The sequence below is a fragment of the Tetrao urogallus genome, assembly GCF_951394365.1.
Source record: "Tetrao urogallus genome assembly, chromosome: 26".
NCBI classification, from domain to species: Eukaryota; Metazoa; Chordata; class Aves; order Galliformes; family Phasianidae; genus Tetrao; species Tetrao urogallus.
In genome coordinates, this window is record NC_136839.1 from 1697692 (window position 1) to 1837352 (window position 139661).

Consider the following 139661-nt stretch of genomic DNA (forward strand, 5'->3'; position numbering starts at 1 on the left):
TCTCCTTCCAGGATGAGGCAGACCTCTGTCACCTTCAGCCTTGGCCGTCTCTTGGTTCTGGCCAGTTTAGTCCCCAGCACGTGGGATGGTCACACTCATTTTGGGTGGAGAAAGTATTATGTTACAGAACAGCCTGCTCAAGGAGAAGCAAAGCATCCCCAGTGCCTGGCAGGTGCAGGAGTTAAGAGCATGGAGGGAAGGTCTGCAAGGCTGTGGGATGCGACTTTCTCCTCTCATCCAGGAGGGGGCAATCCGTGGCTGGAACTGAAGCGAAAGGAGCGCCGGATAAGGAGATTTTTCTTCTTTCACTGCTCCTTCCAAGGAAAAGCTCAAATTACTCTGATGGAGGAAGGCTTTAAAATGGAAACACAGATGGAGGAATTTAAAGGACTTTAAGGGAGTTTGGGGTAGCCCGTTTTTTCCTGACATTGTGGCATTAATTCTTACAAACAATTTCTCCCAATTAAAAGGAAAAAAGAGAGTTAAACTGGATTTTCTTTTGAATCAGTTGGAACTTTAAGCTGGCTGAGACAATCATCAGCTTATCTCACCATTTATTTTCATCAAGCTTGTGTTTAACACATCTTCTTTGGCCTGCCTTCCTTCCAAAGCCCCAGACAGAAGATGCAGCTGCATGTTGGGTACAACAAGCAGATCTATGCATACAGCCATTCTCTCAGCCTAACATGCCTTTGATTTTTGCCACACAGACTTTTATTTATACAATGAATTCTCATATAGCAAACACACTCTTGACTCCTCGACCTTTGGAGAAGGGCTGGTGAGCAACACGTGGGCAAAGGTTTGTTCCAAGGTATATCCTATAACACTGGGTGAGATAGAATAGCTCAGCCTCCTCTCTGCCTTAGTTTCCCCATCTGAAAGTAAAAACAAGAAATAATGGAACTGCAACGTATTGCAAAAATTGCACATTCACAAACCATGAATTGAAGAGATGGGGAGAGAGTCTCAAGGTGCTTCCGAGTAAAAAATCATTCACTGGAGGAGAACTCTTGGACATTTCAGGGGCTTCCCAGCTGCATTCTTGGGGAAGGTTTGGAAAACCTAATGTATAGTGTTGGAACAGGAGCAGGCATCCCACCGGGCCACTTCATCCTGGTGAGGGCGTATGGCCAGGAAAGCAATGAGAGCTCAGAGAAAGAATATCTGGAAAATAAATGAGCAAAACCTTGCTCTGTCTCTTGCTAACTGTTAACAATGCAAAGAAAGAAGGAATGAGGGGGGAAAAGAAAAAAAAAAGCAACACTCAAGTCTGGGGGAAATGGAATGCGGAGCTTTTTTGGCACAAACCAGGCAGAAGAAGTTTCCAGAAGAAACAACATGAGTGAGAGGATTATTGCAAAAGGCCAGAGTGTCAAATCTGTGCTGGGAGTTAAAAGGAGCCCATAAAATCCACTCAGCAGAAATGGAGCCAGAGCAAGGTCTGGAGTTAACTCCTTAAAGTCTACAAAGCAGTGATAACCATCAGGAGTGACTTCCTTTCTATAAGGTGCAGAGTCTGGGCAAAGTCCCCTCTCAGCCACCACTCAGAGAGCTATAAAGAGGGAAAAGGCAAATCAAGCAGGTTGAGGATTATTTTATGCAATGCAATAAATCCAATGTCCAGATCAGCTCTCTAATTGTAACTCCCTTTTTCAAAGCCACTTGTCATGATGCTTTCGAAATTAATCATAAAAGTAGAACGAAGTTATAACAATATAATCCATACACATCTAGTTTTGCCATCAGTGTTACAAAAAAATATATTGCACTGAATTATCCTTGTGAAGACCAACTCTGCCATGGACTTTCAAACAGAAAACAAGGAGGGTTAATAATCCAGTAGCTTCATAACTTTTCCCATTCAGACTCTTGACACATGCTGAGCAGTGAATCCCTGTGTTACACACCAGTTTCTCCTCTTCTGCACAAATGCAGTGAGTCCTTGCAATATTTGGATACCCATGAGTCTAATGAAGTAAATCAGAAAGAGAAATGTCAGACTGCTGCCTAAATTAGTGTCTGTGAAGTTAAAGTGCACCGTGTTCTTCACTGTCATGGTGGGCAGAACCAGAAATAATAGTTCAGGTCACAATGAAGAGGATTTTATATCATGCTTCCCCAGATTTTGTGTTTGCAAGGAACACAAAGCGTGGATCTGGAGTCCAATGGTAATGGCATGTCTGAAACTGAGTGGATCCATGTCATGATAATAACAAGGTAAAATTGTCTGAGACCACACAGTAAGCCGAGACTGGAAATTAGAACTTATGCAGAGGGTATGAAATTCATTCTTACATTTTTCACCTCCTGCTTTCCTTGCCTCTCGTTGTGTAGCCCAGGAGCAGATGATCCATAGGCTGCAGCTCAGCCTTGGCCTGCCCTCGCTGCCCCTCCTGCTTCTGCTCTTGGGATCCCAATGCTGATCTCCAAATGTGCAAGATGTAAACTGTTTGAAGGGAATGGGAGGCAAGATCCCATTGCACGAGTCCTGCCCCCCGTGCACATCCTTTGCTCACTTGCACAGAGCATGGAAACTGACCTAGGACTTAATGAAATGTTGAAGTGAGGCATACTGATAACAGAAACAATTCTGTTTGGATCAGTGGTGCTTGTAGAATTTGGGGGGGGGGGGGCAAGAAGGAAGGATATGGCAAAAATCTGCAATGATTTTGGGTGCTCCCCTCAAATGGCAGGTGCTCAGAAGATCCTGAAAAGCAATTTACTTAATGTCAACATCTAAACCAGAAAGTAAAGTTAAATGAAGCCAGCTAATACTACTTTCTGCTAGTAGTAACTGAAATGGCTGCTATTTAAGACACACCAAAGCAAATATCATGTCATCATCTCAGGCGGGCAGAGCTTAAAGGGGCAATCAAACTGAGATGCACTGGAAAGGAAGAAAAAAGTGTAACACAGAAGTAAAAGCAAACTAATGAAAGTCAGAATGAATTTATGAGGCGCCTTAACGAAACACGTGGATGTGCTAAAGATGAATCCATGGCATTTACACTTTTAAGTCCGTGTTTAGTATGGAACTCATACAATTGGAAAGGTAATAAATTTCATGGCAAATGGACGCGATCGTGTTTGCACAGGGAAAGCCTTTGCCCAAGGAAAGCATGTGTGGTTTGTGATTCAATTAGGCTGCACAACAGTTACAGTTGCACAACTGCTTTGTTCAAAGGCTTGTACTATGTTCTGTCAAAGGTTGCACCCCTTAAATGGTAACATATCTGGATTCAAGTCGAACAGCTTTGCTCTGCCCAGCAGATGGGTCTTGTTCCTTTGATGAGGGAGATCACAGAGACAATTATAAGCAAATCATGTCCAATTCCATACGCACAGTGACAGAACATACTGAACAAATGTTACTTTTTACTTAATCACCCAGAAAATGCTCAGACAATACACAGCCTCAAAACACGACATGGAACCGCTGAGCAACGTTCAGAGGTTGTTAGCATTTATTAGCCGTCCTACAGGAACACCCGTGCCCAGATGCTGCTCAGAAACCACACCTCACTGTTAGGCAGACAAGAAACTCAACTCCACCCCGGTGTCAGCAGGAATTTACAACTCTGGCATCGCGGGGATCCTTCCAAAGGAGCAGCGTGGTTCAGTCAGAGCCCGGCGCAGCGCTTGAACCCGGGGCTGCAGCACCGCGGAGAGCTCCGCACCCCTCCGGGGGCGGCCGGTCCCAAATCGCTGCTCCCAAGCGAGGAAGGAAGGGAACCCACAGAAGGTTTGACCCTCACTTTCCTTCGCAGGAGATGAACAGATAACAGCAGCAATAAAAAATCGTTCCCATTCAACCTAAGGGTTATTTTGAGGTGCGGAACGTATGGCTTTTTCAATCCTTCCTCTACGAGATCAGGCAGGTGAAGCAGTGCTGCTGGGTTTGTGCTCTCTAGAGCTGAGCTCTCTGATTTCTCACGCCTTGCATGCAGGGCTGCTCCCACAGGTGGTCAAATGTAGGAGCTGAGCTGCAGAAGCCCCCAGGAAGGTGACAGACCCATACCTGTCCCCATTGCATTGCTCAGCACCAACTGCTCAGGTCTGTGCTCTCCAGATGCTGACCACATTCATCTGCAAATAGGCAGAACGAGGGAGCTCTTGCCTTGGAGGACTATGCAGGAGGGCTGCAAGCAGCTCTGCTGCCCCACACTGTGTTTAAAGCAGTTTCTTGCAGCCAAGGACTGAATGATCGCGGTGTCTCAGTTTGCAAGCCAAACACATGCACGAGGGAAATTACAAAAGAAACTGTGGTTTTACGTGGAAAAGAAATGATCTCATTTGTTTTATTTTGTTTTCCACAGCAATGTTTGTAACTTTCTGCAAAATGGCAACTGAGGATGTCATAACCACAGCGTAATTCCAGACCTGTTTCATATTTCGCTCTCCATTCTTGCTTTTCATTGCAAAAAGTGGGGCTGAAGGACCTCTATCTTTTTAATTGCATGTAGCCCATTGGCTCTCTGCAGCTTTCTTGGGTCGTTTAACCTGGACATGGAGAAAATGCTGCTGGATATTCAGGGATGGGCTGTGCGTGCTATGATCCAGCCCTTGGGAAATGGAAGAGCTGGGGAGAAATCACTGTGAAAAGCTACAGCAGCCTCTCCGGAAGGGGTTTGAATCTGAGAATGTCACTTAGGCAGAATCTGTTGCCTAAAAGCTGTGCTCTTGTTTGGGTCACAGCACAATCCCCCTCTGGCAGGTAGCAAATTGAAGGTGTGTGGGGGGGGAATGAAAGCAGAGGAGCCTCCTGTCACCCCTCACTGCTCAGCAGTTCTGCCCCTGTGGGTGGGATCTCCAGAGCATCCTCTGCAAAAGGATTGGGGTCCCCTGGCACCTCCCCACCTCTGTCAGTCTCTGCACACATGGGCTCGAGGAAAGGATTCTGATTTGTACCTGAAGCTCAGAGAAACTGGTGTTCCCTTGTTTCCTCAGAGCATTGTTTTCCTGCTTGCATTTGGCATTTGCAGCAAAGGGAAAAATGAAAACGAGAAAAAAATGAGGAGGAAGAATGGTACATCCCTCCAATTCTGTTGTGTGTTTCTAATTTTTAAGGTCAAACAGCAGGACAGCAGGGAAAAAAAAAAAGTTCTGGCTGAGCTGAGCTCTCTGATTTCTCACTCCTTCCATGCAGGGCTGCTCCCACAGGTGGTCAAATGTAGGAGCTGAGCTGCAGAAGCCCCCAGGAAGGTGACAGATCCATACCTGTCCCCATTGCATTGCTCAGCACCAACTGCTCAGGCTGCAGGCAGCAAACGAGGGACACTCCTGCCCAATTGCTGCAGCAGATGTAGGAATAAACTGCTTTTTCTATAGAGGCCATCTAGAAATTCCAGCTTTTGAATTAGCTGTGCTCTCCTCTGGGGTTTTGCTGACATTCAGGCTTGCTGCTCAGGCATTGCTCACCTCGCCAGGCATGGCCAGCATACCCTCACTGTGACCCAGAGGGCCCAAAAGAGCCTCTGTGCAACTGAGCTTTTCATCTTGAAATGTGAGAGACGAGGATTTGAGAAAGGTGAACTCCAGGGAGCGGTGAAAGGCAATCTTTAGTGGTTGAAGGGGGTACATTTGGGGACAGTGCAGCTCTTGGTGACCTGATCAGTTGTGAAGCCAATCCCCCGTGCTCCAGGCATGGGGACCAAAGTGTCTCGTGCTCACACAGCAATTTCTCAGTCTTTATATGAAATCTGCTGGCAGCCAAGCTGGAAGACCCCCCAGGTTTACCAGAATTCACAGTAATTCCGGCCTGCTGCTATCAGCCAAGAGGGACACCAGGCAGACTGGGGAGGATCTCTTTGCAACTTTGCCTATAAATGACACTGGCCCGTATACAGCCAAGTTCCATGGAGATCTCTGAGCATTTTACAATGGCTGTAAGAAGCGGAAATAAAATCAGAGATGATGGCAAAGCCAGAAGTACAGCTGAAAGCTCTCCAGTGCCCAGGGCAGTACCCCAGCCAGTGGGCTCGAGGGACTTCTGAAATACATTAATTCCTTTACAGCAAAAGCTGTAAATCAAATGCAAAACAAATCTTGGGATATATTTTTTTTAAGATCACTCAGCCTTGGGGTTTGAATTCATGCTGAGAACAGAGAAAACCAACATTTCTTTCTGTCTTTGAGGAATCCCAGCCTCTTTCCTTTTAAAACTGAAGGGGAGAAGGGGAAAGAACAGAACTGTTTTGGAGAAATATTTTGACAAGGAGCTGCTTCAGTCAAAGCCTTCAACCATTTTATGAAATAGACTTTTTAGTTCACCTATTTTACCTCTGTAAATTGTAAGCTGTAGCACAGAGGAGGGGTGTTAGCAGAGGTTGGATGTGAGCAGATACCAAAAGCCCTCTGTGTGTTTCCAGCCCTGCTCTGTACGTCTCTTCACATCGTTTCATGCATTAGTGTAACTCTTAGGCTTAGTGGAATGTGTCTGAATGATGGTTGAGCACAGATGTAGGAAAAGACTGCCAAAAACACTCCAAGAAAGGACATGGGACTGGCAATGAATAGAGCCGCATCAGCAGGAACGGAGCCATGAGCCCTGGAATCTCACTCCAGATTTCACCTCCTCTGTGGACTGATGACAGTGGGGAACTTGGGAGAGGGACAGGAAATGGGGCAGCCAGTGTCCCACCATCAGCATCTCAGCATTGGATCTGGCAGCAAAAACTGAGCAAGCAGGAAAGCAGACGTGAAGCAATGGAGGATGAGTCAATAGCCGTCTCCACTCATTTATATCGATGAGGGCTTTGCTTGGAGCATGGATAGTGCCATACAGATGGGTTAGGAGCTTTGTGCTTCCCACATGCCAGTTGTTCAAAGTGCTGCTGAGTACAGAAGGGGTCTATAGAAAAGGTAAAACAGAATAAACACAAGAATGAGGTTAAGAGCTCTCATATTTTACCCACTTACGGACTGTCAGGGTGTGGAGAAGGGTTTATTAATCACAGTTCTCCCTTTCCCCTCCAAACCAGGACTGTGCACGGCCGTAGGAATGAGCTTTGTCCTTTCTTCATTTGCACTGAGCTGAGTCACTGTGGAGGAAAAGCTCAGCTAGCAACGAGAACAAAATGATCAGCTGAGATTAGAATCTTTTTGATTGCCATCGAAGCAACGCATTCATTTCCATGAGGTTCCTCTACAAACCCCAGCCAGGATTCTCAGCCCTGGGGGTCTCCTCAGCCACCTCCTCACCTGCTAATGGAGCAGAAGGCAGTACTGTGCTTGGATCCAACCCTGCCTGGCCCTACTGGATACACAGACGGACAGACAGACAGACAAAGACCTCTCTCTGCTCATGGGCTGAGCTCCTGCTCCCCCTGGAAATGCAACAAGCTCTGCATAAGTGCAAGGTGCACACAAACAGCGCTGGCCTTGGATCACCTGAGCAGACTGTAGACAGAGCCAGAAGGTGCCATAAAGCCTAAAGTGTGTGATTTTAGTGTAAACATTTATTTTGACGCTGGTTCTGTGGTCTGCTCAGGAGATTCCATGCCTGGGGCATCTTGCTGCTGTGTACAAACCTTCCTTGGGAACCATCCTAAGATATGGGGCACTCAGGTCTAAGGAGAGAGGGAGTTCATGAAAATAGGGACAGAAAAATGAGAGATTTTAAGGATTCCCATAAAAATACCACTGACCTTCCTTTGCTTGCAAAACCCTGATGTCTGAGACTTGTTTGTTTCCCTGTTGACATGAAGGCACTTTCTCTTTTAAGTGTCTATAGGGAGGAAGGGGCCAAGGTTGGCAAACACTGCTGTGAAATGCTGGAGATTGGAAATTTCCTCCTGTTGGTTGTTGGAGAATTATGCTGAGCCCATCTCAGTGCTGAAGTCTGGTGCTCGATTTCTTGGAGGGAGAAATAGGAATAAAATAACTTTTCTGAGCCATCTGCATAAGAAACATATCTTCAAGTTGCAATAGGGGGTAAGGTGGTAAATTCAAGAACAGAAATGACAGCACTTGGAATTATGCTTAAGACAGAGAGAGATGTTAAACAGTGCTTTAAATCCCACTATTTTAAAGTGGAGATGGATGGATGTTGCAAATATGGTGATCGTCCAAAGGACAGGAGCTCACCCCAACCTGCCATGCACTGCAGCAAAGGAATTTTAACAAGAAGCACCTGCCTGTCTCTTCTAACTCAGCTCTGGCCTTTATGGCTTTACACACATTGTTAAATCTAATCAAGCACATCAGTTTGCATATTATTTCTAATGATTAAGCTCTCCGTGCTTGTTGTGTTGTTTGTTTTGTTTTGTTTTAACATGCAGGTGAATGTAGTGTTATTGAATACTGGAAATATCCATCAGCCAAAACTGTGCAGGCTGTTTGCATGTCACAATCTGAATCAATCCCTTCTTTACTCTCAGCATGAGCGTCCAAGGTTTCACTCAGACTCTTGACAAATATTTTAGGACAGATATAATGTGAATACAAAGGAATTCGACTAAATGACTGGTCTGCACATTGGGTTTAATTGACAATAGTAGAAGCAAGAACCACCAAATGGTCCCAAAGGCAAACTCTTGTGTGAGGAATCAGCAGCCAATGGATTGCCATTGTTTCGCCACAATGCCCTTCAAGTTCAGAGGTGAGGAAATATTTTGCACTATCAAACATCTTCCTGGGTTAAAAAATGGGCACAGGGAAGGGAAGGGAAGGGAAGGGAAGGGAAGGGAAGGGAAGGAGAAGGGAAGGGAAGGGAAGGGAAGGGAAGGGAAGGGAAGGGAAGGGAAGGGAAGGGAAGGGAAGGGAAGGGAAGGGAAGGGAAGGGAAGGGAAGGGAAGGGAAGGGAAGGGAAGGGAAGGGAAGGGAAGGGAAGGGAAGGGAAGGGAAGGGAAGGGAAGGGAAGGGAAGGGAAGGGAAGGGAAGGGAAGGGAAGGGAAGGGAAGGGAAGGGAAGGGAAGGGAAGGGAAGGGAAGGGAAGGGAAGGGAAGGGAAGGGAAGGGAAGGGAAGGGAAGGGAAGGGAAGGGAAGGGAAGGGAAGGAGGGAGGGAGGGAGGGAGGGAGGGAGGGAGGAAGGAAGGAAGGAAGGAAGGAAGGAAGGAAGGAAGGAAGGAAGGAAGGAAGGAAGGAAGGAAGGAAGGAAGGAAGGAAGGAAGGAAGGAAGGAAGGAAGGAAGGAAGGAAGGAAGGAAGGAAGGAAGGAAGGAAGGAAGGAAGGAAGGAAGGAAGGAAGGAAGGAAGGAAGGAAGGAAGGAAGGAAGGAAGGAAGGAAGGAAGGAAGGAAGAGGGTGGGCATTAAGTATTGGAGGGAGAAAGAGTGGTGACAGCTTGGAACCCCCAGCACACAGTGGAGGTCATGTACCACACAGCACCAAGGATGCTCAAGGTCCCAGCAGTGTCAGACTCACAGAGCTCCATGGAGTTCATCTCATTCTTTATTCCTTTGTTCCACATTTCTGACCTTCCCAAAGCCACCGTCTTCTATCGAGCTGGTTGGATAAAGAAAACAAGTTCTAAAGCCATGAATTCTTGCTTCTTTCCCAACTGCTTGGCTCAGCCTCATCTTTACAGGCTCACAGGGACCGTTTCTGGGTGCACATATGGAAGAACACACAGAGGCATGCTCCTTTAGCTACTGCAGGTCGCTAATCTCTTGTCCATCTGAAAGGCATTGCCTTAAGGGGCCACTGCCTGCACGGGACAGAGGAAGAGAGGATCCATGGAAATCAGCTGTGGGGAAAATCTCTGTTGTCACTGGAAGAAGCACTGACTCCATCCCCAGAGGAGCTGCAGCATTGGGTCAGCATCTCAGCAGCATTGATCAGAGGGTATCACGGACTGACAAATAGGAGAAGCCACCACGAGGTTCATTCTGCAGAAAGGCTCCAGTTTTTTGCTTGCAAACATGCATGAAATGATGCTCCCAGCGTCTTCCACATTAAATCTAGGGAGGCTGCTCTAAAGTTAAACCAATGGAAGGGACAGCACAGTTTTCTGGGTGAACTCAAGCAGAATGTTGTTTCATATCGATGTGAGTCCAGGAGCTTAGAAAGAGACCTGTGGGGAGGTGCTGCACTCAGAGCCACTCAGAAAGAAAGGCTCACCCTTGCCATCTCCAAAGCTAAATGAGATGCACCTCTTACAGCTCTTGGCTTTTTGGGTGCAAGCATTTCTTAGTACAGGAGAAATAGCACTGAACATAATTTAAAGATGTTCCATATCCCATCTCTCCTGTTTTGTGTCATAAAATGCTGGGGAGGGAGGAATAAAAGAAAAATCATTAGTAATTGTATATGTACTTATTGCTAGGAAATAAATGCAGTGCTTATATTTCCAACAGCTTCATTTAAAAAATGCTTGCCAGGCTCTGTGTGTGGATGTGCATGCAGGTACACGACCCGGAGACTGCTAAAATAAAAGGAGATTTATATCACTTCACCTTCCTTGGTTGGGAGGTGGGGGAGGGCAAGCAGAAAGCTACGTTAATAAATTAAAGACAACATTTCTCAGTAACGGATTTCCTCCACGCAGCGTTTTCCTACTGGCATTTTCCAAGCCAGAAGTGTTTTCCTTCTCTGTCTTGTCTGCCAACAGGTGAGTTGCTGGTTGTCCCAGCGAGCCCGGCTATTTACATTGCTTTGCTCTGATGGTGGCGGCTGCAGGAGGAGATGTCAGAGCCCCGTGTACCTCAGGGTGCTTGGGAGCTGCCTGCTTTAAGCACCATTAACGTTGATTAAAGCTGCTTCAAGCAGCCGCGTGTGCAACGCCCCTCTAAAGCGAGACCCGGGTGAAGGAAACGAAGCCGTCCATCCAGGTTCTTCTTTTACAATGAGCGTTGCTGAAATATATTGGTGGAAATGCAGCCCTGTCTCTGCTTCCACCCCGTTCTCCCCCTCTGCACATCGGTGCCTTTCGGTGGGAAGCAGACCTGAAGACTCAGAGCTGCCATAAGCTCCCTGTATCCGATCCCTGTGGCCGTGCTCTGTCTGTCCCTGCCGTTTCCTCACCTCGTTCCCTTTCGCTTTTGATATTCTCACCCTGTTTTGGGAGCTCAGCCCCTGGGTGGGACCCAGCGATGGTTCAAGGGCTGCGTGAAAGCAAATTGAGGTTGGAGGTGAATTTCGGTAAGACAAATGAAGCCCTTGGAGCCTCCGATAAATGGTTCCTGCACTGGGTCCAGGTGGGACCTGAGTTTCTTCTGGCCACAGCAGCACCCCAAATCCTCTCAGTGCCACCGTGTAAACGGGATGACAATGCAGGAAATCCTTTCGTTTGGATGTTTTTGTTTCTTTATGAGACTGAAGAGAAACGGCGCCGAGGTTTTCTTCCCCTTCTGTGAAAAAAAAAATAAACCAAACCGAAATGAAACAAAACAGCTCGGTCCCAGCATTGCTGCAGCACCGATGTCCACCTATTTTTCTTCATCAGGCGATGCCCCTCCTGTAGTCGAGCAGAGAGGTTTTCTTCCTTACAGGACAAAAGCAATCGGGCATGTGGGCAATGAAAGGAAATGGCAAAATGAAGTGAAAGGGAATGGAATGGGATGGAGTGGGATGGAGAAATGAAATGGGGTGGAATGAAATGAAACGAAATCAAACGGAGAAAAAAAAAGGAAATAAAATAAAATAAAAATAAATAAGAATAAATAAAAATGAATAAAAATAAGTAAAAATTAAATTAAATTAAATTAAATTAAATTAGAACAAAATAAAATAAAATAAAATAAAATCTTCCCCAACCTTGGGAATTAATGACGAAAACAAAAAAAACCCTGAAACCCAGAGCAAGGCCCACAGGTGCTACAAATGGTTCGGGGGGTCGGGAGATGCTGACAAGGTGGGCTCAGCCGGGGCTCTGCCCATATCAAACTGAGCTTCGCAAGGATTTTTGCCATCCTCTTCCCCCACCGTAGCCGGGTTCGGTGCCCTGTATTCCCGTTGGATCCGGGCTGCTCCCCCCGGTTCCGTCCCCACTCCCAGCCCGGTGTTGTCTCTCAGTCGCTGCCGACCCCCGGATCGCATCAGTAGGATCGGGGCCGAACCGCAGAGAGGAGAAACGATCCGGGAACTGCGGCAAAACGCAGCCAGGCGGTCCGAGCTCCGCTTCTCCGTTGTTTTGTTTTACAGCAACGACAAAAAAAAAAAAAAAAAAAAAAAAAAAAAAGAATACGCTGAAATAAAGGCGGTGCCTCCAAGGAGTTGAAAAGAACTCCCCGTTTTCAGCCGTTTTGTTGCGATAGATGCGATACATTCGGACGTCGGTCCGAATAACGCGTCGTTGTCCCGTCTCGAAGCTCGCATTAACATGCAGCGCACGGAGCGCTTCGGTGGGGGTTGAGATGGTTCGGAGGGCGGTATGAACAACAACAAAAAAAGGTACATTTCAGCTCGGAAAATCGCGATCTTTCCCTTGGAAGCCGTTCCCGTACGTGGGAGAAAAGTTATAATGAGAAGAGAGCGTTAGAGGCAGTTTGGGACGCGTGTTACCCCTGCGGCTCCTTCGCACGCCGGGAGATGCATCAAATAGAGCCGGTGTGCAAGTAATAAACCCGTTCCATCATCTTTTCTTCCATTTATTTTTTAATCAAAAGGCGGTTAAGCCATCAAACGGGAAAGGATAAAGCTGATTCCAGTAGACAATTGATTCTATTTTGCTTTTCGGTGGAGTGCAGCACTGGAACACAGCACAAAAGGCGTTTCTGTGACACTGCTTCAGAGGAACGAATTGCATCTGATTTTTATTGGGTATAACTACGATGAAAATTATTCCTGCTTTGTGAACGGGTCTAAAACTGCGTGATGGTGTACAGCAATACACACACAGACCCTCATGGTGTTTGAAACAAGAATAAAAAGCGAGGGGGGGGAAAAAAAAGGTGGTTTAAAATAAAAGAGAGTGAGAGGAAGAAAAAGCCTCAGGGGTCTCTTTGATATTGCGTTTTATTTTTGGATTCGGATTAGGAAATCAATGAAGTCGGGGGGTAGATTTGATTCAGCTGCTCGGATTTGGATGGGATTCTGCTCTGAGCTGCATAAAGGAGAGAAGCAGAGCCGTCTGAGGTCCCCGTTAATGACATCCCGTCACGATGCTGTAAGACCCAAGAATGTTTACAACGTGGGCTCAAGTTCAATGACAAAATGCTTTGAAGAAAAAAGAGGGAAAAAAAAAAAAAAAAAAAAAAGCCCAGACACTTTGTGCAGTGGGAATGAACTTGAACAAAAGAAAGGAGTCAAAGGCGGGGGGAAAGGGAAGGCGGCAGGAGGGAAGGATTGAGAGTGTTTTCCCCGCTATTTCTGCCTTCTGCTTGTTCGTAGGTGTATCTGTGGTGCATCTTAACGTAACTGAGGGGAAACAAAATAGAGGAAAAAGGAAAAAGAGAGGAGAGGAGAGGAGAGGAGAGGAGAGGAGAGGAGAGGAGAGGAGAGGAGAGGAGAGGAGAGGAGAGGAGAGGAGAGGAGAGGAGAGGAGAGGAGAGGAGAGGAGAGGAGAGGAGAGGAGAGGAGAGGAGAGGAGAGGAGAGGAGAGGAGAGGAGAGGAGAGGAGAGGAGAGGAGAGGAGAGGAGAGGAGAGGGCAGCTCAGCTCGGGAGCTGCTGGATGAAGGCATATTTCCAACACTCCTGGTTTAAATCCAATTTTCATACTGAAACCATACCGAAGCCCCCCCCAAACCTCCCACTTCAGCCCACCCGGAACCTCCCAGGGCTGCTGTGCTCGGGATTTGGAGCTGCTTTGCCCCAGGTTTGTCGAGTTTCAAGTTCAATGGCAAAGGGAGGGGGCCGGGATCCTTCACCTGGCCCGGTGCCCCCCGGCAGCGGCTCCTTCCCGGCGTTTTACGAGGATGTCGGGGCTTTCTCGCCTTTTGCTGAGGCCGCCGTGTAAAGGTTTTACAGCTCTACCCGAGACTTCCCTCCTCCCCTTCCCATCCGCATTTTCCACCTCGGATTTGGGGCCGGAACTGAGGACAGGCGCTTGGGGGGGGGGAGCACGAATCCCCCAGTCTCGCCACTGGGGGGGGGGGGGTCAAGCAGTCCTGACCGGGCTAGGGAGGGGGGGGGGGGGTTGGAGGTCTGGTTATCGCCCGCTCCACATCGGTGAAAGAGCCCAGATGTGGGGGAAAGGATGGGAAAAAGGAAGATGTCACTAAAAGGATTAACCCTTAACGTGCCATAGAGGAGAGCATCCATTTCCAAACCTATAAACAGACCTGGTTTCTTTTGAAGTTGCTTTCAGATACGCTGAAGATCGCGGTCAGATTGATTTTTTATTTATTATTTTATTATTTTATTGGATTATATGCTTATCTCTGGGGAACATCCGAGTGACTGCTTCCTCTTGGGCAAAGCTGCCTCTGCTCTATGGCCTCTGCAGGCACAGAGATGAGGGCTGGTGGACTCAATGGTTAACACAGGGATAAAGGATTTGGAGAGAAATTGAGAGATTTGGAGATTCTCAGTCCCTTCCACGTTTAGGAAAGCAGCAAAACATTTCCAGGCATTTTCCTGCACAGAAGGGATGGAGCTGTAAGGCAGAGATGGGAAGCTCTGAGCCTCCAGCCAGAAACTGTAAAACACGAGCAAGCAAGCAAACAAACAAAATGATTCAGTATAGAGAGTAATTCATAGCAGGATCCAGATGGGGAAAAGCAAAATTTAACGGATCCCTGCAGTTGTCAGAAGGCGGAGGAGCTTTTCTGCCCTTCCACTGCCCGTATAGAATCACTCGTGTTGGAAAAGTCCCTCATCTTGCCTATTTTCCTCCTTTTATATCAGTTTGTTTTGATTTCCCGCAGCCCCGACGTCCTCCCAAGGGGATTCACTGAGCTCTTCCAGCCTCATCGCGTCACCGCTTGCAAAGCTCAGCACGAAGCCATCGGCTCTCCCCTCTCGTGACGTCATGGTGGAGTGACGTCACGCCGAAGCTCGGAAATACGTGCGGGAAAACGAGCAGAAAAATGAGGGCAGCCCATGCCTGAAATACTGTAAAAATGACTTAAAAAAAAAAAAGAAAGAAAAAAGAAAGAAAAAGAAAAAAAGAAAAAAAAAGAGCAAATCGCTGCTTGCAAGGCTCACGAGCTGGAGCAAGCTGCCGTTCGATGCATTGCATTTACAAAAGAAAAGGCAGAAAGAAAAAGCAAACCAACGCGGGTGGTGGCCGTGGTAGCGGTCCTGGAGTTTATTCGCCCTTCCGAGGCTGTTTGGGGTTTACAGGAGCTTTAAACCCGGCGCTGCTGCCCCTAAACGGCACGCAGTGAATGTGGGCTCATGCGCCGAGCCCTTCCCTTCCACCGTCAAACACACCTAAAGGAGAAGAGGAGAGCGGGTTCCAGTACTTACACCCTATTTATTCTGATGTAAAGGATCACAGCGTTTCTTATTATTCACCAGTATCATTTTGTATGACGCGGGGTTTTATCTCAGCACATGCTATGAAACATATCACTATAAATCAGCGTTGTTAGGAGGAGGTGGGTACAACATTAGTACAAACGAAATCGTGTATGGAATTATACAAATTGCATTTACTCGTATCAAAAGATAGCCACGAGCATACATGTATTGTATGGATGCATACAAACACGTGCATATATATTTATATCCACACAGCCGGTACCATACTGCATGTGTACATGCATACGAATACACATCTGGGTATATATATCGACACGCAGACACAAAGATCGTAGGCTGGGAAAGGGAAAATAAGGCGCAATCCTAACCGTGTGCGTTTGCACACCTATGTGCATCTCTGATACATAACAGCAACGCGGTGGGTGCCTGCAGCAACGGCTGTGAATACGGGTCCGCTCAAGCAAGAAACGTGCGTGCGTTTCCCTACAGCACACCTGGACTGCGTGGATTTCCTCCTTCGAAGAGCATTTGGATGCTCCTGCCTGGATTCTAGGTTCTAAGCTCGGGTTTTTGCCTTGCAGAACAAATCCGTGCGCAGTTCGCCCTCCCCCACCCCCCACCCGGCCCGCCGTACGCAGACGAGACAGGAGTTGCGTTCGGGGTTAATTAATGCAATTAGGCTTTTTTTTTTTTAAAGAAAGCGCTCTGCTGATGCAGTTCGAACAAAAGCGACGGAGGGAGACGAAGCGAACGCGACGTGGTAAAGGCAGAAAAGGCAAACTGTACATAGTCCTGGATGGGAGCATTGCCCTTTCCGACGTGCGGCTCCCTCATCCGCCGATGGGTTTTGCCCCTCGGGAACAGAATACCCTTCATTGCCCCGTGAGGACGATGCTTCAGTCCCCTCCCGGTGCCGCTCAACGTGCCGGAGCCCCGGGAACCTTTTGGGGCTGCGGTTTGGGATGGCTGTGGTTCTCACTGAGCACCGCTGCTGCTTTTGATTTTGGCGACGACTTTTTTCTCTTTCACCCTCCTGTTCTGGAACCAGATGGTGATCTGTCTTTCCGTAAGGTTGGTGGCTGCCGAGATCTTCCTCCTTTTGTCTCGGGTGATGAATTTGCTGCTGGCGTACTCCTTCTCCAGCTCCTTCAGCTGCCCCTTGCTGTACGGGACTCTCTTCTTGCGGCCCCGGCGAAAGGCGCAGCCGTCGGGGGGCAACGGAGCGGCGGCGTCTGGGAGAGATGGGGCTGAACGGGGCCGGGCTGGGGGGGCACAACGCACCCGGGACCCCCAAATCCGGCAGCAGCACCTTCCCCTCTACTACCCCAGTCCTTCCCTCTAGTCTTCCTATCTACTTACAGTGTATTCCCTAACGAAATGTAAAGGTTATCTTTCCTATTTGCATTTAATCATATACGCTTTTCCTCTTCACATGCATTCAAATCTTGTTTCTGTCCTCTGCATTTATTTAAGCCTTATTTTTCCTTCTCTGCATTTATTCACACAGTCTTTCTCCTCTAAACCTATCTGTACATTGTCCTTCTCCTCTAAACTTGTTTATACATTGTCCTTCTCCTCTAAATTTATACCTTGCTCTTAATTTTGGTCTCTAAACATACTTATAGATTGTTTTTTCGTCTCTGAACATATTTACATGTTATTTTTCGTCTCTAAACTTATCTTTTTATTATTATTATTATTTATTTATTTTTAATTATTTTGAGGGTCCAGGTAACGACCACCAACGTGAGGCAGCCTAGCAATAACACGTTCTCTTTCCCCATTCCCACTGCTGCCTCCGGGTTATGTCACCGATCACCTCACTGCCCGAGCTGCAAAGGACATCGTTCATCTTAGTTCTTATTTTTGCAGCCTGGCCTCCCTCTTGCTCACAGTGAAGAGCTTCTGGTCGACAGCACCATTTTTTTTCCAGTAGGTTGTTATAAGCCTTATTTGAGCAAACTACGTTAAGCCTTTCTCCCAACCACCCCTCTCACAGCCCCTCCGCATCTCCAGCCCATGGACTTTACCTGCAAAAGCGGATTTCAGGAGGTAGCCGGCCTGGCCTTGATCCTTAGGGCAGCACATCTGACCGCTCCAGCTGCCTCCCAGAGCCCAGGGTTGATGGTAACCATCCACGGGCAGCAACGTTTCGTGCCTCGGCTCTCCTGGACCGCCCAACCCCGGCACCACCGACACGTCCAGGTATCCGGCCACAGGCTGATATGGAGCACCGTAACCGGGGTAGAAAGCCAACTCTGCGGGACGGCTCTGGAAGTCCTCGCTGCCCGCGGGGGGGTCCAGGTACTTGTCGGGGGGAAACGGCCCCTGAGTCGGGCCGGCTTTGAGGGCGCTGCGGGCGACTCGGCACGAATAATAACCCCCACCCAGGTACCCGTAGGGCAACGGAGCGGAGGCGGCGGGACCAGGCGGGGCGGCGGGGCCGGGGGGGGCCGTAAGGCACGGCTTGGCCGCTTCTTCAGTCGGGTAACCGGGGTTCATCCCGGGGGGAGGCGAAGGGCAACCGAGGGCCGGTGGGGGCGGCAGGATCCTGCCTTGACCGCCTGCGAAGCCGCCGGCAGCCAGGAGCCCCTCGAGGCCAGGGGGCTGCATGCGGGGCGGCGCGGGGGCCGGGGCATGGAGAGAAGCTGCTCGACTTCACCCGGGTACTGCCCGAGGGGGGGGGGTCCCCGGATCTTTTTAAAAGGCTGAGAGCTGCCGAGAGCTGCCTTGCCCTGCCGGGCTGCCCTGACGCAACGGGTAGAGCCGGCCTCATTGGTTAATGCGTGGGGGAAAAAGGATGGAGAAGGAGGGGGGAAAAAAAAACACACACATACACCACACAGACAAACCCACAGGAAAAAAAATAAAAAGAAAATGCTCCAGCCCAGCCCTAATAAACCGTGGCTGCAGAAATTGCGAAAATACTTTTATTGCAGTCGGAGGAGGAGGGAGGAAACCTCCCCAGCACGTGACAGGCGGGTACAAGCCTGTGCATTATACAAAAAAATGAGAGGGGGGGAGAAGGGATCGAGGGAGGGATGGGGGACGAGGGAGGGAGAAGGGGAGGGAGAAAGGAGAGCAGCACGGAGGAGTAATTCCTGATGGAAAAACACAGGCTCAGCTTCAAACCATCCCATAATGATGTGTCCACATCTTCCTTAGAGGTCTGAGGGCAGAAAAAGTCCAGTGGGGGACACCTGGGGAGCCTCTCAGGCCCTCAGCCTGGCCTTGCTCATAGTTTGTGTCCCATGCAAATTCCTGCAGCCACCCACCACAGTGTAAACCAAAAAGACAAAACCTATATTCAGTGTAACCTCTACCTAACCTCTGTAATAGGTACAGCTTTGTACCTAAACCTATATATAACCTATAGACAGGGTGCAGGGAAGGCCGAGGTATGATCGTGACAAGCAAGGAGTGAAAAGAGAAAAAAATAACTGTAAAGGGTGGGGAGAAAAGGGTCTCCTTTGGGTTCAGCTTTGCCTTCTCACACAGTGCTGATGGGGATTTGGGATGGGGGTCCAAGTCAGCAGCTCAAAGGGGAAGTTTGGAAATGGAGAGTGATCGTAGGGAGAGCCTTTGGGTGCAGGAGGAGTGGGCATACAGAAGGGTATGGACAGGCGGGTGTGGAAATAGAGGGTTGCTTCAACGTGGAGAAATTTGGAGTTAATACACCGAGGCCCACGTGTGTGTAAATGTTCAGAAATGATCGGGCTATGTGCTTTTTTAAGTGCTTGTACCTGTGGTGCAAACACAGAGCTGCCTTTCTCCCTCCTGTTCCTCTCCGTTTTCCCCTAAAAGTCTTCGTCTGGGGGAAACCTTCAGCACTGTCACCCAAAGGGCAGAGCAGCTCACGCACTGCCTCTGTGTTGTTTCCTTCTTGCAAAGAGATCAGCTTAAGAAATCCGCAAGAAATCGAGAATTCCTCTTTTTCTCGTTACCAAATATCAGCACCGCCGCTCCTTCTGCCGCGGCTTCGGCCACCAAAGAAAGCATTGAGTCGCAAAACCCCCAGCTGAAAGGGGTGGTGGTGGTGGGGGGAAGCAAATGATCACGTCGGGAAAGCAGCGGCTCCTCAAAGCGGCCCCGGGGGGCGGATTGAAGCTTCATCCCCACCTGTGGATGCGACTGCGGCTGGGTGGGCTGGGGCAGGGTGGGGAGAGGGACAGAGCTGGGTCGGCAACGGCAGCTCCTGAGGAAAAGCCCTTGGAGGTTCCCCCCCTCCCCTCTGCAGACACCGCTCCTTTCAGCTCAGGAGATCCGTGGGGTCTCTATGGGATTTTGCCCCGCTGCGTCCTACAGAAAAAGGGTAAAAATGAGCGCGAAGTTGCGGGTTTGGTCTTGGCTTTTGTCGTTCGCTGCTGCTGAAAATCTTGGGGTCTTTGTGGACGCGGTGGGACTGGTTTTATTTTATTTTATTTTGGAAGAAAGAGAAAAGGAGGGAAAAAGAGGAAGAAAGAGAAGGAAGAAAAAGAAAAAGGGGAAAAGAAAATGGTAAAAAGGAAATAAGAAAAAAGAAGAAATGAGAAATAAATAAGAACGAAAAGAGAAAAAGCGAAAGAAAGGAGAAGAAAAAAAAAGAGAGGGGAAAGACAGGAAAGGGGAGAAAAGGGAAAAAAAGGAAAAGAGAGAAAAAAGGAAAAGGATGAAAAAGAAATGAAATGAAAAGTAAAGGGAAGGAAAAGAAGAAAGAAAGAAAAGGGAAAAAATAAAGAAAAGAAGGGACAAAAGAAATAGAGAAAAAGGGAAAAAGGAAAAGAGAGAAAGGAAAAGAGAGAAAAAAAGAAGAGAAAAAACCGAAAAGAAACTACAGAAGAAAGAAAAGGGAGATCTAAAAAATCGGGGTGGGGAAAAATAGACATAAAGGAAGAATATTAAAAAATCAAACTCCCAGCTTTTTAACCTCCACCTTTCCTTTTTCAGAGCCCCCCCCCCCTTTTTTTTTTCCCCTTCCCACACTTTGACGACCGCTCTCCTTTGATGCCCTTCGTGTCCCGTTTCCCCCCCCCCCCTTTCCCCATCCAGCTCCCATTTGCTCCGCTCCCTGCTTTGCTCTCGGCTCCGCGTTTGCCGCAGCTCCGGGCCGGGCTCCGTGTTGGGGTCAAGGCCAAGTTGAACGCCGAGAGCGGCAATGCGGGGCCGCCGTCGGATCCAGAAGATGCGGGGGGGGGGGGGGGGGGGTCGAAACGGGGCAGCTCGAAATGAGAAAACCCGAAAGGATCCGGGATGGTGAGGAGCTGCGGACGCAGAAGAGCGATTGGCCCGGTGCTCTGTGCCTTTTTTAATTATAATTCGTATTTTTTTTTTTGCCTTTTTCTTTATATTTCGTTCGAGGAAGATCCAACAGCACAGCGCCCAAGGAAGGAAGAAGCGCCGCTGGATGGAAACGGGATTTTAGCCTTTTTCCAAGGAATTCTCGGTCAGACGCAGCCCTGCTGCCAGCTCCAGGAGCAGCGCCGGCTGAGGTTCTGCTTTCTGCCTCTTTTCACCCCCAAATTCCCACTCGGGTTCGCTTATTTAGAGGTCGGAGGGGACTTTTTCACCCGGTTTCTCCCATACGTTTGCACGTGGGCTGATTTATCGGAGGCATTACCGATCTTTTGAGGTCTCCTTTCCCTTCGGTTTATCTTTGCAACACGGTCGGAACATTTCGAGCGCAATTTGCAGTGGAAACGATTGCAACTGTGGCTTTCAAAGCGATATTAAGATTTCTATTCTTTGACAATTTTACGCACAAAATTCGGTGTGATATTTTATATCACAATAAAGCCAGAGGAACGGTGTCATTTTAAAGGAAAAGATCGATTTATTTACCAGCTCCTCTCTGCTCTCGCTGATTGTTTGAAATTATTAAATACACTTCACAGCTATACTGATATTATATTCTTGATGGGATCCATTTAATATTTATGCCATCTGGAATCTGAAAATCTTTGGAATAGATCTGAACTGTCTATAATTTTTTTTTAAAGCAATTGAAATTGAGGTCGTCCTCACAAAATAGAGGGGGGAGAGGAGGGGGAAGCAACCTCAAAACCAACACAAACCCCAAAGAAGTTTGAAGGGGGGAAAAAATTGGAACTACATAAAGACGTAACATTTGGAAAGAATCAATTGCTGAAAAATTGAGTTCTGGCTCTGGAAGGGAGCCCAGTCCTTTGGTGTCTGATTTTGGCAATATTTCTGGGAAGAAAAAAAAAAAAACCAAACAAATAAAGGCAAATATTTTGACCTTTCCTTTCTTTCTCCCTTCATTGATGGACGTTCCTTCCCCTCCCCCCCCCCCCCCCCCCCATCTCACGGGCAGCCCCAGAAGCTCAGGAGGACACAGGGGAGAAGATTTCTCTCCCTGGTGCTTAGAGGGCCATAATCTGTACTTCATAGCACGTTGCTCTTGAATCCTTTGAACAAATCAGCTGGCATGGGAACAGACAGCACGGCCTGGCTTCTCTTCACTCCTTTTATCCTTGTCTATTGCTCCTGGCTGAGCCCCTGTGCTTGCAATCACTGCAGCACATTTCTGACCCCCCCTCTTTAAGGTGCAATGTGAAGCGACCTCAAACTTGAAACATTTTGTTGCACTTCAGGTCTCCCCTCCCTGAGTTTGTTTGGCCAGAGGCTTCTTCCTTACCTTTCAGTTTCCCTTCCAGGAACCAGGAAGGCTGAGCACCCTGGACAGGCAAACCTGAAACCTCCACTTTGGGGTTCTCCTTCCTTTTCTCCAAAATATAGTGTTGAAACTCTAGGAGGTTCCCCAAAGGCTGCAGCTCCTTTGCAATATGCCCCTCTTTAAGCCTCCCCCTCTGCCCACCTCCTGCTTATTGGGCAGGGGAAGGCTGAAACTCCAGAAGGGGTTCGTTCTGCCCTCACTGCTGCCTCCAGGAAAGGAAGAGGTGTGGTTGGATCTGTATGGCTTTGCCTGCAAAGCAGAAGCCTGAGGAAATCGAAGGCAATGTGGCCTGGATGCAGCATATGAAGCAAATCCTCTTGTCCTGGAGCGAAGAGAGAAAATATAAACGCTCATCTGCTACTGCAAATAGAGACATTTGCACACCTTCAACCTGGAAACCTCCCCATAAATACTGCTGGGTGTCCACGTCTGTGTTGTCTCTGTGTACAGCCTTGTTTAAATATGCAAGTGCTCTTGTTAGATATGGCAAAAATGTGCCTCTCTCCTCACCCCCCTCTGCATACCCCCATATGTGTGCGTGAGTTGCTCTGCCCTGAGTCCCACCCCACTGGAGCAGCACTTTTGCCTGAGCCCATTTCCCTTTTTGAGCATCCATCCCTGCACACTCCAGGGATTAATTCGGTGTTCCCGTGTTCCTGCTCAGCTAAAGCGAATCATTTCAGCTGTTATGGGATAGAAGGGGAATCGCTCTGTGCGCAGCTTGCTGTGCTTCTGATGTTTCATTCATTAAGAGCTGTTCCATTCCTCTGAACTTTCCCACTTGGACCTGGCTGTGGGTCCTGCAGGCAGCCTGCAGAAGGCATGGTCACAGGATGATGGAGATAAGTCAGATTTTAAGTGGAATCAGGAATATTTTAGGGCTATTCTCACAAATGTGCCTGGGACTGGGATCCCCCTGAGGGAGGTGAATCCAGGTGGGAACTCAGCAAGACCAGGAGCAGCTCTCCCACACCATGCTGCTGCCAGGGAACTTGGGCAGAGGGCAGCCTGCAGGTGGGAACCTCACACCATAAACCTACAGATGAGACTGTTCAGATGCTGAGGATCTCTGTGAGGCAGCAGTAGGGCTCTGGCTACAGTAGTAGGGCTCACTGGAGCTGATGAAGCCCTTCCTGCTTCTTCTCCACTGCACACAATGGGTGATCATCTATTCCAGCCTCACTGGTAATTCAGAAATTTTTCCAAACAGAAGACCTTTAACTTTTGGACAATGCCATCGATATGACAAACTCTGCTGTGCTGGATGTGATTCATACCTTGCATTCGGAAAAGTTTCCCTGAGGTCAATAAGATGGAGCATAAATCCCAGCGAAACGGTGGCACCTCCAGGACCAAGCTGGGCACAGAGCTGTGCAGAGCAGCAGGATGAGGCCCTCAGCCCCTGCAGTGCCCATTGCAATGGGAATTACGTTTCCTGATATTCGTGGCAAAACGTTTGGATTGAAGTCTTCAGAGCAGACAAAACATCGGGGATCTGAGCAGAGCACATCCACAGAGCAGCCCCGCTGTGAAAATGTCACTCGGCTCACAGACAGTGGGAATTTGGGACAGTGCTTTTTGGGATTATTTGTATTTGTTGATTTTTTAAAATTATTATTATTTATTGTTCTCATCTGATTTGTGCAGGACCAAAAAGCGGCTGGACGGCTCACACGGGCTCCTTCTGCCTTCCTGAGCACGGTGATGGATCGTCCGACGGGAACCACCCCCCCCGAACAGGGCTGGATGGGCTCCGTGTCCCCTGGATGGAGCAGAGACTACAGCAAACCTTCCGGGAGACACTCGCGTCCTCCCCCCGTTTCAGCTTTTGAGTCCAATGCGAGTTTCTCAGCACGAGCTGGGAACAGCAATAGGGAAGGACGGGGATCTCGGTGCTCCGGGGGGGCTTCAAAGGTCAGCGTTCCTCATTCCCGACCCTCGCCTTTGGGAGGAGAGGAGGTTGAAGGTGGGGACGCGAATTCCGCCAGGTTTCTGGGGACCTGAGCAGCTTGAGGGCTCAGTGAATGCCCAAACTCACATCCAGGTAGCATCCAGCCCTCCTAGCAACCAAATCCACGGCTTCACACGGCTTGATTTAAGCACTGCTGGGACTGTCCAGCTGAGATCGAGTTCATTCGGCTTGGGAAATGAATGCGAGGCTGTGAATCAATTAAACACCCGAACAGCATTTGCTAGAATGGGGGAAGATAAAAAGCCGACTATCAGCCGATGGGTCGGGGAATTGTTTGCTTACAGGAAGTGCCAGACTGCATTAAATTCCGTGCATGAATACAATGGAGGGATTGTCGGTTTACGAGCTGCACACGGTCGGATGCTGATGTTCTGCATTGCAGAATCCTAACTCCAGAAACAGCATTACTCGAATCCTTCATTCGAAATTCACCTCGCTTCTATTTCAGTGGAGAAGACCGGGGCTCCCCTCCCACCCCCTTCCCCTTTCCCTTTTGGAGGATCCCAATTCAGAGCCCCACAGGTGTCGGCACACGAGGGGGAAAGCCGGGTCCGGACGGCAGAAGTTAATTCCCATCAATTAGGAAATAATTGTTTTGGGATTAGAGACATCGCGGCTGGAAAGATCCCTGCAGTAACAGTTAGAACAAAAGTTAATTGCTTCTTTCTCCACGTCTTTGCTAAACAAGTCGCTGAATTGGAGTCAGTAACGGCACAGGAGCGCATTTCTCCGTTCATTTTGATATTCACTGCTCTTCACGCCCTTCCCATACACACGAGAGGCGGTAGAACAGCGCAGAACCGACCCAGCTCCCGTCTGTAACACGAACAGAAATTACCCCCAAATCTCTTCCCTTCGTTTTTCCCAAGAAGCGAAGAAATCCCTCACAATTTCCCCTCGGCTGATTCAATGCACAAATCACACCCAGGGCGGAGGATTCTGCCGCAAAATACGAAGACCAAGGATCACCACGATCAACTTGCCATCGGATTTCACTTTTTCAGCGCTGCAGAACGATGGGACCCGGAGAGCCGTGAGCCCGTTCCCACCCGGATTTCCCATCCTCCCAGCTCGCTGCCTTTGCCGACATAGCCAAGAAAGCAAATTATCCAACCCACAAGAACGCATTTTGTCTCTCTTTTAACGCAGCAGATAGGAAGGTTTCCTTTTTTCCCCCTCTTCTTTAGTTAAATAGTATAGAAAACAAACAAACAACGACACAAAAACGAAACGAACCATGAGAAAAACTGACAACGCAATTGGGAGATAACACTGCAAAGCGGAGAAATAATTCCACCATTAATTAATAATTTATTTTTTTAATTAATCATTTCTAATCTTCATTCCCTCCCCCCCTTGCTCCCTGTGCTGCCCGAACTACACCGCTCCCCTCGAATGGAAGGGAAGCTTTCCTCCACTCTCCTTCTCTGTAACCTTTCAACGTTACCTGTTTTCAAGTTGTCCAAGGAAAAACGGATCGTTTTTGTTTCCTCTTTGTGGCACCTCCGGCTCTGGGGATCCCCGGAGCTCCTGGAAGCCCCCCAGTTCCGTCCGACCCCCCCCCCCCTTGGCTCCGGGAGGTGCCCGCAGAGCGCATCGCCACGCTGCTATTACAGCTATTACAGCCCCTCCTCTCCCGAGGGCTGAGCAGGGAACGGATTTCCCCTCCGCAAAGGCAGCTGCTTCGGTTTACCTCCATTATCCGGATTATGAAAAGCGAGCCCAAAGCGAGGACTCCGCTTTACGGTGAGGAGGGGTCCCGCTGCGGTGCGAGATCACCTATTTTGCTACTGCTGCTCAAGGAGATCCCGTAACAGATCCGTACAGATTTGCTGCCCGCACTCAATAACCTCTTCTCCCCCCCCCCCCCCCCCCCCTCCAGAAATCGCGGCTTTCCTCTCAGATCGCTGACGGAACAGGATCTGAGGAGAAGGATTTCCGTGTCTGTAGGGTGGATTCGGAACCTGGACCTCACCAGGAGGAGCAGAACAGGTAAAGCTGCCCCCCATCTCCAGGCGGCTCGGGGGTTCCCACGAAGCGCCGTTACTTCAAGGAGAGCTTTGTTTGCAAACGACTCAGGGGAGAGCACTTCTGTGTCTCACCTGTGCCTTGTTTTGCTTTCATTTCCTCCCCCCATACCCGGTAACGTTATCCTGGAGAAGCCTATGGGTGAGTTCAGATCCTTGAGGTCCTGGAAGTGAAGGGAGGGGAGAGACCTGATGGGAGAAACCCCAAACTTTCCCCCATAGAACCATTCACAACCTCAAGAAACCGTACAAGAAATGAAATAATGCATTTCCCAGCAACATTTCCAGACCTGATGTAAATCCTTTCACCTCTTAATTTCGAGGCAATCTCCCTCCATCTTCTCGTCCTCCAGCGAAGAGAATTCATTTTCTTTCCCTAATTATCAAGCAATCAGGATGTAAAAAGAAAAAAAGCAGGTTACAGCATAATCAATAATAATAATAATAATAATAATAATAATAATAATAATAATAATAATAATACAACAGCTGCATGATTAAAATTAAAATGATCTTTCCTTGCTCCCAAAGTCCAGCTCACACAGAAGCACTTCTCAGAGCCTCTCTGCTTGCTGTCAGTGCAGTGTTTGGAGCTGTCTACTCACCACGATTCCCACTCAGAAATTCCTTGTTTCCACAACTCTGATTATTTTTCATATTCTTAAAAGCCTGGACATTGAAACACTCAGACCCCAAATCCCTCAAGGGGCTGCAGCTTTGCTCTGCTGGGCTCCCAGCACAGAGCTGTACCCACCTCAGCTCTCCACCTCCTCCATTTCCACCTCACCTCTCCATGGAGAACCTCTCCTGGGACATTTTAGTGCTCTCTAGCTGTGCTCTTCCTTCTTGTTTTAGTTAATCCCCATCAGCTTTCGTTGATGCTTAGCAGCGCAGCCAGGAGCAGTTTTGATTTCTGAAGCAAAGCATAGGAAAAACAGAGACACAAATCCAGAGTTATTCACAGCCACATAAGAAAGTTCTTCAAAAAAACATTTTAATTCATTCCTTTCAAGAAATTTCCTCCCAGCGTTGCCCAGACCCATTTCTATACAGCAAAAGAGGCAGAGAACGTGCACTTGCACTTAGCACCAGGGACTTAGCCACTCATTTTCTTCCCATTTCCAGGATATCACGGATTTTCCAATACCTGTGCCCAAATCATTTTGTGTTCACCATCTGGACAGGCAGATCTGGCTTCTCCCTCCTCGTGTAGTGGGTGCACCACACCAGGCAGAGCACTGGTCTGGCAGATGGCTGCCAATTAATTGTGCTTTCCCACCGTCATTAAGTACAACTTCTGCTGCTGACAAGTCACGTACGGCGAGGCACCAGGCAGTGCAGGCTCATTGCATGGATGCCAGAGCCAATAAATGCTTCTTGATCCTCAGTGGCTGTCAGCAATGTCACCACCCGTGTGACTTAACATAATAACATATTGCTGCATCCAGGTCCCAGCAATTTCTGTGCCAGCAGTGGCTTCATAGTTTCCATTCATTATTAGATGTGTCGGAAGCACTACTGAGTGTTGCTTAAGAAATTAAGAAGCAAACACTGCATCCTCCTGACTGTAATAATCTCATCTTCTGAGGTTTTGTTTTGCTGTTTGTAGGTGACACCTTTCCCTTCTGCGGTAACATCTGGCATCCAGATAGAGGATTTTTATCCTGAACTGGGTCTCCCTGTCCCCTATTCTTTTTGGGTGTGATATCCTGGGGATTTTGGACACAGAATCATAGAATGGCCTGGGTTGCACAGGACCACAATGTTCATCTGGTTCCAACCCCCTGCTATGTGCAGGGTTGCCAACCAGCAGCCCAGGCTGCCCAGAGCCACATCCAGCCTGGCCTTGGATGCCTGCAGGGATGGGGCATCCACAGCCTCCTTGGGCAACCTGTTCCAGTGCCTCACCACCCTCTGGGTGAAAAACTTCCTCCTAATATCCAACCTAAACCTCCCCTGTCTCACTTTAAAACCATTCCTCCTTGTCCTATCACTATCCACTCTCTTAAACTGACCAAGGCTGCTGTAGTGCCTCTCCAGGCTGTGCTGTGGGGAAGGAAACCTAGAACAGCATCAGCAGAAAGGAGTCAGAACCCTCCATGGGCCACATCCCTCCCTGTCTCTGCAAGGACATAAATCTTCAGTTATGCCCCGTAATGAAAGAATCCGTGCCATATGCACTGGAACTAATTAAATCTGAATCTCGTTTCCAACGCAGGGGATGTGCCCTGGGAGAAGTGCAGCTCCTCCACACACTCAGGAGGAGGGGAAACGTTTTTCTCCGGGCTGCCAGCTGGACTGAAATAGCTCTGAAAAACGCTGAGCAAATGTTTTGGCTCCTGGGCTGGGTTCAACCTCGAATTCTGCTTTTGTTCCCACTGCTGTTTGTTTAAGGACATCTCCAAACTAAATGTGAAAGAGCCCGAATGTCCTCAACATACCACTGCCTTCAGGAAAGCAAGGAGAAATGGATGTTGGGGCTCGTTATGCAGATAGCTCCTGAATCAAGGCTACCAGAGGACAAATATTATCTGAAAAGCAATATGTGTAGAAACTGATGCAATTTTCACATGCCGATAATCACCTCAATCTCATTTTGTGTGATTATATTATTGCAAAGGGATTATGTGCTACTGAAACTCAAGATATCCTCCAGCCTAGATCATTTCTCAGAGCCTTCAGCTGACAGTATTGCTGTCCATAATAATTATAGCTCATGATCATCTTGCTTTGCCCAGCTGTTATTGATATAACTCATCAGTTACACGACGTTCTAAGATCACCCTGATAAACGGAAAGCTGCATGCATACAAAATATGATGGAGTGAAAAATAATAAGCCCGCTACACTGAATGATCATAACAAAGCAATGGTCCCATGCAGTGAGACATGAAAGCCTTCAAGGAAGGGAAATTTATTAGAATTGTTTCCAAAATATACAGTTCAAAGTGGGCAGAACAACAGAAGCTGGGATTGTCTCAGCAAGGAGCCAATAAAGCTGGGAGAAATGGAGGAGATGCTATTTGAGGTTCTTACACGATGGCATATCCTGACCATATTAACCATTCACATCTCAGCTCCTGAGGACAAGAGGCATCAAAGAGGGCTGAGAATCCCTCTGCGCTTTATAGCTGGTAGATGGAGCAGTGTGCTCATGGAAGGATCTTCCTGCAAGAAAAACCCCTTTTCCTAGCTTTTCTCTAGCTCCCATTTCTCAGGAATTAGATTACAAAGCAGCACTCGCCTCCTTTCTCTGCCCATTTGACTTGCAAGTGGGAAACACTCCCAAGACAGCCCCATCCTCCCCCCTTCAAACAGCACTGGGGAAGCAGCTTGTGTATCAGTACAGGAGCTGCAAAGCACTTTGCAGGCAGATGCAGTGAAGGCAGCTGAACCTGTGCTTGCCCTTAGCTGAAGGGCAGTGTCGAAACTTCATTTTCTTTTTGATTAACCCTCGGATTAAGTAATTTAAAAGGAAGGAAAGTGGTTCTGCTGAGTGACACTAATTTCAGTCTGATTCATTTTACAATGTTGTAAAAACAATTATGTGCCTGGCACCCTCCAGAACATTGAGCACTGCTCAGTAACCATCAGATCTACTGAGATGAAACTGATGCAGCTTGTTAGAGCAGAAACTTATTGAAAATGTGCTTTGCAGCCAGAGCAAGTGGACAGTGGCTTGTTTTTTTGTAGTATGACCTCGGCTGGTTTTCCTTCTCTTAAATGAAGAGGTGCAGTTCTCAGATCTCAAGGATCTGCTGTCCTGGTCAAACTCACTGGTCAGCATCCTGATGGACCCTTGAAATTCCAGTTCTGCTGGAAGGAATTGCTTTGATTTGCTGCTTGCTGACTATGACTGCAATCCTGGCCATTTTAATCCCTCCAGCAATACTCTGATTGATCAGAACAAGGCTGTAGAGATCTGTAGAAATGAATGTTACGGGATCTCTCACTGCTCAAAAGTCAGTAAGAGCTGACACTACTGAGGGGTATCTTTGCTGTCTGATCCAGCCCTGTGCCATCGATTGCTGCAGCAGGAACAAAGACCAGGTTGAAGCTATCAAAATGATCTACATCACAGTGCAGAGAACAAAAAAATGTGGTTCTGTTCCTCACTCTGTGGGTCAGAGGAAGTTAGTGAGAAGTCCAGTCACAGAGGTGGTCTTCTGCCAACTCACACCACGTTCTGTGCCTCAGTTTCCCTACCCACCATACTGACAAAACAATATTTTCCCAATCCATCAGAGGTGCTTTGCACATGTGGTGTTTCTAACATGCTTTGCTTTAGTTCTGCATGGACATTCAGTTCCAGAGCTTAAGAGCAAAAGGAAGAGATACTAATTACCTTGATAACTTCTCCTCAAGCTTGCTTTCCATAGCTGTTACTCAGCATGCTCAGTCATTATGCTGAACTGATCCTTCTCCATTTCCCTTTACACTCAAATGTTCTTCCAGTCTTTTGTACTTTATTTCTATATAGGAAACAGAACACCATGGATGTGAGTAGCCTCATTTGTAACCAAGCTTCTGTTAAAACATATTAAAAGATTAATATTTTATGGATACCTTGCATTGGAATGGCCTTCCTTGAAACACAGACTCATCTGTCTCCCAGGGCGAAACAGCTCGTATCACTGGCTGCTTCAAAATGGGATTGATGGTATAGACTAAATTCATTCTTGATGAAATGGAGATCATCCACTCAGTCTATGTTATAGAGTTAACCAGTGTTAAAAACTAAGTAAAGAAAGTGAGGATGAAGCACTGATTATTGCTTCACGTTACTGTTCTGCAGAGCTAATACCAAGCAGTAAGCTGTGGACAAGGGATGAAGATCAAGCTGAATGGGGCACTGGGTGAGATGCTGAATGAGGTTGTATTTGTTCATTTGCTGACAGAAGGAACTCAGAGCCATAGCTTTAAATCCATCTTTTTATGATGGCAGGTGTTATAAGTTCTTTGGACAAGGACAGTGCCTCGTTATCTGTCTGCAAAGCAAGCATAACATAAAATTATTAATGAGTAAAACAGATTTCCTTGTTCTTGACAGGTTACAAACATTTGAAACTTTTCAATGGCAAATCTAGGCCCTTGTGTTCTCTGGCAAGTATTTCTTACATCTCTTACCTTTGAACCCTGCTCCATCACTCACCCACTCACCTTATGGCAGTTTTCAGGATAACCAGGGGGGAAGTAGTGAGTATTAATAAGAATAATCAACATTTTTGTTAATACAGAGTAAATGAATATCAGTGTACCGAAATTGCTCTACAAGAAGAAATCAGCCTATGAAATGAAGCAATTTGTCAGACGCAAGAGGTCTTTTTGCCTCTAATCAGATGAAAACTAGGCCAAGGAAGGGCATGTGAGGAGCTGAGTGCTCTCTTAACAGAGTTAAGTGCAAAATGAATGACCCTCCACGGAGCAATATAAACAACGAGCCTTGCCAAACCCCCAGACTTCCAGGATCACGGTTGAGATTCCTCATTTTGGCCTCTTCCATCCTTTCATCTCTGTGAGCCTGAAAAGTGAAACCCTGGTCTATCGCATCAATCTATTTGTATTCATATCAATCACAGTATCAATGAAAACTAATAGATGTGGTGCTGGAGATGTCTGATTTTGGCAGTCCAACAGCTCAGCAGGGTTGGCTCAACATCCACTGGGAAGGAAATTACGATGATCAACAATTTAATAGAGTGCCTACACTGCAGAACAAAGCTTTAAACAACCCAGCTCCTACTCTAGAAGAAGTGCAGCCATGATTGTGCGTGTGCACCCTCAGTTCTCAGTGAAATAAAGTCAAGATAGCTCAGCTATCACTACACAAGGGTGTTACTGAATTAAATTGCTGCTCCATGCTATAAAGCTGCATGGAGACTGTGCACCATTGCTCATAAAGGCATCACAGTTTGAGAACGACTGCTCCATTTTACAACCACAGGACTGCAGAACTGTGTGGACTGAAAGCATTTGAGGAAAGGCAGCAAACCCATCCCTTCAGGCTCACCACACTTCTCCCACAGATTCCATTCCACCTGCTCTTAGAGCTACTGAACAACCTGTCTATCAACACAATCCATCCTGATTTCAATTTATTGCCATCGTCAAGGTTGGATATTCCACAGTTTTGCTGCTGGTTTCACCAAGGATTGCTGAACAGACACTTCAGCTGAAAAACACACCTTCTTATCCTCCCTTATCCTTATCCTATCCTCATCCAGTGCATCCTTGCTGTTTGTCAAACCAACAACAGCAACAAAAAGCAGTGATACAAGCTGTTTTTTTCTTTTTTTAATTTGGCAAAGAGAAAACTAATCATGGACATGCTCAGTTTGAAATTATGGCCTGAGGTTGAATGTGGAGTCGATGCCAATCTAGTATCCACTAGGAGTAGAAGAGGAGGAACTGCCATTAACTTGCTGTCCTCTGAGAGCCACAGGCTACACTCTCCATTACCAAGTACATTCCACAGAGGGTAATAGCTAAGTCTGAACTAATTCCGCATGTAAAGAACTTGAAGGAAGCCGTCCACAAAGGTGGGGACTCCTGCAGGCAGGAGATGCTCCATGCAAGCTCCCGGAGATCTTTTTCCCACCGATTCAGTGTAGTCTATCCCCCTCTGCCGGCCACCCATGAGCCATCCGTTAGCTGGGAGCTGCAGGAAATCCGAAGCCACAATTAGAAATCGGTGTTAAAAAAGAGGCGGGTGGCTGCAAGCAACAGGCTGAAGAAGGGCAATAAGTCAACACAGAGGCAAGGCTCAAGTAGACAACTTCATATGGCAGAAGAAGTAAATGCAACCCTCTGTGAGAGTGGCTCTGAAATGTTGGCTTCTTTTTATTTCTTACTACCAGTGACTTCTTCTCTGCAGAATTAACACTGTTCTGGTTAATGGAATAATTTGTCAGATGCATGCATACATTATCTGTAAATGAATGAACAAGATGCAGGGTTAGAAAGGTATTAGCCTCCTCTCTTCTTCTCTACATGATCCTGGTCACACTGCATAATGTACAGAGCATCTTAATTAAGCACAGAAGATTTAATGGCACTGAATATGATCAGCTCTATACTGATCCCATTACTCTAAAGAACCCAATAAATGAGGCTCAACAGCTTCAATTTCACTTCACTGCAATCTCATCAGCATTCCAATTCCATCACTTCTGAGAAATCAGCAGTTTCAATTGAATATAGCCCTCTTTCTCAGTCAGGTCCCATTCTACAACTACTTATTAGCAGAGCTAATTCCATGTTAGAATGATCCAGAACTACACAGCAGAACCTTTTCCAGCCATCAGCTAAGCCAGGACTTCTTTTCATAAAGAAGCAGGAAAAAAAAGACAACTTAGCATGGAGGCAAACTTTCCTTCCAGTGTTTCTTTTTCTTGTAACTACCTTAAACAGGACCAAAATTATGCTGAAAGTCGATTAGATCTGTATTTATGGCAGTGTTATCACACCTAAAACTTGTTTTCAGCTTAGATACCAAAAATATAACTACCTACTAGAAAAGAGCTAAAATATTTTATGCATGCTTTTATTAATGGAACTGAGGTTCTGCACATCGAGATCACTAACATTTATGGAGTGCTTAGAGATTCCCAGATAAAGAATCTTTGGACAATCAAACCACAGTGTTTTCTCTGTCCAGTTGCTATGTATTGGATGGTCATTAATATCTGCTGATAGAGTTGTTTACTTATGAAGCTATTAGGCAAAGGGTCAGAGTGTGCTGAACTGGCAAAATGTGTAAGGTTCTCATTATAGATAAAGATCCTCAGAGGTTCACAAGATTCACCAGCACATAAATGTGCAGATCAAACTTTTGTCTACCAGTTATAAAAGTCTGGGACTTTTGTGTGAAGCCAATTTGCTTCTAAACTTGCTTGAAACACATGAGTCACTCAGGTAACTCATTAACCTATAGAACAAAGGTTATAAGCCCAGTTAATGTCTCTACTGAACCCTTTCCTACAGTAGATATTTTTCCAGAATAGTCTAGCCTAGCTAACACAGAGCTAGGAAAGATGCAGCAAATGTCTATTGCTGGGGTCTATGACCCAAACACTGATTATACGCAGCCCACAGCATGGGAGGTGGAATAAGATGATCCTTAAGGTCCCTTATGACCAATGCCATTCTCTTATCCTATGATTCTGTGACTGCCTACTTCCTTTTTCAACAAGCCAGAGTCTCCGTGTGCCCTGCCCTCCATCTGCGGCTTTGACTTTCATTCTTTCCTGGCAATGATCCCCGAGAAATAACAACGAGGTGAATGCAAAGTCAAATTTATCTCCCAAAATAAAGTGTATCCAAAGGTCAACAGCAAACCAGAGTAAATTAAGGTTCTGTTTCTAAGACTATCAGAAATCCACAAACCCAGACGTTCACTGGGGTTTGTACATTAGACTTCATCAGGAACATGACTCCAAATGTCAACCAAAAATGCTTTGATGAGAGTTTTGTAAAGAGCAGGACAGTAGGGCTTCACTGGACTCGTGAAAAATGAGTATTGTTTAAGGGCTCATTCGCTCATGAGGGAAAGTTTTCCTTGTCCAATGAGTCCGAATGGCCTGAATTCTTGTCAAGGTGATTCCATCTCAAAATAACAGAGGCTATTTCTGAATGAGAGTTTACGCGGCGACATGTAAAGTAGATATTTTTCCTTTTGACAGCAATGAATTCCTTTGATAGTGATGAATCTGAAGAAAATGACCAGTGAATGCTATTTATGGCTGACTGACCACATCAAAGCAAGGCTAAACTGGATATTAAAACAGTAGCTCAGTGACAGAACAGCAATCTTGAAACATGGAATGGAAGGCTTACCCTTGAGATGTATTGCTGGCAGATCCTCCCCTGTCCAGGTTTTATGTCCTCAGATTTGGCGATGAAGATGCCTCTTCCCTGACAGTCACAGTCCACTTTACAGATATAAGTCCTGTGTTTCCTTGATATGCTATCAGGCTGCAAATCATCACCACTACGGGAAGGGAAACAATAGAGGGACTCTTCAGAAGTTATCGAACGCTTGCACTAAAGCTGCTTTCTGAGGTAGACTTTCTAGATGTAATTTTTCAATCTTTTGAAATAATTTTGAGGAAAAAAAAGGTAACTGACTGTAATAAGGAAATGTAACATCTGGCTAATTTTCTGGGTAACTAAGAAAAGAAAAAAAAGTGATATTTTGATTTTCATCTCATTAATTGCAAAAAATAATAAAGAGACCATCGCATGTCATGCTGTGGTTGGACTCGATGATCTTTAAGGCCTTTTCCAACTAGAGTGATGCTATGATTCTATGATTCTATTCTATATGCATGCAGACCAAGCAGCTCATGCTTCTAAGGGCTTGATCATCACTTCCATTCACCAATCTGTTGAGTACAACCTGTCCAGTACCTGCTGTCCTCTCCTCATCATCTCTCGCTGCCCATAGGTTTCAGGAGAACACAGAGTTGTAATTTCAAACTTTGCCCTCTGAGTGAGATGCAGCATCTCCTTTCAGTCAGACCTCAGCAATAAAGCAAGGTAGATTGCTTCTGCTTGCTGCAGATGCTTTATTTACAAACTGCTTGTTTTAGATGGCAATTGGTCATAAAGGACCACCAAACAGGCCAACAATTTCTTGCTGCTTCAGAAGCCACCAACAACTGCCCAAACAAACAGTCCCATTGATATTTCTGATGAGTGGTGAAAAACAGATTCCTGGAACACAAGCCTGAATAATGCTTTGTTTAAGTTGGGAACAGAGCCATTTGTAGTGCTTCTTCGTGCTCTACACCCGAGGCATGAATCCAGAAAAGTACTGGCAAGAGCTCACTGACATATTAAGTTTTGACTTCTTGCCTAACTTCAGTCATTAAGAGAGAAATATGTATCGTGATCACAAGCAAGCCCTTTACAGAGATTAAACATTAGGGATAGTGAAGGCTTGCAAAGAGCAAGTGTTAGAACAACAGGGGACACTCCAGGGCAATAAACCAATACTTTGCCTAAAGACTGGTAGCATATGTCTGAACAAACTGCATCAATGGGGAATTCCAGGACAGCCTGCCAAGCTCTGCACAACCACCCACGACTTTCAAATGATATTTGGAAATCATGTCATGACCTTCATGCAAATGGCAATCGACTCAGCCTTCGGGGATGGACTACAGCACAATTATTTTGGCTCCTCCGAGCCCAAAGGCTGTGTGAATGCTCTCCTACTGCTCCATCCACGCTGGTGCCAAGTGGAGACCCATTCACAAGGAGGTTTTTTTTGCAAGACCTCTGTACTGGTGGCACGGGGGAGCTGCAAGGGACGGAGCACTGGGAGCTGTTCTCAAAGACGACGGCTCACCAGAAGGAATGGAAGAACCGCAGAACGAGGGCAGCTCGAACCCCACGGGACCCCAGGAGCCTCGAACCCGCAACCCTAAGGCTCAGCGCGGCTCGCAGCAGCGCCACCTCCCGCCCAGGTGAATTCCCTTAGCGGTGAGCCCCTGCCCCCACCCTTGCGTCTTCTGATTGGACAAAACGACAAGCACCACCCCCTTCTTTCCCCGCCCCCTTATTAACCAATCGCCGCTCCATTGGGCCGAGCGGCCAGAAAAGCTTGTGACTGGATAAAAACAGCAAGGGGGCGGGGTAAGGAGCTGGCGGGAGTGACGTCACTTCCATGCGCCACGAGTGCGCAGGCGCGTTTTAAAGCCCTCCCCTTTCCCGCCCACTGCCGGCTGCTGATGGCCCCATTTCGTTTGAACGGCCGCAGCCAATCGCAGCTGTGAGGCGATGTGAATATTCATGAGGGCTGAGGAGGAGCGTCTGGGTGTTGGAGGCTGGGGTGACTCCTAAGGGCTCTGCCACTCGGGGAACGAAAGTGCTTCGCTTGGGGCCTTCCTACAGCAGTTTGGGGGAGGCCAGAGGGGAATGAACGTCTGTGAGGCCCGGAGCAGCGCGTCTGCCTGGATGGGATTTCAGGGCTCTGTATTAAGCAGCCTCAAGTTCGAAGCTGGATCTGCACAGCTCTGCCAGGGCCACCCCAGCTCTGGGTAATGGCAGCGCGTGGGCCTGAGAGCGGCTGTGTCTCAGATATTAACATTAAATAAAAAAAGCACCCAAATCATCCTCGCTAAGTAATGATAACAAAAGCAAATTAGCAGCCTTGGGGAAATGAAATTAGGTGCTGAGGTCTGCTGGTGCTGCAGAGACAATGGGCAGCACCATTTACATCCAGAATTCGCAGTTGGTGTATTAATTCAGCTCCTGCTGCCATGGAAACAGATGGAGCTGGCAGAAAACAGAGCAGGTTGTGCTGAGCTAATTGACACACGCACAGAGAAAACTGGATTCCCTCTTCTTTTTTTGTGATAACATATCCTTTAAAGTAACCCTGTTCCATTTCCATAGCAGCCCGCAGCGGATTCACCAGAATTCATTTGAAATTTTACAATCCTGATACAATCCTCATTGGCTTAAGAGTTTTCCAACACTTCAAGATCTAGTGAGCATCTTAGATTTAGTTGAGCAATCTGTGGTGCACTCAATAAGGTGCACCCAAATGATACATAGGTAGATTGCTTCTCCATTAAAGCAGTGGGTTTTTCTCTTTTGTTGCTTGTAAACGCAGATGTTGGAGCCTGAGACCAGAGAAAATTTCATTCAGGATCTCATGGTGATGCAGCAGGTCTGTATGCTGTCTCTTATTGGAATTATTTAGGATAAAAGGCAAGAATCTCATGTTTGGGGGTTGTCTTAGGAAAGTTCACTGAAAGATAGGGTACAGCTTTCAATGTTAATCTTCTTTTTTTCCAAAAAATATATATTAGGGTTATGAGTATTTTTACAATAAGTATTGCTTTAAGAACAGAGAGGTTCTCTTGTAGGTAGCTAGCAGGAAAGTTTGAGTGCCCCTATTTTAATTGGTTCATTGAGAAAAGCAAAACAGGTCATTAAAGTTGTAATAATAGAGAAGGCACTTCTTGAAGGTGTGAAAAACACTGCACTGCCTAAAAGATACTGATGTTGTGACAGTCTTTGGGTCATCTAATGAAGAGTCCTTCCTTTCCAACATTCTGGATCAGCTCTGTCCTAGCAATCAAGCTCTTTAAGGAAGAACTGTCAAGTTCAGCGACTCTGCTAAGACAAGTGTGGGTTCATAAACTGCTACCATCAGGTAATAACTCCTAGAGATTAAAATTCCATATGGCTCTCTCAGCTGCACTACATAACATGCAGTACCTGCTCTCAACAATATAACTGCTAATAAAAAGGAATTAGCCACACTGTGTGGCTGGCGAAACTGCAACATACTGTAAAACACAAAGAAGTATTAAAAATATTCGGGATCTTTAGATTTCCCATCTTTTTGTCTTTTTCGTTGTCATTATTTGTTTCTGGTTGCATTTAGATGCTATAATCATGACCAAGGCCCCACGGGAATACACATTATGAAAGCACATGCAATATTCTAGTCTCATCCTGTTACTGGAGAAGGGAGGCAGGCAGCGTATGAGACATACAGATGTAAGTGCCTCAGGGCTTGAGTTATCAACTCACTCTTGAAGCAGCTGCTCCCACTGGCAAATCTCTTATGGATCAGCAGAGGAGCAGCGCAGGCTGATGAACCCCACCAGGTTTTTCAGGCTGGCAAAACCATTGGGAAGGGTTAAAAACTCCCTGGAGTCTGAAGGACATCAATCCCTTTTGGCAGCCATCCATTTTTTTCCCTCCATCCTGGCTCACTTCTCGTGCTGCGCAGCCTTTCTCAAAATGAATGTTAAATCTGGTGAGGGAGAGGAGGATTATGCCACACGTTTTCTGAGAGACTTTGGCTAAATTCCTTCATGTCTACGTGGCTGCTGCCCTATCTATAGCACAGAGGTAATATTTAATTACATAATATAGGGCATAAGTCTCTTAAGACCTGCTTCTTCAATCCTTGTGAGGCTGTAATGTGGAAGGAGCTATATTTTAAAGTAATTAATTTAGCATCTGTGTTGCTGATGGCTTTATTGTATTTTAGGCTTTCAGTGCCAGACTAGTAATTATGTAAGACTATAAGCCCTGGGCACTCTGAAGCTAGTGGAAGCTTTGTCACCAATGTCATTTTTTATTTCTATTACATGGCAAGCAAGGGTGTAAGCCTACCTTTAAGCCTAAAGTGACCTTGCATACAAATTTTAATGAGCTGTGGAGCTCTTGAACTCTTAAATAGGGCACCATGTAGTCCCATCTGCTTTGCAAGAGGGGTGGGCACAAGTATGGCTGTGCCTTGATCCAAGCCAGTCATAATATATCCCATAATATAGCCAACAGAGAATGGACGAGTGAGCTCAAGTTCTTTCCTAGAAGGCTTCAGTGTTGTATGCAGCAGGATGTTACGATCTCTGCAGCTAAGCTGATGATATTTGGAGGGTGAGTAAATAATGTCAAGGAACATTGGAGCAACCCAGCTTCTGACCAGATCCAGTGAACCACAGAAACATTGCTATTTGGATCAGGTACAGTGTTAATTTTTCCCTGAAGGCAGTTTGGACTTAGTGGGAAGGTTAAAAAAAAATCATCTTCAAAAGCCCTGCTTTTACTAACAACAAGAGACAGTCTATACAGTATCACATCAGTAGCTCTACTGCTTAAATGGTGATCAAAAACTAACACAACCCTCTATTTGCTGAGATTTACTACTTCACAGCCCAGTGGAGCGAAATGTAAACTGCAGCACATCCATCTTTATTCCACAAGCATCCCTGGTTCTGTTATCCCCCCTTCCCAGTCCCCCTGGATGAATAGCCTTCCCTGCCTTGCCATGCTCAATAGGCCAGGTGACTCCAAAACCGGCCACCCAGCAGATGCTTCAGCACTACCAACTGTTCTGAATCCCCCACCTCTTCTCCAGCTTTTTTTCTTTCTTTCTTTCTTTCTTTCTTTCTCCCTTCCCTTCTTCCCCTGTGTCCCACCAATCTAGGCTGCCTGGCACATGCTGCAAGCTGCAGTCCCACTGGAGTGATATTGTGATGGAAATGAGGGAGGGGGTCCAGGCAGAACTGCACAGATTTACAGCACTCTAAGGGTTTCCATTAAAATCCTTGACAACTTGTTATTTATGAGTAGACCAACAGCTCTTCTAATATCCAGGGCCTAGACCCCATTCACTTCAATAATGCTGGTTTGGAATAAATGAGCCAGAGGATGGAAACCAGTTCTGTTAGTATAATGGAAGTGGCTAATAGCTGTTTAGAGAAAACAACTGATCTAATTCTGGGACCCAAGCGTTTCACCAGCAAAACTGTAAAGATCTGCTTCTTCAGTGCATCTCAGTTAGGGATTTAATTCAGAACAAAGCGGGTGATGAACAGCAGTATTCTGATTTCATGCCTTTATATGCCCACTTTGTGCAACTGCTTTAGAGATAAAGGGCCTCACTGACTCCTGGATGAGCAAGAGGAGGCCAGTTTGGATCTCTACTGCAAAACAAAGATAAAGAGAAGAAATGTCCTCACAAAATAACATAAGCAACAACAACAAAAAAAGCTCGACAGAAGTATAATATCTTAATTTCTCAGTTTCACAGGGACGTCTGAACACTTCCCCAGATTTTTCAGAGCTGCCCCATCTCAAACAGCCTGGCAGTTTGCTTCAGTGTCGTTTTAGAACCATTGTTTTTAACTGTGATTGCATTCCCCAGTCTCTTCCCATAATTGACATGCCAAATACAGAAGCACTGCCACTTACTAAGAAAGTACAGACCTGATCCCTGAAATAAGGACTTTGGTGTTCAGAACACTTTAACTCCTAGGAAGTGCATTATACTGCTGTAAAGAATTATCGATCTCTTCTGCTGTGTCTTAAAATCAATCTGACAAGTTGATTATCAAGCAAAACCACTCAGTTGCTGGCTTGGACACTGCTTTCCTTCTCCTCTATTGTTCACCAGCACCTTGTCTATTTACATTCCTTTTGTTAGGAACCTTTTTATTTTCTTTCTGCTTCCTCTGCTCTCTGCAGGAGCCTCATTAAGGTGAAGAGAAGCAGCAGCACTACTCCCAGCCTGCATTCTGCCAGTGCTGCCAGATGGACCCCACTCCATGCCTCAGCCTCTCCTCACCCTAAACCTCAGCACAGCAATTTCAGAGGAGAAAGACAACGCTGAAGGTGTACCTTGTTCAGTAAGAAAGAGGAAGGCATAGATAGAGGATGAGAAATCAGGAGGAGAAAGGGTGGAGGAAAGAGGCTGCTAAAGTGAGTATAGGGGCTGTGGCTGTGAGCTTGGGAATCATTTTGTGAAAGGAGCAGAACCACCCATCACCTTTCAGAGACTCTGACTTTTAAGACTGAAAGAGTTGGAGAATCTGGATACTGTAACTGTCTGCCTCATGGCCAACCTCATTTTTCTGCACCAAAAAAAACCTTTTTGCAGGCTCTTTCTGATGGAAAGAACTGTCAGTCTGGTGCCCTATGCAATCGACAGCATGCCTTTGCAGCTGGGAGATGCTGTCATCTGGTTTGTGTTTTCCATCCACAGACATTTGGCCTGCAAAATTTTTATACCCCTTTAAATATTTATATATAATAAATGCCCATTCAGTCAGATTCCATGTGATTCCAGACATAGATTGTGCCAAGTATCTACTGTCACTTGTGAAAATTTATTTCAAGGTCCTCATGCAATACATATCAACGTAAATGGGATCTCATCCAAAGTATAATTAGATCTAATTATCAACCATTTGAGCTATTTCTGTTTTAAACCATACAATTGAGATAGGGTTGAAACATACTGCAATTCCAAATGTTAAATACATCAGTAACATACATAAAGCTGTAAATTACATGTAAAATGAAAATTTGCTTAGAAAACACAGTGTAGTTTGTACTTGGAGGTAAATTGGTCCCTGGCTGCTCAGGATGTGTCAGGCAGAAGTATATTATGTCTTGCAAGTCTGAATCTGGATCGTTATTGCAGAAAACAAATGGCATACCTTAAAATGCTTTGAAATGCAGCATCCTCGTGAGATTTATTGCAGTCTGACCCCCTCTGCCGGCCACCTGCTTGCTGTCTGTGTCCTATGGCTGGCACCTCAAAACGGGCTCTGAGTCACACAGAGTCACAGAATCGTAGGGGTTGGAAGGGACCTCCAGAGATCATCAAGTCCAACCCCCCTGCCAAAGCAGGTTCCCTACACCAGGTTGCACAAATTGCTCACGCTTACATGAAAAAACAACCCTTAGTAGCTTGATTATTTTCAGCAAGTAAAAAAAATAATTTACTTGGACCACCAAACTGTGTTTCCTAAGGGACAAAGTCAGCCACGTTCCAATTACTCTCCACCCAGGGGATAAAAGGGAAAAGGAGGCGGCCTCAGTTTCCCAATTAAAAGTTAAAGGTCTCGTGGAGATGGTAGGAGGTGGCAAGCAGAAAATGGTTGGCACCAGAGTATTACAAGGGGTGGAAGCAACATCAACACTTGGCAGTGGTAGCTCAGGGACACAGCACTGTAACACAACTAACCACTAACGACAGGGCTAGGCTTTAGGATCTGAGCTGCTAAAGCCAGCATTAACAGCAGTGTAGAAAATGAGCAGGGCTGGTAAGTGGTATTTGGGCGACCTGCTGGAGTTTTAATAAAGACTGCTTCTACTCTCTGCATTTGATCTGCTTTGGTCAAGATGTAAAGCAGGAAAAGAATTGGAAAAGGAAAAGAAAATGTAATTTTAAATGAGGATGCGTAGAAAAGCTTTGGGGTGGGAGCATTTTCTTGAAAACCAGTGGGATATTTCTTGAGAAAACAGGTGCCCAGTTAAAAATTAGCCTCACAATGACAGAATATTTGCCAAAATTGGCATAAAGATACATCAGGAATGTTGATACACATTATAGTAATGAATAACATCCTATCCTTTGGCTTTCTTGATACATTTCCATGCTGAGAGAAGCCAATGCAGATCTGCCAGTTCAGTAGATCCTATTAGACAGCAGCAGCCCCACTAACATTGAGATATTATGTTGCATGCTAAAAGTTATTCAGAGATATGCTTAACTACTTTGTTAGAGAAAAGCTTCAGAAAGTAATCCAAGGTTTGCAAATTGCTCTATTAACACACCACCAATTCCTCCAATTTATTTAAATAACTTGCCATCTTTTTTCAAGGACTTTCTCAGTACAGCTTTTATTTTTTCTCTGCTCTGATTTTCTCTTACAGATTTTTTAAAATCATGCTTACCAGTGTACATCTTAAAGGCAGAAATACTCCATTTCAACCTAGATTAAAAAAATTACGTGTAGAACCAAAACATTTTAAAGTCTTTGTTACTCTTAATGGTCTTAAGACTCTATGTAAACTTCTTATGATTTTCTTTTGCTTCAGATATTCAGCAGGAAACGTCTAACACAGCTGGATAATAAAACTTCACCCATTTGTATGTGCATGGACAAAAGGACTGTTAATCATAATCTGAAAATCCCAAAGCAGAAATAAAAATAGCGACTGGATAATCCATCCACAAAGCGTTGTAATGTCCCAAGGCACTTAGCAGTTTTCAATCACAATGTTTTGGTTTGAGAACAGGCTCTTCATTTTAAGTCAGGAGGGCTTTCATCACTTCCTTTAAATGAGGATGCCCAGTTTCAAGACTGAGAGCCCATTTATCCTCAGCACTCTCATGGCAACTCAGCTACTGCTTTCCTACAGGCTCCAGGCCATTCTGACTTTCCCTGTTTCATAAACATCAGGGTTCCCTCGCCATGAGATGGATGCATGACAGGACAGTGTCAGTGTCCACACAAGCACAGACTGTATCACCATTTACTTTCAGTCTGGTCATACAGGAAAAAAGGGACAACAGTGCATGCACCTCATTCTACACTAAGCTATACTGCCTACTCTGATGTAAGAAGAACCCTAGACCTTTAGATCTACAAACAAGTACTTTCTTTATAAATATATATTTCACTTTTTTATGAGTAAAGGCAAAAGAAGAAAGGAAAATATATTCTTATTTAGACTTCTGTATTTATTAGTATTTAACTCTATGTTCCAGAAGCTGAACCAGACTGAAGGTGTGGTCCTAAAAGACTATGCAATGCTTCTGCTCTTTGGTTAGCAATCACAGTGCTCTACTGAATAATAAAACCATTATAATGGACCTGTATCAGCTGAGTACTGCTGTACTAGATCTATTATTTGACCCTACCTGGATAGTTATTAATTACAGGATTTGTAACTCATTTAGCAAGCACAGTTGTTTGATCCAAGGCAGAGGACTTAAGGGGATGACAATTCCATTTCTTACCAGCATGGATCAAGTCTCTAGTATAATTTTGGTCTATTCTAAGCTGCAGCCTCCACCACCTATTCTACAGCACAGATAAGGATTCACAATTGTTCCAGTCTATGGCACAACATATGGTCTTCAAACACCTGCTGGTTGGACTTGTCAAAGGCTCCATTGCAGACTGGGCACTCCAGAAGATGGCCCTGCACGTGGGCCTCGTAGTCTCTTGTTTCAATATTATCAGGAAAAATGCAATTGCATATGGGACATTTCCTGATAGAATCCTGGAGTACAAAGGAAATGCAAACAAAGACAATTTTAAATTTGTATTTGTATTCTTTCTTCAAAAAGAAAAAAAAAAATTGCTAGTCAGATATCATCAGCTTTGGGCAAGTCTTTCTGACTTGTAATACATTGAAGTTTTCAAATGTCTCCAAGCTTCTCTAAATAACACTTAAAACTCCTAAATGGCACAAGTCAATGTTTGCACTACAAAATAATAAGGTATTTAGCAGTTGCTCATTCTGACATTTGATGCTGCCAAAAGCTGTTCTTTAAAGATTAAGGTGAACAGAACTTCTCTTCCCTGACATGTTACTAATTCCACAGACTAAGTGTACATGGTTCCATTTTACTGTCCATTATATTACCAGGACTAAAACAATAAATGGACAACCAGCTACAGAACTGAACTTGGTGCTTCTCATTTTCAACTACTAATTTTTGTCTGTATATCACTAATTCATGTCCATTCATGTCTCCTTTACTTACTATTCCTGTGCCTCTTGCCCAATTTGCTCCTGCATCTGGGGAAAAAAGAAGAAAAAGTTCATTCAGCCACTTCAAACGATTAACAGTGCAATAACTAACATGTAATAACAGTGTTAATAACTAATAATTCTTGAAATGTGAGGCTGTGGCTCTGGATCTAAACCTCTACATTTAGGACTATAGAAACTGGACATAAGCTACAGAACTCGCTGTCCCACTGACAAGGAGCTAAGTGATGGCTCTCTCTTTCTGCAGAAAATGACAGACTGCTGATGACTTAAACCAGCTCTTAACATCTGGCAGCATTTTGCAGCTGCCAAGTCGTCTGCAAACATGCAAAGCTACACAGGTTAAGAATGCATTCTCCACAGCATCCAATTTGAAAGGGAGGACAGTTGGCTGAGACCCTTACTGCTGTGTATTTGTGGTATCAGACAGAGTGTAAAGTATTCTCACCATGATATGGATTTCCAAATACAAAGTCTTCAGGAGCTGGAACAAAAGCTTGGGCTTGTGAAGCAACAAAAGAGGAAGAAACGTCTCTAGGCTGAGAGAGATGCCTCAGGAGGGAATCATTCTCTTTCCTTAATATCTGCAAACGGACAGAAGGGCAAAATTAATTTCCAGGAGCTCAGGAGACCATTTCAGTGAGAACTTACACACTGAACTAACACAGCTCTTCTTAAACCAGAGTAAAAATCGCTCTTCAGTTTTCAGATAGTTCAGTCTTAGTCCTGCTTGACAGAAAGTGAAGAAAGGAAGTGCAAGGATCTATTCTGTGGCCTGCTCAGGCAGACAGGATGACTGCAACAGAGTAATACATTTTAAAAGACAGAAAAGAATCTTGCAGTTGTAAAGGCACAGGCAGCAATCTGTTTGGTGGAGGGGTCAGTGGAACTGAACACTAATGGACAGATTTGTGTCATATTCAATGCGTGAAAAACGTAAGGACTTGTGACAAGTTCTCACCTGATTTTCCCCATCAGCCTCCTTCTTTTTTGCTTGCAAAGCCTGAAACAAACGCTTCTGCTCTTCCAGCTCTTTCATTAAGTCACTGTTTTGTTGCTATGAAGGAAGAGTGTTATTAGCTAAATTGTGGGACACTGGCAAACAAAAAGATGACAGCTCCAAGCACTGTTCACGCATACAGGCAGCTTCTAACTGCATTTATTCCCAACAATTAAACCTCTTCAAACAAGAGTCTTAGCATTTTGTAGATTTTGACCTAGGGCAACTCTGTGTCACCAACCACTTAAGCTCTGTATTTTCATTACAGCATGAGAGGATGATGTGACCTCCGGAGGGGTTGTACAACACGTCAAAGTGAGAGGTTAAAGAAAAGGATTCTACCCTGGCAGGTAAGAGCCCTCCAAGCTTGACACATTTCCTGGTACTCTGACATCTGCATAGACTGTGGATAGTAAGTACATCCTTAAGAATGAATCTTGGATTAAATCTTGGATTAAATCAGTAAATTAGGTAAGCTAGAGACCATAGGGATTCTGCAGTCATTCTCAAAGTGTCACTGTAAGAACCCTGAACATTTGGCATCACAGCAGAGGTAATCACATCTATTTTAGGCACCTCATTTTTGAAGTCAGAGGGGGCTTAAAGTAAATGTCAACTCCCCTAAACAGACACCAGCAAATTCTATACAATATAGCAGAGCTCTGTACTCAGCACTTTTGAGACACCCCCCCCCAGCTGCACCCCTAGAAATGCTGGACACCTGTTCATTCTGCAGACGAAGTGTCAGCTTGGCCTCTGATCCCTTCAAGTGCTCCAGGCACTGTTTAAGTTCTTTCTTTTGCTCGTCCTGATCAGAATTCCCAGAGTTTCACAGGTAGAGTTGCAAAGAGAAATCAAAGAAAGAAGATGTCAGGTCAGGAATGTGAGGCAGAACATTAAACTACAGAACAGAAACTTTATATTGTAAAGGTTGTTTCATGGCATTCTGACTATATTCCATCTTTTCATTTTTTTTTTATTATTAAATGGCAAATCTACAGCAGTAAAAATGAGAAAGGGACAAAATGTAAGCATACAGGAAACCAGCAAGGTTGCTGCCTTTCACCAGTTACTCATCGGCTTCCTTTTGGAGCTAAAAGCAACTGCAGATAGTCTAGGCAGATTGAAATTGTTTTATTTATACAAGTCTCCACCCTGAAACAGTTTTGCCTAGTTGTAACGATTTGCCATCAGCTAACTATCCATTCTGAATTCCCACCTATCTGCTTCACCAAAAAAGATGAAGACAGAGATTGAATTTTCTTGCTACAGAGAATCAGAATTATGAAGTCTACTTAGACAGGCATCTCTTCCAAAACTAAAATGTATGTGTGTACTACAAGAATCTGCAAGGTGGTGTGTTCACAGAACTACCTGTGTGGACACCCATAGCACCATAGAGATTTCTCCTTGTCATGAAATCTCCTAGACTTTTCCTAAAATTGAACTGTATTTCTACCTAGTCACTGCAAAAGACACCATTGAGCTTCTTCCCTGGCTTCCCCAAGCATCCTAATATTCAGGGAAGGTTTTACCTTTTGAGTAATAGTCATGCATAACTGGTTATTCTCTTCCTTTAAACTTTCACACTGCTTAGTCTTGTCATGGTCCAAACGAACCAGCTCTTCAATTTCCTTCTCATAACTCAGAAGTTGAGACTAGGAAGAAAGAAGAGTGGGCAGCAAGTGAATACAAACAGTTATGACTGAGAAGCACAGGATCTTTTAGGTGCATGAAGCAAACCTCCAGAACCTGTGGCTGACCATCAGAGACTGTCCATAAAAGAAAAGAAAGGAAGCTATGTGTTTTCTACCTGCAGTTGATCGACATGATCCAGGGCTGTTTTCAGTTTGGTTTCCAGATGTTCCTTTTCAGAGGTTACATTCTGAATTTGCTCCTTGAATCTGTTCAAAGCAAGTCAAAACACACCACACTTTCACAAGTGGAAACTTAATCCACAGCAGCAAGATGTTTGCTTACATGGAATCCTGTTTAAATTGATCTTGAAGATACACTTACTGGTGCAGTTCTGCCTCTCTGCACTCATTCAGCTCCTTCAGGTGTTTATTTTCCTGTTTCAGGGAATTCAGCTCCAGCTCCAATTTTTCAGTGCTGCTCCTAAGGGACTCCAAAACATTTTGTAGCTCCTGAAAATCAAAAATGAGGTCAGTAGGAAGAAAAAAATGGGACTCAGGCAATAGACCTCCTCTGCACTGGAACTGCAAAATGCAATGCTTCCAGGCAGCCCACGTGAAGGAGGAAAATCTCTCCTTTGTATCTTTCAGACCCCGTTTTGTTTACACTAAGCCCTGAGCAAAACTGAAAGAGAAAACAGGAACGTTAGGGAACAGGGCTGGGCTGGAAATTTCTGCAGAACCTACCAAACATTTTTGAATATGTTCCTGAACCCCACCTCTGATGATGCCTCTTGTTCATCACTGTTATTATTATTGTAGCAGAGGTGTTGTACCTCTTGTTCAATGATTAAACAGATAATACAGGAAGAAAGCACTTTCATTTTCTCCCAGAAGCATACAACAGAGCATGATCTGACTCAGACTTTTTACCTTATCTTTCAGAATTAAAGCTTCTGACTTCATATATGAACTTTTGTTGTACCTGTGTCTTCTTGAGGTCTTCCTGCAGATCTGTATTTTGTTTTTGGAGACTTGCACAGTTGGCTTGCAGCTCCTCATTTTCTTTAAGCAAATTCTTGTTTTGTTGTTCAATCTCTTCCACTTCTCCCTGGCAAGCAAAGTTGTTTAGTTGTAGTGGAAGCATAAAAAACACTATGCTCCAACTGCAAAATAAATGTGCATGGCTTCACAGCACCTCAGTTATTGTCCACGTGCACACGTTTACTCCCATCTAATGGAAGGCAAATAAAAGCAAAGGCAGGAAGAAGAAGGGGACGAGAGGATACACACCTGTGTGGTAACCACCAGAATATCATCCTCAGTCTCTGCTCTGAACTGGAAAGGCACACTGGCTCCACGGATCGTACCATCCTGGTCAATGTAGCAGAACTGGTAGTATTCATCATCTTTGGGCAGGTAATAAGCTTCAGACAAACACAACAACACTGTCATATGCAGCTTCTAATTATTTGAGTCTCTTAACTATCTAGCACAGAAAGTCAGAAGCTAGCAAAACAGACATCTTCAATATTGTTCCTTCACCATTGCTAGTTCTTCGTGATAGTGATTGGAACACAAAGAAAATCATTCAGACAGGATTGCAGAACCCAGTAGATTTGAAGTATTTCTTTCAAGTCTATTAGGCTGGTGGGATTTGAAGTTTACTAAGATATTCTGTAATTCCGAATATAACAGTTGTTAGTGGCAGCAGTGTGGGATTTTATGTGTGCATGCCTGTGTGTGCACCTGCACATATATACCATGAGTGACCCAACCTCCCAGCCCACCTTTGAACTGGATCTGTTGCTGCACAGCAGTATCACCACGGACATCACTGGGCCGAGGAGCCCACATGAATGTGTAATATTCTCGGGTGGTTTTCCATCCCACCTGCAACAGCAAAATTCTTGTAAGGGATTACATACTTCACGTTTATCCTATGGCAATTGGACAGTATTACTACATAGATCAGCTGCTGGGAGGACTTTTGAAACGAAATCCTGACTTCTTAAGAGTTGCAATCTATGCATGAATCGAAGATCCTCACCAGTTTATGCCTTATTCTATGGAATGTGTTAGGTAAGTGAGGGGAGCACTGAAGTAGGAAACATATTGGAAGAGATGGTGCCAGTATGGTCTTTAATGCAATTGTTCTTCACAGATTCTGTGAACCACGGTCTGTTCTGTTGGCCTTGAAGCTGTTCAAGTAACAACAGAGTTCTGGCACTCTGTCCCTGAGCACAAGAAAAATGTTGCACGACACAAGGTTATCACTGAAAATAAATTCTTTACCATGTTCAACCAAAGCCTTAAGACCTTTCCTAATGGTGAAGTATCAACCAAATGCCAAATAATTTGTTTCTGTCAGAAGCTGCCTCATCGTACTTGGTTGCACAGTATTCACTTACCCGGAAGATGCCCACCCAGTCCTTCCCACGAGGAACAATGTTGTGTGTGAGAGTATAGTGACAGGTTACGTCTCCTCCAGGAACATAAAATTTCTCCACGTTGTTAAAGATGACCTGGGAGAAGTGGCCGCTGTCTAAAACGACAGCAGAAGTGGGAGGTTCATCTGAAGTCTCATCCATTGTGGAAGTCTATGAGAGGAGAAAGCATAATGTAATTATCTCATCTTCACGTGCTGCCAGTATAATCGTGTCCAGGAAGGATACGAAGAGGAACAGTTTGGAGTGACAGAGCTGTAAGGTCCTCTACACATGGACCAATGTTTATCAGCAAGGCACAAGGGAACACCAGAGTCCCTACTGCTGTGATGAGACTGCTCCTTAAATTCAAGACAGTTTGTAGATCCTTTTTAGTAACGTAAGACTGACCACTGCTTCCCAGCCACAGTGCCTGGAACTCTAGGGCTGCCCATGTAATGTAACAACCTCTCTCCTGTTTGGGACCCCATAAGCCAGACCCTGCTGACCTTCCTACAGATCTGCTACACAGAAGAGAAGCAGCAAAGCCTTCTAGCAGCAAAAGCATGCATGCATGTCTGCTGGTGGGATTCAGTGCCTGGATGCAGCAAAACAACGCATCCTGCTGGGGAAAAAAAAATGAAGAAGTATTGTTTTTCAGCAAAAATGACAGTGATCTTGCAGAAAAGCAACCCCAATGGCCACACAGGCTGTGCTGATGATACAGCATGCAGTCCATTTCCAGGAAGTAGAGGAGAAAGACATCTTACTAAGATGAAGTTTGTTACATGAACAGTTTTGAAGCAGTGCAGGAAGAGGTCCTGTGAGGCTGGATCCACCAAGGCAATGGTCACAGCCCCGCCTTTGCAGATGGCAATAAGTAAAGGTCAACCCCAGCCCACAGCTGAGGTAATGAGATAATTACACCTCACACAGAGCAATATGGAATATACAACACTTCCTCTGATATTCACGGTCCAACCTCTTTCTGGGGATTTTTGGTTGATTTCCTTTTGCTGTTGTTTTCTCCTCTTTGTAAGCTGCAGCATTCCAAAAATGCAATCTTAGGAAGAAAATGCTTTGATAGCAGCCTTCTGATACTTATAAACAGGAAGAAAATCAACTTTCTACACGAGTAAATAGCGATAAGACAAGTGGGAAACTTTTAAAGTAAAATAAGAGATTCAGATGAGATGTCAAGGGTAATTTATTCACTGAGAGGGCAGAAAGGTGCTGGCCCAGGGAAGGGCAGACACCCCATCCCTAGAGGTGTGCAAGGCCAGCTTGGATGAGGCCCTGCCCATTCTGATGTAGTGGATGGCAGGGGGGTTGGCACTACGTGATTTTTGAGGTCCTTTCCAACCCAATCCATCCCATGATTCAACAACAACAAAAAACAACCAAACCCTTCTTAAGTGAGGCTGATTTCCAGCTGCAGGCAGGAAGCTGATGTGCCAAGTTACATGCCACGGCTGGTGCTCTGACTGCAGCCCCTGTTAGCATCCCTACGTAAGCCGTGGGGTGGAACGGGGTGCCGCTCCCAGCTCCACCGGCCCAGAGTCTGCACTCACTGCCGGGAATCGAATGTGAAAGCATCTCACCAGTAAGCGAGCCCCGTCCACAATCAGCCTTCCACCCTGCACTGAAAAAAAAACGGAGGGAAGGAAGAGGGGGACAACGGGATTGCAGGGCATCCCCAGGACCCCACACCCTGTCCCGGCTCACTTACCGACAGGCACGGCTGGAGAGCTCCGAGGAGGAAGCGGAGCACCAGGAAAAGCAGAACGCTCCTCCGCAGGCTCTGCCGCCCCGCCCAGGGTCGCCTCCCCAGGCTCGGCCCCGCCTGCACTGCTGGGATTTGTAGTTCGGTGCCGCGGCGCAAGGACCGCCCTCGATGCGGGGTGCTTCGCTAAGCAAAGCCGCGCTTCAACAAAACGCAAGGACGAGTTTCAGTGTTCGAAGGGACCTTTATTTATGGAACGGGAAACAGGAGCGGCCGCAACAGCCTCCGGTGTACCGGAGAGCAGCGTGAGAGGACGGCCGAGCCCGCGCCGCAACGACCGCCATCTCCATGGTCAGCTCTATGATTCGAGGAGCGGCCCGCGCGCCTCATGATCCTCTGGGAGACCTCCAGGCCGCCAGCCAATCGCAGAGCGCGTAGAGAAAATAACTAACCAATGGAGGCCCGCATCGTAACACAGTCCTCCCGCCCCATGCTGCTATCCCGGATGCTGGTGGGAGGAGCTTGCCTGGCCGCGGCCAATGGGGAGCGAGGATGTTGTCCCAGAATGCCGCGCGCTGCGTGTAGCGGTAGCCAATCGGCGCGGAGGACGCTGGGGGACACGGCAAGGTGAGCGGGGTGGGGGCGCGCTCTCCCTTCAGAGCCGCCGCCGTCGCAGCCCGGAGTGGACGCCGCGCAGGTGGGGTCCGTGTGCGGCCCCGGGGCTTCGAGCGGCACCGCGGCCTTGGTCCTGGCCGGTGGGGTGTGCCCGGCCGGGACCGTACCCTTTGATGGGACTGTGCTGTCCCTTTGCTCCGTCCGGGACTCGGTTGTGCTGAGGTGGTTTTGGGGTGTTTAGAATGAGGGAAGGGAGAAATGCGGATCTCTAGATCTGTGGGGTTGGGCCGCGAGGAGGATGTGGCAGCACTGGGATTCCTAATTCCTTCTTGTCGTTATTAGTAATAGGTAAAGCAAGATGCAGACGACTTCTTTGGCTCTCCTCAGCTCTCCGGCTCTGGTAAGAACTGTCTGCAGAGGGGTGTAATGGTGTTTAGTGGGGCCGTGTGGCTGTGGAGGCTTTCCCAATGGGGCAGCGATCAGAACTCTGGGCGGTCCTGGCTGAGAGAGGGTCCCACAAAGCCATTTTACACGTGGATAATAAAGGGGGGGGAACAAGGTGACCTCTGGTGACTGCAGAGTGATGCCCACTGTCCCTGCAAGCATTTGTTGGGCTGTGAGCCCAACAGCAGTGTGAGATAAGCAGTTATCACAGAGATGTCATCCTTTTGTCACAAAATAGAAGCTAGGAATGAAACCTCTGGGGTTGTGATAATGGCTGAACTGTGAAGTAACAGCTGTGATCCTGCAGCTTGTGACAGCATTCCTCGTGGGCTGAATCCAACTGGCTAGAGTAGGACTGCTCTAAATTTGTCTATGCTTTTTTCTGTCTTAAAACATTTTGAAAATTTTCTAACACTGTTCTTTTCTCAGAATTGATGAGGGTGCATCTAACTGTAGGAATTAACGATCTGTTTTGCTTCAGTTCCGGTGCTGCTCCAGGGCTCTGGCCAGGCCCGTTTCAGTGTCTGTGTTCAGCAGGCCTGAGGCTCAGGCTGTACAGGTAAGACTCTTTTATGTGGTAAATTAAATTGGCTCCCGTATTTCTGTGCTTGATGTTTTGATGACTCCTCCAGAGGTGGAGGAGTAAGATTTTTACATCATCACAACAGCTAGTAAAGAGATATAGCTTCTAGCCCGGACCAGTGGTAGCTGAGCATTATTTTTTTGCTCTGTCCTGAGTAGATTATAAACGGTGAAAATATGTTTTATTAAGATGACTTCCACATTGATGATTCAATGCCATTAACCTGTTTTCTATGTATCCCACAGCCAGCTGGCGTGTCCTATCCACAGCTGACCCGCCGTGAGTTCCAAACTAGTGCAGTTTCCCGGGATATTGACACTGCTGCTAAGTTCATCGGTGCTGGTGCTGCCACAGTTGGGGTGGCTGGTTCAGGAGCAGGTATTGGGACAGTGTTTGGCAGCTTGATCATTGGCTATGCCAGGTAAGTAAGATGCCAGGCTGGCTTGAATTTATTCCTTTCTAGCGCTAAACTTAGAGGAGAGGAGCTTTTTCTAGTGCTTATGTTCTACTCTATATGTGTAGCGTGTAGAATCACATACTTTAACTGAAGCATTCCTCTGTGGAATGTAAAAGGAATGTTACAATTCATCATTTCATTTAAACAAATAAGAAAGTGCCTGAACTGTTTAAATCCACCCTATACTTACCATTGGGTGATGCAGAAGTTCTGTGGAGCTCTGCCTACTCCTAGAAGGAATGAAACACTAGTCATCAATGGCAACTGGTGCTTGGTACCACCAGGGCAGGTGAAATTAGCTTTGGGGGTTTCACATGGCTACTGGAAATCGTTAAACCCAGGGAAAAATCATGGCTTTTCCATTCCAGATGGTGGCTAGCTGCCATAAATCTGGTTCATCCTCCAAAGCTTGATGACTGTATGGCATAATCCTGGCTTTCTGTGATGTGATTTGGGGTCTGGTTTATTTAGTTGTGTTTTGTTTTTCTCACTGTGGGTCCTTTTTTTTTTTTTTTTTTTTCTACCTTCACTTTGTTGTTTTTTGTTCTCCCCCGTATACATGCAGGAATCCATCTCTCAAGCAGCAGCTTTTCTCCTATGCCATCCTGGGCTTTGCCCTGTCTGAGGCCATGGGTCTCTTCTGTTTGATGGTGGCATTCCTTATCCTCTTTGCCATGTGACAACTTCTGGCGTGGCTGCAGTTTCCATCACTTTGTCCTCGGCGGTTTGAGTCTGCTTTCATCAGAGCGTTCCAGACTGACAATTAAAGAAAAGATTTCTCTAAATAAAGTGGTGGCTTTATTATTTTTTTTTTTTCTTATGTGCTGGTCCATCATTGGGAAAGCCATTGGGGGATATATTAGTTGAAGAGGGTAATATTCTAGATCTGGGAACACCTACTGATAAAGCAGTGGGAATGTGAAATGGTGGCAGCAAGAAGGAGAAATGAAGTCAGCCAAATAAAAGGGGATGTCCTTGAACAGCTCAAACACTGCGTCAGATTTATTCAGTGATCCCAACAAGCATTGCTCTAATAAAGCAAATTCTTACATTTGAGCTGACAAAACATTATTTTCTCCACATAATATTACTGAAGGTTATGGTATTGAAAAGGTGATGGGTACAGGTGAGTGTACAGAGTGTATTAAAGGAGTTTGGATTATAAAATGGCATATGTCCTTGTGCAAGTACACAAGGATATACGTTACTGTACCATCTGAGATTTCGTTAACGAAGAAAGAAAAATGGTTTCAAGGTCACGCTGTTCATAGGCCTCTTCAAAGCTTTGGTTTAAGCACAGGACCACAGACAGTGTTATTTCTTTCTCAACAGTTGCATGCCTCAGCTGTTTCAGAGTTTGGAGCACACTGAGCAAGGAGAAGTTCTGAGGTCTAAGCTGAATCTTGGACCCAGTGTAAGACAGCTGTGCCTTTAAGGAAGGTAACCATGTGGGAAGCTAGTCTGGTTATCAGCTTTAGGTAATTGAATTAATGCAGTGTCTGTGTATACTAAAGCCTCTGAAGTGTGGTTGGGACACGCCTGGGGACACGAATATCAGTAACTTCTCTGTTCCTTTGTAACAGCTGCCTATGCAGTGTGAAAGGAGTTGGAGAAGGGTTTTGATTTCTGCCCAAAAACAACAAACAGACAAATGTCCATTCTGGACACTGCTTGGAGAAAAGGGTCTCCAGGAAGAGCCCAGACGAAACCCACTAGCTGACAAAGAGGAAAGGTTCTATATGTTCAGAGAGGTTGCCAGGTGGGGACAAATACATAATTGCTCAAAGGAGAGGACCCTGTTCTCCATGCCTGGGTTTCTACTCCAGCTGAGGTTTATCTGTTTTAAATGTTAACCATGCTGGATTGCAGTAGCAGAAACCCTTGCTGATAGAGAGGATGATGCACAGCTTAACTTGTGCTTTTATGTTTCCTTCAGTGAGAAGCTAAAGTGCATCACAGACAGCTGTGAGCTGGAGAGAGGCAGATTTCTCTTGAGCATGGGGGAAGCTTATCTGTGCTCCCTGTGAAGTGTGGGGGTAAAACTATCAGTGAAGGTCCCTGGGAACCTTCAGTTAACATGGTGTAGTTGGCAGTGTGTCAGCTGCTCACCTGTACTCACAGCGCAGTGCTGTGTTACCTGACCTTTTCTGGCATGTAATCTGATTGCATTTCTTCTTTACGTCGGTGCGTGAAATGGATTAAACCAGATTATTTTGTGTATCTCTGGTGTGGCAGCAGTGACCTTGGGAGTAAAATGGTTCAGTGATGGCTGCTCGGGGCCGTGCTCAGCATCTCCGTAGCAGCTGCTTCCCTGCTGAGCCTCAAAAAAACTCCCATTTCCACGAGTCCGACTTCTCTGCCTCTGCAGTCCGCCGGCACAGCAGGGGGCGCTGTTGCGCAGGCGACGCACAGCCTATTGGGAGGAGAGGGCGGTCTCCGTGGAAGGGCCCCTCTGGTACCGAAAGGAGACTCTATGGCAGCTGGGGGAGGGGGGAATCGGCGCCGGTAGTGGGAGGGCAGCGCGTAGGAGGTGACGCTCTGGGCGGCGATCGGTGGAGGAGGCGCGAGGCGGTGGCCGCTCTGGCCGACCGACTCGTTGGTGCGGAGTCCCGGAAGCGGCGTTCTCCGAGGCCGGGCGCGGAATGGCGGAGAGTCCGGCCGCCGAGGAGGCGGCTCCGGCCGCGGTGTTGGCGGCGGCGGCGGCGGGCAGCGGTGGCGGCGGCACCTCGACCAGCTCTGGCGGCGGCGCGGGGAACCCCGGCGTTTTCATCCCCGCCGAACTGTGGGCGGCCGCTGGTTTCGGCTCTTCTCCGGCTGCTTCCAGCGTAGCCCCGGGAAGCGGCGGAGCTCCCATCGCCGCAGCGGCGGCGGCGGCCGCGGGGGCCGCGCTCCTCACGCATTCCGCCTTCTGGGACCCCACGGTCAGCGGTGACTGGGACAGCGAGCGGCCCAGCTCGGCCTGCCTGCTGCGAATCAAACGGTGAGCGGGCCGCCCTGCCCTCCCCTCCCCCGGGGCCTCCTCCCGTCCTTCCCCGGCACGGAGAGCTCCGGCGGAGCCCCGCTGTCCCGCTCCGTGGTTGTGCGGGGCCGCCCGGTTTCCTACGCCGGTAACGGGGAACCGGGGCCGCGCCAAGGGGTTCAGCCGGGTTTGGGGCTGGGGACGGGTCCTTGGGGTCATCAGGACGGATCCTGGCGGTCGCTGGGGAAGAGGAGTCTCAGGAGAAACACTGGAAGGGATCGGCCTCTGTATCAGGTAGCAGCCGTAGGATAACGGTGATGGCATTACGTTGTGCCAGAAGAGGTTCAGGTTGGGTATTAGGAGAAATCTCTTCTCCAAAAGAGCAATGAGGCGTCGGCACGCAGGCTGCACGGGGAGGTGGTGGAGTTGCCGTCCTTGGAGGTGTTCAGGAACTGCAGAGATGTGGCACTTGGGGTCGTGGTTTGGGGGTGGGCTGGGCTTGGGTTTATGGATCTGAGAGGTTTTTTCCGACCATAATGATTCTGTAATTCATTACCGTGCCCAGGGGCTCTCTTAGGTGCAGCCCCAGGGCTCTGTGCTCAGGTGTTTGGGTGAAGGCCACAGACCCTGTAGGATATCCTCCTCTTCCTGTTGCTGTGGCCTTTGGCAGCCACGTTGTGTGGCACGCTGCCCTCATCCTGCCCTCGGGATTGCAGCGTGCTCAGTGGAGATGCTGTTAAATAGGAAGGGAATGAGCTCCTCTGCTTCCATCAGCAATCAAGTTGAGTTTTGCAAGATGTTATCCTAAACCTGCCGGTAGCAATCCTTTTTCCTGGTTGGTGCCCACCCATTTGGCTGCTCTGACTCTTTAAGAATCATCTGGTTAAACCTGGTATGTCAATAGCCTTTGATACCGTGAGCAATACGGTCTTTTATTGTTAGAGATTTTGGCACTGTTACAGCAAGTTCTTCCTCTTCCTTCAGAGCAGTATTGCTGCCTGCCAGGCTCTTGCTCATCCTTGTTCTGTTGCTTGTTCTAGAGCTTGTCTAATGTCTTCCAAAGATGGCACCAGATATTTTGGCAGTTTTCCATCCAAACACCAAAAGCAATAAACTTCATAATGCTAAGTAGGAAGGCAAAGCTCTCCTGTTGTTCTCAAACTCGTTCTTGCCCTGAAACCTCTCTGGACTCTTGTTGCTTCCTGATCAGGTCTAGTGGTAGCTTGTCCCAAAGTACAGTGCAGCTCTGATTGTGATGGGGAGCTTTTTGGCAATGAAAGGTGATGGGTGGTGTTTGGTGTATTTGTAAACTTGTTATTTTTCAGTTCGTTTAGTCCAGGAAATAAAACCATTGTCATGAAGTTGTGTGTGTGTGTCTGTGCTTCCTAATAGCACTTGACCCAACTGTGATTAAAACCAAACTTGACAGAGCGGTTTTTGGACACAGTTCAGTCACTGTATGTTGGGAAAAAAAGTGAATTGGTCTGCAGAAGGGACTTTGTAAATAGTCCAAGTGTATGGAGAGAAAACAGAGAGGTAAAGTTTTCTGTTAGGCAACAACATTCACCAATGAGAGCTTTTTTGTGCTGACCTTAGGAGAAGCTTACTGTTAATTCCTAGGTGCTGGAGTTGATTCAGGGTAAAAAGCAAGACAGCAGGTAGCGTTGATTCAGGGTTAAAAAGCAAGACAGCAGGTAGCCACGGTGCTGAGGTCTGATGCCTCACTGATTCACTGAATTCTGCCTGTACTCTTCAACTATTGTTTACGATAAGTTAAGAGAGCTCAGCCAGGAAACAGTCAGACCAAAGGAGAGCATCTACCACTTGGAGTTGCAAATTTCCATCTTAAAAATCTGTCCCTTTGCATTTCTACGCAGATTTGTCCTCTAGAACATTCCATGCCTCAAGGGCTGATGAACACCAAGGGAGCTTTTGACTAAATTCCTGTTTCCTTTGTTGCAGGGATATTATGTCCATTTACAAGGAACCGCCCCCGGGAATGTTTGTTGTGCCTGATCCCCATGACATGACCAAGGTAAGAGACACTTTGGAATGGGTTCAAGTTCCCACTCTTCTGTGTGTTGCTTTTGGTGGCTGCTCTGAGGATTCTCCCAAATGGTGTAATCCCTTCTCTCAAAACAAGAAGTCAGGGTGAGTCCTGTAAGAGCACAGTGCAGCTCTGGTTTTTTTTGGTGACAATCTGGGCTGCATTTAAATGGAAGGAGGCTGTCAAGGAAAAAATGGTTTTGTGGAGAGATACCATCACAGGAACCTGGGAGTTTCCACAGATAAAGTCCTATGAACTAGTGGAGTGCCAACCCAGCTTGTTCTTTGCCCTGCAGATGCTTGAAAAGAATCACAAGATTAGCTCTGTGGAAATCTGTTGGGCATGGGGGGCTTTGTGAGGGGCTGGAAATGAGGAACACCTGTCAGTCACTGGAAATGCTGAATTATATGTAAGTCACCTATGGAAGGCAGAGGTGTTTAACTGTTGTGACCTGGCAGTGGGATTTATCCCTGGGCCCAGATGCTGTCTTGCTGTAGAGCTGCCTGCCTGGCTCTCACAGGTAACAGCATCCCTTTCCCAGAGAGGTGGTAGATACCCTGTCCCTGAAGACAACACCTGAGGTCAGGTTGGACCAGGCTGTGAGCACCTGATCGAGCTGTAGGTGTCCCTGTTCATTGCAGGAGAACTGGACCAGCTGGCCTTTACAGGTCCCTTCCAACTCAAACAGTTCTACGAGTTCATGCAGATCTGACCTGCGTAGCTACTCCCATCACATCACCTCCAGCACATCTGTTCCCTAGGGCCAGGTGTGTCTCTTGCCTCTCCTGCCCCAGTTCTTCCCCTTCTGGCCGCCTGGCTCTAGGGATTTTCCAGGATAGGGAATTGCCAATTACGCCTGAGAGAGTGCAGTGATCTTGGAGGCTGGTGTTGCTCAAACAGTGATCTTGATCCAGTGCATTCCTTGGCTGATGCTACTTTTCTCCAGCCAGTGTCACCTCATCTAGCTGTGCTGGATTCTGAGAAAGCTCTGTGTGTGTGTGTGTGTGTGTGTGTGTGTGTGTATGGGGTTGCTTTGGTTTCTCCTCTGCTGCACACTTCTCTCACCCCCTTGACAGACTTGGCACTGCCTTGATTCCCTCAGTGTGAGCACCTGCCTGGCTTAGGGCTCTTGGATTTTTGGAGATGGTGCAAAAGGGAGTGTCTGTGTGCAGACAGCTCAGACCTTGGGCATTTTGCTGGAGCTCTGACCTCCCTGGGTTTGAAGGCTGAAAAGTGCCAAAATGCCCTTCAGCAGAAATGCGGGTTTGTAGAACAGCAGCCTTGGGGTTTTTAACTAACATCCTAGGTGGGTAAGAGGATCATTAAAGGAGATTGCTTGGATCACTTCAGGAGGATGGAAAAGGAGGAAGCTTCCCTAATAGCCCAATGGGAGCAGATTTCCTGGTATGCAATTGAGATTTTTGAAGGTAATTAGCGAGGGGAGCATGGGGTCTTAATTTCAGATCCTGGCAGAGGTAATTAAATGATTGGTTTCAATAAAACCAAATCAGCATGAGACCATAAAATTGAGGAATGTTCCAGTTTTGGCAGAAAATCTGCCTTTTTTTCTTGCTAAAATTAGCCTTTTTTTTTTTTCATATTTGAAATCTTTTTAAAGCAGAGCTCACCAGCTGAACTGTGATTCAGTCCTCTTTGGACTGTGTTGAGATGTATGGGAGGCAGCTGCCGTGGACTGTGGCCAAACCTCGCGTTGGAAACCTGCTCTGCACATTGAGTGTGGCAGAGGGGAGAGAAGGGTGCAGCAGTGGCTCTGGCTAAGGAGGGAAAGAGGGGGGGTTGTGTATGGCCTGCACGTGGCGTGTGCTTGGGGAAGGTGCCGTGTCCATGCCTGGGTGGAGGTATTGCTTGCCTTCGGTTGGCTTTGTTGAGGATTTGATGGTGCTGCACAATTTTGAAGTGGTGCGCAAGATGGGCTTTTGTTTTCCAGATTCATGCATTGATCACAGGCCCATTTGACACGCCTTATGAAGGGGGTTTCTTCTTGTTCCTGTTTCGCTGTCCTCCAGATTATCCCATCCACCCGCCAAGGGTCAAACTGATGACAACGGGCAATAACACAGTGAGGTTTAACCCCAACTTCTACCGCAATGGAAAAGTCTGCCTGAGTATTCTAGGGTAAGAGGAGACTTTGGCTGTTTTGGTGGGAAATCAGGAGGTAGCCACTGGCTGCACTGTGCCTCGCACATCTTTCTCAACGCTCTGTGCCCCGATCTTGCCCCAGACATGCTTGGATGCACCTCTATGCTTCTGTAAAGTTATGCACTGGATCAGAGTCGTAAAGCAGCACAAATTCCTCTTCTGAGCTCAGAGTCTAACTTGTCTCTAAAAGCATCTGAGAGCGGAGCAGGGGAAGCATGAAGTTCAGTGCATACTGTCACTTTTCTTCTTCCCCTTCCAAAGCCCAGGCTTGAGCGCTGCCTTTCTTCTGCTCTTGCTCTTTGCAAGCTGATCCTTAATGCTTTCTGAATGCAGGTTTTCGTGGTTTTAATTTCCTCCCTCTGTGTGGGTTTAAAAATAAATAAGATTAAAAGCCTCTAAGAACTTCCTTGAAAGCCATTTGAGTGCTCTGGGCTTCCACCTACATGTAGTATGTGAGGCTGGGTAGGTCTAATGATTTACAATCCCTGCTCCCATGCTGCCTGTTCCAACAGGCTCCACTGCTGCAAATGCTTGTTACTCACATACTTGGTTTTTAAACTGAGTCCTGGCTGATTCAGTGGCTTTTAGGCTCTACCAGAGGGACTCTGGCTGTAGTGTGATATTCCCCACCCCAGCTGTGATGGTTTTTCAGTTGCAAGTAAGAAAGGGCTTTTGCTGAGGCTCTGGACTGGTGCAGGTAGAGGCAGCCAAGTGGGGAAAGGGCAGCGATGGCTTGAATTGCTGTAGGGGTTTCATCAAACAACAGGAATCTGAGCACAGCTGTGGTTATTGTCTTTGGGATGGTTTCAGCAGCACCGTGTCCCTTATGCTAAAGTTGATTCAAGTCACTGCTACTCATCTGCTGGTCCAGGGCTGGGTGAGAGATGCAGTGTGCTGGGAAACATTTTCCTCAGCGTGTGAGCCTTTCTGATCCAATGAGCTGGATGCCAATGCCTGGGAAGCACTGAGGTGTGCAGGGCTTGTCTGAAGCTCAGGGGGCTGGATGCCCAGCAGCTTCCACGCAAGCTGCCTCGTTGCTCATGTACTGTAGCCTTGGCATGGAAGCTAAATTATTGAAGAGTGAACAAAGAGCCTCAGCCTTACCAGCAACGGGAAGCTGTGAATGAATTTAGGAAGAGCATATGTGGGTCAGTACATCCTTGTTCAGTTCCCAGGGAAGCAGCTCTCTATCTGGAGCTCGGATATTAATGGCAAGTAGCAGTTCTGACCTGTTGTTCTGTGTGGAGGGTTTTGCTACACCACGCATGTTAGAGGAGCACCTTGTTCCTACAGCAAGGCATCCATGAGTGCTTTTGGTGGCAGACCTTGTGCTGTCTGCATTACAAACTGCCCAAGTAATGGTCTTGTTTGAGTCTGCAAAGTTAGATTTAACTTCTTAAACAGTTGCAGTTCTTGACTTACTGTAGTGTTGGCAGCATGTGTTGCTTCAGGGTGCTGTACAAGATTACAGCCATAGCTCTGAAGTGCACCGAGAGGTATTTGAAGAATATTGAAAAATTGAAAATATTTAATTGAAGAATACTTGAATTTGAAGAATACTTGAAGGTACTTTTCCTCAGCTCACGTGTGATTCCCTCTGTGTGTTAGCTGTGAAGCTCCCCAGCCTCTTGCATGGCTCAGGTTAATGCTCTCATTTGACTGAGAGAATAAACTGCCTTCGACTTGGAAACTTTCTCGGTGTGCAGCGCTTTGTCTTTCTGTAGCAGCTGTTAATTCTCCTGTCACATTTCTGTAAGGTGTAGATGTGTTTTCTGAGCTTTCTTTGATATTTGGAGAGATGGTTGTTGCTGGGCTGATCCTGCCTTGTTAATTGATTCTTTTCTGTTTTGATGCTTCAGCACTTGGACCGGGCCTGCGTGGAGCCCAGCACAGAGCATCTCCTCAGTCCTCATCTCCATCCAGTCTCTGATGACTGAGAACCCGTATCACAATGAACCTGGCTTTGAGCAGGTGAGAGTTGGAGATGGTTCATCTTTGGTTCTGCAGCAATTTCTCCCTTCACTCCACACCTTGACCTGGTAACGAAATACATTCTGGAAATGGGGACAAAGCAAGGCTGTGTCACTTGGCTTTTTTTCAGTTTGCTCTGCCTCTGGTCAGAGCTCGAGGGGGAGGGAATTACAAAGCTCTGAACTGGAGGCTGCTTAGCTCTCATAGTGAAAAGTAACAGAAGAAGAAAAGGTGTTTCTCTGCTACATGACTCCTGATGCAGCTTCCTTGAGACACACTGTCGTGCAGAAACCAAACTGCTCAGGTTTTTGTGGTTCTGGCATCCCAGAGAGAGGCAGCTTTCTGTGCCAGCTATCAGCTGACTTGTCTCCCCAGCTGTGCGAGTCCAAGACTCTGTAGATGTAGAAAATGGTGCCAGCTTTTTTTTTTTTTTTTCCTTTTTTTTCCTCCTGTATAAATTAGCTCAGCATACACAAAACAGACAAAGCTGTAGTGGGTTCATGCACCAGTGAAATTCATCAGCCTCGAGAGAGAGACGAAGAGCCGTTCCAGTAACATGGACTCACTGGCCCAAATTCTATTTCCAGGAGAGGCACCCTGGGGACAGCAAGAACTATAATGAGTGTATTCGGCATGAGACCATCCGAGTAGCAGTGTGTGACATGTTGGAAGGAAAGTGTCCCTGCCCTGAGCCACTACGGTATGGAAAGGAGGCAGGGAGGGAGCATAAGAAAACGGGTGTGGGGAAGCAGGTTGAGATTCTCTGGTTGCCTTTCCTGAGATCCTGAGAGGTGCTCCAGAGAAGAGAAATCTTTAAATCGTCCTGTTCTAGTGCAAAGTGGTTTTGTTTCTTCTGAAATGGATGACTGCATCTCTGTCGTGCCCAGGAGCTGTGCAGTGATCAAAGCTGTGTTACTGTGCACAATGGCTGCATCCTCTGATTTGTGTTTGGGAAGAAATGTGCCTTCTTTTAGAGGGGAAAAAAAAGAACATTTCAGACAGAGAGAAAAGCACAGCTGTTGTAGAAAGACGTGCAGGGTCTGTTCAGCTGCAGCAGTGCTGCAGTTTGTTTTGTTCTGTGTCCTGCCTCGCTGTACCCAGTTAGTTGTCTGGCTTGAGCTGTGCTGATTACATGACTGTGGTTCAGTGGGATGCTGTGACCCTGGATGATGCCACCATTGTAATGCTGTCATTCTCTGTTGACTCTTTGCTCTCTGATTATGTTCAGGGGTGTAATGGAGAAATCCTTCATGGAATACTACGACTTCTATGAAGGGGTGTGCAAAGAGAGACTTTATCTCCAAGGTCAGACGATGCAGGTGGGTAGCAGATGATTTTCTTGTCAATTCAGAACTTGGATTCCAAATACACTCATAGTGGCAAACAGTTGCACTGTGTGATGTGCAACATGGGGTGGATCTGCACCTTTTCTATCAGCTGTGTTTCAACCACAGTTTCTATCCGCTGTGGTTAACTCAATTCTGAGTTAACCATGGAAATCCTGTGAATAAAACACTAACTTTCCTGAGTTTGGAGTATGCACACAGTGTTTTCAGGGCTGTCGGATTCCTCTCAGTGCTGGACCTGAGCCACACTCAGAGCAAGCAGATGCTTATAGCACTGTTTAAAGAAGTGCAGTTTGCTTTCATGTGGATTTGGTGTTAAGCAGGGGAGGCCCATATAGTCTATGCAATACTGATGGCAGCTGAGCTGTATTGCATCATTTTCTTGAGGTGCTGGTAAGATTTCTTTTTCATGGATTTCTCTGCTGGTACAGATAGGAACTTTTCTCCGACACTGTCAGAGTTGTTCTGTAAGATGCAGTTGAAAGTGGCTGACTGAGGCAAAAGTATCTGGAGGAGGAAGGATTAGGGGAACAGGACAATATGGCAAATACATCCAGACAGGTTGAACAAAGGAACTCATTTCTGTAGGAAAATAGACCTTGCAGAATAGACTGCCAAGCTATTTGCATCTGAACACGTCTTCCTCCCTCATCAGGCACCTCTTGTCTGACTCATTGAGAAATCTCACTGTTAAGGAAAGATGGAGGTGTTTGATTTAATGATCCAGTGTCTCTGATCTGAGCCCTTCTTTCCTGTCAGTGCCATCACTGACTGTGTAATTCATAACATGAAAGCACTCCTGAAGCAGGAAGGTTCATGTTTGGAGCGAGAAATTCCTGAAAATGAGAAATGAAAATGAGAGCACTGTGCTGAAGGCTGTATTTGGTGAGATCAGAGGATTGTCAGGTGTAATCAACTCTTGTTTCTTCTTCAAGGAGCCAGAGCTAGGTTACTTCTGAAGAACAGGATGGCTTGGGACTGCTGTGCTCAGTCTCCAGAGCTGGTGACTACCACAGTCTGTTTTCTGCTCACGTAAATAGCAGTGCAGGGAGTCTGAACACAGTTTGCTACTGTTATCTCCACTGCTCTGTATTTGAAATGAAGTCACTCTAGACAGATATAATATTGGTTCAGTGCTTGGCAGATGTGCTGTCTTGTTAACTCTGGAGCCACGTGGGACAGGTGAAACTTCACCACTCCTTCATGTAGCCCTGGCAATTGCCTTTAACATGGAATAGGGATAAAAGCAGGAAGTGTTTAAGCAGCTCAGCATCTTGATTTAAAATGTGGTTTCACAAAGGACAAGCTGTGCCTGATGACTCTGGTGGCCTTCTACAACAAAATGACTGCTGGTGGGTAAGGGAAGAGCAATTGGTATCAGTTCAGAGTTTTGTGAGGCCATTGACACGGTCCCATTGATCACAAGGTGGAATTCAACTCTGTGCTGGCCAGTTACTGTACAGCTTTCTTTAGACCATTATCCTTCTGGCAAGAGGTGTATATTAATGAATTCATCTCTGGTTTCCTTCCAGGATCCTTTTGGAGAAAAACGAGGCCACTTTGACTATCAGTCCCTATTAATCCGTTTGCAAGGAATTCGGCAGAAGGTGCAAGAGAAACATCAGCAGGAGAATACAGAAATAGACTCTGAGAGCAGCTCCTCTGAGACAGAGACAGACACTCAGGGCTGCTCCAAAGCTTAGAGCTGCGTTACCAATGGAGGCCAAGCCGTGGGGATGTTCTGTCTTCACACTAGAGTACCCCTGACAGACTCAACAACCAAACCAATGCCAGAGTGGAGAAAACTGTGGGATATCTTCTGTCTCCTTTTACTGCTCTGGTGGATAACGCTGAACGAGAAGACTTCATGCTAGACAAAGCCAAGCTTGTGACAGGCTACTCTTACAAGGTACTTACTCTACTAGAAATCCGGAGCATGTGGCATCAGGTTATTTTTGGAAAAACATCTACACTGGTTATTATTATTATTATTATTATTATTTTTGTCTCCATTTGATTAAAGAATGAGATGTAGACTGCGGCTCCTCTTTACAGCTTTTCTGTTCCTACAGTGAGGCCTTCCCTGGGGCCATGCTGAACATGGAGCTGTAGCTGTGGGAGCGCTTTGATGAGTCTGGGGTATGACATGGCCCAGGCACCGTGTGCCTGGATGAAACCTTTTTGTGCAGACTGGGAGAGATGGAGCCTGTTTGCTCTGTAGAGCCCATCTACCCGATGTCTTTCTTCTAGACACTGTTCTAGACAGACCAAAGATAAAGAGCAGTGGTGGAATCTGGGCTCCTTTCTGAAAGCTTTACACAAGCCGTGGGTGGCTTCATCCACTGAGATTTCAGGCACAAAAGGGGAGGGTGAAAAGGCAAGAATCTGTACATTGAGTGCAGGTCTGTTCATCATGGTGTTTTGGGGAAGGGGAAGGCGAGAAAATCATTGGTTCAGAGATAGGGGAGCACTAAAAAAAAACCCTAAGTCTTGTTTGTGTAACTCTTTAAGGTTTTGATTTGAATTTAGTATTCTAGAAGTGTTTTATTCTGGCTGCTCTGAACAGAGAGCTGGTTTGTTTCCTTCACTGAAGTACTTTTTGCTTTCCATCTCTCCAGTCAGTGTAATGTTTCATTTTCCTCCTGCCACCTCCCTCCCCACAGCAACCATCATTGCTCAGACTGAAATGCTACGATAAGGGGCAATTTAGCTCAGGAAGCCACTGTTTCTAGGTGGAGCTTTCCAGAGGTGTACACTTAGTTACTGACTGAAATTCCTTTGCCAAACTTGGCCAAGCTCAACGAGTGTTGTAAAGTTAACACTTCAGTACTTTGAATGTTTTAAATGGCAGCTTTTTACCGTGAGCAAAAGCAAGGCTGGAGGAGAGGTGTGTGCTGGCTGCAAGTGCAATTACGTCAAATATGTATTCAGTGCAACTTGGGTGGAGGTGAATAAAAGCTTCTCCACGTGAAAGACCCCGGGGATGATTGATGGAAGCAGTAAAATGTTTTGTTGGTAAATAGCTTAATCCACTTTTTTCATGAGGACACTGATAGATAGCTGAGCACAAAGTTGCACGTTGTCCCCTTCCCTCTCCCCCAGCACGGCTCTGCTGCATACTGGTGGTGGGAGAACATTCAGTGCAGTCACTCTTGTTCTAAAAGCAAAAAAAGCACGGGAGGAAAAGCCAAAAGACCCCTGCCATGCACTGCACAGAAAGGCATTGTCCTATACGTCACTGAATTATTTTCAGTCTCTGATTTATATTGGCTCTTGCAGAACTTAGAAGCCTGCACACTGCTCTCTAAGCAGCTCTGGAAGGTGGAAACGTTTGTGAACTGTAAATGTGCCATTTAACAAGTAGGGGAACCTTTCCTCCCTTCTAGCAAGCAACCTCCCCTGGGTCTGTCACTGGTGTGAATTAGACTTTAACCTTACCTTCCCTCAAGGGAAAGCTAAACTTACATAGGACTCACTCAACACACACACCAAAAGAGAGTAAATAAAGCTGTGTTCACCTTCAGATAAGGTCTCAGGGAGGCAGCAGGGTCTCCTGAGAAATCATGAGCAGTATGCTACTTTTCTGCCTCTGTAATCCTGTTGTAAATGTCACGTTGTTTGTCACCATTCAGTAGCATTGTGGATAGAGCTGTGACTCTGCTGCCTTCTCAAGGCAGAGCTGGTTCTGAAATCTGTTTGCGATGCATGTGGCATTACCATCCACCCATACAATGAAACAAGAAAATGCCTTATTGTGGACACTATTCACATAACTAGCATGTGGCTGTAAAAGAGAAGTATTAGTTTTCTAGCTCTAATGTTGTCTGTCCTACCATTTCTGAATGTTTCCATTTCAAAGTGACAATCCTCAAATGACTGCTTTAGGCAGAGATGTTTTAGCAACAGATTTTTAGACCTAACTGAGTCAAAAATATATGCACAAGAGTCACTCTAAGATACCTTGTTTATATACTATTGTACATAAGATTTTTTTTTGTGCAATAAAGTTTGTTTTGGCAGAATCTAGACTGTGGTACTCCTTGGTGGAACGACGACTCATTCACAGGACAGAGGGCTGCAGCACGGTTTCTGAGTGGCTTTAGAAGCATCACTGCAGGCAGCAAGAATCTTTAGACAGTCATTTTTGCATCCTCCGTGACTGCAGTGGCAATAGCAATACTTTTTCTCTTGCTGGGAGGAGGTAGCTACCATTTGCAATAAGTAGTGATATTTCCACTCACAACAGAGGAGAAAATCCCCAAGGTAACCAAGCATGAATTGGTCCTATGAAACTTGTCAAGCTAGACACTTCTTTTTACAAAATTTTATTTCAAGTCCACTGTCCCTCTGTTTCAAGTGATATGCAAGTACCCTCACAAGAAGACTTGGATACAGGCACAGAACATTTAGCAGTCAAGGTATTGCCTCCTTGGCTTCCTCTGGAGTGATTTCCTGAGAGTACAACTCTGTAAAGAGAGCAGGCAGCCAGTACTGAGGTTCTCCTGCTGCCTGTGTATCCAGCCAGGCCATTCCTTCCTTCAGCAAGTGTTCCTATTCAAACAGAGCAGAAACCGTGAGCAAAGCATAACTAGATAGCTGACAAGCCATTCACAGGGGAGGCCTCACCCTGCATTTATTGTACAGTAAGGGAGTGTGTACAACTCAGATTTCTACTCATCCTGAGCAGGGGAAAATGTAGTTTGGACACCTAGTCATGCAGGAGCAGAGCTAACACATCCCAAATTTCAGTGAGATTAGAAGTCACAGCAATATCATCCTGTGCACACTGCCTTTGGTCTGCCACCTAGCTTGGGATCACCTGTGCATGCAGTGACAACACACACAGTCACCAAAGCGTCTGCAGCTCTGATGCAGGAGCAGCCACTCTACCCTGTCACCGACCTCCATCATGCACAAGAGGCCCTCATACATACCAGAATTTGCTTTGCACGTTCCACCTCCCACTTCAGACTGGACTTGATCTCACCAACTGTTACATAGCCCTTTTTCTGAAAAGAGAGGGGAAAAAAATAGCATGCTTGGAGTCGAGACTTAAGCCCACACTTTAGAAGAGTGTGGACAGTTTTACCTACAGCCCTGATCTAGCCAGAGCACAAACTCTGGATTCACATTCCTGCTGGAACGTTATTTTCCACTCCACGTGTTCCCCGTCACAGAAGCAGGGAGATTCTTTCGAGGTGGCATTTTAAAGTCTCCTGGCTCAATACCTCTGCAAGCTGCAAGACAACCGTGTGATCCATGTTCAGTTCAGCTGGTACAGACTGAATCAGATACGTTCCACCAACAGGGATAATCCCAAAGCCACTCCCCAAGACCTTCAGTTTCTTGATTGCACGAAGGAGATCATCTCTGAAAGCAGAAGTTAAGGCAGGGCTTTAAGCCAAAAGCCTCTCCCAAACTGCACTAAGTTTAGTAAATGAGGAAGACTTCATGGGAAGAGGGTATAAGATACAGCTACTGGAGCTTGCTGCAATTTCAGATAATCAACAGCTGATTTTTCTCCTATTATTAATTTACAATTAATTTATCTGTGTCCCTTTACAGAAATACAGAGTTCCATCAAAGGGACACTGGTAAAATCCAAGCTGCAAGTGCTAAGTTTAAGATTCAGCCCCAATTACCAATTCTAGGGAATTGTATCCTAACCCTAAAATCTTCTGCTCTAAGGCCAGGTGTCAGTCCCTTCCTTTACAGCTTGGACCAAAGCAGCTTCAGCAGACTGTGACAGTAGGAGTGCAGCATTTGCAGCCCAAGCCAACAGCCCTTTATACTTATGGCTCACTCCTGAAATAGTCATTAACTACAGAGCACATGCACATGACAAATTGCTAGAATTTGGAGTCCAATTAACAGCAGCACCTTCAAGCCCAGCTGAGATCAATCACTCCGTTTCCTCTTTCTCATGTTACTTGATTCCCTTCTCCTACAATATACAGACACTCACTGGCTGACTTCCTGAGCAAACTTCCCTCTTCCCTTCAACACTTGCTGATGAAGTTCTTCCAGTGTTATCAGACCTAGGAGTCAACAAAAGGGGACAAGAAAGCATAACTGCACAGCAAGAAAATTACTCCAGCAGTAGTAGTGAAGGCTTCTTTGTGTGTTGACCACTGGCTCACTCTTGCCTCACATTATACTCCCACAGTGTATCAGATTCCAGCTCCTATTGGCTTTGCTGTTGCCCACTCTTAGCCTCAGATTGCACGATTGGAGTGAAGACAGACAGAGAGAGATCCTCACCTCCATTCCTGTGTTTCAGAGCCAGGCAGACTTCAATAATCTGCACACCCAATTCATAGTAGAAGTCACCAACTCCCAGCATTTCTGACCAGAATCCTTTACCAGCTGTGAAGTGAGAAAAAAAGAAAGCAGTTGGACCATCAGCAAAGACACCTTCCTTAAGAGCCACTGCTGCTCACAAACCTCACTGTGAGGATCTCAGTGAAGAGCCTCTTTGGTTACCTCCACCTTTTTCTTTTCTCCCTTTTAAATTTACGTATCACCTAAAAGCATATTACAGCATTCACAAACCCTAAGAATCGATACACCATCAGACTTCCCCAAGGACAATTTCTGACAGCTTCACTGAGAATCCTTCCCAGGAGGATCTTCAGCTGTTAACCCCTGCTGCCTGGTCCTCACATGCTAAAGGATCCACTCCGATTGTTGCACACATATCCTGGAACTGGACCCGGAATTCGGGGTTTTTTCGGATCTCTTGCTTATGTTTGCTGGCAAACTCCTCCAAGTTGGTTTTAAACATGTCCAGCTGCTTAGACATCTGAAGGACAGAGAAAAGAATTTCTGTTCAATCCTTCTGTGAACACAGCCCACAGTAAACATTAAGCAAGCACAGCCCTAAGGCAACACTCAGCACTCTGACACACTGCCCAGCCTCAATGCACTCAAAAGGAAGGAAACAGCTCTACAGAAACGAGATGTTGCTAAGATGGAGAGGAGAGAAGCAGAGCAACATCTGCAGCAAACAGCACAATTCTTAGAGGAAAAAGCAGCCCAGTGGTGCCATCATTTAATGCTCCAACCCTGAAACAATGCGAGATGAAGCCTGGATTTACAGCTGGGCTGACAAACACGGTTACACCACAGCAGGCTGGGTCTCCCACCTGGGCCAACTGGTCTTCAGCCAAGACTGTCCCTCGCTCCTTGTATTTGGCCTGCAGGATGAAAACAGAACGGTAGAGCCAGCGCTGGAGAACACAGGAACCAAACCCTAAACTGGGCGAGGGAAATGTTCCTTAAGGACATACGAACCCGGAAACCAAACGAGGGAACTGCCAGAAACCTCGGGGCACCCTGAGCTTACGGCAGACACAGCTGCGGAGATGCTGAGGACCCCACTTAGAGCCGGACACCGCAACTGCCACCAACCACAAGGGACCTGAACCCCTCACACGGGAACACCGGAGCCTGGCAGCTCACCTGTCCCGACACCGGCGGAGTTTGACCCCCTACGAACGCACTTAGGAGCTCCCACCGGGGTCCGGAACCACCTCCCCACGGACCCGACCCCGCCTCACCTCCGCCAGCTTCTTTTTGGCGATAGCGCCCGCGCCCACCCCTCGCCGGTGCATCCCGGCGCCGCCGCCGCGCGTCGCGCACTTTCTGACGTCATCAACCCGCGACGCGCCACGTGACACACAGGTGGGCGGGGCCTTCCGCTCCACGCCTCCGCCTTAAGGGACGCTTCTGGTGGCAGCCGGTGGCTCTCAGGGGCTGGTCGGGGCTCGGTTCGTCTCAGCCGCCTTTATTGTGGGTCAGGGGGCTGGGTAACGCATTTTATGGGTTCTAGAGGAACAAAGGCTGAGAGGAGAAAATCGACGTCTATTGAAATTAAAGAAAAAGAGAAAAGCTCTTTATGCTGATTGCAAAAGTTGGACAAGGATGAAAGAATCTCGTCACCCAAGGAAGTTGTGGATGCCCCATCCCTGGAGGCAACGGCAACTCCTAAAATGCAAACCCATCCCCTCCTCCTGTTCAATTCGGACTGCTGTAGGCTGAACTCGCTGAGCACCGTGCCCCTCTATGGGAGGATCTATTGACAGGGCGAGAGGAAATGGCCAGAAACTGCAGCATAGGAAGTTCTGCACAAATGTGCAAGCACTTCTTTATGGTGAGGGTGACAGAGCACTGGAACAGGCTGCCCAGGGAGGCTGTGGAATCTCCTTTGGAGATCTTCAAGACCCACCTGGACACCTACTTGTGTGTGACCTGGTTTAAGGAACCTGCTTTGATGGGGGGTTGGACTCGATGATCTCCGGAGGTCCCTTCCAACCCCTGTGATTCTGTGACACGTGCTTTTATTTTAATTGCTGAGTTAAACCCCACCCGTCCCCAAATGAAAACTTCATCTGATTGCAGTTTCAGGCTAAAAATCTTTTATTTCTTCCATTGGCAAAGTGGGTGATACTCAACGCAGAGCCTCCTCCTCAGTGCGGCTGTGGGAGCTCCTCAGGCGGTGCTGTTACACAGCTCTACATGGGAGGGGAAAAAAAAAGCCATAAGTCCTTATGGAACCACATTTACCCTATTTTAATGCAACTCCGACAGCAAACAAAATGTGATTTGTTGCCTTCTTTACCCCCCAGTCCCCTGTGGCACCTTTTAGATGTCTTGTGATAGCATGACATATCTCACAGCTAACAGGTATCCAATAGAAAGTAGGTATAACTTCTGAGAGAGAGCAGCAACAGATCAGAGGAGCAGGATACAAAGGTGTGCATCCTTTCCCTTCAGGATGAGCTCAGCACTCGGCTGTTGTCTCTGCTTTGTTGTTGTCTGCTTGGTTCCCGTTATCTGACCAACCTGCATGGAGCTCTCTGTAGCACAAAGCAGCCCCCATCTCCTCCATTCATGGCCAGCCCACCCTTCTTTCATAGAATCATAGAATGGGTTGAAAACGAGCACAATGCTCACCCAGTTCCAACCCCCTGCTGTGTGCAGGTTGCCAACCAGCAGACCAGGCTGCCCAGAGCCACATCCAGCCTGGCCTTGAATGCCTGCAGGGATGGGGCATCCACAGCCTCCTTGGGTGAGGAGATTCTTTCATCCTTGTCCAACTTTTGCCATCAGCATAAGGAGCTTTTCTCTCTATCTCTTTTTAAATTTCAATAGATGTTGACCTTCTCCTCTCAGTCTTCGTTCCCCTAGAACCCATAAAATGTGCTCTCCATTCCTTTGAGTCCCCCTGGAACCTCAACCTTTTGCACCCTGATTTCTTGTTTTTCTCTCTGCTTTTCACACTTAAGTTTACTGAATAGAAAGGAAACATCATTTCCAAGTTGAACATCCCCTCTTCTCAGAAAAGCAGGGCAGAGGATTTATTAACCCTTCTCTAGATGGTCATTATTTGATGTTTGTCCATCCCCCAGTTCATCATTGAAGATTTTTTTGCAGAGCTTCTGACCAAAGCTCTCAACTCTCCAATGAAATTCAGTTAAGCCACATTGTGTGAGCACTCAGTGGTCATCAGAAGATGGAGCACTGCAGCAAGAACCCCTGGGGCAGGAGCTTTGTACAGTGCCACAGTGGAAAGGATGGTTTTTACTACAGGGTTAGGCAGAACAGCTGCTCACCATGGTCTGCAGAGGTCAGTTGACATTAACCATGTCAGAAACTCCTGGTTCACAACATCCTTCAAATCTTCTGAACCATCCAGAGAAGCAGAACTGCAAGAAACGTGACATGCCATCAAGAGAGGAAACAATCTGAATGCAGTATACAACAATCTTCTCCCAATCAAATCACAGATATTTTATTTTCCTTTGATTTAATGCGTTGCTTGTCAGCTTGTCAACCCTGAATCCTGGCAACATTTCCTTCTTTTGATTCTCAGTACTCTGTTATTCTTAACTAATTTTTTTTCCCCACTTCATCCTTAAAATAAAGAGTCATTTTTCTCCCTCCTTATTCTGAAAAAGCCAAAAAGTGCAAATCTCTGCCTCCCAGCCTAGATAAAGTAGTAGTCCTCGCTTCTCCCAGGGGCACATCAGTTTCACTTCAGTTGTCACTGGTGAGTTTTATTTCGATAGGGCTTTGAATAAACCACACTGGAATGGTTTGGTTAATTCAAAGTGCTTGGTTTTAAGCTGTGATGTGAAGGATGCTGTAGGAACAGCTGTGTCTCAGCTCTGTCAAAAACAGTGCTCAGGCTTCAGCAGAGCACTGAGTTTGTTGAGGCTGTTCTGATATTACCTGAGAAAGAGCAACCAACCGACCAAAAAAACCCCAAAACAACCAAAAAGCCAACAGCCTGGACAGCCTCCTCAATCATCTGCATTTCTCCAATGTGAATTTGTTCAGAAATTTTAGAGGGATGGAAGCTTTTTTTTTTAATCTTTCTTGTCTCCCTCACCCATGAGACAATTGCAAAGCATGGCATTCCTTTCTGAAACAGAAATCCTTTTGCTTGCTGATGCTTATCACCTATTCCTGCCCTATAGCATCCCTCCAAAGGTTGAGAACTTGGGGACTTCACCACCCCCCCCTCTTGGGACCGGATTCTGTTTTCAGTTCTCCGCTCTCACCTCTGATTCTCCTTGGCTTTTAGGAGCCAGGCAAGGAAGTCTTTGGCTTCGTGGCTGCGCAGGTCCAAGCTTTGGTCACTCACTGCGGATAGCTGGGGCTCGGCTTCTCTCTTGTACGGCTCAATGACGTTGCTGGCAAGGCAGAAATGGGCAGAAATCTCAGCCTGAGGCACCGCAAGAGGGTGCTGGAATGCTGCTTTTCCACAAACCCATCTCCCTCCCCACTCCGTCCAACCGCAGCAATGGGAGAAGGCGGACTGGAGCACGGAGGAGGCAGTGCCGTGTGCCGACAGAGCAGAAAAAAACCTCTAGGATTTAGGGAAGAAAAAAAGAAGCAAAAAAAAAGAAAAACAACCCCTTTGCCCCCCGGGAATCACTGCTGCAATCCAAGAAAAATATCCTCAGCTCTGCATCGTAACGCAGCCATCACTCGGCTGACGACAGCTGTGAGTTTGGAGCGCTGGAAGTCTGCACACTCACTCGCTTTTCTTCTCTCTCCGGGCCAGCAGCCACTCCACGAAGTTCTTTTTCAGCATGTTGTCCATCGTGCGGCTGTAGTCGCTCGCCAGCGTGGCCTCAGAGTAGCGTCTGTGCATCGGTCTGGAGCCCGGAGTCCTGATGCTGAGGCTGTAGGAAGAGTAGAGTGGAGGAGAGAGGAATGAGTGCTGCCCAGCTCTGCAAAGCAAATTGCTGACCGGACAAGGAGCTGCCGTGCTCCTCATCCCGGTAACCATTACTGCCTACTGACACATTTGCAGCTCGTATCTGATAGCTTACGGGGTGAACTTGGGATGTTTGGAGCCAGCGGGACTCTTCATAGCATCACTGAATCATGGAATCATTAAGGCTGGAGAATATCTCCAAGATCATCCAGTCCAACCACCATCCCATCACCAATATTGCCCGCTGACCCACATCCCTCAGAGCCACATCCGCTTTCCTGCCATATTCTGATGGATCCAAACTTTGACTCAGCCTAAAGGACGCTCAGGCACCTTTTCCAGTGAGCTACACAACAAGGAAACCAACCCCTACATCCTCAAAGAGCCTGAGGGCGGGATGGCAGGTGACAATTTGAGACCTTCAGACCAGTCTGACAATGCAGACATGGTTCAGGACTGCCTAAATTAGCCAAGGATGTCAGGGCTGATCTTCCTTTGGTACTATTAGCTGGAATTACATCAGCTCCTACTCCTCTAATAGGGATTCTTTTGGACCTTCTTGGGTAGCAGCTGGAGGTTCTGTTTCAGGAATTGAACGAAAGGAGGGAAAGCCTTTCTTATGTCCCCACTTTATGTAAGTGGTCACATTTTCAGAAGCTTAAAAAAAAGAAATGCCCCCTAGCCTACTTCTTGTGTGATGATTACATCTTGTTCTAGTTCCCAGCCAACCTTCTCTCCCTGGTCGACTTCCAGCTTGCTACTCCCAACCTGGAGCAATAAAGTTTCTAGGGAAAACTTGGGAGTTCTTGGCTTTGGCATAAAGGCTTTAGTTTGAGATCTCTCTTATCATTTGTTCATCTCTTTATATCCAAGAGCCACCTCAGGACTCGTGTTCTCACCTTTATACCAAGATGCCAATGGAAAGAATCCATTTGCTTCCAGCGGGAAGTTGGAAAAGGCTCAAAATACATCGTGTGCTTTCCAGAACACTCACCCTGAGACGTTCTCTTCCATCAAAACAAAGCTCAGAGAAGCAAAAAGCAGCGAGAGAACTCTCAGAGACATCATTTTCGTGGCTGATTTCTCTGTTCAGAAGCGGAGGGCGATCTGGATATTTGGCCTTTGGGACAGAAGGGACAAGACAGTGAGCCCAGAGGGATGTGCCACGACTGGGCACAAGTCTGTGCTTGTTATCATGGCTCTTCAGCCCTTGTGCTTAGAACAGCCTCCTCCACCACACATAGCCCTCCTTTGCCATTCCCAGCTGAATTACTTGTTCAATCCCAATGCTTTTCCACCACCTCGCTGCCTTTATGATGTTTGTTCCCCATACTTTTATTGTAACCACCAAATTCACCGTGGTTTGCACATTCCTGAAGGCAAGGGCATCGTCCTGCTCCGTGTTTGCAAGCTGACCCCGAGGGATCCCTCCTCAAGGATCAGTTCAACCTTCAGTATGTGAATGGGATCAGGCAGTCCCAATGGCAAGGAGGAGAAACACAGCACCCTGCCTTTCCCTCCCTGCAGGTCTGCAGGATTTAGGAGCCCAATCTAATTACTGCTAAGCTTTCTGTTGGTATGGATAACGCCTTATAGGTAGGGAACACATCTAGAGCCACTGGGTATCAGTTGGGAGAAGCATCCCAGGACAGTGACAGGATTGAATTCCATGGTTTATTGGTTTCAGGCTGTTCTTAGTCCACAGCTCAACAGCCCTCAGACATCTGAGCTCTTAATTATATCCCACCTCCACAAACTGTACAAAAATGGTTTTGATCATGGCTCAGGGATGTGGTTTATTGTCTGTCACCTCACTCTTTGTTACAGATGTGTCTGGAATCTGCATTGCCCTGCAGAGCTACTGTTCACAAGAATCGAATGATGACAAGAAGTAGAGGCGTGGATCAGGACTTCAGCATCCCATCCTTCCAAACTGCACTCCTACATCAGTGCAACTTTGCTCACACTCTTGCAACAGCTCAATTATTCGTTTGGAGAAAGAAAGTTTTGACATTGCTCATAACTGAGGCACTTTTTTGTTCCTGGGAAACTGTGGCATCATTGCACGAACGTTTTCAGCCTTTCCGATTGAATGAGAGAAATATCAGATGTGTTCTGATATCTCAGAGACATCAAAATCAGAGGAATACCCCAAAAAGCAAAGCGTGCTGTTCTGAGCACTCACAACCCCCCTAAAACACTTACAGCTAAAGCCAGAAGTTACAGAATGCATCGACAGAAGTGGGTTTCATGATACAAAAAAGCTGGGGGATATTCTATACGGGAACAGAAGAATGGCTGTGATTAAACAACGGGTTTCCCCTCTTATTTACCCTTCATTTTCTATACTGCTGTAGGTATGACAGTGAATCTGAAAACAGTTATGGGGTAAGAGAATATTGTGCTGCCGAAGGTAATTATCTACAAAAGCAGGAGAAGAAATGCGTTGTAGCCTTAATCTGAAGGAGGGGTCGCGCTCATTCTCTGCAGATTTTGCCAAAACAGGGAGGAAAAAGCAGTCTGCATTTTCAGAGATGGTCGGAACAAACATTCCTGAGTTCACACAAGACCCCTTTGTCTCCGTGATGCTCAGCTCCAGCTCTGCTCCACCCGTCTGGTGTGCATTTTGCTGCAGTCCCTGCACTGCTTTACCTTACCCTGAGATCCCTTCAGACAAGTGGAAAACATCTCCTGATGGATCTCAGCTATGTGAAGGTCTTAAACCCCCTTGTCCAACGCTGTCTGCTTTGGAAGAAACATTCTCCTTGCTTTATCCACAGCCAGGAGGATGCAAAAAGCCACTGAGAACCATTTTTCCTCGTTTCCCTGTGTTACATACATGTAAAAGGGCAGATCCCAGCCTAAGATGCGCTGCATGCCAAACCCTCCTTTGAAATCATGGTCTTCACTGCTGAATTGCTCCTTCCTGCAGACCCTACCAGAAAGCTGCTGCTCCTGCACTGCCTGGGGAACAACTCAGCCCAACAGCTCACCCTGCTCTGCTGCTTTCAAGCCACTCTCACACTCATATAAGGAAAAAGAGTAAAAATAAGAAATAAAAAGAGAGTCCAACAGAGAGCTGCTTACCTCCCTGCTCCCCCGAGGATGCCCAGAAGCTTTCAGCCAATTCTGGTGCCCAGAAAAGACCCTTCAGAGCCTTTATATACATTCCCAGTGTGGGACCAAACCCACTTCCATGAGGCAAACAGGAAACTGAGCACCAATCAGAGCAACTCAAACCCGCTTAGATCTGCTCCATTAGGTCCATTGACCCGCAGAGCAGGGAAATAACCTTTTAAATTATGTTTGCATTAATGGTAATTAAACACGAGTATATCGCCAAATCAAGAACTGTGGGCAGAATACAAATGGCATCGGGCTGCACCTTATTTCCACACAGCTTCCCTGGCAAAACCTTTATTAATTCCCATCTCTTCTGCTGTCAGGTGTGAGTGTCACCTCAGAGAGACCCCTTGTGCTTTTCTCCCATGGTAGGAATAACTTTGCTAAGAGCAAAAGCTCCAAGTTTTCTTTTTGCCACCACCAGCACTGAGTTGGGGCAAATGAAGTGTGTTCTGCAGCCCCCTGTGCAAATCCCAATGCTGGGCGTAGTGGCTACCCCCCAAACTTGGCATCTAAGGGGCTCCCTCCATTTGGGATGGACAGCAGCAAGCAGGAAATCGTTAGGAATTAGCAAGGCAGCATTAGTTGAAGGGATGGAGGGTGGCATTGGGGTGGTTAGCCTTGGGGCAGAGCACCGTTCTGACATTTCTGAGAGTGTTCCTGTTGTGGTGTGCCTGATACAGTGTCCTCCATGGTGTCCAACCTGCTCTGGGTCTACTTGGGAGGAGAAGTAATGCATCCTGCTACGTGCATCCAGGGGAGGGGCTGCTCGCAGGGGTCTCTGCTGCCTTCAGCTCCAATCTGTTGCAGGAGTGTTTTCCTGGCAGCTTAACCCACGCACTGAGCTCTGCTAGCATCCATTCCCTTGCACAAGGGGCAGCCCTTGGTGGGACTGCAGGAATAATGGCAATGTCTGTGATTTCAGCATGGATGAGGGCATCACTGCACCCCAAGGCATCTCATCCTTAACGAACACAGAAATCCAGTGCAATGAGAGACAGATCTCTGTATAAATGCTTGCTAAAAAGTGCTTCCCTGCTGTGACACTGCCAAATGTGGGTTTGCTTCAGTCACCACCTGTATTCCTATACCAGGAGGGCACAAAATGATAGACACACAGCATCCTGCAGCCCTGCCTGGCACAGGACTCTCTGCCCTGCAGTTACACAACAGCCTGGCACGGCCAGCCCCTGCTGCATCTATATTACATTAAGATAAAGAATCAGAAAGACTTTTTTTTTGCAGGTAGATTAAGAGCTCAGTGCTATTAGGGAGCAATTATTACTTTCACAGGAACTACTTAACATTCGGCTTAATCCTTTAACCAGCAGCACACCAGCATGCCAGTGTAGCCAAAAGCTTTTCACTCACGCAAAAGCATCGTGCCTGCAGTAATAAATGTTGCACTGTAATAATTACAAGTAAGCAATTCACACTCTTATCACTGTTGCTAATCAATAAAATAGAGTAGTTTATCCTGGTGTCTTTATTATATGTATTCTGGGCACTTTGCTGCCAGTCAACTCGGATATCTTGTTTCTCCAAAGTGTAGGCTGTTTGTTTTCCTCTCATTTAGTGCCTCTGTGTGGTAGGGAGTTAATAGAGTGAAATAAATATCGAGCATTAAATGATGGGCTGTTCACAGTTACGGTTGTTTCAGGGTATCTGTTTGTGATCCACTTTGGACATCAGCATCGCTCTGAAGTTTCTCACAATCTTGCAGATAAAAAAAAAAAAAAGGAATAATACAAAAATAATTTGAAACCAACCAAGCAGATTAAAGACACGAGTGCAGAAACGAGGAGTAAAGCACTGACAGAAAAGAGCCATGTGCTGCTTTTCTTCCCCCCCAGCACAACAGAGGGTCTATTAAACATGTCGACCTTGCTCTTCTCCAGCCTTTGCCCATCACAGCTCCCCTTATAGCACTGCCTGCACTCCCTAATAACAACTTGCTTCATGAGCTTCAGCTGGTTCTTAGCTTGGGACAAAGGACACTTCTGCTTAGGTTTCACCCAGCTGCAGCATTTCCCTCCCTGCAAATAAAGCAGGAGAGCCAGGGCTGCCCCGTGTCACCCACCCAGCACCCAGCACCCAGTGCCAGTGCTCTGCTCCCCTCTGCAGCAGACCTGAGCAGTCGGGGGCTCTGGGAATCTCAGAACGTGTTGGGAAGATCCCAGCTGTGTTACTGACACAGTCCCACTCTGCTTTGAGACACTGAAGCACCTCGAGGGCAACTTTGATTATAAAGTGTTTCAAGCATCAGGCGTCCCTGTAATCGTGAAAAGCAGGGCTTGATGTGACCTGAAGAGGTTGATCCTTCACCCCCTGCTTCCAGACAGGCTTGGCTCTGCTTAAATCATTCCCAATGGATGAGAGCCTGATCTGTTCCCAAAGGTTTTCAGACACGGAAATTCTGTAACTTCCCAGTGAATGTTTTGTAGAATTCTGCTGGACATCTCACTTTAAGTGGAGCCATTTACACCTTCGTCCCATTCCCAGTGGATGTGGTGAGCAGGATTTTCCCTTTCCCTCTCAAGCAGTGCTGCTCAGGTGCTGTTCTGTGTGGCAGCAGTGAGGGCATCTCTTCTGCCACAGGGGAAGGATTTCAGGTGTTGCGCAAGCCACATGAAAACACTTGCTGCTCCTTTTTGCATCAAACATTGGGCTGATCTGAGATTGCTGCTTGTATCCAGCTGTGATTGATTACCATCAGCATTTGCTCTGTTCCCCGCAGGGACAGATGGATGATTTTTGGTACTTTTTTTTGTTTTCCTAAACCCTCTCCCTTAAATCATAAGCATTGGAAAAAGCATCGTTTTCCAATTCTGCTCCTGAGTCAGGACTGGTTCTGTTCCTATCTCACCCTTCCTGCTGTCTGCAAAGGCAGAAAGGCTCAGAGATTTTGTTGGTGGCTCCTTTTTCCCTCTAAGACACCAGCAATGATGTTGCAGGGGATGTAACTCTTCCATGCTTTATTATTCCTCATCCTGCTGCATCTTGGCAATCCAAAATATCAGCTTCAGTCTCCAACCCCACTGCCCAGATCTGGCTTCTCTCTCTCCTCCAGGACATCCTCCTCTCTAGTGCTGTCCCTGTACAGACCTCTGCCATTCTATGAGCAGTGAGGTTTTCCCTGGCTTCTCACCCATCCCTGATGCTTAAACCCACAATGTTCCCATTTATCTGCACACAGGACATCAGTGATGTTCTGCCTGTAGTTACAGAGGATCTTCTGAGTGATGAGCATCACTTCATCCCCTTCTCTTGGTTCCAGCCTTTCTCCCTCCCTGGGCTCACAGGGATGGAACAGGTTTGTTCACCATAGCAAAATGCCAGATATGTTTTTAAATGCCAATACATACACTTAACTGCAAAAAAAAACCCCCAACCCTGGGGCCTTTTAAAGCTCTTTGTGATCTTGATTAACCCAACTCATTGGTGTGGCTGTCTCTCTGCTGCTTTGTGACTGCCATTTCTTTTTGGGAAAATCAAAAGCTTGAACTAAAAAGAAACAAAACAACACAACACCCAAATAAATGGGAACCACGAGACACGGGGGGAAGGCTCTTTTACATTCCCACTTCTCTGTTTCTTTTATCTTTGGTGCTTATTCTGCACCCCCAGGAGCAGAGAGCTGTGGGATAGCACTGAGTGTAGCAAAAAGCCGCTGGAACATCGCTGCAGGAAAGGTTTGTTTGGAGCACAGAGCTCTCTGGATAAAAGTCCCTCAACTGCACCTTTTGCCTCTGTGCAACCGAGTGCTGTCACTGCTCCAAATGGACGGGTCTGAAACTGCCACGGCATTAAAACTACCTGTGCTCATCCTTGTCGAGCGATACCTTGTGGCAGCTCCACGAAACCCACCCTTAACCCATCCCTAAGCAAAGGCAGAGCCAGAACCGAACAGCTGGAGAGATTAGAGCGTTGAAAACACAGGAAAAGAGAGGAAATAATCAGTCCCGATAAATCCCAGCCATAGAGCAGCAGGATGAGAAACGAGACGGCGAAGTCCCGGCACGGCGCCTGCCCAAGTGGCCGGTTCAGTAGCGTGAAATTATTTCCATCTTGTGCCCTTTCTGTTCTCTACCAGCACCTTTCCAGCAGCCCAGCAGCACTGGTGCCCCGGCACAGGCGGTGGGGAGCAGTTCAAGGTTTGGATTGTGAAATGACCTCTATTTTTGAAAGTGACCCACAATAGAAACGGTCACTGCGCGGTTCCCCACCTCCCGGGATAAACTTGTTTTGGGTCTGAAGAATTAAGGCAAAATGGGATGGTGATGCTGAGCCTTTCATTGCCTCCTGCTTCAGCGAGCTGAGAAAGCAGAAGGGTGAAGAGCAGCAGCACTGGAGAGCCCTCTTTTCTTGGGGGGTTTAAATGGTGCATCAAAACACACGAGACCCCTGAATTCGTACCCACGTAGCACAAATCTGATATAAATGTATTTAGTTTGGATAGGAAGAAATCTGAGACAAATACCTACCAGGAAAACTTTTGATCCGTGCTGTGTATGTGCTGCAAATACTTGGAGGGGGGTTAAAAAGATCAGCTCCTGCTTGGAATAAGGTCAGGGGGAGTTCAGCAACGGCAGGATCCATCTCCCACGATGCCTTCTGGGCTACATTGGTTTCTTTTGTCATTGCACCAACAGCAAAACTTCCCACCACCTTCACAGCCATGGATCTTTCCAGCCACCCAGAGGGGGAATGGCTGCTCCAGGTATTTGTCCCACAGCTTGCAGTGATTTTGAGGGGGGGAAAACAACAATTTGGCACGTTAGGAAAGTCTGATGGAAGGAAGTGGGGGCATATTTGAAAGCTGCATTAAAGAGGGGGGGGAATGAAAAATTAAAGGGACTCTCTGAACAGCACAATTTCAGGGCGCCTTCCCATCAGCATTTCCCTCTCCTTGCATTTGGGATTTACCTCTTAGCCAAAGCAAAGGACTGAAGCACCAAAACGAAACCGAATCATTTCCATGGTGGGAGGAAAAAAAAATAAAGAACGATTAAAAACAATTAAAAAAAAAAAAAATTCGATGCAAAGCAGCTTTGTTTTGCTGAAGTCTGAACAGCTCTCGGAACGTTTGCAAAGCCCCAGTGGGGAATTCAGATTGCTGCTGCAGGAGTGCAAGAGCAGAGCACCCTGCCCTGTGCAAAAGCAGCTCCCAGGCAGATGGAGGGAGAAGAAAACAAGAGTTTGGTTGTGGCTCGCTGTAGTTTGGAAGGAGCCCCATCTTTCAGCAGCAGAACAAAAGGATTTTTTTAGAAAGTGAGCTGATGCTGCAGCCTGAGTTGATCACAGCGTGTGCTGGGCTTTTAACCCAAGTGCTGCAATGCTCGGGCAGTGGCCAGCACTGGGAACCATCCCCACCCTCAGCACTGCTCCATGGGACCCCCCTGTGCTCACAGCCCCCATTTCCCCCCAGGGCAGGATGCTGCTCTGCTCCTCAGCTTCAGCAAGCAGCTCTTGGGGATCAGAGTTGTGTCCAAAGAGCACAGAGAATGAGGAAATTATTAATAATCGATGCCAAGCTGGAATTTTGTTTGAAATCCAATTAGTGATTCTGCAGTAAGTTTGATTCTCAACTGATTCCTGCGCTCCAGCTTTAATCAATGGGATCAGATCACGGATAGGAGATTCCTTTTTCATTCACAAATGTTTTCCTCCTAACAAAAAAATGAACAAAAGGTGGTTTGAACTGGGATCCCACGTAAGAGAAAGGAAATATTCCCCAACTGCACCCTCACACCTCTCATTCTGCTCAGTTCTCACCTGTGTTTCAGGGAGAGCCTCGCTCTGTGCTCAGCTGATTTCTGGTGGCTGAGGTTTGTTTGTAACATTTGATTCTGCATGAATCAAATGGTGATTTTTTTTCCCCCCCTTCTGTGACAGAAGTGCTTCAATGAAATCCTTCAGCCCATATTTGTTTGATTGTGACTTTAGCCATACATGAAAGCTCTGGGAAATGAGTGTTGTTCAGAGCTTCAGGTGTTTCTCTGCGTTGCCCAACTGGAAATGCAGTGCCATCACCAGACATTAAAAACAAAAGCAACCAAACCAAATCAAAAAAGGACCCAAACAAATTAAAACAAAACCAAGTGGCAACTGCCTGAAAAGATAGCAGGATTTGAGCTCCTCCATTTCACCACTTCTCTGCCACAGAGATCATTCCTGCTTTAATTTTCCTCTGCCTCACAACAACAACAGTGCTTCACCACTGTGCAGGAATTGCACCTTTCCATATGGAACCCTTGCAGTCATAGGTGCATTATCCACCATTCAGTTCCCACCGTTTGTTTTTGTTTTTTTTTTGTTTTGTTTTGCTTTTTTAAATTAACCTTAATAAAGTTCTCCTAAACTCCTGTGTGACAACAGGGGTTGTTTGGCGTTGCACAGTAATCACAAAAACTCATTAAGGACCTTTCTGCCTCCATTCCAAGGTGGAAATCCTTCATCAAAACAACAACAAATCAACCATGCAACCTCCCCCCTTCCCAGAAAAAAAAAAAACAAACCAAAAAACAGCTTCTAACCCGGGTCACATTTTGGGTATGAAATCAAACACAGCCTCACGTGGCTGCATAGCATGGAGGGACCCATTGGAACGTGGTGCAAACTGCACAAAGAAATCCGCTCCTCAGAGGGAGCTCAAAACCTCAGGGAAGCGCTGGGGGAGGAACGAGGCCACGCTGCTGTTGGATGTGACAGAGCTCAGCTCCCCGTATCACACCGGATTATTGTTGAGCTTCCTGGTGAGGTTGAGCCCTTTCCCCTCTTTTTTTTTTGGGGGGGGGGGGTTTGCAGAGCTTTGCTCTCAGTGGGGCAGCTGGGACTGCAGGGCAGCTGCCCCTCCTCCTGCCCAGGGCTGAGCAGCCCTATCACCCCGCAGCAGATCAATGATTTGGGCTCTGCTGTTTGCATTCCCTAAATACCTTACATCTGGAATGCTCCACCGAGGGAAGGAGGTTGACTGATAGCCTTGCTTGTTGTGGGTCTAAACGGAAGGCTTTCCTTCTTTGTTAGGGCTTTGGTTGTTGTTATTTTGGGGTTGGTTTCTTTCATTTCATTGCTAAAGGGTTGTGTTGCACGGGGAAGGTGCTCTATAAATCAGCAAAAAAAGAAAAAAAAAAAAAAAGAAAAAAAAAAGAAAAGAAGAAGCAACAACAAACACATTTGGGACCAGATTAGAGCTGGATGTGAAGCAGGCAGCAAATGAGTTGCTCCTGTGGGACGTGTCTGTGTGTGAAGGTGAATTCTCCACTTCTCAGCCACTTTGGGAGCTGCAGGAGATTTATCCCCAAATTTCATTACGTTCTTCTTCCCACCTGTGAACACGGAGCTGATGCTGCCTCAGAAACACACACACACACACACACACACAGCAGTTCCATCCAAACCCCTCTGGTGGATTCGGTTTGGTGCTGTGAGGAGAGCGATGCAGTTGGAAGGATGGCACCAAACTGTGAGCAGCATCTCTGTGTTTGGAAAGCCAAAAGCCCAGGACAGCAGAATGCATCAGACAGAGGAGGGGGAGCTGAAAGCTCTTCGCTTTAAATTTCCCAGATTTTTTTTTTGTTTTTAATCGTTCATTCTGACGAGTTTCCTACGTGGCCGTAGCACTGAACGCACCGAAATACCCCTGGGTAGGTGCGCTGATTTCTAAAGCTTTTCCCAACTTCTCCTGCTCGAATAATACCACCGAATTTATTTACTAACAAATTCTCCACGTGGCTCTTCCCCCCCCCCAGCCGTGCCACAGCGGAGAGACGGACGATGAGAAGCCGAAGAACAGCTCAGCAGCGCGGGGGGAGAGGGGGGAGTCCATCCCGACCGCAGCGCTGCGCCACCCCCAGCTGGGGTGCGGGGGGGAAGGTGGGCGCAGTGCCCGCATATCGCTGGGGGTAGCAGAGCCCGGAACGCTTTTTTCAATGGAGGAAAAGTTATTCTTTATATCGGGAAATTCTTTATTTAAAATCATTTTGTATTTAATTTTTTTTTTATTTTTTATTTTATTTTATTTTATTTTTTTGATCGATGGGACGGGGAAAACGGAACCTCCGGCCCGGCGGGCAAGGCAGGCAGGAGCGCGTTACATTTAATTGCAGGCGCGGAGGGGCCGGCCCGTGCCTCTACATGTACGGGAGGGAGTCACGGCCGCCCCCGCCCCTCCGCGCCCGGCAGCCGCCCGCCCCGAGCCCCCGGAGCACCGGGGTCCCCCGCCCGCCCCGTCGGGGGAGGCAGCAGGAAGGCGGCCGGGTGGGTGGTGCCGGTTGTGGGGGGGGGGGTCGCTGCTATTTTCAATCCATCTCGAGCCTAAAAATAAAAAGCCTCCAGAAAAGGCGAAGAGGGAAAGAGGGAGGGTTTCTAGGGACGGGGGGATGGGGGGCTGCTTCTCTCCGCCGACGGGGCGCGTCCCCCTCCCCTCCCCCTCACCCCCTACCCCGGGTCCCGAGGGGAGCGATCCCGCTGTATCGCGGGGCCCTTTTGTGCCAGGAGGAGCCTTCCCCCTTCCCCGAAGGCTTCCGCAGGGCTGCACATGAAGGGCTTAAAACAATACCGGGGACAATAGCCCTCCCCGGGGGCTCCTCCGCTCACCCCGCCGGGTCGGACCGTTCCCCTGCAGCCCCGCTCCCCTGGCGCCAGGGGACCTCCCGGCCCCTTTGATGCCGAAGGTTTTGTTTTTTTTTTTTTTTCTTTCTTTCTTTTTCTCTTTTTTTTTTTTTTTTTTTACACCCAGAAAAATCCCATTCAGGCACCGGGGGAAGAGGCTTGGGGGGAGGGGAGCGATGGGGGGAGGGGCGCGGTGGGGGCTGGAGGCTGCACAGATGGGAAAGTGCCTCCGACGGGACGGGACGGGCGGGGCCCGAAGGGTGGAGGGAGGGGGGGGGGGGGGTGGATGCGAAGGGAACGCAGAGCGGTTGCGCTCCCCGCTCCGAAGAGGGGTGTGTGCGTGTGTGTGTCTGTGTGGAGGTAAATAACGTAGTATTTAAATTAAAATAAATAATGAAGTGGAGGCTGCCCCCTCCCCCCCCTTCGGCTCCTCCCCCCGGGGGCCGGGCCCTCCCGCATCACCACGTGGCTTCCTCCCGCAAACATTTTCACTCATTTTCCAGGTCGGTTTTATTTAGAGGCGGTGCCCGGCTGCCGAAAGGCGTCCGGTGACACTCCGGTGCCGCTCCGCCGCTTTGGGGGCCCCGCAGCCGGCGCCGCCGCCGCCTCCCTCCCCGCTGCCGTCGCCCTCTACAGCCGCCCCCTCCTTTAGGAACCCCCCCCCCCCGTCCAGCAGCCGCCTGCACCCCTCTGCGAGGAAAACTCCGCCAAACGACCAAAAAAAAAAAAAAACAACAACCCAACCGAAACCCCCCCTCCCAAAAAAAAAAAAAAAAAAAAGCAAAAAGGAAAAAAAAAAAAAAAAAAAAAAAGGAGGGGGGGGGGAGGGAGTGTTCAAAGAAAAGGAGCACCGAGCCCCCGCCCCGGCTGTGGGGTGGCAGAGGGCGGCCGCTGTCCGACGGTGCGGGCGTTCGGTGGGAGCCCCCCCGGCAGCCGCGCTCCGAGCCCCGGCGCGCCGCCACCGCCCGCCCGTCCGCCGCCCCCCGCCGGCAGCCACCATGAACAAGCTGTACATCGGGAACCTAAACGAGAGCGTGACTCCGGCCGACTTGGAGAAAGTCTTCAACGACCACAAGATCTCTTTCAGCGGGCAGTTCCTGGTTAAGTCCGGCTATGCCTTTGTGGACTGCCCCGACGAACAGTGGGCCATGAAAGCCATCGAAACTTTTTCGGGTAAGCGGTGTCCTCCGGCCCTTTCTACTCTGGTCTGCGGGACCCCGTCGGGGCTCAGGCTCGGGTGGGGAGCGGGGTGGGGGGGGTTCGGGCCGTTGCGCCCCGTCGGGGTTTGCATCAGCGAGCGGTGCGCGGGGGCAAACCCCGCTTCTCCCCCAATAACTGCAGTGGGGAAGGGGGAGGGGGGGGAAGGAGAGGGGCCCCCGCAGCTCCCTATGGCCCCCCATGGCTACGGTGGGGCTGCACGGTGCCCGATCCGGCGGTACTCAGCGCGGGGGTCCCGTCGCGACAGTGGCGGTGGGGTGGGACTTTGGCCATTTTGATTTCAAACTGGGTTTCCTGGGGCATGTGATGCGCGGAGGAGCGCGAAGGTCGCCATGCTGTTCGCAAGACAGAGAGGGGGGGGGGGGGGGAAGAGGCCAAAAAAAAAAAAAAAAAAAATCCCCGGGAAACAGAGAATTTTTGAAAATGTTGGAGTTGTTTTTTTCCCTTTCGCCCAAAGCTTCTTCCTCCGGGCTTTTCCCATGGCTGCTCCCCTCTTCCCTTCCCTCCCCCCAATTAATAAATAAACCGGCGATGTAGAAATCCGCCCCGTTTTCGAAGAGAAATCCATTCGTAGCATGGAGTTAAAATTTCGAGTCTTTTAATGGGGAGGAGGAGTGATCTGCCCGGAGGAGTTCTGCACGGCTCAAATGCGTGGAATTAAAGACGAAAAATTGATCTCCAAATATTATTCTTCGTTTGCTGTTGCTCGAATCGGAGCTGAATGAAGGACGGAATTAAATATTCCTAAGGAACATTGTTCGGAACTCACCACTCCCTCCCACCGCATTAGAAGTCAGCCTTATATTTAATAGAACACACTTGTGATCGGAAACGAACAAAACAAAGCAAAAAAAGCCTTTTTGTGCAGTTTGTAGTGATTGAAATTAAATGGGAAGTTTCATATGATAGAATGTTACCCAAAGCTTTCTGACCCCTCCGCCCAGATCATACAAAACAGCCACATTTTATTTTTAGGGAAAGTGGAGCTGCATGGAAAACAGCTAGAGATTGAACACTCAGTACCTAAAAAGCAAAGGTAATACGGTGTTTTCATTACTTTTTCTGCCTTTTTGTTGTATTTATGTATTTTTTTTTTTTCCTTTGGAGTGGGGGAAATAATAACGTAAGAGGAAGGAGGCAAAAAAAAAATTATATCCAAATATGTGCATGTGGAAGGAGATATGGTGGTGGTTTGGCTTTGGGTAATGGCCCAGCGAGGTGAGGAGCGGTTCTGAGGATCAGTGCCCCCCTTTCTTATCTTTAGGGTCTTTTGAAAGGAAGCTTTTCTTTGGGTTTAAGGGGTTTTTTTTTGGTTTGTTTAAAAAGAAAAATCCCCCCCACCCCCCAAAAAAAAAAAACCAACCCGACGATTCGCCGCCCGTTCGTTCGCCCAAGTGATGAATGGCGTTTGGGGTTGGGATTTTCAAACTTGTGGCACTGGAAGAATTTCCCAGCCTCTCCCCTTCAGAAGGGGCCCGAAAACCTTTTGTTATTTGGACGGAACCGCCAAGTTTGTTGAATAAAACACTCTTGGCTTATTTCTCCTTCGCGGGTGAAATTTGCCGGGATGGAGGGCGAGGGCTTAAAAACGGGCGTCAATAATTACATAAAAATGGGGCCGGCTGCTTGTTGGTGCAAGGTTTCAGCCCAGCCATGCGGGGTGCTGGCTCAGCTTCTGGCTGCCCCCCCCAGCTTGTTGTTTTTGGGGCTAAAACCCCATTTCTTCACGCTCTCTTTGGGCGTCGCGGCCTTCCCCGGCCCTCCCCATCTTCTTGGCCCTTTGTTGCTGAGGGCGCGCGGGACGCCGAGCCTGGAGGACTTGAGGGTGCAGGCAGCAAACTGCTGGGTCTGGGAGGGAGGGGGGGGTTTCACTGTTGCTTGTGGAGGGGGGGGGTCTTTGGGGGTGATGCTGATTCTCTCCCCCCACTGAGCTGGGGGAGCTCTCAAGGCTCTGTGCCCATGCTGGGCCATGCAGCCGCTCCGCCACGTGATGGGGCGGCCGCCCCTGTGCTCAACGTGGTGCAGAGGGAAGGAAAAAAAAAAAAAAGCAACAACTCTTCTTCCCTAAACTCTTGGGGTTGTTTTTTTTTTCTGCTGGCCGAGGATCCCTTTGGGGGAGCTGGTTTGAACCCTATTGCGAGGCTGTAGGTTTTTGGCGACGGTCCTTTTCCTCGCCAGGGGGTTGTGCCTTGTGGTGGGGCCGACCCTAAAGGCAGGACTCCATTTAATAACGTCCCCTGTAGGGTTTGTTTTTTTTCTCCAGACCCTCCTCGTGGAAAGGGGATCGATATCGGTCGTTATAAGGCTCGGAGTCTCCCCGTGGCTCCCAGTATCAATGAATCTAAGTGTGTTATTGGAAAGGCAATTATCCTATGAAGGATAACGTAATAACGCCGAAAAATAAATCGGGGGGGAGGAAAGAAAGAAAAGGGGGGGAAGGGAAGGGGATGCATCACGATTTTTTTACTTATCTGTAGTACTTTTGGTGATCAGTGGGGCTGGGGGGTGCAGAAGATCTCAGAGTATTTCCCTGCTCCCCTCTTTTCCCCCCTCTGACTTTTGCTAAGAGCACTCCGGGAGAAATTCAATGGAAATGTAAATATTTCTTTGGCGTCTGTAATTCAAAGAAATGCTGGGTGAAACTTTACAATGGGTGGAAGCAAAGGGAAGGTTCGTTAGCGTGGTTTAATGAGAACCAGGAGAAGTGCAGTTCATTACGTTTGGTGGCTAAATCCCGGGCTGGGGGTGAGAAGGGGCTTTGGTTTGAGCCCCATAACCCCATCCGCTGCCTTTAAAGCTGCAGGAGCCATTTTTGCTGTTGACTTTCTTCATGGGCTTTGCTGGAAAATCGCCTCGTCAGCCGAGATGGGGTGGCTGGATGCTTGGTGGAGAGGTTGCTACAGTTTCTTTGCCTCAGTTTTGGGATGCCAAGTTTGTGTTTCTGGGTCAGCAAAGGCAACTGTGGCATAGCTGCAAACTCTGCAGGTTGTTGGTGGACTTTTCTGCCTGTTTTGCTTCCCTCCCCTCTCTCTGGATAAAGGCTGCAGTGATGGCACCGTCTCTGTTTTTGAAGTTGTTGCCTTCTTTTTTTTTTTCTTTTTTCTTTCTTTTTCCTTTCTGCTTGTTTTTTAAGACAGGATTTTCCAGTTTAAAGCACACAGAGCAGGATATGGTTAATTAAGTGTGAGCAGAGAGGACGAAATCAGATGGGTTTTGGTGTGATCTAAACCCACCTCCCCCACCCCCCCCCCAACCTCGCGTTTAGATCTGTGTTATTTTCATGTAGAAACGTGGGAAAGAAAGCGATGGTCAACGATGTGCTTTGCAGATAAGCTGCAAAATAAAACTCAGCTTGATGGTTGTGTTTCTTTTCATTGAAATTGCGAATGCTGAAGTTTCAGGAGAGCTGAGCTGGGTGCTTTTGGGGAGAAACACATGCGATGAAATTGCGTGCTGTAAATAAATCTCCCCCGCTGGTGTCTTTTCTTCATTAAAACCCCTCTTGTCCTTCAGTCCTGCAGCAGGAATGGGATAAAAAATGGAGAATTTGTGAATGTGGTGTGAGAGAGCGATTCACAACAAGGATAAACTGCTTTAGAGCTGTTTAATTACAGTGGATTTTTTTTTCGTCCAAATAACACCCAAAGCTGCAACTTATCGTAGTAATCATTGGGAGCTATTTTGGGGAAAAAAAAAAAGAGAAAACAACAGCGAAACTTTAAAACATCACTGTTGAAAAAAGGGTCGTTGCTGATAAATGCGTTGTTTCGTTAAAAACAATGGGTTTAAATCAATCTAACCATCGTTTGTTCTGTTTTGGAGTTTTTTTTCTGTTCACTTTGCTGATGGAAAAAAGTGAGGAAAGCTAAAAGTGTGTTTTCTACAGTCTGAAAAACGATTACTGCTTATTCTTTGGAAGGTTAAAAATAAGGAAAAAATACTCGTTTTTAAGACAAAAAAAAAACGTTTGGTTTTCCAAGTCGAGATTAAAATAAAGAAAAATAAATCAGAATGGGGGGTAGAGGTGGAAGCTCCAAACCTGAAGGGAGCTCAGTCGAGAGCATTAGAAAGAATGAATGAAGGAAGGAAGGAGGAGGGGCGAGGGGGGGAAAAAAGTGAATCCATCAAGCAGACATTCCAAATATGAGGAATGTGGAAGTGAGTCGACCAGAGAGAATGAAACCGAGTGATTGGGGGGGAAGAGGGAGTTGGGTTGATAAGAGGCAGTAGGCTTACAGCTTGGGAGGGTTCTGCTCTGCGTTCAGAATGGGTCAGCGAGCTCCTGAGTGGAGGTGGGAATTGTGGAATGGTGTGAAGGTGCATGGAGTTGGATGGAGAAACCCGAAAGCTGCGTTTTGCTTTTAAGTCCTTGCTTGAAACCTGTTTGAAACGCCGTGTGTGTGATCGTGCAGCGAAGTGTGGTGGAAAACTGCAGGACTTTTGATAGCAGCTAGCGTGCCCTCTTTGTTTGTAAATAGCAATCAGAAAACAGTGCCTTTCTCCCCCCCGTTTTGTTTTAATTGTGTGCAAATCGAACAGGGGGCAAAGAAAGAAGTTTGGCCGTTCTTTCTCACGTCAAACGAAGGTGGTTCTCCGGACAAAATGTATTCTTAATCCGTTCCTAAGACAATTCCCCTTAAAACAGGTCTGTCTTACAAGTTACAGCCTTATTAAAAAATAATTAGGAACACCCCGATGCACTGCAATGTGTGGGAATGGCGAGGCAGGAGGAGAGCTCCTTTCTGGGGGGGTTTAATGTGGGTCAGTTTGTTCTGTGTCTCTTGATTTCCCCCCAAACGGTGGTGGTAACATTGAGTTCTTCAGTTTAATCTGAGCGCCCATTTTTGATCCGGGAGCTTCGCGGTGCTGAGTTTGGATTGCTGAGATGGCTTGGAAATTAATGCCTTTTAACGATTTCCAGGTAGAAAAACTAGAAATAATTTGTAATTCAATTAGGGATTAATAATTTGTCAGCAAGTTTCGTCAATTAGGTTCAGAGCTGGGGTAATTTAACCAATTTTAACGTACTGGGGAAGGAGGAATGTATTTAACAGTTTGCAGTCTGAAGTTAAAGAAATCCTCCTTATTTCCCCTTCTCCAAGCAGGAGCAAGGGCAAGAAATTGCAATTTCGCTGTAAGTTCTGCAGCCTCAAGTTTGGAAAGCACTGGAGATGGAGTTTGTCCTGCCTAGATGCCCTTTAAGTGTTTGAGTTTTTTGGAATTAGGAAGAAAAGAATAGATTTGGTAGCAGTAAAACAGAGCTGCCACATCAGTGGCGCTTCCAAGGGCTGAGTTTCCTTCTCCAGTTTAACCTGCGTTTCTGTCTTTGCCTTTTAGGTTAAAAACCAGGCAAACAAAGCTCAGAGATATGGATAAGAGAGGTGGGGTTAAAGTGCTTGCTTTGAAAATGGAGAGCTTTCAGGATGAGGAAAAAAAAAAAAATAAATTAAAAAAAGAGGATTTCTTCCCTCTCCTCTTCCAGCCTGAGCCCCCAGAAATGCTCAGAGTTTTCCAGAGTCAGCAATGGGTTTGGGGAGGGGGGGGGGGGGTTTGGGAGGATGGGGTTGGCTCAGGGCTCTGCAGTTTGGGGGAGATGGGAGGGTGAGGCAAGGAGGAACTGCCTGCAGCCCCTCCACAGCACGTGCCTTGCTTCCAAATGTGCTGAATTTAGCAAGTTGGGGATGCCTGCCTGCTACTTCAAGGCAGCTAGGAAAGTTTTGTTTTTTTTCCCCTCCTTTCCTAACGATGCTGCTGGTTTGATCAAACAGCTGGTTTGGTAGAGCTCTGGTTTGGAGATGGGGAGAAATGGGAGGCTGAAGTGTAGCGAAGCACCGGGGGACGCCAGAGCTGCTCCCAAAAGTGAGGGAGAGATGAGAGACGAGCAGGAGAAAGGAGTTGTGGACCTGGGTTTGTAGTTGGCTTTTGAGGAAATGCATTTTGGAGGAGCTGCGGAGACTTTCTGGGGGTTTTGATTCAGCGGAGAAAGAAAAAATGATCAGATGCTGCAGGTGGAAACTCATTTTGAGCATACCTGGAGGCACTGATAGCTTAAAGTGAAGGTGTGAGCTCCTAAGTCACCCTCCTGAACTGCATGAATCTTCCAGCTTTGGTGGGAGGAGGAGGTTTCCCAGCTACTAAACAGGCTGGGCTGAAAGAAGGGGTAGTGGGAAGGGAGGAGGGGAGAAGAGCAGAAATGCAGTTGTGCAGGATTCGTCCCTCCTCCTCACTGCCAGGACCTGTGGGGCTGAACTGTTTTTTTTTTTTTTTTAATCTTTAAATCCTTATTCTGCCCAGTTGATGGAGGAATCCTGCACTGAGTGCCTGCGGGGTTTAAAAACAAAAATGCATTTCCCAGCAAACTAAAACAGAAAATAAAATAGGAAAACAACGAGGGCAGGAGAAAAACGCATTGGAGGGCTGGGGGTAACATCCTGCAGCATCCCCCTCTGCTCCAAGTTGCTTTTTGCTTCTCTGAGATGCATTGCAGAGGCAGCTGTGGGATGGTCTGCTCGCTAGGGAAGTTTTTCTCCTTTTAATTTTCATTTAATTTGTTTTAAAGTAGTTAAAAGCCCCAACCTGGGGCGGGGGGTGTTCCTGTCTGCTCCAGAAATCCCTGTGTTGTGTTATCCCGACTGCATTCCTGCATCATCTGGGCATTCCCAGTGTATGTGCAGTGTTGTGAATTTAGCTCAGATACTTTTGCTGGCTTTCAGCTGAAAACTGTCCCTTTATTCTGGTGCTGTGGGGGGATGGCAGAATCTCCTTGTTTCAATAAGCAGTGCTTTGGGTGTGGGTGCAACTCTGCACCTTGCTGCTTGTTTTCTGGCACTGTAAGCTGCTCTGCTTGAGCAGCTTCAAGACCCAACAAAAAAACCCCAACCCAACAGGGGATGGGTGGAGGAAAGAGACCCTCTGAGTCCTGCTGTGGAGCTGGTGGAGATGCTCCAGACCAAAGCAAAAGGGTTTGTAGCGCTCAGACATCGGTGCAGCCCCTGGGAAAACAAACTGTTCTTCCATTGGGAAGTTAAGTGTCAGGTGTTGTCTCAAGCTGGTGGTCTTAAGCCCGGGGTGCATCATCTTTCTGATTTAATCACCTACTGAATGGGAGAGGAAACTGCTTTGCCATCTGTTTGCGTTCAGCATCCCTAGCACGCTCCTGAAGATGCTGGAGGGATCTTAGCGATTTTAAATAGAAAGATTAAAATGAAAAATCGCGCTTTAATTGGAGCCCACTCGTTGGTTTTGCTTTTTTTTTTCCCCCTGGACAGAGCCAGCAACAAATGGGGCATTGTGGAAAGGGTCTTTCAGGAGCTCCAGCTCTCTTCTGAGCCCTCTTTTAGCTGGATGCCTCTGTGCTGCCTCCTGTCAGCCCTCACCGTAGGTGACGCTGCACAACCCTGTCCCATCCCCTGGGGTTTGGCTTCGTTTGCGGAGCGTCGGGTTTGGTGCTGGCACGCAGAGAGGGGATTTTGTGGGCTCTGCAGGTGGGTGCTGCCTCTCAGGAGCTGCAAGAAGAGCAGAGTGGGTTTTCTGGAGCTTCTTGCAGAAGGAGATGTGCCAGGAGTTGGCAGGGCTCAAGAGGAGGGGCGTTGCTGAGGACAGCAGCCAGGAGGGCGCTGCCAGGGCAGCCGCACAGGAGCGAGAGCATCCCAAGCTGCTGCAGCCCTCGATGCCAAAGAGCAGAGGAGTGCAGCCTTTCTGCCAGAAAAAGAGAAAATAAACAAGCGGGGAAATCTGTCCGTCCGCTCGTCTCGGAGGAGCCCTCGCAATCCATCAGGAAATGGGTCATTTATTTTATTGTAACTGACACTTGGGAGCTCTGACATGGTCGGAGCTGAAATTTCACACTTTTCTGCCTGCTTTAATTGCCCGGTGTGCGTGGAGGAAAGCAACTGGAGGGAACAAAACTGAATCCACGTGCAGCCCCGGAAGAATCAGGTTTGCAGTTTCCACGAGCGATCTGCCAGGTTGGGCTCCCAGTGCTGCAGTGCAACTGTAATAAAAGCAGCAGCAAGCCATGCAGCAGGAGTGTGTGCAGCTGGCAGGGCTCCATGCATGGAGCAGATCCTGCACCATCCAGTGGCACCGCGCACTGTCAACAGTGCTGGAGATTGCAGTGAAATTGATTTGCACTAAAAGGAGCAAGTTTGACTGGGATGAAGGTCCCCTGTGGCAGCTTGCTGTTATAAGTTGGAAGTGTAGCTTCTCTGGGAGCAGGCTCCTTGGCGGAGTGTAGGACAGGTTGGGGAGTGGAGATCCAGAGCCTAGTGAAAGAAGAGGGGTTGAAAAATGCACTCGAGGCTGGGTTTGTATTTGCAATTAATCACAACTTGGAAAACCTGGCTCTAAGTATCTCAGGAAAAAGCTGTGTTTTCAGAAGTGATTATAGCACCTGATGGTGCTCCTGAAAAACCTGCCTGTTGTGGTTTCTCTTAGAGGATTGTGGATCCACCAGGTGATGGCCAGGAGGCTCAAGCAGCGTTATCCCTCTGGGGCTGGTGCTTCGGAGGGTGCAGCTGCATTTGGGCCTCCGAGGTGGGGGATGAATGCCATGGGTGCAGGCTCTCAGATCCAGGAAAGTTGCTCGTCCCGCTGCTGTTGTGCTTTTAGCTGCTCTGAGAGCCGTTGCACAAAGTGCTTGGGGTGTAAGGCTTCTCAGAGGAGGAATTTGGGAAGAGTAGATCCTGCTGGTGAGCGTGCATTGAGATCAGCATTCGAGGATTAAACGCAGTCTAATGGTGCAGAGCTGGGGATGGAGTGCTACAGGAGTTCTCCATTCTTGCTTCTGTCTGTGTTTTCTCTATCATGTGTCACCTGCAAAGCGACTGCTTTTGCTTGAACTCCTGTGTGATTCAGGGCTGTGGGATCAGACCTTCTGGATAGGTTGTGTGCAGAGATCCACCTGCAAGTAACTGATATTTGTATTAAGATAGCCCCCCAAAATACCTGCAAGGTGTTGGGAAATGTATCTTTAACAGGAAACCTCACAGGGTGGGATGAGCTCTGATGTTCTGCCTTATATCCAGGGCTGTCAGTGTTATTCAGATTATTTCTTGTTAAATACTGGTTGTGTCTCAGCAGACTCGGGCATCAGAGTGAATAGAGTGTGTATATACACATATACAAACATTTGTGAGTGAGTGTTTTCTTGTCTATGGTTCAAGCCCCAGGCATAAAAGTATTTACAAACAAATTGATCAAATGATCAAAGAATAAAAGAAAATTGTGATGTCCTCTGTAGGGAAGAAGCTGTGGCTGCTGCATGTGCTTTTATGGAGCTGTTTACTGGGGAGTAATTCCAGAAGAAGCCAAAGCCCTCAAATAAGTTTTGTGCTTTTAGACTCAGCTTCACAAGTCTCCAAAGGATGCGCTTTTAAACGGGGAAGTTGCCCTGTCAAAGTGAATGCTTCTGTTTCAGTGCTGTAATGAGACTTGTGCTGAAGCTGAGCCCGAGCACGCAGCGTTAGGTGGATGTCATGCAGTCATCGATGAGGATTTGGTTACAGCAGAACCAATAATCACCCAATTCCTCCAACATTTGCAGCCCCTTGCCTATGGCAAAGGTGCCATCAGCGGTGCCTTTTCTATTTGATGCCTTTTGCAGAGTGTGAGCTGCTGTAACTTCTTTAAAACTGGCTTGAGTGAGAAATTTGCATTGGTGAGTCTTCATCCATCCTGCCGTGCTGCCTGCCTGCCTGCCCTGCCTGTTTGCACGGTGTAAATTTTATGTTTAGCTTCCCCGAAAGTTGTTGGTGCGGCTTTGAGAGCCGCTTTCTGCCGCTGTTTGTGCCAGTAAAACTTGGCCATGTGAATGTTTATGGAAGGCAGACGGGAGAGAGGGCATGAACGTGTCTGTGGGGAATTCACTTAGGAAAAAATCCAGATCAGATATTTCGGGAGCTTTGTGCAGGATTTCCCTAACGGTGCCTTGAGTTTGTTGGGGATGTTGGATTGGCTTTTCATGTTGTCCGTGCCAAAGTCCTGGTGGGCTTTCAGCCTGTTTGCTGAGGTGTCTCTGTAATGAGATGGGCAGCAGAGAAGTAGAAGAGCCCCATCCTTGTGGTTTTCCAGCCGTTCTGTTTTACCCAAGCCTCAGCCTTTTCTCTTCTTAATCCCGATCCTCTCGTTATAAATACATAGAAAACAAAACACAAAACGAAATGGATGAGTGTAAGATAGATTTCCCCATCTGGAAAATGTGCATCTCTTCAGCTGCTCGTCCAGCTTTGGTGTGAGAAGGAGGTGACCTGGAAGGTCTGAGCACCCTTTGTGTTGCCTTGCACGAAACACTGGGGACTGAAGGAATTTGAACTGGAAATGGAGGGGGGGAAAAAAAGCCCCACTTGTACTTTTTAATCTCATTTTTTGGTTCTCCTTACCTTCCCTTGAGGAAGAAGCACAGAAGCATTTTGATGTCGTTTATTAGTGGAAAAAAATGTGGCACTTTTAACCCGGTTTGGGCTCAACCACAGATTTGGTTGTGACACCAAACCCACCCTATGGGATATGATGAGAAGTGTGATGAGTGATGCCACGGGGGATGCAGTGAGGGATGGGGGTGGGCAGTAGAGTGGGTGACGCCGTGTGGGGTGTGATAAGAAATGCGATGCCATGAGGGATGTGATAAGGGATGTGATAAGGGATGCAGTGGGCAATGCCATGGGGGGTGGGCAGTGCCATGGGTGATGCCTTGCTGGATGTGATGGGGGATGCAGTGGGAGATCCCATGTGGGGTGCTTGCAGCTCTGCGGGTTGTCGGAAGGCTGAAAAGCCTCGTGACACCTCATTGCCCAAACTGGGATGACTGGCAGGTCTGAGGATGGCATTCGGGGTTTCAACTTGAGTTTTGGTGAAAGGGTCTCTGCCCTTCATGAAATTGGATGATCTGTTTCATAACTTCAGAATTCGGACTGGATCGCTGTGACAAATCCACTTGGATCATCGAGGGCTTCTCTGCATGCGGTGATTGTGCTGTTTTACCTGATTTGGATTGAAAAGTGATTCAGTGCACAGCCCTGTGTAGTGACCACCTCACTGCTTTTGGACCCAGTTTTATCTGACAGATCTGTACCCATCAGGGGTGAGGGTTGCTGGCACACCTGGAGTTGGTGGGGACCTGAATCTCTGCAACTCCCCCTAAGTTTGAGCAGAATCCCTTCCCATTTCTCTTGCTCAAACTTCTATGAGCCTTTGCTGTTTGTAGGGTCTCTAAGGCAATGCCCCACTGTCCTTGAACTGGAAACAGAAGAAAAAGATGACCCTGATGACTTGCTCTAAGCAAGCTATGTGAAATATAGTGACACCTGTCAATCACTGGTAAAGATGCTTAAACATTAACAAATTAAAGTGGCTTAAGATCCATCATAGAGCATGTGTTGATGGACTCTGGGGTCCCCACTGATGTCAGCTGCTTTGCAGTGCCTGAACTGGCTTTGAAGCAGCCCCAGTCCCACAGCACCATCAGAGCCACTGGAAACCAGTTAGAAAGGAGTTCTGGGAACTGGAAGAGGGCAGAAGTGCCCTCTGGTGGCAAAGAGAAGTGGGTGCCACCAGCTGGAACCTCGGCTGCAGCATCCTGAAGGGGGTGGTGACAAAGGGACGGGGGTTGGGATGGCCACTCTGTGGGTTTCGTGCCTTCTGAGCTTTTATTTAATGCACTGTTGGATTTGAGGGAGGACAGCAGGAAAAACCTGGCAGGCTGGCATCTATTGTGCTGGTGGGTCCTGGAGGTGAGGTTGGAAGAAAAGCCATGAATGTGCCTTTAAGATTTTTCTTCTGCTCAAAATCAGTCATGGTGGGTGAAGAGCAGCGCTCTGAATGCGGTCGCAATAAATCGAAAATGAACAAAAATGACGCAAACCAAAATGCAGTGGAGTTGGAAATGCTGGCTTTGACACTTTGAGGACGAGCAGATGCTGCTGCGTGTTCCCTCACCCCACTGCTTTAGTGGTGGTTATGTTGTGCTGCTCTCCAGGATAATGGGTTCAGATGTGCTTTGAGACATGCAAACGAAAGATGAGGTGAGAGACAAGTCGTTTTTCTTTTCCATTCTCTGTGTAATAGCTGCAGGAAAACTGCATGGCAGCATTATGTATGTTCCCGCATTGGTTGCAGCCAGCACCATCTCAAGGGTCAGATTGGATGAAGGTCAATTTAAGATTTGCAATTTCAGATCTTCTTAAGGGTTGAAAGCATCTTACCTTGTGTTGCTGGCACCTCAGTAGGAGTGGATGTGAGCTGCTGTGCTTGCAGTTTGCCAGGAAGGAACTGGTGCATCCCAGTCAGTCCTGGAGCTGGGTTGTGGGAGCTCGCTAAGTGTAATTGGGCTTGGCTTTGGGACGTGTCCTGAGCATCAGTAAGAGTCTTTCAATAAATGGCAACCTGCCAGCAAATTAGAATGGAAAGATAATGGGTGCGCTGCATAAAATCCGTCTTGTCTTTCCTCTCTATTACTTACTGTTCAACTTGTCCTGTCTGCGGATACTTGATGTATTGATTTGGCAAGGACTAACAGCAGAGGTCTGGGGGATCATTAGGCTTCCTCTGGGCTTGTTGAAGATCGAGGTTTTGTGAGGCTTTTTTGAGGTTTCTTGATCTTTTAAGGTGTGAGACGTTGGCATTCAGCGGGGTTGACATGAGCTCCAGGCCAGCACCATCTACCGGGGGTCAGTGGGGGAATGGAATGAGGCAGCACAGCAGGTTCGTAAAGGAGGGGAATAAGGGACAGCATTTCTTACAGCTCTGGGCATTGACCAGCCCTTCACTTTGGGCATCGACCACTTCTTCTTTCTGTGCCCGAGCTGTAGCACTTCTTTCAAAAACGAGTTTTCCAGGCCTTTCAAGGGGTGTTCATGGACAACTTCTCATTCTTTGGCATCTCTTCAAAAAATCTCATCAGTCATTAAATGCGATTCCAAAAAAGAACTAATGGGGAGAGACCAATTAGACAGATTTATTAGTCCAAGATCAAATTCTGGTTGCTGGGATGATTGATGGGAAGGATTAATCATGTTGTGTATGCTTGCCAGAGATAACTGCCAGCTAAGCTAGTGGGACTGTGTAAGGCTGCTGCGTGGAGGATGCATTCCTCCAAAATCCCAGGGCTGATTTACTCCTGTGCTTCTCCAGCTACAAGAAGCTGAGTGTCTTTGTTAACTTCCTAAGGGGCCTTTTGGATCATTTCTAGATCAAATCTGCAAGAGATGAGCTTGAAAGAGCACGAGATGGTTCTAGAATGAGGGGTGTGATAGGAGCCTCACAATGGAGGATATTACAGTAAGTTGGTTTGCTGCTTCAGTTGCATTAAATTGAGGTCTAAATGCATCGTGGTTTTGCACAAGGCACCTGCAGTGCTGTTATGTGATGGTTCCAAATCTCAGAGCTCTGCTTTCAGTACAAGCTTAGGAGAAGACTTTCCTGTTGCTCCTCCTCATGCCCACATCGAGGCTTTTTTCTACCAGACCACAAAGGCTGCAAAAATCAAACTTGAACCTGCAGCACCTCTGGGAGGAGCAGGAGAAAGAAATTCCAATATCTCTGCCTCTGGTTCAGTATATCTCAAACTGTAGCGATGCTGCTTCCAAGGAAGCATTAACTCTGGGCTTCCTTGAGCATCACCTGGTGAATTTGGGACATGGTTTTGCTGTTGGATTGTTTTTTTTTTTTTTCTTTTTGCCTTGTGTGTCAGTGAGTTTAATGCCATGTGGGGAAGCTGAGAGCTGCGTCAGCTTAAGGGACAGTGAAAATCAAAGGCAAATTGGCTGAAGCCTGGGGCAGATCCCACCTGGACAGCCCTGCTGGGCTGTGCTCAGAGGTGTGATGGGGAGCAGGTGCTTCCCTCTCTGTGCTCTTATCTCGCTGTCAATAAAGGTTGTACAGGGATGATATTCCCACCTCACAGAGATGCTGACAAATTCAAAGCATATCAGTTTATATGGGGAAAAACTCATGATTTCAGCTACAACTTTTCTCTGAGTCCCCCAGCAATGTTTGTGTCTTAGCAACCACATTTTCCTATTTAGAAGTGTTTAAAACATTAAGAACCACTACCAACAACACATTAAGCACAGGATTAAGTGCTTTCCTGAATCAAAGCTTAACTAGATAAATGCTGTTAATTGAATCAGGGATGTGCTGTTGGTTTTTTTTTTTTTCAGCCCCTAAATTTGCATAGCATTTGCATTTGATTGAATCTCCATCGTGAATGTTGTTCAGTTCCAGTGGGTCTCCCGGTGTCTCTCCAGCTTTAGCCATTCTCTTGTTGTCCCCAAGAGCTCCAGAAATGGTTTTGGGAGGAGAGGAAGGTTTGGTGCCTGGCTGTGCTTTACTGAAAGTGCTCGGTGCCCTGGTGCTCTGAATCACCTTTGCCTTGAGGAAACTCTGGTAGGGAGTGGAGAAAGGAATTGGGTGCAAGGGAGCATCCTGCAGAAGCCTCGTGTTGTGTATGTGCAGCTCTGGTGGATCTGTGCAGCTTGACCCACCGTTGCTGATGCTGTAATGCAGGGCTGCTCGTGGTACATGGGGCTGGAACTTTCTCCAGCAGGAATTCACTAGACAGGCCATGTGCTTTGGGGCTGAAGACAAATCAAACTGTCTGGATAAAATCTGGATCAGTGGTCCCTTCCAACTCGAATTGATCTGTGATCTTTGAGGTCCCCTCCATCCCAAGCCGTTCTGTGGCTCTATGAAAAGCAGCATGACTGCACGCTCACTGCCATGCTGGTGGGGTGCAACCTCCATGCACTTTCTGGAAGGAAGCACATCTGTAGGGTGAGGTGGGATGGAGACACACCTGACTTTTATCACAGCTGCTGCTGCTCTGCCTTTTCCGCTGGCATTGCAGCGAAGGAGCAACTCTGCCTTTTAGAGCATCACTTTGAAAGCATCACTTGGGGCTTTTGCAAAAGGGAAGAGAAACCCTGAGCAAGAAGGGGCTGCCCTGGTGGTGCTCTGCCATTGCTTGTGGCAGCTGGCCCCATTCTCCTGCTGGCTCCCAGCCCGGCTTGGAGCAGGTCATTGCCCCCTGCTTGGGTCCCTGTCATTGCTGCTGTGCCAGTCCTGGGGGAAGTGCCAGCGAGTTCTTAATGAAGGGCTCTGGCCACCCTCCTCGATGTGAAAGGAGATCCCGACAGCTGAATCTATTGTTGGGGTATTTCCCAGTGAGATTTAAAAATTGAAAACAAACAAACAGAACCAGACCTAATTTGGGATTGTTGCTGAGGGTTCTGCCTGTCTGTGTGACACACAGCACTGTATGCCCGTGTGGGATGGGCAGCTCTGAACGTGTGGCTGCTGCCTCAGCATCGACAGCGATGCTGGGAGGGCTTTGGATGCACTGGGATAGAATGAGAGTGATTTCCCCTTTGGGGCTGCTGGAGAGCAGCAGAGGGCATTTTGTCAATGGGCAGGGCTGGTTCTTCAAAAAAGCAGCTATGCTTTGGTTTGTGCATTCTGGATGAGAGGGGGTTGCTGGTATGCTTTCCTCCTGAGCCATGTGCTCTGCCCCCCATGCTGCATTGATGGGCACAGGAGGCGAGGGCAAGAAATCTCCATTGGATTGACAGTGGATAGATGAGATTACCTCCTCCATCTCCTGGACGCTCCAGGTTGCTCTGTAGCACTTTGCTCCATCCCTCTGCATCAGTTTGAGCGTTTATCTTCCCAGCACACCCTATCCAGAACTGGGGAGGGTTTGCTGAGAGCATCAAGCTGCTCAGTTCCTGATTTCCAAGGTGTCAGCTCCTCAGAAGAGTTGGGTTGTCTGCGTGGGGCTGCTGGGCACTTCTGCAGGTCTGTGAGTGCTGTAGTATTGCCACAGATGGCTGCTAACATCCCGTGGGCACAAAGAGCAGTGTTGGCACGAAGCAGGAGGGAGGTGACACCGGGATGCATTCCTGGGACCTGCAGTTCTCTGCTTACAACTATTTCAGTTGCTCCCCCCCTTTTTCCCCTGTGTGCAGACCCCCATCCATTCACTCCCAGCTCACAGCTCAGGTCATGTGCTGAGTTTGCGAGCGATGAGAGGAGCTCCAGCTCTGCAACACGGTGAATAAGAAGCCAGGAATCGGCGATGAGCAGAGTTATTTATTTGGAGTAAAGCCTTGTGTGGAGCAGAGGTCGGAGGGAGCAGAACTGGGCTTCTCCAAAGAGCGGCACTTCACGACAAGGGTTTAAATCCAGTCGGACCTGCTTACAAGCAAAGCAAATAGATGGGTTTATTTATTCATGACTTCCTCTGTAATTCTAACCACAGGGCTCCAAAGGAGCCAAAGCCAAACAGGGGCTGTGCTTCGGGAGGAAGATTTCCATGCACTGTGGGGAGCTGAGCCGGACCTCAGGGCTGAGTGATGCTGGCTCCAGTTGGGATGCTGCCCCATAGGATGCTGCCCTGTGGCATGCAGCCCTTCTGCAGGATGGGCGCTGATGGAGATGGGCAGTGAGTGCTCAGGGTGCTGGCTCCTCGGAGGGGCTTTTTCTTTTTCCTTTTTAAGGGGGGGAAAATGAGATGCCACCAGCAGAATGACGGTGCGGGGACATAAATGGCTCTTTTCTCTCCGTGGTGCATTTCATTCTGGTCACGTATGTGAAGAACACATGCTCTGCCTGTGCGGATGCTTGGACCTATCTGGAGAAGTTTCTGGGGCAGGGGTGGGTGGTTGGAGACGTGGTTTCCTCCATCAGTTCAGATCCTTGTGACCCTCCCTGGACTGTGGCATTCTTTGCATTCTGAATTTCTTAATCTCTCCCATTCATTTTGGGATGTGGATTAGCATGTAAACAAGGGATCTGGTTTCATAGCCTGCTCCCCTCCCCCCTTTCTCCCTTCATCCCCCCTGATGCGATGCAGTTCTAAGGGTTCAGGCCTTTTTCCCCATCCACCCAGATTCTCCTCCATAGCAGCAGCAAAATTTGGTGTTTTGGAGACTTCCCAATAGCTGAGCTGATGGGAGTGCTGAAAATCTTTTTTTTGCTTCCTTTTTGTCTTTCTAATGGCAGCGCAACCCCAAAGCTTTTTGGCCATTCTGTCCCTCCGGTCTGAACCTGAGTGACTTTGGGGAAGCATCACTTCTGGTTCTGTTGGAAACCTGCTGAACAGCTCAGTCCTTCCAGGCATTTTGCTGTGTGTGTGTTTGAATCTGCTGCCCAGGTCAGGGGATGCTCTCCAGGCAGAACCTTATGGGATAAGGATTCCTCATCAGCCCCTTTACCTCCACGTCTGAGCAACACTGATTGCTTCTGACTGTTTTCTTCTCATTGACAAACGAGCTGAATCTTCTGAAGAGGATAAAAGTCTAGAATTTCATCTTCTCTCCTTATATATATATTTTTAATTATTATTTTAAACATTCACGAATATTTTGGATTGAAACCCAGGTCTATGATGAGTGCAGGTCTGGAGATGATATCCCAAAAAAGTGATGCCAGTGCTGAGCTGCACGTGATGGTCATAGTATTTCATTTCCCTTTCTTTTCAGGGATCTCAAGGTTCCATATTCGGTGAGCTTGCAGGCAGGCCCCATCACTGTTCTCAGATGCTCATTTCAGGTTGGGCCTTAAATCAGATGCTGAGATTTAGAGGACTGAAATTAGGGGCAGTGATGAAGAATGGTGTTTTGCAGTGACTTTAGCTGGAGGGTAGAGGTTTAACCTGAAGGAATTGTGCTGCTGCATTTGCCCACACGAAGCTGCATCCTCCAAGGATGTCCCTGGGCACCCATGGGTGCTTTTGCTGCAGGGTGAATGCTTTGCTGGGTGCTGTGAGCTGGGATGTGAGGCTCAGCTGGGTGTGCTCCTCATCCTTTTGCTTGTACACAGCACTTGGGGTGCTGGCACTGCAGGAGATGGCAGCACCACGTGGTGGAAACACCACAACGGTGAGGAAAAAAATCATTTCTCAGCGTTTTGTGTTGGTGGAAGCCCTGGGGTGGCAGCAGTGTGGCTGTGTGTGGGTGCTGGAGCTGCCCCAGGGACCCACAGCAATCCATGGCAGCACCTCCTGGGTCAATTCGGCATCAAAAATTTTCCCCAAAATACCTGTTTTAGGAAAAATGAGGTTTGAAAAAGCCAAAAATGTGAGTGGAGGAGTGATCTTAGACAAACTGGGATGCTGGAGCCAAGTTTCCAGGTGCCGTGGGCATCCCCATGGTCTCCTTTTCATGTCCAGATTTGCTTTCAGGTTAAATGACTGCATGGTTCTTTTTTTTTTTTCTTCTTTTTTTTTCTTTCTAATCCTTGTAATCAATCTGGCAGAACTCAGCATTTGTAGCTGTGCTGGTGCAGGAAGGTTGGTGGATTTGGGCATCTTGCTCACAGTGAAGCTTGCAGTGTAAATGCAGAACCTGGCGGGGTGTAATTAACAGAGAGCCATCAGAAACCCCGGGAGCATGTGGGAATGGAAAGCTTGATTAGGTCCATCAATGAGGAGCAGTTCAGTGTGAGATGGATGCGTTGCTGACACCAAATCTGGCTTTTAATCGCTTTTCGTTTCTTTCAGGAGCCGGAAAATTCAAATCCGAAATATCCCACCCCAGCTGCGATGGGAGGTAAGGGGGTGAGGGAGCAGGGCAAGAGCCTGAGACACAAGGACTTGCACTGAGAAGTGTGTGGCACCTTTAAGGACTGACTCCCCTGTGGGTTTCTGCACTTGGGATTACAGTTGGTTCATCCTTTTCTTTGTTTTTGAGTCTAATGGTGCTGCACCCTTGCATCCATGCAGCTTATTCCTCTTCTGTGCAGGATTCAATTCAGCTGGTAGAAGCAACGCAAGATCCACCAACAAAATCCCCATTAATAACAGCATTATGTGATTTATCCATTGTAGGAACAACGCGGATCCTTCCTTCCACCTGTTGGGACTTCTTCCTTTTCTTGCTGCTTTCCCAGCTCTGGTTCTGGGGCCTGTTGACCCAACATCCTGGGGCACACAGCAGCTTTGCTCATCTAATTGCTTGTGAAATCTTAATGCCCAGAAGACTGCCTTTATTGACTGACTGTATTTCTTGGGTCTGTCCCCACTGTCACAGTATAATGGGCTTTTTCTCTGTTTCCCAGGTTCTGGATGGCTTGCTAGCACAATATGGCACTGTAGAAAACTGTGAGCAAGGTAAGGCTGAAAGAAGGAGCCAACGTGCTGTTGTTTAAATATTTTCTGCCCTAGCTATTTGGGGCTGGAGGAGGGAGGAGGACAGACAGGTTGTTGTTCTTTGTTAGAGGTTATCTCTATGGCTAAAGATGTCAGAGTCTGGTCATTGTGTCCTCTTGTTGCTTGGCCAAAACAAGGACATCCCTGTATATAAAATAAAGCAGGATGGGCTGTACAGACACAAGCACTCTCTAGTGGCCAAAGATGCTGCATAATGGTCCAGACTGCTCATGCTGGCTCTAATTTCTGCCTCTTTTATTGCAGTGAACACAGACAGTGAGACTGCTGTGGTTAATGTCACCTACACAAACCGGGAGCAGACCAGGCAGTAAGTTGCCCCACGGCCACCCCATGGACTTCCCATGGCTCACTGCCCCTTCCCTGGGGACAGAAATGGGATTTCCATTGCTGGGAGTCAGGCCATCCCAGAATTCATCAACTTGGGGTTGCAAACCTTTGAGAAATATCCTCCTTTCTGCCCTGATTTCTTCATGGTGGGGTGGGGTGGGGTTGGGATAGAATTGGAGCCCTTTAGAGCACATCCAAGTTAGGCTTTTTTGTGCAGTTCAAAGAGTAAAGAAAACCAACTTTTTTTTTTTTTTTTTTTATAAGGAAAAGTGAAGATTTTCTTGTACTGAAGTCATTTAAGTAATTGCAGCTCAAGGAAAAAGTAATAATATTGGTGTGAGACCTTTCTGTTATCTTTTTCTGCTTTATGGAGGGTCTTTGGATCCTTTGCATCCTGCAGAGATGGTGTTATTTGTCTCTGTTCAGCTGAGGGGTTTTGCAGCCCAAAAGGGAGTAACTGAGCCCTTTCTGGAGACCTTCAGTTTGACTTCTCTCCACTGAAGTTAGGAGAGCTGTGCAGAGCTGTGGCCAGAGCTGTTGCTTTTCTCTTGCTGCCAGCCCCATCTATCGACAGCTTTTAGCTCTTGCAGCCAGTCCCCAAAATCCCCACCAACAGCTGAAATGCTAACCAATATATTGCAAGGCAGAGGAGAGCCTGGGGATCATTCCTTGTTCTCACCCACTGCTCCCATCCCCTCCCCAGGGTTGGATGCTTGGAAATCCCCCCCCCCACTTAAAGCACTTTGCTCATCTGGACCAGGTGGGAAATCCTGCCAGGTCCCCGTGGCATTGATGACATCTCTGTGCCCCATTCCCAGTTCTTTCCCAAAGGGTGTTACGTCAAGGCTTGACCCAGTCTGGGTGGATTTGTCCCATTTTGGGTGGGCTGGTGCCGATATGCTGCCTTTTGCTTGGAGCTCTAAGGGGTAGGAATCCCCTCACCCCAACCCCTTCTCTCCTTGCTTTAGAGCCATCATGAAGCTGAACGGGCACCAGCTGGAGAACCACGTGCTGAAGGTCTCCTACATCCCTGATGAGCAGTCAGTGCAGGGCCCAGAGAATGGGCGCCGGGGTGGCTTTGGGGCCCGAGGTGCCCCCCGGCAGGGTTCCCCTGTCACAGCAGGAGCTCCAGTCAAGCAGCAGCCCGTGGACATCCCGCTCCGTCTGCTGGTGCCCACACAGTATGTGGGTGCCATCATTGGCAAAGAAGGGGCCACCATCAGGAACATTACCAAGCAGACACAATCCAAGTGAGTCTCTCTACCCTTCCCCCCCCGCATTGCTTCTAATTAGTGGAGTGGTCTGCAGTGACTTATGAGGCTGAGTTTGGGTTTGTCCCACGTGTTTTTGCTCTTCTCTCCCAAGGAGGGCTTTATCTAAGATGTGAAGTGATGAGCAGTGCATCTCATCTGCCAGCAACTGACCTGTTCTCCACTATGTGATCACTCATGTTGTTTAAAATAGAGTCAGATGTCTTGGATTTCTGTGAATGGGGCTTCTAACTACAGTATCTACATGGAATGCTGAGCCCAGAATTAACTGCTCTTTCCTTTCCTGTGTACATCCAAGCTTCAGCTCTGGGCAGCCTGCAGGGATGCTGGAGGAGCAGAGCATCCAGCACATGCTGTGAAGCTGCAGAGCCTCTGCTCTGTGCCCACTCTGACATCAATGCTGTGCTTGCAGGATTGATGTTCACCGTAAGGAGAACGCAGGAGCTGCAGAAAAAGCCATCAGCATCCACTCCACCCCTGAGGGCTGCTCTGCTGCCTGCAAAATGATCTTGGAGATCATGCAGAAGGAGGCAAAGGACACGAAGACGTAAGTTTTTTCCCCTACCCCTCTGTACTTGTAGGTTGTATCCACAGCTCCTTGCTGGGCTGTGTTAGCTTCCCAGCACTCAGAGCTCCAGTTTGCATGTGGAAGCCTTGCCTTGGGAGAGCTGGAGGACTCTGAGCAAGGGGACATGGTCTTCCCCATCACTCTGCTCCCAATCCCTCTTCTTCTGCCTGCTGTAATCTTTAATTTTGTTGTTTTCCCGTTCCTCTCTCAAGAGCTGATGAAGTGCCTCTGAAAATCTTGGCCCATAACAACTTTGTGGGGCGCCTGATTGGCAAAGAAGGGCGAAACTTGAAGAAAGTGGAGCAGGATACGGAGACAAAGATCACCATTTCATCGTAAGGCTCCTTGATGTCTTTGGGAAAAGCAGGGTGGACTTTCCCAACCTGAGGCAGATGGAAGTGGGGAGGCAGATATGGGAGATGTGAGGAAAGCAAAGAGATTGCTGTCAACCTGCTGGGAAGCCAGCCTGTGGCATGAGTGCTTTGATCCCCAAACCTGTCTTGATATACCTGCGTGTTGTTTCCTGAGTTCCTCTCTTCTTCCATTTTGGAGCTGTGCTTCAGTGCTGATTCTTTTTTAGCAGGCAGAACTGGGGTTCTGTTCTTTAAGCATGTTTTTAAGGGTGGCAGCACAAACACGGGCAGTAAACCACGATGCTGCTCCCTGCTTTGGCCAGCACTGGTGTAACTCTGGCTTCCCATCAGCTTGCAGGACCTGACCCTGTACAACCCTGAAAGAACGATCACAGTGAAGGGCTCCATCGAGAACTGCTGCAAAGCAGAGCAGGAGATCATGAAGAAAGTGAGAGAAGCCTACGAGAACGATGTCGCGGCCATGAGCGTGAGTGCGGCTCAGCTTCGGGACGGCAGCTCTGCCAGGCAGGGTTCCTGCCCTACCTCCCCTCCTGTGTGCTCTAAGAGGATGCCCTGGTACAAGCAATGAGCGTTTCTCTCCTCTCCCCCTCAGCTGCAATCTCATCTCATCCCTGGCCTTAACCTGGCTGCTGTCGGCCTCTTCCCTGCCTCCTCCAATGCAGTACCTCCTCCTCCCAGCAGCGTCTCCGGGGCTGCTCCATACAGTTCCTTCATGGTAGGTGCACAGCTGAGGAACCTTGCGGTGCTTTCAGCATGGTCACGTCCATGTGTGTGCAGGATCTGTGCTCTTCACCTGTTGCAAATGCAGTTGAAGGCCAGCACGTATGGTATGGGTGATACTTCTGGGGGGGATTTGGGGCATGGTGAGCTCTGAGCAGTGGTTCTGTGTCCTCAGCCTCCCGAGCAGGAGACCGTACACGTCTTCATCCCTGCCCAAGCAGTCGGTGCCATCATTGGCAAGAAGGGCCAGCACATCAAGCAGCTCTCCCGGTTCGCAAGTGCCTCTATTAAGGTAGTGTCACCTCATTAAGGAGCAGTGCCCTGCCAGCACCTCTTGCTGAGCTGGGTGCCTTTCTGCTGCTGAAATTACCTTTAAAACCTGGGTGATGTGTATGGATGCTGCAGTGACTGTTTCTCTCCCCCATTCCAGATTGCACCCCCGGAGACGCCGGACTCCAAAGTGCGCATGGTGGTCATCACAGGCCCTCCAGAAGCTCAGTTCAAGGTCCCCTCACTTTCTTGCCATCACAGTGGGGTGTCAGAGTCACCCAGTGCCTCCTCCACCACCCCCTTCCCTTCAGAGCATGGTGGGAAGAAGCAGCACAGTCAGCCCTCCCCAGTGTGACACTGAGACCTGTCTTAACTCAGCACCAGCCCTCCTGGGGCTGAGATGACTTAAAGCTCTGAGGAGCTGGGATTTGGGGAGGGAATCTGTTGTCCCCAGGATGGAGATGTGTGGGGACAGAGCGCCTTGAACAGAGCCTGATGCTGTTTCTCCTCTTCTGCAGGCACAAGGCAGGATTTATGGGAAGCTGAAGGAGGAGAACTTCTTTGGGCCGAAGGAAGAAGTGAAGCTGGAGACACACATCCGTGTCCCCGCCTCGGCTGCAGGGAGGGTTATTGGCAAAGGGGGCAAAACTGTAAGCAAAGCCATGTTTGGAAGGGGGTGGGAGCATTTGGGATGTTTGGGGGGGCGGGGGGGAGGGTCTCTTCCACACTGTGTGGTGATGTTGGTCTCTGTCCCTTCCCTGCAGGTCAATGAGCTGCAGAACCTGACGGCTGCAGAGGTGGTGGTTCCACGGGATCAGACCCCTGATGAGAACGAGCAGGTCATTGTGAAGATCATCGGGCACTTCTATGCCAGCCAGGTATGATCCCGGCAGCTCGGTGCTGGAGGAGTCTCTGATGGCTCACAAGGGGTTGTGTTCAGTGCTGCTTCCTCCTATGAAAGTGTTTTCTGCTCTTGGCTGCTGCTGTTTGCTGTCGTCTTTGTGTGCTTTTGTGGAGTGGTGTGGGCAGGAGGGAGAGCTGGGGTGAGGGGTACATTCACACATGTTCAACATCATCATCAGTGACCCAGAGGAAGGAATAGAATTCATGCCCAGCAAGTGTGCTGGTGGTGTAAAGCTGGGAGGAGTGGCTGATGCTCACTGATGCTGGTTAGCGAGACTTGGGCAGGCTGAGTGTTGGGCAGAGAGGAATGTGATGAGATTTAACAAGGGCATGTGCAGGGTCTATGGCTGGGGAGGAACAAGTGAAGCATCAGTACAGGATGGGGGCTGAGCTGCTGGAAGGGAGCTCTGATGATAAGGACGTGGGGGTCCTGGTGGCCAACAGGACGACCACGAGCCAGCAATGTGCCCTGCTGGCCAAGAAGGCCAATGGTACCCTGGTTGACCAATGGTTTCCCATTCAGCTGTATTCCTCACAGCACTCAGTGCCATTTCCCTTGCATTTTCCTTTTGCTCCTTTCATCCACAGATGGCGCAGCGCAAAATCCGGGACATCCTGGCCCAGGTGAAGCAGCAGCATCAGAAGGGACAAAGCGGCCAGCTGCAAGCGAGGAGGAAATGAGAGCAGCACTGACACCAATGTGAAAAGTGGAACAAGCCAATGCCAGGCTTAAGAGTGGCTGGGAATCAGTTACCATAGACAGATGCAATTGTTTTCATTAACTGGTCGACACTAAAAGGCAGTTTGATTGGCTTTCAAGGCAAGAGGGACGGGGCTAAGAACCAGACCGCACCATCTGACCCCTTTTTAGCTCCATGTGCTGACACTGTACTGAACTGAAGCGGGAGGTGCTGTGGGGCTGGGGGATGGAGCCCAACACCAGGCACTGCACTCAGCCCCTGCAGGCACTGCCTGCCCTCATCTCAGGGCCTCTGGGGCTCCCCCAGGGCTCCCCCCAGCTTCACTTCCCCATCCCTCCCTCAGTCCCTTCCCTGCCTCAGCGGTGTGGCTGACGGATGTTTCCCAGAGTGATGTTAAACCTTTGGGATCCTTTTTTTTTTTTTTTTTTCTTTTTTCCCCTTTTAATTTTTCTCCTTTTTTAGGAAATTTTTTTTTTTTTTTCTTTTAATTTTTCAAAAATTCCAGTGGACCATCACCAATCCCCCCCCACTGGTAACGAGATCCATTGTGAGGGACTGAAGGGAGGGGGAGGAAAACTCCGTAGTGCCAAATGGATTTGGATCCCCTGGGAGGATTCCATCATGTCAGCAGCACCCAAGGGTGGGCAGAAGGAGAGCTTTCCTCTCCCCTGTGCTGTGTGTGCAGTGCAGTGCCTTCTGAAGCCTTAGGAACCAACGCAGGACCTCTATTTTCCAGGACAACTTTTTAGTTTTTCATTTGGTTGGATGTTTCTTTATGTTAGTTTACTTGAAAGGAGCTGTTTTTTGGGGGGAGTTTTGGGCTTGTTTTCTCTTTTTGTCATCGTGGGTTTTTTTTTTTCTTTTTTTCTGACCTATGAACTAATGGCAGAATGGGATGCAGAGCTTTAACTGCAGAGATGCTGACCTGGGAAGGGAAGGGGCAAGGGAAGTGCTTTGCTTTTTTACTTTCCTCCCTCTGAGCAACAGCAATAAAACACAGGAACAAAGCACAGCCCGCTTGGTAGGAAGCATGAATGAACGTCCATCCTTCAGTAATGGGAAATGGGAGCTAAACAGATTTGGGATTCAGAGCCAAAGGGTTTTGGGGCTTTGCTGGGATCAGGGGCTCAGCCTCAGCTTCGCTTCCCAGTACAGATTTGTGCCCTGAAATCCTATTGTATCTCTATGGGCTCAGCCACATGCAGTGATTTTTTTGGGTTTTTTTTTTTTTGGGGTGGGGGTGGGGGGGAAAAACACTCAGGGGAATGGAATATTTTCATTAGCAAAGCTGGAGGATGCTGGTTGGTGTTAACCCTCGTGGGGCTGTTTGTGGTGTATCCCAGCCCCCTTCTCTCCCCTCTCCCAAATCTCTCCAGATGGGGGCAAAAAAAAAAAAAAAAAAAAAAAGAATTCTTTGAAATTTGGCACGTCTGAAGCTTTATTTTTATTTTCTTCTTATTTTTAAAACAACAAAGCCCACAATCACCACCACCACCACCCTCTTCTTTCTGCGGCCAGAACAGCCCCCCCCCTCACACGACCGTACCAAATAGATCCGTCAAACGAATGTAAGGTGGTTCCTGATTCCCGTCACTCTTAGGAGGATTTTTATATTTTAGATATATTTTAATGGTTTGTTTTTTAATATTTGAGTATTGGGAAGGGACAGTAACTGCTGTGAGTGCCCCACACGGGGCCGGGTCGTGTCTCTATGGGGCTGTGTGTGCACCGTGCTGCCCTTCCACCCGGCCCCATTGGGGACTCAGCGCCGGTGCTGTCCCACAAGCTGGGGAGCAGGGGGAGAAAGCAAAAAGCTCTGATTGCATTGGGGACAGCGGGGCGAGCCCGCATGGAGGTGATAAGGAGGGAGGTGGGGGTGAACCTCGCACTGATTCTGTACTGTTTCTTCTTAAACCAGACTGCTCCCATAGAGCTGAGATGGGGACGCAGCAGCGGTTACTGTCCCTGGGGGCACTGCAGCAGCAGCAGTGGGGTGAGGCCAGGAGTTGGGGTGAGGTATAGCCGTGTGTTTGAGCAACAAGAGAGGAGGGAAAGAGGAAAAAAAAAAAAAAAAAAGAAAAAAAAAAAAAAGAGGAAAAAAAAAAAAAAAAGAGAAAAGGAGAAAAAAAAAAAAAGCTACCTCAAGGTATGACGTTACCTCAGCAATTGAATTTTTATTTGGTTTTTTTTTTTTTTTTTTTTTTTTTTTTTTTTTTTGTGGGGGGCTTGCTGGTATTTTATATAAAAGCTGATAGTCTTGAATATTTTATTTTTTTAATGAAAAGAGAAGTTAAGTTGTTCGTAATTTCTTGTGAGCCAGGAGCCCTGCGCCCGGGTACCCAGGTGTGATGATGAGCTCTCTATGGAGAACGACAGAAATCTCAGACGTAGTGGAAAAGATGGCAGCACGAATGGTGTTGGCCTTCCCAAAGCCAGGCAGAAATGCCAACACGACACACGAGCTGTCGGATGTCGCGACTCTTTGAGACCTTGGACAAATCGGAGCCCACCGACGTTTTCAATTGGAAAGACTTTATTTCTTTTTTTTTTCTTCTTCTTTTTTTTTTTTTTCTTTTCCTTTCACGTGCAAGAGAAACAAACCAACAAACCAACCAACAGAGCAAAGAAAAACGAAACCAACAGCAAAACTACTGGATGACGAAAGGCTTTTGTCCATCCGACTTCATTGGGAAAGCAAACGGCTGAAGAGCTTGGGATTGGCAATCTTCCACTGTGGGCAATGAGGATGGATTTGCCTCCACAAAAGCACTCCTGGAATGGAGCTGAGCACCACGTGGGGCACATTGAGCTGCCCCAAACCCAGGCAGCATCCCGCAGCCATAAACCATATGGACTGCCATAAACCAAACCCATATGGGCCGCCCCAACGGTGCTGCCATGGAGGCAATGGCCGCCTGTCTTCTCCACTATGATGCTGGTAAACTCATTGCAGAGATTTGCCTCAGTTTTACCGAGGATAAAGCAAGTAAAAAAAAAAAAAACAAACAAAAAAAAACAAAAAAAAAAAAAGAGGAAAAAAAAAAAAAGGGAATAAAAAAAAGACAGAAATGGAAACCAACTGTTCTTCTACAAACGCACACGGAGGAGAGAGAAAAATGGAATGACCCTCACGAATAACAGGCACGGACCTCACCCTGTATGCTTGAAAAGGTTCTTTTTTTTTTTCCTTTACGTGCCATCTTGCTGTTTGTCCCTGCAGGAAAACGACCCATTCTGCATTGGATGAGAAGATGGAAATCGAGGTGCATGGGGCTGTGGGTGATGCAGTGCAGTGGGCGGTGGGCTGCCTCGGTCCCAGCTGGGGCTGCCGTTGTGTCCTAGGGAAGTGTTCATCTCTGGCTCTCTACTTCTTACAGCTTTGGACAGATCAGTGTTATTCAGACATCGGTGATTATAAGAATTGTGGTTTTTTTTCCCACAGCAAGCATTTTTTATTTTTATTTTTATTTTTTTTTAATAACTGGTGCAAAGCGTATCGTTGAGGAGGAAAAAAAAACAACAAAAGATCCATTTTCCCCCTCCTTACCCCCAGTCCTGTTCCTCTGGGTTGTTGCATGGATAAGAACCAGATCTGGACACATACCTAAACCTGATGGTGACTCAGGGAAACCTGTGATGCTTTCCCCCATTTCTGTGCTGCCATCCCAGTGCCACCCTGCTGTGCTGCTCCCATCGCCATCCCTTTGTGGGAGCTGTGCCTCCCCCTGTGGTGCTGTTCCAAGGGCTGAGAGGTTCTTTGGGGGCTGCTTTGTTTTTCCAAAGGTGGTTGCTGGGAAGGGGCAGGTCTGCCCTCGGTGGTGTTCCTTCAATCCCTGCTTAAATCCCTACTGATGTCCTATGGAGTTCAATAGGACTTGTGCCTATCTCCTGCTTGGATGCAGCAGGATCCCTGTCCCAGGGAAGGAGATGTGAGCTTTGAATCAGGGATGCCCATCAGCAAGAAGGGAGGAGAAGGAACCTTGCTGCCTGTTAGCTGCTTTCTTTGCACTGGAGGGGGAAAAAAAAGAAAAGAAAAGAAAAAGGCAGTTTAGGAGGAAACCACCCTACTCTGAAAGCAAGAAAATCAGCCCCCATCTGTTGAATGATAAAAAATATAGCAGCAGCAATCAGGCAGGTGCTTACTCATGGCACAGCTTTGCTGAGGACCAGAAAGGCAATAGCATCTCCAGCTCCTGCCCTCAGGGCTGCCTTTTGCTTTCCCTACAGAAATCCTTTGGGTTTATATATTTAATTTCTTCTGCAGTGAGAAAGCAGCAAACCCAACCCTGTGGATGTGGGGTGTTTCTCCCCTGAGGGCTGAGCTTTGACCTGAGGACGTGAGGAACCTTGGGGCAGGAGAGGGGGAATGGGGCAATGCAGCCTTCTGCTCCCCAGGGCTGAGGAATTTGTTTCTCACTGGTGCTGAGGATGTAAAGCAAAAAGGAAAGGAAGCAAAAATAATGAGGAGAATTTCCTCCGTGCCTCAGTTTCTCCCTGCTGAGGTTCATGCTGCTCACCTACCTCACACAGGGTACTGCCCACAGCCCCCGTGCCCCCAAAGCACTTTGTGGTCCTCAGGGCCGTGCACCGGGCAAAGCGATGCTATGTGGGTTATGGGGTTTGTGTTCATGCTGTCAGGATGTTGTGTTGTCTTTCAGCTGGAGGCAAATGAAAAACAAAGCCAAATAAACCCCACCGAAAAATCAGATTTTGTTTTGTCCTTCCAGGCTCTGCCCATTTTCTCAGCCCTCGAAGTGCATCTGAGGCAACGGGGTTTCGGCAGCACTGGGTTTTATGGAGTCTTTTCTTTTTTCTCTTTTTTTTTTTTTTCCCCTTTTTTTTCTATTTTTCTTCTCTGTTGTAGCTTCTGTTTCCTTTGGGTGAAGTCAGTGTGAGCCTGTGACGAGTGTACGTTCCACTAAGCATCCCTTCAGCCATCCCAGTAATACTCTTGCTGCTAACGTTCCGGCCTGTCCGTGGGCTGTGCAGATGGGAGGTGAAGGATTTGGGCTGCAGATTTGCTTTGGGAACAGTGGTTGGCAATGATTTTGCTCAAGAAGTTTCCATTCCATCTTCCTGGAAAGGGAGAAGAGGACAATGGCTGCCCATTGCTGAGTGCCAGCAGGTGGAAGGGTCTGAATAGACTGGGGGTCCATTTGTGGGCAGAGCTGGAGGTCAGCTCTGGGCTGAGTGATGCTCCAGGTCCTATCAGAGGTGTGAGCCATGGTGGTGCAGGGCACGGGAGCTCTGAATTGGCGTGGAGTAGGAAGGGAAAAATGTAGCCTCGCTCAGCGGCCTCGACCTTCCTTCATCGTTTTGGTGGTTTTCTATTTTTTTTCTTCTTCTTTTTCCTCCCTTTGGAACACTTGTGATTCTGGATAAGCCCCAAAGGGAAACCAGGAAGCAGAGAGGCTCTTCAATCCTGAATTTTGGAGAAGGTGCAGATGCTGCGAACGCACACGTGCAAACTACCTCAGGGCTGAGCATTGGGCACGGAGGAGCTTTGGGCACAGCCCCCCCCCCCAGAGTGCAGGGACATCCCAAGGGAGAGCTGCAGTGCAGAAGAGGAGAGCTGGTGAGGAAGACTGCTGGGGCTGCTGGTTTGGAGTGGTCACTGGGCAGTACGTTGGGCCCGTTGGAAATTGACCCGTTGCTGCATTATGCATTTTGTAGCTTTTGGTGAGGGCGAATAGCTCTAAGCAGGGATGCTCCCAGCAAGGATGCTCTGAGTAGGGATGCTGTGTTGGGCCATGGTGGCAAAGCAATGGGTTACGAACTGGAAAGCATCAACATGAGCTAATGATGAAAAGGAACTTTTCACTTGAAAAAAAAAGAACCAGCACCAAATTCAGGCATGGGAGACAGCTGTACAGCAGAACCAAAGCCGTTTTTTTTTCAGACCCATCATGTAAATGGTCTCTGTAAAGCAGCACAGGCTGTTGTCCGTGGGGATGCAGAGCATCCCACAGGGCCCCATCCTTCCCACGCCCCCCACTGCCACTGGGGTCACCCCAGAAAACAGATGGGATTGTCTGGAATCAGAGTGGAAACGGTGAGAATCACTGGAATGGGTTGAAGTGTTCGTTACCCAGCAGATAATGGTTCGTTTGAAGCACATCTGGATTCAGTGTTGACATCAAACTTTCGTTGACTTTCAGGAGGCAAAATCCGGTCCTCAGACCCAACATGTGCCTTCCCCCTCCCCTGATACTGCCTTGTATCCAGCTCTGGGTGGCTGCATCGGAACCTGACGACTTTTGGGGGTCACCCTACATGAGGCAAAGCCCCAGAGGAAGCCCTGGAGCCGGGGGTCTGCCTGCTCCACCACGTCAGCCCCGGGGCGCGACCTCCTATATAACCAAGTCATTTTTGTTTATCTACCTCTTAGTGACAATAGATTAAAACTAGGTAGTGGCAACTCCACATGCTGTAGTTTAGGGGAAAAAAAAAAAAAATTACTCTTTTTCCAAAGAAAAATGTTCTTTAAAAATAGAATTTACGGGCTTTCTTTTCACTTTAAAGTGGTCGTTAGTTGTAAAAGCTCCAGACCTCAGCAGTCCAAACCGTTTGGTTGTGACTGATTTTTTTTTTTTTTTTTTTCTTTTTTAATTTTTAATGCTCAAACTTCCATTACATTTGTTTTGGGTTTTTTTTTTTTTTTTTCCCTTTTGAACTTTGATATTTACTTGTGTCAGCAGTAGAACTCCATCAGCTCCCCGGCGTCGCGGGGCTGAACCCCGTCATGCATGGGTGGGAGATGCTGGGGCCATCATTCAATGGTTTTCCCAGTGGCCATGGGTGTGGGTGGCTTAGTGATGTGGCTTGATGGCACCAAGTTGATGGAATTGGGGTGGTGGTACCAGGTTGGTGACACCAGGTTGATGGAATCAGGTTTGGTGGCACCAAGTTGGTGGAATTGGGGTGGTGGGTGGCACCAGGTTGGCTCTGGATTGGTGGAACTGGCTTGGTGGCACCAAGTTGGACTGGTGGCTCCCTGGTGGCACTGGTTTGGTTGGACCAGGTTGGTGGCACCAAGTTGGTGGCATTGGGCTGGTAGCGCTGAGCCGGCAGCACTAAATTGGTGGCATTGGGTTGGTGGCACCAAGTAGGTGGCATTGGGTTGGTGCCACTGAGCTGGTGACAGCATGAGCACTGCTCTGAGCAGTTGGTCCTCCAGCCATACATTCTGATCCAACTGAGCCAGCTCTGGGTTCCCGATCACCCCACACCCAGGAGCCATGGGACAGCTGCACCCAAGGGCTCTCACCACACCAATGGCCAAAGCAATGTCTCCCAGCAGCCGCCCCAGTGTGATTTCAGGCTGTTCCTCAATACTGTTGTACTGTACGGGGCCGATGCTGGTGTTCCTCCTCTTGGCTGTTTCTTTCTACCTTTCCCCTCCTCTTTGCCTGTTCCGCCCCCATCCTTCCCACACCGCGAAGCCGTTGCTTTTGGGTGTGGAGTAGCAGGGATGGCGGATGGATGCAGGTTTCATTTCTCTCCCAGCGAGGTTTTGCCACAAACCGCTTTACTCCACTGTTTCATTTTTAAAAAATTAAAAAAACAAAAAAAAATTAAAATAAAAAAAAAAAAAGGAAAAAAAAATTCCTCTAATGCTGTTCCTGTGCATTTTTTTCATCAATTTGGTGGGGTGGGGGGAACGAAGAAATGGAGGTGCCGGGGGGTGCACGGGCCGATGCCACGCGTGCTCGGGGCCGCCCAGCAGCGGTGGTGGAACCCAAGCCCGTGTCACAATTCAATGGCGTTTGGAGGACGGTGGAATGCCGTTTTCTTGCCGCTGGATGAGGAACGGGGTCACGGCGACGGGCGTCCCGGTTTAAAAGGGAAGCAGCGGGAGCTTCGGGGGAGGCGAACGGGGCTGCTGCCGGCACTGGGCTGTACGCAGATATGGGGCCGTGCGAAGCGGACTCCATCGGGACCCACGGTAGAATTGGGGTTGGGGCGGACGCCTGCGGCGGCGCGCAAAGCCTGAAGGCGCCGTGGCGCAACGCGTATGCCGTGGTCCCATGGTGTAATGGTTAGCACTCTGGACTTTGAATCCAGCGATCCGAGTTCAAATCTCGGTGGGACCTCCCGTACTTTTTGCCCCCGGCGCGTCGCTGAACCCGCAGAATGGCAGCGGCGGCGCGGTGCTACGGGAAGCGTTGCGGGGTCGCCCCGCGCTCCGCCACCCCCCCCCCCCCCCCCCCACCGGCACCGCGCACCTCCCGGGCTCCATTTTGTGCGGGGGCGCCGGCGCCGCGATGCGCATGCGCGGGAAGAGCGGCGGGGGCGGTGTTAAGGGGGGGCGGGAGTTAATCCAGGAGCTGGCTCCGATTGGGCGCGCGGGACGACACTCACGACTTCCCGCGTTGCTATTGGCTGGTAGCTTCCCCCCCTTCCCTCTGCTGTCGCAGCTATCGCGGGGCTCGTTGATAAGAGCTGAGCTGCGGCTGCGGCCCGTCAGAAGGGGCGGGCTGGTGATGGTGCGGGGATGAGAGGGGGCTGGCGCAGGGTTTAGCCGGGATTAAGCGGGCTGTTTTTGCTGAGCTCAGGGGTCGCGGAGCTCTATGGGACCTCCGCCGGGGTTAGCGGCGGGGACGGACGATGCTGGCCCCGAGGTGATGTTTTTGGCACGGGAACGCGGGTACGAGAGAGACAAGAGACCGCGTATGGAACGGAGTGGATTTATTCAGTATTTCCGCGAGAGGAAGAACAAAACCTTTATTTTCCCTTTTTTTATGGGCCCCTGCACCCCATCGACCTCATCTCTGTGCCTCCCCAATCTGCCCCGGTTTTTGTGCCACCTCCAAGCAGAGCTGCCGGCTCCGAGTCGATCCTTATCAATGGTGAAACGTTGCGGGACGAGGCTTTGCAGCACCTCTGCCCGCATGGAGGCGGTCCGCTCTTCCCCGGCTGCACGGAGCGGAAGGTGAAGCCAAGGCGGTGCTTCGAGCAGAACCGGACTTGTAAACCTCCGGGCTTTGATCTCTTGTGGTTGCCGGAGGGTTTCCCGAGGAGGACCCGGAGGCAGGCTGATGTTTTTTGATGGAGGCTTCGCTCGTTCCCGTGCCCCACTTGGGTTGTTCGGCCCCCCTCCCCCAGTCCCCTTCCCCCCGGTCCTGTAGACGCACTGCGGGTGGGAGGTGCGATCTGTGAGCGATGGACGGAGTTATGAATGAGGAGATGAAAGCTTCAGACCCCTGGGAGCATCAGAGCATCAGAGCGTGTTTGTCTGCCTGTGCCAGATGGGGGATTGAGGCACTGACAGGCGATAACGTGAGCGAGGTCCCACCGGGATGCTTCTCTGCAGCGAGTGGGGATGCAGGGCTCAGCTCTAGGCTTTGGAGCCTGCCCTGCTGCTGGGATGCCTGGGGTTGGAGTCCAGGTACAGCCCTACGTGTTTCAGTACCTTCCTATACCTACAACCCATTCCTAGCCCTATCTGTGCCATTAAAGCCCACTTTGCTGCTGCCTGCTGAAAACACAGAACTTTTGCTTGCTGGAAACCGACCATCAATCAGTGATGGGAGCACACAAACACACTCTGCTCCGTCTGCTGCACCTCATCTCTGCAATCACAGGGGTAATTTTTTTTTTCTTTTTTTTTCTCATAATTTTTCTTTTTTCTGCTGCTACTTCAGATGCAACTACACTTTATTTTGGTACTCCCCAGTGCTGAGGTCAGACTATAGGGAAAGCAGGTTTCTGACAGTCTTGGCTTGAGCATGGGAATGGCTCTGTGCCCAAGCAGGGCGGTGCAGGAGGAGGAAGGATGTCAGCTTATCGTACAGCCGCCCTTCTCCTTAAAGGGGTTCTTGTCCTCAGGGACACCTTTCAGCAGTGGATCCTCTCCTGCCATGGATTCAATGTATTCCTTGAGCTCTTTGCCGGTCTTGGAGACCTGCAAGGAAGGAAGGAAGGAGACGCCTCGTGTGGGTTATGGGAACAAGCAGTCACTGCAGAGCTGCTCTCTTGCTGATCATCTGCCTACAAATCCATGTGAGCCTCTGGGAGAGGGGACCACGGAGCTGCCCTTGGCTGTGGTGTGCCCCATCAGCATCCTCAGGGTGTCAAGGTTGCTCCCCATTTTGCATTTTGGGGCAATACTCACCATTTGCCTCTCGTTCTTTACCTCCTTCTTCAGCTGATCCAGTTCCATTTTCAGCAGTTCCTTCTCTGTCATATCCTGAGCCATTCTGCCCTGTAACCAACAGAGATGGCGCGTGCTTGAAGTGCAGTAAGTCTTCTCCTAAGGCATGCTAGGGCTATTGCTTTTGCCTTAACACCGTTGCAAATGCTGATAACGTCTCAGCTGAAGCTTTCGGGCACCTTTCAAAGCACAGTGTAACTGCAGTAATCAAATTTTGCTTTGCTTGTTCTCACCCAGACAAATGGAGCAAAAACAGTGGTTTGAAGGCAGCAGCAGAAGATCCAGCCCTTTCTTTGCGTACAGCAGAGGCTGTTTCCCAAGGACAAGAGATGGCCAGTTCAGTGGGGCTGGCTGAGCCCACAGAAAAACCAATTGCACTGCGGGGCTGTTGGGTTTGCAGTATCTTAAGAGGATCCAGATAAGAATGTACCAAACTATACAGCATCTCCTAAACAAAGCAGTGCAGCATAGGTGCAGACGATGCCTTCCCAATGTGAGTTTGTAACTACACCTTTCTGCTTGGGCAGGAGCAGCCCACAGGCACTGTGAGGAATTAAAGTATTGTTTTCACCTCCACTCATTGTGCCACCCTTGCAAGTAAGTGATGGTGTGAATTATGTCCCTTCATTGCTGTTACCTCTGTGGCACAGAGACATTCCATGGTGTGAGCTGGAAAAGCTCATCTGTTTTTTACAAAGGTGCATCCAAGGGATATAAGAGAGATTTGGAGAGTTGGCTTGTGCTGCTCCCATATTAAAACTTAGCTTGAAAGCCTGACCACAACCTCTTAAATCATGAAGAGGAATGTGATTAAAGCAGTGGTGTGTCTTGTCCATGCTTTGGAAGGCATCAAACTTCTGTTCCCCAGACCCCACTGGTTTTGTGTGGCTGTTTTCATGGCATGCATACCCAGTACTCCTCTCCCCATCCATGCTTATGGGGCATGATGAGTCCCAAGGAGATAAAAGCTGCAGCTTTTATCAACCCGTGGAGGTGGTGATAGCACCTGCAATGCCTCTGTGCATTGGGAAAGAAGCAAAGCCACTTACCTGTGTGGATGAGGGGCTCCCCCTCTCAGTGCTGGAGGTATTCAGAAACCCATCGAACCGCCGTCCTCTGTGTCTGCACTGTTCTGTTCGAAGACCCCTTCAGATCTCCCAGCCAGGAGCAGGGAGCAGATGTCTTTGGTCCCTAAGCTGATAATAGACTCAGAAGAATAAGCTGGTCAGGTGTTGGGCATTAGCCTCAAAGCTCTGGGTAATCAGTGGTGGGGCCATAGGGGAGGGCTGGGAGAGGGCGAAGATGGGGGAGGAAGGGCAAGGGTGGAGATGTGCTTTGTGGGGCACTCGACAGCCCCTGAGCTCCCAGTGTGTGTGTTTGAGCCTGTGCAGGGCTGGAACCCAGCTAGGGGAGCAAAGGGAGCATCCGCTATGGGAGCTGGAACAGGTTCCACCATAGGAGGGAATGGAGAGGATGAGAGCTTGGGTAAGGGGACTGTAGGGGTCCAGGAGGCATTTGGGGTGGCTCTTGGCCATTGAGGGTGTGAGAAGCAGAGCTGGTTCAACATTTCCCTCATCCTCACACTGTTGTGGGCTCACGATGGGCATTTGGCTCTTGCTTGGCCCATGCGCAACACTGAAGCTGAGGACAGAGTTCAGGAGGCCCCGAGGGAGCGCAAAGAGGAGGAGGTGGAGGGGGATTCCCAGCACAAAGGACCCTCCCAGTGCTGGGAAGTGAGAGTTTCCTGCCCTTGGCCATGGCCTCTGGCACTGTCCTGTGGGGATGGGAAAGGCCATCAGCAAAGCACCAAGGAGGGTTGTGCTGTCCTGGCACACAGAAGCAAGCAGAAACTGATGGCTGCACCTGAACTGGGCGAGGTGGGGGCATGGGGCCGTCTGGGGAAGCTGAGCTGGCAATGGAAGCACCATCCTGAGGCTAGATCTCCTCCTGCCAGTCCCATAAAGGCAAGGGGAAGGGAATTCCCCCTACAGAGTGCAACAGAGCCAAGCCTGGCCCCGTGCCTAATGGACTCTGTCAGAGGATGGAGGTGCAAGCACCCAAATGCCCAGAAGTGGCCAAATTTGGGCTGATAGAAGCCAAAATGCAGCATCGTCCTGGAAATGCCACTCTGCCCAGGGCTGTGCTGCCTTCAACCTCATGAAGGCCTCCTTGATGGGGGCGTTTGAATTTGGGGGTGGGGAGGGGAGGGGGGGAGGGGTAAGTATGGATGTGAAGGGCAGGTTTGGTGGGGACTGGGCTTGCAGCACCTCAACAGCTTTCAGGTTCCACCCCTCCATGCCCCCAAGCCTCCACCGCTATGGCAGACGAGATGGCGGCCCCCAGCCTGTCAAGCCCACTCCTCATGGGGCTGTGGGCCGGCAGAGCTGGCGGAGCTGGGAGAGGTGACAACCCACAGGGCATCCGCAGAGCAGTGCGTCAGCATCGCCGCGAGCTTCAAAACGCGGCGCCTGAGAGGCTGGGGAGGAAGTGGGCTCCAGTCCCAGCACCATGGCGGAGCCGCTGCAGCCCTGCGATGTCCCCACGGCACGGCAGGGCCTGCGTGATAACCACAGCAACCTGCAGCGTGTGGCTGAGTACTGCGAGAGCAACTACCTGCAGGTGGGGTGTGGGGCTGGGGGGTCGCTGGGATGGGAGGGGGGGGGGGATCTGTGGTGGTGGTGGTGGGGAGGATGGTGTGAGGGCGAAGGCTTTGCTGTTCCCGTTCATCTCCTGCCCAGCACTGAGTGCTCTCAGTGCTTCTTTTGTGCCTCAGTTTCCCCTCTGCTCATCCGTCAGGGTTATGGGATATGGGGGGGGTCTTCCAGGTGTTTTGGTGCTGCATGGGAGCAGGGATGGCAGCTCGGGGTTTGGGAGGTGCTGCGCAATGCTCTCTCCCTCCCAGCACACGGTGGGCACTGGGCTCTGTGCTGCCTTCCTCCCCGCTGTCTTTGTGACCTGCTGAGGGAATGCAAAAGGGTTGGTTTGGCCCCATTGGCTGGGGACAGTGCTGTGACTGGGGGTCTCCTGGGTGCTTTAAGGATCCTACCTTGCTGGCCTCACTTCCCCATGGCAGACCCGAGGATGCGGGTGCCCCCCCAACCATCTGGGGCTGTGACCCTGGCATTCCCCGTCCCATAGCCAGACATTGCTGCTGCCTCAATTAAGCACCCTCTAGGGCTGGGTTGTTTTCTTGTCGCTGCAGCTTCTGGCCGGTTCACAGCCCCCAGCTGTATCTCTGAAGGGGAAGCATGCAAAACAATTCAGAGAACTGAGACTGCTTCCCCAGCTGTTGGCAACAGGGCTGGGACAGACCCTCCTGACCCCCCTCTGTGCTTGTCCCACCGCACCCTGGTGGTGCTGAGCACCGCTGAGTCCCACCGCCTGAGCTGGAGGAACTGTGATGCATTTGGAAAGCAGAAGGAAGCCCCTTTGCTCCCTTGTGACCCCAGTGTGGGAATGGCAGCAGCAGCATTGTGTGCTGTCAGCCTTCCCAGCTCATCAAGGCTGTGTTTCACCCTCCAGGCGAGCGACAAGCGGAAGGCTTTGGAGGAGACGATGGCGTTCAGCACGCAGTCCTTGGCCAGCGTGGCCTACCAGGTCAGCAGCCTGGCCACCACCTTCCTGCAGCTGCTGGACCTGCAGGCAGCCGAGCTGCAAAAGCTGGAGGCCAACGTCAGCTGTGTAGCCCAGGTGGGTCCGACCTCAGCAACTGCCTGGTTATGGGTCTGTGCTGCTGTGGGGTTTGGGCCCTGAGGAAGGGTTGGCCTCAAAAAAAGGGGAATGTTACTGAGCAGCTTATATAGGGGCTGGAGACCATCCTTCCCTGCGGTTTTAATGGTCTGTCAGCCCTTGCAGCACCTTGGTCACCCAACGTGCTAAAGAAAAAGTCCACCGAGGGGTGAGAAACTGTTCTTGAGGGGTTGTCTTGGTCTGAGTGTTTGGAGACCATGGTGGCCTCTGGGGAAACCCCCAAGGAGCCGCCCTGCAGCAGTCACAAGGGCTCAGATGCTGTAATCCCCCCTCGGTGGATACTGGCCTTGTCCCCTTGGAGAACTGGGGATGTTGACGCAGAGCCCTGCAGCCACTCACCTTCTTCCTGACACCTGAAGGCTTCCTAAAGCCTTTCATGCCATCTTTACAGAGTGTTGACATGCACAAGGAGAAAGTGTCTCGCCGGGAGATTGGCTCTCTGACTGTCAGCAAGAGGTTCCCATCCCACCAGAAGATCACATCCCCCCCCAACCCATCGTCCCTGGAGCCCTACTACAGGAAACCCCTCAACTTCAGCATCCTGGACGATGTTGGCCATGGCATAAAGGTCAGTCTGGAGGGTGTCCCATGGGAAGGTGGGGGCTCAGGTGGACTTTCTGTGATCACAAACCCCTCCTGGAAGGAGAATTGGGGTCTGTCCATACTTCGCCCAGCCCACTCCAGGAATTGTCCCAGCAGGGCTCATCTTGGGGCATGAGGGGAATGGAACACTGTCAGTGCCACAAAGGCACACAGTCCCAGAGCTGCTCAGCCAAGGCTGGGGCTGAGCTGCTGTTCTACCCCAGTGCTGTTCCAGCACTGAAACTGCCCCTGTAAGCTGCCTCTCACCGGAAGGCGCCTGTGGGTTTTCAGCAGCATCAGAGCCACGTGCACAGTGTGAAACCACCATGGAGTCGGAGGGGAAGTGGTGGTGCTGGGCTGCAGTTCCCACGGTAGCAATGCCACACAGCAGACGTCTGCTCCTATCAGCTGGGGCAGCTTCCAACAGCCCCCATCTTTTTGAGAAGGGTTCAGCAAAGGCCTTGGGGGCACTTCAGGGGCATGGTAGGCATGGGGTGCAATGAGCTTGTCCATATGTCTGTGTCTTCTCCTGCCTGCAGGACCACAGCACCCAGCTGTCCCGCACAGGCACACTGTCTCGGAAAGGGATCAAGAGTCAACAGTCTGCAGGCACCATGGGGTGAGGCTTCTGGGGTGGTGTGCAGTAGGAAATCTTTCTGCCTTGGGTGTCGCTGAGCAGGTGACAACGGCAGGGACAGAGCCATGGGTGAGCTGCCTAATGCAGCTGCCCTCAGTGTCCTGTCCCTGTCCTGATGCCATCACCTGGCAGCGTGGGCTCAGCGCCTGCTCTGTTGGCAGGAGGAGCACTCGTGTCCCTGAGCCCATCCAGCCTCCTGTGATTCCCGAGGGAAAGCTCTCTGCAGCTTCATCAGCCTCCTCACTGACATCAGTCAGGTACCAGTCTGGACCTGGGGGGGTCTGGAATGCCCAGGGAGGAGGATTAGTGGGTCTGGGGCAGCTGTGGTTACCCTACTGCATCTGTTTGCAGAGAGGTTTTGATAAGCAATATGGTTGTGGGAACAGGAAATTCACTGTATATCTCTAAAGCAAAAGAACTTGACATAGATGGTTCCCAAGGGGGAAGCTAAGCACAGAATGGGGAAATGGCTTTGCATGCAGATGTTGGGGTGTCATCCCCCTCACACACACCTTTTCCCTGACTCTGAATCCTCAGCTCAAGTGGAGGAGCCCCTGGGGAAGGCATCCCAGCACCACCCCCACCTCCACCCCCACCAGGTCCACCACCCACCCCAGCTGCAGCCACCATCCCACCACCCCCACCTCTCCCTGGGGATCTGCTCCCACCACCACCAGGGGACCTGGCTGTGCCCCCACCGGACTTCAGCCTTCCAGGTGAGTGCTGCAGTGTCTGTGGATGCCGGGGTGCTCATTTCAAACACAAATGCTGTGCGTGGTCTCTGTTCTACGTGGAGCCCCTTGGCCTTCACTGAATTTGTTTTACAGTCCCCGATGACCTCGAGCCACCACTGCCACCACCACCAGTGTTGCCCAACTTTGAGGATTTCACCCCACCACCACCACCACCAGCAGCTGCAGAGGAACCCCTCTGCGCCCCACAGAACTACCTGGACAAAGGTAAAGCAGCTCCAGGGTCAGACCTGCTGAGATCCACCAGATTCTTTGGCCCTGACTGTGGTCACAGCACTGAGGATGTGCCTGCCCCACTACAGGGCAGTGCAGCCCTTTCCTCCTGCCCATCTCAGCTGTTCCCACTCTGCTCCATGGCCTCTCTCCCCTTCTTTGCACAGTGCTGACCCTCTACCCGTACACACGGCAGAAGGACAACGAGCTCTCCTTCGAGCCTGGGGCCCTCATCTACGTCACACGGAGGTACTCTGATGGATGGTGTGAAGGCATCCTGGGCGAGGAGGCAGGTTTCTTCCCTGGCAATTACGTGGAGCCCTTCTGAGCACCAGGAGCTCCCTGACCCCTCATTGCCCACCCAGCTCAGCCGTGTGCAGGAGGCGAGGGCTCCACTTTGCCTTTGGCTTTTGGCTTTGCACAGCTCAGCCCTTTTGCTGCAGCCACGCCACAGCCCCACGCCACATGCTGCTGCCTGCGCCCCACACATCCCCCTGCCTGCTCCTCACACCTCTCCCACCCTTTATCTTTTTTTTTTTGATGACACCAGCAATCGCTGTTTCGGAGATGCTGTGAAGGTTTAGCACTGAGGCAACTCCCCTGTCCCTCAAACTGCTGGAACTGGGAGAGCAGCAAGCTCTGAAATCCCATGGGCTGGCCCTGATGCTGCTGCTCCTGAACCCATAGAACTGATGGTAGAGCAGGACCAAAGCTCAGAAATGACAAACAAGCATGAGGAGGAGAGCAATAACCACAGAGGATCTGCTCCCTATCTGCAGCTGCTTGAGATGGGGAGAGAGGAGGCTGAGCCAGGTCTAAATCCTGCACCAAAGGGGCTGCTGTAGGATCAGGCCCAACCTGCAGAGCATTGCTTATAATCCAACCCCACTCTGCTGCTTCCCTGGTCAGTTCCCAAGGCTGCCTGCCTCCTCCTGCAGCCTGAGGAAGGGAAACACCACGTGCGTGCACCTCAGAGCCATTTCACACTCAGGTTTATGTTCTGGATACAAAGAACTTGTGTATCTGTAATATATAGATATATATCTATATACATATATATGTATTTTTTTTTAATTCCATGGCTTTAAGTTCCACACAGTTGAACAGTGTCCAGACGAGGAAGAACGAAGAAAAGGGGGAAAAAATGAAATAAAGGAGGATCATCTCAGGGCTACTTTGGTTATTTCCTTACCTCTCTGATTTGTTGCCAGGATTTCTATGCTTTGGAGTAGTTTCAAGCCACTCTCGGGGGTCATTTAAGGCTGTGGATAAATCCAGGAAAAGCCAACACCAGAGAGCAAAATACTGCAAGGTCCCTTTTACAGAGTGCAATTAGAATGGGCAATTAACACTGTGGTGGCGTAAGAGGGTTTGGCCTCTGGGGGAGCTGATACCAGAAGTGCTAAAGCACCTTTCTCTCCAGCTGGGAGGATTTCAGCACCTCTGGACCAAGGCAGGAGGTTGCAGGGCAGTCAATACGACCCAGCAAAGACATGGAGATGAGCTGTCTGCACTGGGGGGCTGCTGCCCCAGGAGAAGTGATGGGGAGGAAGAGAAAGGTGAAGTCAGGTCCTTCTCCTCAAGCAGGATGTGGCCGTTCTGCCTCCCCCCCAGAAAAATGGGGTGAGGGCAATGGGAACTGAAGGAGGGTTGCTTTTTATTTTTGCATGGTACCAACCTTCCAAAAGATTTCCTTGATTTCTCATGATTTTTTCTCTTCAGAAAATGAAGTCTGAAGGGACAATAAATTCCTGTGCGAGGCTCATCTGCTGAGCAAGGAGTGGGATGCATGGTGAGCTGGGGAGCCTGGGCAGCACAAACTGCCTAGACCAAATTTCTTGTGGCTTCCTGGAGAGGCAAAGAGCCCTTGGAGCACTGGGTTCAAGGCAACAGCATGAGGCTCCTGCATGGAGAATGGAGACAGGCAGGAGGTGAGAGGGGTGAAGAGGAATCACGTGCAGGGCTCAGCCTGCAGGAGAGCTGACTTGTGGATGGTAAAGAACTGCTCTTGTGAAGTCAAAAAGGGAAAAAACCAAACCATACCATTAGTGTTGCCAACCACCAACAGCAGAGAAGCCGTCTAAGCTGCATAGAGAAGACTTCATCTCAACGTGGCAGAGGGAAGAGGAAAGGATGTAGGGGGAGAGAAAGTGCTTCAATCACTGGGGAGATAGGAGCTCGGAGAGGAAGGCAGGAAAGCAGTCCAGGAATCAAAGTCCAAGTGAGCAGTGCCAAATAAACACGGGGTGCAGGACGTGACCTTCCAGCCTTCTCCCTTCCCAGCTGTTTATCGTAAACAAGCCTCTTTGGAGCCATCCATCCTCAGCACTTCTTCTTGAGGAGCTCCTGCAGATAGCGGGCAACCTCGGTAGCTGACTCCCAGGGAACAACAGTGGCCTGGAAAGCTCCAGGCTGCTTCTTCTCCATCTCCTGGGTCATCTGGTGCATGGGGTAGCCCTTCCGGGGGAAAGCAACGTCAGCTGAAGTCAAAGTCACCGAAGGGCAGAAGTCATTGGCACCATCCCCAACGTAAAATACCCTCTCAAACTCCACCTCTTCCTGCGCTCTCTCGGCCAGGTACTCCGTCAGGATTTTGCGTTTGCACATATTGGCTGGGCAGTCAAGGCACTTGTGGCTGTGGTAGGGCCCCAAGGTGAAGTAACCCCTCTTGTCAAAGCTGGACGGGTTGCTGAAGATTTTACGGAAGAGGGAATAAAAACCGGCCGCCCTCAGTTTGCACTCGATGCCAAACATGTTGGCATCGGAGATGAGGATGATCTCAAAGAGCTCGTGGTTCTTGGAGAGGAACTGGAAGAGGTCAGGCATGCCTGGAGACAGGGGAATGTTCTCATAGACGGCCTTGAAGTCCCCCATCTTGACGCCCTGGTCCCCCATGTAGGCCAGGACACGCTGCATGTACTCATTGTAGAAGCCCTCGCGGAAGCTCTGTCGGATGTGCTCAGGCAGCGCCTGCCCCGGTGCTGCACGCACGATGGAGTCGTCGCTGTTCTCGTTGATGATGGTCTCATCGAAATCAAAGACCAGGAGGTACTTGGGAGGCCGGGAGCTGGCCATGCCAACACCCTGCGGGGGGAAGAAGAGCGCCCATAGTGAGCTGAGCGTTTGGCTTTGGAGCCAGAGGCAACAAACACAGCACAAGAGGCTGCCAGCGCTGCAGAGCGGCATCTCTCTGCCAAATTATCCCTGCCCTCGTTTTGCCATGTAGCTCATTAACCCAGCTGGGGACCTTGGGGGTAATCCCCTGCTGACATACCTCAGCCCTGACCCTGGAGTGTTTATCCTTCCTATAAAGAGATCACTTTGCCACTGCTAATCCCTGTTCTGCAGACAAGGTGGTCAGTGTGCCAAGGACTGACACATGTCCTCTCCCAAGGGACATGGGGACATTGCTGGCGTGGTTCCATGGGCTGGGGAAGGGGTGAGGCAGTTTGCTCCCCATCCCACTCACATCACACCTGTGCAAAAGGATTCGTGTACCTGCAAACAAACCCCTCTTGCTGCCATTCTCACGAGGACGAGTCTGGCTTTTCCTTGGAAAAGATTCTGCAGGTTAAATTTTTGCTGTCACCTGGATATGGTTTCCCTTTGGGTTGGGCTCAGAGCTGGGGTCTGCCCTTCTCTCCAAAGTAAAACCACATTGCTGACAACACAGAGCTGGACAGCCTCAGCCCAGGCCCAGTGCCAAACCCAGCAGCCCCAGCTCACCGCCTGCCACCAATCAGACATGCAGGACAGGGACCTCACTTCTGCTCCCTGACCCTGAGAAGAGACAGAGAGGTGAAAACACTGAGAATCACACTGACCTTAAACAGGCATGGCAGCCCAACACCCTCACAGCACCTTTTCATTTTAAGACCATCACTCTTCAAGCACCACTTTGCTGAAGGTCTCTTTCAGGGCTCTCTGTGTTGGGATCCTCCCTGCAAACCATAAGGGTGATGCTGGTTAATGGATGTGATGTGCACAGACGTGCAGCACGCTACGCGCCCGTGTCCTGCACTGAACTCCCAAGCTCATGACCTTTTGTATCAGGAGCTGGAGAATTAAATGACTCTATAGGGAGCAGCGTGAGTGGGCAGGGACCACTTAATGCTCCTGATCTCTCTTAGCTCTCCCAAGCACTCAGGCTGTGCCACACATGAAAAGACCCAACCCAGCAACAACATCCCGTTCCAAAAATCGTCCTGATTTTCTTCCAGTCTAATTAGTTTGGGTTGCTTTTTTAAATGGAGCAATTATCTTGGAAGGCAAAGAAGGGCGCAGGCAGCTCTGGTTGAGTCGTGCCAGCCTGCTGCCCGCAGTGCAGGCACAGCCCTGGATCTGCAACCCTGCCAACCTCTTGCAGCGTGTGGGGAGAAAAACAGAGCGACAGAAAACCTCAGAATGCCAAAACTCAGAGTTCAGCCTGGTGGGAGACCTGGGCAGGAGGAATAACACAATGGGACGTGGGCAATTTAATGGTTTGCTGGCTGAATCGAGGAGGATTTCAATGATTTTTTTTTTAATGTCAGCGTCATTTTATGAAGAGGTTTTTTTTTTTGGTCTGTAGGGGATTTGTTTGGGAATTGAGTTGTTTTAAGGCCAGCGCCGGGTTATTTTGGCCACAACAAATCACAGAAAGGCTTAGGCTGGAAAGGAACTTGAAGATTATCCATTTACTCTGCCATAATCTGGTTCTCCCACAACCTCAGGTTGTCCAAACCAACTTTCTGTTTGTAAGCACCCACCAAAAGATGGTGCTTATTCACAGGCATCATTTAAAACCAAATCAAGCCACAGCCAGTCTGGGGCTGAAATTCACCACTATGATCTTCAGGTTCGAGTCAAAAGAAACAGAATAAACAGCACGGAAGATTAATTGTGACTTTTTTCTTTATATTCTACATTGGTGCCAAAATCATTTTGGTCTGAGCTTTAAGGACGCATTACAGCAGCAAAGAGCCTTGGAACAGAGCTGCATGAAGCCCCACGGATAACAGCTTACGGGCAGCTCTAAAAGCTGAAGTCCTGGAGTTACGTTGTGCACAAAGACCAAGGATTTCCTCAGGGATGGATGCTTTCTTTCTCCATCTAAAGAGAAGCACTGCACCCCTTTGCTCTGCGAGCAGCAAACCGCGGCACCGCTCCCACCAGTGCTATTTATACGTGGAGATGACTCACCGGGCAGCTGCTTCCTGGGAGAGTGTCCTTCCACCTTCTGCAAAAAGAAAGGAGTCCTTCCAAACTAAAATTAAAGCAGCCGTGCTTCCTAACATTATTCAAAGCCTGAAGGTTGGAACTGGAAAATGAAACAGACGTTGGTTTGTTAACGGCACCGAAAGCAAAGGGTTAAAGAAACTCGATTTCGAGACGAGGGTGAAAACGTCCCCGATAAAAGCAGGGAGCTGTTGGTGTCACACACAGATGAATCTCTCCGGGTCATTTATCCCCCAAATCTCGATGTTTTCTATCCCTCCCATCCCCCTCAAGCATCCTCCCGCCCCCCACAGGAACCCAACGACATTTGCCACCCTCGTTATCTCCGCGGAGCGGTCACCGCTGTGTGTCCCAGGGGAACTCTGCCCGGCTGTGGGATTTACAGCTTAATCCCATGATTTCGGGTTCAGCCCAGGACACGGCGCCGGCTGAGAGCAGCGCAGTGCTGCACCCACCCAGCCAGCACTGCTGCAGGACCTGTTGGCACACTGATGGGCACTGGGACATCTCCCACCTGCCCAAGCACACTTCCATCGCCCTGCTTACCCCCACACCTCCGGTTTTGATGATTTGAAGCTTAGCTGCTGTTTCTGGAACAGACAATATATCCCTTTTTTAAACCCCAAACCCAACCGCTGACCTTCGCCGAATTTGTTTGCCCAGCCCGTAAACCCGTACTAAAGGAAAAGCAGAAAACAAAGTGCTGCTGCCCCAAATGCAAAGGAGAGGAAAGCACCCTCCGTTGGTAGATGATCCATTGGGGACCGCCCATGGGGACGGTTCATTTTATACATTTGTTTTTTCCCCCCTGTCCGACAGTAAGAGGACGACGCATTTCAAAGCGCCGTGACCAAAGCACTGCTCTCTCTGCAAAAAAAAAAACCAAACCAAAACAAACCAACAAGCAGCAAACCCGAAGCAGGCTGTTTTAGCCCCAAAATGCTACACCTGCGAGGCGGTGGACGGCAGACAGCCGGTGCTCCGCGGAACCCAAAATCGGTTCCCGGAGTGCGGTTCGCTCCCCGGGGATGGGGCTGGCGTGGGGCGCATGCAGAGGAGCGGCACCGGGAGCTGCCAGGACCGAACCGCCCGGCACACGGAGCGGGGCCGGTGCCGGATGATGCGTGGTCGCTCCTCAGGTCCTGTCGGTACGGGTGACAGCCGCAATGGGGCTGGATCACGCATGATCGGTGCCTGAAGGCTCCTGCTCTATACCAGCACCTCCCGGTACCGGCACCAGCGCTACCAGATTGACACCTCCCGGCACCGGTCGCACCAGCCATTGGAGACCGTCACGGAGCAGACACCTCCCGGTACCGGTACCCCGCCTGCATCTCCCGGTACCGGTGCCAGCCGTCCCTGTGCATCGCTCCTCGCAGGCTCCTACTGGTGTCGGCACCTCTCGGTACCGGCAGCAGCCGTACCAGTGCCGACTCATGTCTGAGCAGCCTCCAGGGCTTCCTTACCGGGTCGGAACCTCCCGGGAGCGCCCGGTTCACCCCACAGAGCGGCGGAGCACGGCCAGACACCAGCGACTGGGGAGCGGCGCGGAGCCGGCGCCGCTGCCGGGGCTGCCGCGAGCGCGGCCCCTTTAAGGCGACGCAAACGAAGCCCCGGCGCGGCGCCACGGGACAACCGCAGTGCGTGTACGTCATCGCCCACGCAGCCAATAGCAGCCCGCCCTGAGCGCAGCAAGGAGGCGGGGCTTACAGAAGTCCCGCCCCTTTCCCGTCGGGCGGGGGCGCAGAGAGCCGCGTTCCCCTCCCCAAATAAACGTCGGGGACGCGCACCAGCACACAGGGAGCGCGGCCGTAGCGTGACTTTGCTCCTAAAAAGTTACAGCAAAATCAGCAGTAAACCAACAAGAACCTATTTCTTTTCTTTTCTTTTTTTTTTTTTTGAATCTCCGAGAAGCTTCGCCGTTTCGCACTGCTTTGCAAAAAAAAAAAAAACCCAACAGCGAGGCTCGGACCCAAAAATGCGGCAATTCACCCCAAACGGCGCCCGGGCGGGGCGAGGGCTCGGCCCTTCGGCGCTGCCCAAGATGCCCCGTTTGTGGGTGACAGGACCCCAAAATAGCTCTTTTTCTGGCCGGGCGCCGCCCGCAGCACGGCTAATTTTGGGTGCTGGCTCCGCCGCAGGACATCGAATTGCAGAGTGCTGCAAAGCGAACCCACGCCCCGACCCCCCCTCGTGCTCGCAGGGCGGGGGGAAGCGGTATCTGCGGCTCCGCAGGACGTGTAATTGGGGCCGGGATCGCCAGTGATTAAGGGAAAAAAAAGAGGGGGGATGGTGGGGGAAGCAAAGCGCTGCTTGTATAAAGTCTGCACTGAGGACGCGCGCAGGGAGGGACGCAACAGCGTGGCATTGAAAAACACGTCCTGAAGAGGCTGCCAGAAGATGGGTTTTGTCCTGCTTTTTAATTAACGGCGGCTAAAGAAAGGAAGGAGCCGCGCTAAATTGAAGAAGAGCTGCACAAATTGGAGCTCTCCGGTGCCAGCTGTGCTGCGGAGCGCTCCCTGCCCGCAGTGCCAGGCGTAGCCCCGTAGATTCCCCCCTTATTTCTCCAAAATCCAGCCCCAGCCCGCAGCGTTACTGCAGCCACAGCACTGCTATTTTTGAGATCTCTCCTAACGGACTTCGCTTCTGAGAGTTAAAGCACACTGACTTCTATGCAGTGAGAGCTGCCTGCAGGCACCGTCCTCCCCTCTGGAAGAATCCTGGTTATCAAGGAGCTGTTCTATCATCTATTTAGTCTGGGATGTTGGGGCTGTTACAGCCCCCCGTGCTCACACCACCCCCCAGGAACGCAGCAGGCTGCGTTTGTGTGATCCATCAGTAGGTCCAAGGCAATGGGAAGCCCAACAAGGGCACGTTGTCCCCTGCAAGCTGTCTCTTTCCCACTGAGCAGCACCAGGGCGAAGATCATTCCAGAAACACCACAGGCAGAGGAGTTTGGCAAGGGTGATCCTGTATCCCAGTGATTTTCCACTGTTGAGAATCCAGGAGAGCAAGTGAGGACGGCATGGCTCTGCATTGGGCTGCTCTGGTTCCTGGCAACCCCCAGACGGGCAGGCAACCCTCTTATGAACACACAATTTCCCCACAATGGGTGTAACATCCCTATGCTGAAGGAAATTCACTGCTGTATGCTTCTCTCCAAGCCTGTCATCCTGTTTTCTAACCAACAAGTGGATTGCATCAGCAACCCAGCAAGCCTACAATTGCACACAGCTGCCAGCCGCCCCATTGCTGCCCATGGCCCTCCAGCAACACACAGCAGCACTCAGGTGAAGCCTAATTCAGCAGACCCTATGAAATCCATCTGGCCAACTGTCTCAGAGTCCTGCTCTCCTTGGGTTACACCTTTTGGGAACCTTGGAGTAAAAACGCAGCTTTTTTCTACTCACAAGGGGAACTCTTGTTGTCTTTAAGGTACACAGACAAGGAACCTTCAATTGCAGTCACCTTGTGCTATCTCCTTCCCAACACGCTGTCATCTTACACATTTCTTTTATAGCAATAAACATTTGCTGAGCAAATAATATTTGTTTGGTATCAGAGAGAGGAAAAAACAATCAATCAAACAAACAAACAACAAAGCACCACCAAAAAACAAACGGTCAAGAAAAGAGAGAACAAAACTCCACTCCTTGCTTTTCACTGCATGGGGTGACTTCACCATGCATCCAAATCTGCAAACCCCTCAGTGCAGCAGCTGGGACACGACGCAGAGCAGGCAGGTGTGCTCAGTTCAGGCCATTCCAGGTCTCCTGAGGTTCCTCCAACACAGGCTTCAAGTTTGTACTGGTAATAATCCCTAAAGAAGACAGAAAGACTCACCAGAGCGGTCAGGTAACCATCCAGCAGGAGACGAGAATCCCACATCTTTTCCATCTTGTAAATGCTGTTTTTTATGGAAGCAAGTTATTAAATGGGGCAAATAAAACAGCCGTGCTCTGTACCTCCCACAGTCACCTTACTTGTACTCATGTGGTCAGGGGATGAGTACGACTCCAATTTCTTTTTAAGGAAAAGTGAATCAAACGTCTAACTTAAATTCTGGGCAAGCTCTTCAGAGGACTTCCATCTCCCCTCTTCCCCAGTCAATATGGACAATTTCCCCTTCTTCACCTAGACGGAACTGTCATGAAGTTCAGACAACCTGAAAAACAACTCTCCCACTCAGAACTCATTCACCAAAAGCTCCTTTCTGTCTCAAGCTAAGCATGTTGAGGAAGAAGTTTTACATTAAGACTAGTAGTTAAGAAAGCATTTACAAGATTAATCACCATTAATGATTCATATAACAAGCTGCCATAATATAAAGGTACAACAAGGGATTAAAAAGAAGCACCAAACTGGAACTGTGCAGCTCCATATAAAACAGAGCACTCAATATGTTCTGTTCTATACAATACTTAGAAATCAGGAAACACAGGCAACAAGACAGGGCTTTTTATCAGGTGGGATAAGCTTCTGCTGAAGCAGTGTAAGAGAGGCACTGATAGTGCTATCTCTGCACACTACAGGTCAGCAGAATCTGCTGCTTTAACTGCTCTCACGCTGCCAGGCTGGTGAGCAGAGCAACACATTCTTCTCAGTAACTGCAGTCCTGTCGAATACATTTCAATCATTCAGCTGGAAATCCTATTCTTTCACATGGAAGTAATTCCAATCTCTGTGTGTTTCATAATAAACCAAGCCTAAAAATGCTGGAGAGCAGAACTTACTGGGAGTTGGTACAGCAGGAGGAAGGGATGCCATCCAAAGGGACCCCAACAAGTTTGAGAAGTGGGCTGTGGGAGCTGTGCTTGTTCAGCCTGGAGAAGGTTGCAGGGAGACCTCATGGTGACCTTCCAGTTCTTAAAGGAGCTCATAAAAAACATGGAGAGCATCTTTTGACTCGGTCTGATAGCGATAAGACAACGGGGAATGGCTTTAAACTAGAAGAGGGGAGATGTGAGGAGGAAACTCTTTACACAGAGGGTGATGAGGCCATGGCACTGCTGGCCAGAGCTGGGGGTGCCCCATCCCTGGAGGCTCCCATGGCCCTGGGCTGCCTGAGCTGCTGGGGGGCACCCAGCCCATGGCAGGAGTGGAACTGGATGGGCTTTAAGGCCCTTTCCAACACAACCATGCTGTGATTCTGTGATTGCAAACCTGCAGCTGGAACGGACAGTTAGACGGCACGCTTCCTTGATGCTTTCTTTTCCTAGTCCACCTGTTCTTTTTCTCCCCCCTGGGAACAATCTTGTGCCTGCTATCAAATTCAACTTCAAATTCAACCTCTCTGTTGACATACGATGCATTTTATCATTCTCCAGAACCTGTTGTGAAAGAGAGCTGTAGGATGCCTTAACCTATTGAAATCACAGTAGCTATGTAAGAACCAGAGCCATTATCACACACAGTTTGAACAGGACACTGTCGTTCATTTTAGGTGTCCTGAGACCTTCAGACTATGAATGATATCTACCAGAAAGCTGATATC

General features: G+C 48.5%; 10 protein-coding genes across 12 annotated transcripts; 4 read left to right on the forward strand and 6 right to left on the reverse strand.

The window, feature by feature from the left end:
- Positions 1 to 16280: 16280 nt before the first annotated feature.
- Positions 16281 to 17918, reverse strand: HOXB13 (homeobox B13; the record flags this gene model as incomplete). Its single annotated transcript, XM_079547320.1, has 2 exons — positions 16281 to 16537; positions 17336 to 17918. The coding sequence occupies 2 exons, from the start codon at positions 17916 to 17918 to the stop codon at positions 16281 to 16283; spliced, it is 840 nt and encodes a 279-aa protein (XP_079403446.1).
- Positions 17919 to 44343: 26425 nt separating this feature from the next.
- On the reverse strand, positions 44344 to 50246 carry CALCOCO2 (calcium binding and coiled-coil domain 2; the record flags this gene model as incomplete). The annotated part of the gene is made up of 12 exons (XM_079547194.1): positions 44344 to 44526; positions 45014 to 45048; positions 45470 to 45605; positions 45983 to 46078; positions 46743 to 46829; positions 47557 to 47679; positions 47835 to 47925; positions 48041 to 48168; positions 48641 to 48766; positions 48949 to 49082; positions 49446 to 49548; positions 50067 to 50246. 12 exons carry the CDS (start codon positions 50244 to 50246, stop codon positions 44344 to 44346), a joined length of 1422 nt encoding a protein of 473 aa, XP_079403320.1.
- Positions 50247 to 52759: 2513 nt separating this feature from the next.
- Positions 52760 to 54692, forward strand: ATP5MC1 (ATP synthase membrane subunit c locus 1). Its single transcript, XM_079547161.1, has 4 exons — positions 52760 to 52819; positions 53345 to 53422; positions 53692 to 53867; positions 54469 to 54692. Exons 1-4 carry the CDS (start codon positions 52778 to 52780, stop codon positions 54581 to 54583), a joined length of 411 nt encoding a protein of 136 aa, XP_079403287.1. The 5' UTR covers positions 52760 to 52777; the 3' UTR covers positions 54584 to 54692.
- Positions 54693 to 56483: 1791 nt separating this feature from the next.
- On the forward strand, positions 56484 to 66089 carry UBE2Z (ubiquitin conjugating enzyme E2 Z; the record flags this gene model as incomplete). The annotated part of the gene is made up of 7 exons (XM_079547334.1): positions 56484 to 56883; positions 58825 to 58897; positions 60858 to 61045; positions 62929 to 63040; positions 63628 to 63740; positions 64269 to 64359; positions 65919 to 66089. Exons 1-7 carry the CDS (start codon positions 56546 to 56548, stop codon positions 66087 to 66089), a joined length of 1086 nt encoding a protein of 361 aa, XP_079403460.1. The 5' UTR covers positions 56484 to 56545.
- A 2710-nt stretch (positions 66090 to 68799) lies between these two features.
- SNF8 (SNF8 subunit of ESCRT-II) lies at positions 68800 to 71999 on the reverse strand (the record flags this gene model as incomplete). 3 transcript variants are annotated; one of them, XM_079547038.1, is made up of 8 exons in its annotated part: positions 68800 to 68937; positions 69321 to 69392; positions 69615 to 69756; positions 70352 to 70424; positions 70648 to 70752; positions 71050 to 71188; positions 71532 to 71582; positions 71946 to 71999. In XM_079547038.1, 8 exons carry the CDS (start codon positions 71997 to 71999, stop codon positions 68800 to 68802), a joined length of 774 nt encoding a protein of 257 aa, XP_079403164.1. The 3 variants fall into 3 exon arrangements, with proteins under 3 accessions (XP_079403164.1, XP_079403163.1, XP_079403165.1); XM_079547037.1 differs by having other exon boundaries at positions 69321 to 69395; XM_079547039.1 differs by lacking the exon at positions 71532 to 71582 and having other exon boundaries at positions 69321 to 69395.
- Positions 72000 to 73996: 1997 nt separating this feature from the next.
- On the reverse strand, positions 73997 to 76681 carry GIP (gastric inhibitory polypeptide; the record flags this gene model as incomplete). The annotated part of the gene is made up of 4 exons (XM_079547195.1): positions 73997 to 74093; positions 74952 to 75083; positions 75432 to 75578; positions 76608 to 76681. The coding sequence occupies 4 exons, from the start codon at positions 76679 to 76681 to the stop codon at positions 73997 to 73999; spliced, it is 450 nt and encodes a 149-aa protein (XP_079403321.1).
- Positions 76682 to 88347: 11666 nt separating this feature from the next.
- Positions 88348 to 112843, forward strand: IGF2BP1 (insulin like growth factor 2 mRNA binding protein 1; the record flags this gene model as incomplete). Its single annotated transcript, XM_079547016.1, has 15 exons — positions 88348 to 88522; positions 89543 to 89603; positions 107061 to 107109; positions 107618 to 107669; positions 107973 to 108036; positions 109025 to 109306; positions 109740 to 109874; positions 110108 to 110230; positions 110600 to 110735; positions 110862 to 110984; positions 111165 to 111281; positions 111420 to 111494; positions 111778 to 111909; positions 112024 to 112137; positions 112751 to 112843. 15 exons carry the CDS (start codon positions 88348 to 88350, stop codon positions 112841 to 112843), a joined length of 1731 nt encoding a protein of 576 aa, XP_079403142.1.
- A 9798-nt stretch (positions 112844 to 122641) lies between these two features.
- GNGT2 (G protein subunit gamma transducin 2) lies at positions 122642 to 123061 on the reverse strand (the record flags this gene model as incomplete). Its single annotated transcript, XM_079546958.1, has 2 exons — positions 122642 to 122767; positions 122978 to 123061. 2 exons carry the CDS (start codon positions 123059 to 123061, stop codon positions 122642 to 122644), a joined length of 210 nt encoding a protein of 69 aa, XP_079403084.1.
- Positions 123062 to 125524: 2463 nt separating this feature from the next.
- On the forward strand, positions 125525 to 129278 carry ABI3 (ABI family member 3; the record flags this gene model as incomplete). The annotated part of the gene is made up of 8 exons (XM_079547125.1): positions 125525 to 125635; positions 126539 to 126706; positions 127158 to 127334; positions 127888 to 127967; positions 128147 to 128242; positions 128523 to 128701; positions 128813 to 128944; positions 129118 to 129278. 8 exons carry the CDS (start codon positions 125525 to 125527, stop codon positions 129276 to 129278), a joined length of 1104 nt encoding a protein of 367 aa, XP_079403251.1.
- A 1994-nt stretch (positions 129279 to 131272) lies between these two features.
- Positions 131273 to 132828, reverse strand: PHOSPHO1 (phosphoethanolamine/phosphocholine phosphatase 1; the record flags this gene model as incomplete). Its single annotated transcript, XM_079547303.1, has 2 exons — positions 132775 to 132828; positions 131273 to 132034 (listed from the first exon to the last, which is right to left on the reverse strand). Exons 1-2 carry the CDS (start codon positions 132817 to 132819, stop codon positions 131273 to 131275), a joined length of 807 nt encoding a protein of 268 aa, XP_079403429.1. The 5' UTR covers positions 132820 to 132828.
- Positions 132829 to 139661: the final 6833 nt, after the last annotated feature.

What these genes read in the sequence shown, in the direction of transcription:
- ATP5MC1 (XM_079547161.1), top strand. Translation starts at nt 52,778, where the DNA reads ATGCAGACGACTTCTTTGGCTCTCCTCAGCTCTCCGGCTCTG. An exon ending in CTGAGGCTCAGGCTGTACAG is followed by an intron (nt 53,423 to 53,691) that starts GTAAGACTCTTT and finishes TGTATCCCACAG; the next exon opens with CCAGCTGGCGTGTCCTATCC. An exon ending in TTGATCATTGGCTATGCCAG is followed by an intron (nt 53,868 to 54,468) that starts GTAAGTAAGATG and finishes GTATACATGCAG; the next exon opens with GAATCCATCTCTCAAGCAGC.